At 41.4% G+C, this 144,179-nt stretch overlaps 1 protein-coding gene across 1 annotated transcript; it reads right to left on the bottom strand.

Annotated features, from left to right (window-relative positions):
* Positions 1–67,816: 67,816 nt before the first annotated feature.
* Positions 67,817–136,945, bottom strand: LOC124615697 (putative ribosome-binding factor A, mitochondrial). The gene is made up of 6 exons (XM_047143735.1): positions 136,535–136,945; positions 119,823–120,009; positions 111,165–111,333; positions 91,713–91,852; positions 70,904–71,023; positions 67,817–68,480 (listed from the first exon to the last, which is right to left on the bottom strand). The coding sequence occupies exons 1-6, from the start codon at positions 136,690–136,692 to the stop codon at positions 68,163–68,165; spliced, it is 1,092 nt and encodes a 363-aa protein (XP_046999691.1). The 5' UTR covers positions 136,693–136,945; the 3' UTR covers positions 67,817–68,162.
* Between the last annotated feature and the right edge of the window lie 7,234 nt (positions 136,946–144,179).

Genomic DNA, 144,179 nt, shown 5'->3' with positions numbered 1-144,179 from the left:
CATCTGGAAGCTTCTTGTAGAGTTCCCAGACTATTTCGGATTCCGTGCGGCGATCACCCAAATATTCCAACTTGCGGATCCAGCCCTCACAAAACTCCTTCATCGAGCCGCGCGAATTCACATCGAAAGGCCTCGATACGACAAATTCGCGCCAGACACTTTGTTGTTTTTGCTCTGACCAGTATTTAGCCAGAAACAAATTTTTAAACTCGTCAAAAGTCAGGTTCGTAATGTTGAGGTTTAAGCCCCAACGCTTGGCATCACCAGCCAACACATCAATAACCGCATTAATTTTTCTCTCATTAGTCCATGATCTGGGTAAAACTCTCACAATTTTTAATGAAATCCGTCGCGTGTATACCGCCTTTTTTCAAGGGGTCGAACCGCTCCTCTTTCGTCAACAAGTCCGAACTATGTGCACAGATTGGCACATAGCTCTGTTTTTCGTCAAGTTTCTTTTCTAATTCCGACACTCTCGTAATTACTTGGCAAGTGGTTGTCGCAAGCGTTTCTACTTCCCTTTTTTTCTCTTCGCAGGTATTAGCCTGCTTCGTCACTTTAGTATCTACTTCGGATACTAAAGCCTTGAAAGTTTCCACCTTCTGTTGATCCTCTTTATTCACTAATTGAATTTGTTCCGTCACCTTATTCTCGATGATCGGAGCAACTGCTTCTCCTATACTTTTCTCGATTCTGCTGATTTCGGAATCAAAACGAGTATTTACGCTCGCAATTTCAGCCTGAACGCCTATCATTCCCTGTTTAAAATTACCGATTTCGGTATTAATCACAGCAATATCTTCTTTGATTTTATCAACTTTTGTGTTAACAACTCCAACATTGTTCTTAACAACATTAATAGCTTTGTTCTGGTTGTCTAGCTTCCTGTCAATTTTTTCAGAGTGAGCTTTAATTTCTGCCGATTGACTCTTGATTTCATTAATCAAAACATTCAATAAATCAGTTAAATTCCCGGAAACTACCGGTTTTACTTCCGTAGCTGGTTCCTCTATATATGTTCGCCCGTATTGGTCATCAAGGGGTACAGATTTGATTTTCGCTTCCGATCCCGAAACATTTTCTAAAGTTTGGAATCCCATTTCTGTTCTTTGTTGGGTTTCGGCGGTCGCGTCTTTCACGCTAGCCGCCTGCCCCTGAACAATGGGTTCCGCGGTGCGTGTTTCCCACTGTTCGACCGATTGTTCCGTATCCAAATCTACCAAATTTTGGTAATTGTTGCCTTCACTCATTTTAATAATTTTCAGTATAAATGCCAAATGTCAAATATAATTAGGATTACTCCCACTACTTATTCTCGCTGACGTAACGGCCTGTTCGTAACCAGTACTTTGTTACGAGATTTGCACAATGCAAAATTCGTGTCCAGAACAACCTCAAATTTGAAGATTGTTCTGTCACCAGGTCGCCACGTGTAACCTCCCCCTCACTTATCGACCTTAATGACAGTGAAAAATTAAACCGCGTGTACCTAGTGGAAATTTGAGAAAAGCAATTGTTACCGAAGCTAATTTGTCGGTAAAGAGGGAGGAAAGGGTTTCATCTAAATGAAAGGAAAAATGCAAATGAAGTCGGTGGAATTTAACTTTGAGAAAAGGGTAAAATTAATAAAGAAAGTAAATGTGCAGTCGTTACGTGGGGTTAATTGGATATTTGAGATTTGGGGAAAATTACGGTCGCCAGTCCTATGTACAACTACTATAATGACTGAAAATGAAAGATTCCTTCACATATAATTAGCACGAAAAGCGTGGCAACTGAAGGTTGACACGCATTGTGTGAAAACTGAATGTTTGTCGGGAGTAATAAATTTCGCTACACTCTGACTTAATTTAGCAAAAGAATTAATAAAACCGGAAAATTGAAAGTTAATTTAGTGACTGAAATTAATAGTGAAATTTGTTTCTGAAGCTCTACGGAATTCAATAAAATAAGATTAGTCTTGGGCTACCTTAACAATCATTTAAAAAGCTACTTGAATCTACGCAATTTAGAAGTAAGAGATTTAACTTTGAACCTGAATTAAATGATTCTGAACAATTAACAATAGTAAAATTTAGTACGTACCAAGCTGACCTGCAGTCACAGGTAAGCTGTTGTTGTTGTCTTCAGTCCTGAGACTGGTTTGATGCAGCTCTCCGTGCTACTCTATCCTGTGCATGCTTCTTCATCTGCACCTACTGCAACCTACATCCTTCTGAATCTGCTTGGTGTATTCATCTCTTGGTCTCCCTCTACGATTTTTACCCTCCACGCTGCCCTCCAATACTAAACTGGTGATCCCTTGATGCCTCAGAACATGTCCTACCAACCGATCCCTTCTTCTAGTTAAGTTGTGCCACAAGCTTCTCTTCTCCCCAATCCTATTCAACACCTCCTCATTAGTTATGTGATCTACCCACCTTTTCTTCAGGATTCTTCTGTAGCACCACATTTCGAAGGCTTCTATTCTCTTCTTGTCCAAACTAGTTATCGTCCATGTTTCACTTCCATACATGGCTACACTCCATTCAAATACTTTCAGAAACGACTTCCTGACACTTCAATCTATACTCGATGTTAACAAATTTTTCTTCTTCAGAAACGCTTTCCTTGCCATTGCCAGTCTACATTTTATATCCTCTCTACTTCGACCATCATCAGTTATTTTGCTCCCCAAATAGCAAAACTCCTTTACTACTTTAAGTGTCTCATTCCCTAATCTAATACCCTCAACATCACCCGACTTTATTCGACTACATTCCATTATCCTCGTTTTGCTTTTGTTGATGTTCATCTTATATCCTCCTTTCAAGACACTATCCATTCCGTTCAACTGTTCTTCCAAGTCCTTTGCTGTTTCTGACAGAATTACAATGTCATCGGCGAACCTCAAAGATTTTATTTCTTCTCCATGGATTTTAATACCTACTCCGAATTTTTCTTTTGTTTCCTTCGCTGCTTGCTCAATATATAGATTGAATAACATCGGGGAGAGGCTACAACCCCGTCTCACTCCCTTCCCATCCACTGCTTCCCTTTCATGCCCCTCGACTCTTATAACTGCCATCTGGTTTCTATACAAATTGTAAATAGTCTTTCGCTCCCTATATTTTACCCCTGCCACCTTCAGAATTTGGAAGAGACTATTCCAGTCAACATTGTCAAAAGCTTTCTCTAAGTCTACAAATGCTAGAAACGTAGGTTTGCCTTTCCTTAATCTAGCTCCTAAGATAAGTTGTAGGGTCAGTATTGACTCACGTGTTCCAATATTTCTACGGAATCCAAACTGATCTTCCCCAAGGTCGGCTTCTACTAGTTTTTCCATTCGTCTGTAAAGAATCCGCGTTAGTATTTTGCAGCCGTGACTTATTAAACTGATAGTTTGGCTATTTTCACATCTGTCAACACCTGCTTTCTTTGGGATTGGAATTATTATATTCTTCCTGAAGTCTGAGGGTATTTCGCCTGTCTCATACGTCTTGCTCACCAGATGGTAGAGTTTTGTCAGGACTGGCTCTCCCAAGGCCGTCAGTAGTTCTATTGGAATGTTGTCTACTCCCGGGGCCTTGTTTCGACTTAGGTCTTTCAGTGCTCTGTCAAACTCTTCACGCAGTATCATATCTCCCATTTCATCTTCACCTACATCCTCTTCCATTTCCATAATATTGTCCTCAAGTACATCGCCCTTGTATAGACCCTCTATATTCTCCATCCACATTTCTGCTTTCCCTTCTTTGCTTAGAACTGGGTTTCCATCTGAGCTCTTGATATTCATACAAGTGGTTCTCTTTTCTCCAAAGGTCTCTTTAATTTTCCTGTAGGCAGTATTTATCTTACCCCTAGTGAGATAAGCCTCTACATCCTCACATTTGTCCTCTAGCCATCCCTGCTCAGCCATTTTGCACTTCCTGTTGATCTCATTTTTGAGACGTTTGTATTCCTTTTTGCCTGCTTCATTTACTGTATTTTTATATTTTCTACTTTCATCAATTAAATTCAATATTTCTTCTGTTACCCAAGGATTTCTACCAGCCCTTGTCTTTTTACCTACTTGATCCTCGGCTGCCTTCACTACTTCATCCCTCAAAGCTACCTATTCCTCTTCTACTGTATTTCTTTCCCCTATTCCTGCCATTTGTTCCCTTACGCTCTCCCTGAAACTCTCTACAATCTCTGGTTCTTTCAGTTTATACAGGTCCCATCTCCTTAAATTCCCACCTTTTTGCAGTTTCTTCAGTTTCAATCTACAGTTCATAACAAACAGATTGTGGTCAGAGTCCACATCTGCCCCTGGAAATGTCTTACAATTTAAAACCTGGTTCCTAAATCTCTGTCTTACCATTATATAATCTATCTGAAATCTTCCAGTATCTCCAGGCTTCTTACATGTATACAACCTTCTTTTATGATTCTTGAACCAAGTGTTAGCAATGATGAAGTTGTGCTTTGTGCAAAATTCTACTACGTTTCCTTCTCCCCCTTTTCCTACTACCAAATTCCAGTCACCCATGACTATTAAATTTTCGTCTCCCTTCACTATCTGAATAATTTCTTTTATTTCATCATACATTTCTTCAATTTCTTCGTCATCTGCAGAGCTAGTTGGCATATAAACTTGTACTACTGTAGTAGGCATGGGCTTCGTGTCTATCTTGGCCACATTAATGCGTTCACTATGCTGTTTGTAGTAGCTTACCCACATTCCTATTTTTTTATTCATTATTAAACCTACTCCTGCATTACCCCTATTTTACTTTGTATTTATAACCCTTTATTCGCCTGACCAAAAGTCTTGTTCCTCCTGCCACCAAACTTCACTAATTCCCACTATATCTAACTTTAACCTGTCCATTTCCCTTTTTAAGTTTCCTAACCTACCTGCCCAATTAAGGGATCTGACATTCCACGCTCCGATCCGTAGAACTCCAGTTTTCTTTCTCCTGATAACGACGTCCTCTTGAGTAGTCCCCGCCCGGAGATCCGAATGGGGGACTATTTTACCTCCAGAATATTTTACCCAAGAGGACGCCATCATGATTAACCATACAGTAAAGCTGCATGCCCTCGGGAAAAATTACAGCTGTAGTTTCCCCTTGCCTTCAACCATTCGCAGTACAAGCACAGCATGGCCATTATGGTTAGTGTTACAAGGCCAGATCGGTCAATCATCCAGACTGTTGCCCCTGCAACTACTGAAAAGGCTGCTGCTCCTCAGGAGCCATGCGTTTGTCTGGCCTCTCAACAGATACCCCTCCATTGTGGTTGCACCTACGGTACGGCTATCTGTATCACTGAGGCACGCAAGCCTCCCCACCAACGGCAAGGTCCATGGTTCATGGGGGGAGGTAAGCTAAAATATCGTAACAAAACTCACACTCTTAATTTGTGCTTGAGTAATCTAAATATTGTAGCCAGCTATGAATACTTTAACTGAACTTTGATATTAAAGCAGTGAAATGGAAAGATATTACTTTAATGCTGGTGTTTGAATTTCAACGACACTCGGGATCATTTCGGAAAAGGAAGGGACCCTGCTTGGTAATGCAATTGGGACAATGAGCAACAAAGGTTCATGATAAGTTGCTGTAATTTTGATGCAACAGTTTGAAAAGCTGAGGTCTGCCAAACAGTTCTATAACTTTGCGTGCTTTTAGTCTTCCTTGTTGGTTGAATGAAGGTTTGAAGTCGTCGATCGAGGAGGTCATTGGCGGCCGTCGCTGTTGCAGAAGCTGGATGTTGGCACGCCTTCTTCTTGATACGGTCTCCAGCCAAAACGGGCTCTTGATGTGTGCCAGCTAACGCTCCCGTCCGCGAAACCATGTTAGAAACAATCACAGCAAGTCGAGCACAATTACATGCTGCCAAACCCCGAAAGTGCGGCAACTCGCGGGAGCATCACACAACACACCTGCTCCACTGCCCTCCTCCAGCCAGACTCTGCTCTCTCCACGCGGCCGAGTTCACACTACCAAAGATCCTAAACACTTTGGTTCTCCGCATGACCTATCGATGTATTCGGTCGATAGCATAGTTTTCCCTAGGCAAGACCCAGTGTAAAAATACAAATAGTATTTACAAAACAAACCAATTATACATCGACATAAATGCATGTATATACAAATAGTAAAACAATTACAATACACAAAGACACAGAAACATCATATCTTCAGGTAACAAAATAAGGAAAAAAAATTTATAGTACAATAGATGGAAATAGAAGGATATGCATTTCCGGCATTACAAACTATCAGCAGTTCTAAAAGCAGGAAGAAAATTTTATTGAAAACTTCAAAATTAAGGCAGAATCTGATGATCCTGAATTTTTATATGACACTGATGAGACAGGCCTTCTTTGGAAGGCTTTGCATGAAACAACTTTAGCTTCTAAAAGGGAAACTAGTACTCGTGGCTGTAAGACTAGCAAAGGCTACGTTACATGTTGAATTGTGCTAACCCTTTGGGTAGCCACAAAATACCCCTTCTTTTGATAGGAAAATCGAAAAAAAAGACTTTCAGAAATGTTAAAAAAACGTCCTACGTTTTACGAGGATCAACCAAAGGCTGGGATGACTGCTACTTTGCTTTGTGAATGGTATGATTCAATTTCTGTACCTGAAGTCACAAAATACCAAAAGGCCATAGGGAAAGAAAGCAGAAAGGTGGTGTTAATTCTGGACAAAGCAACTAACCAAACCCACAGAAAGTCTTCTTGACAGAGAAGCTGGACATTTTAAAACACCCTTCCTGCGACCATGTGTACCAAGTTCACTGCAGCCAGTGGACACATCATTTATCAAAACCATAAAGTGACATTACAGAAGATAATTTGGTGAAGACAACCACATTAAAAAGAGTGTGGAATAAATTGGAAGGCATTTCAACCAAAGATCTGGTACAGGAAGATGTAGATTAAAAGAAGAATGAGAAATGGAAGAGGATGAAATATAATTGGAGAATTTAAGACAGACCCTTTTGAAAATTACGAGGTGCATTCTAGTTCTAAGGCCTCCGATTTTTTTTCTCCGGACTGGAAAGAGATAGAAACATGCGCATTATTTTAAAAAGAGGCCGCGTTCATTGTCAATACGTCCCAGAGATGGCAGCACAGTACGGCAGATGGAATTTTACCGCCAGCGGCGAGAATGAGAACTGTTTTAAATACTTAAAATGGCGACGTTTTCCTTACTTGAACAGCGTGCAATCATTCGTTTTCCGAATTTGTGTGGTGTGAAACTAATTGAAATTCATCGACAGTTGAAGGAGACATGTGGTGATGGAGTTATGGATGTGTCGAAAGTGCATTCGTGGGTGCGACAGTTTAATGAAGGCAGAACATTGTGTGACAACAAACCGAAACAACCTCGGGCTCGCACAAGCCAGTCTGACGACATGATCGAGAAAGTGGAGAGAATTGTTTTGGGGGATCGCCGAATGACTGTTGAACAGATCGCCTCCAGAGTTGGTATTTCTGTGGGTTCTGTGCACATAATCCTGCATGACGACCTGAAAATGCGAAAAGTGTCATCCAGGTGGGTGCCACGAATGCTGACGGACGACCACATGGCTGCCCGTGTGGCATGTTGCCAAGCAATGTTGACACGCAACGACAGCATGAATGGGACTTTCTTTTCGTCGGTTGTGACAATGGATGAGACATGGATGCCATTTTTCAATCCAGAAACAAAGCGCCAGTCAGCTCAATGGAAGCACACAGATTCACCGCCACCAAAAAAATTTCGGGTAACCGCCAGTGCTGAAAAAATGATGGTGTCCATGTTCTGGGACAGCGAGGGCGTAATCCTTACCCATTGCGTTCCAAAGGGCACCACGGTAACAGGTGCATCCTACAAAAATGTTTTGAAGAACAAATTCCTTCCTGCACTGCAACAAAAACGTCCGGGAAGGGCTGCGCGTGTGCTGTTTCACCAAGACAACGCACCCGCACATCAAGCTAACGTTACGCAACAGTTTCTTCGTGATAACAACTTTGAAGTGATTCCTCATGCTCCCTACTCACCTGACCTGGCTCCTAGTGACTTTTGGCTTTTTCCAACAATGAAAGACACTCTCCATGGCCACACATTCACCAGCTGTGCTGCTATTGCCTCAGCGATTTACCAGTGGTCAAAACAGACTCCTAAAGAAGCCTTCGCCGCTGCTATGGAATAATGGCGTCAGCGTTGTGAAAAATGTGTACATCTGCAGGGCGATTATGTCGAGAAGTAACGCCAGTTTCATTGATTTCGGGTGAGTAGTTAATTAGAAAAAAAATCGGAGGCCTTAGAACTTGAATGCACCTCGTATTAGATATTCTGATAGCAGTGCAGATTGGTGTTGATGATATACCACCAGTCAAGGTTGCTGGGAAACAGATACATGATGAACTGTTCCATCCCATACAAGTTATATACAAAACCGGAGGGCTCCCAACAGACTTTAAAAATGTGTACTAAAGAAAGCATCTGCAAACAGATGCGAACAATATACGGTCCTCAGTTTAGTTACACACACCTCAAAAACCTTGATCTCTATCATCATAAGCTGGACAGAAGGCAGAATAGATGTAATGATCACTGACAACCATTTTGGTTTTAGATGAGGTGTAGACACATGAGAAGCAATACTCTCCTTATGATTAATTCTTGAGAAAAGACTAAAGAAGGGTCAAGCCACATATATTGCTTTCATCAACTTAGAAAAAGTATTTGATGTGCTAGACTGGCAACAGGTTTTTTAGGATGCTGAGAGAGACTGACATAAAATATACGACAGAAGAGTAATTCAGAGACTGTATAGAGAAGAAGTGACTGTGATAAGATTTGGGAACATCAAGAAGAAGCAGGGTGTACAACAAGACTGCTCACTCTCTCCTGTCTTGTTCAGTGGGTACATTCAGAGGGCAATAGATAAAACTTGGAAGAAACTAAGAGCAATAGGAGGAATAAAAATTCATGGTAAGAAAATAGACATCACACTGTTAAGTGAAGATGCAGAACAATCCAAAGTGATGCTGGCCCAGATGGAAACCACCCTCAGCTCTTACTATAATAAGAAAATTAATAAAAGTAATACAAAAACCTTAGTGGTGGGCAGACAAAACAATATTGCCCAATGCTCACTTAACAATGGGCATCTGGAGACTGTTGAATCCTTTGCCTACGTAGGGAGTATAATTACATTAGGCAGAAGGTCAATTACATTAGTATAGATTAGATTTACTTTCATTCCAATTGATCCATAGTGAGGAGGCCCTCCAGTATGTAGAACATGTCAGAAAAACAATAATACATGACAAAGATTTACAATTAAAACAAATAAGCTAATGTACCTTCCACAGGTCCCAAGTGGAATAGTTGTCTTCTTTTTTTTTTAATGAATGCTATATGAAAGATTCATTTTACAACACTCATTTACTACCTTCACATTAATGTACTGAATTTAAAATAAATGTTTTTTATTTATAAGGTAATAAACATATAACAGAACTTCTACAATACAACTACTATAATACTTATTTACAATGAACACATTATTGCACTGAAATGGTGCAGAAGTTAGAGTGTACTTCACACACACATGCGCGCGCACACACACACACACACACACACACACACACACACACACACACACACAAATCAGTTGGTTCTACTAACAGATTCATCAATGGAGTAGGAGTTGGCCACCAATAAATCCTTTAGGCTTCGCTTAAACTGAATTTCACTGGTTTTAAGCTTTTTATGTCTGCTGGCAAGTTATTGAAAAATGTGTGTTCCTGAATAATGCACACCTTTTTGTACAAGAGTAAGTCACTTCAAAGCCTTGTAAAGATTATTCTTATTTCTAGTATTGATTCCATGAACTTAGCTGTTGACTTGAAAAAGTGATATAATTTTAATGACAAATTTCATTAAGGAATAAACTTATTGGGAAGCTGTAGCTAGTATCCCTGGTTCCCTAAATAGACCTCTGCAGGATGTTCTTGAATTCACACCACATGTAACTCTTATTGCACAGTTTTGTGCCCAGAAAACTTTAGCTTCGCTTGATGAATTACCCCAAAAAATAATCCCATATGACATTATGGAGTGAAAGTAAACATAGTATGACAGCTTTTTCATTTTTATATCCCCTATGTCTGACAGAATTTGAACTGCAAATAGAGATTTGTTTAGATGCTTCAGCAGTTCTGTGGTGTTTTCCTCCCAACTGAATTTATTATCAAGCTGCAATCCCAAGAATATAAACTGTCCACTTCTTCTATCTGCTTGTCATCATATGTTAGCCACATACTTGTGGGACACCCCTTACAAGTTCTGAACTGAATGTAGTATGTTTTTTCAAAGTTTCGTGAGAAAGAATTAGCTAGGAACCAGTGATTAATGTCCACAAATATTTTATTAGCCAATCTTTCTAAAACTATACTTGATTTGCTATTTATTGTAATGTTTGCATCATCGGCAAACAAAACAAACTTGACATCTAGTAATGTTACTGACGAAATGTCATTGATATACACAAGAAAAAGTAAGGGCCCTAAAATGGAACCTTTTGGGACCCCACATGTAATTGTTCCCAGTTGGATGATGCCTTATAGCTTAATACATGCCTCTTTCCTAATAACACCCTTTGTTTCCTGCCAGAGATATAAGATTTGAACCATTTTGCAGCATTTCTTGTTGCTCAATAATATTATAATTTCCTTAAAAGGGTATTGTGATTTACACAGTCAAATGCCTTTGACAGATCATAAGATATATTAGTTGCCTGACATTTTTTGTCTAATGAATTATGTATGTTTTTGCTGTAAGTGTAGAAAGCCTTCTCAATATCAGAACCCCCTAGAAACCTGAACTGCAACTTTGACAGTATGTTATTTGTGATATGTTGGTTATAACGCTAATTGTACATTGCCTTTTCTAAACCTTTTGAGAATGCTGGTAAAAGTGAAACTGAATGGAAATTTGACACTATTTCTTTATCTCCCTTCTTAAACAGTCGTTTAACTTCAGCATACTTCAACCATTCACGAAATATTCCACTGATAAAAGTCTGGTTATACAGATCGCTTAATACATCACTTAACTCAGAATCACATTCTTTAATTAACTTTGTTGATATTTCATCATACCCACTAGACGTTTTTGATTTTAAAGATTTTTCTATGGACATTACTTCTGCTGCGGTAGTGAGGGACAAATTCATATTATGGAAGTTACTTGAAATGTCCAGTCTGAGGCATCCCATGGGAGCATCTACAGAACCTGACAACCCTATCTTCTCAGTTACAGTTATAAAATGTTTGTTAAAAAGTTCTGCAACACTGTACACATCTGTCAGCAATGTGTCATTTTCTCTTAATGCTATTTGCCCCTCTTCATGTCTCGTTCTACCAGTCTCCTCCTTCACTATATCCCATATTGTCTTTATTTTGTTATTGATATGGCTATCTTTTCTTTGTAATATATTTGCTTTGATGTCCGTATTACGGTCTTTAATATTTTATGGTATTTCTTGTAATGTGCTATAGCATCAACATCAGAAGTGTTTTGGATTGACAGATACAGTTTTCTTTTTGTTTTACAAGACACCTCTATTACTTGAGTAATCCATGGCTTCTTTGTAGACTTTGCTCTAACCTTGGTTAGTTTTGGGGGGAAACAGTGTTCAAATAAGGTAGGCACTTTATTAGCAAAAGTGTTATACTTTTCACTCGTGCCTTGAGCACTGTAAACACCACTCCAGCAAATGTCTCTGAGGAGTGTCGTAAAATATTAATTTTCGCCTTATTGATTACCCTCTTGAGCTCAGTTTTAACAGATTTTATATCCTGTTCAGTACTAACATTTAACAGAAGAAACTGCATGTCATGGTCTGACAGGCTATTGACTATTGGTTTTGAAATATAATTTTGTTCATTGGACTTTTTTTATAAAGGTATTATCAATGGCTGTTTGTGAGCAGTTAGCTACCCTAGTTGGGAACTTTACAGTAGGAATTAAATTGAATGATAGTGTTACTAACTCAAATAAGTTCTTATTTGGAGAGTCTTTAAGGAAATCTACATTGAAGTCACCAGCAACAACTATTTCTTTGTGTTTGATTGTTCAATGGGCCAGTACCACTTCAAGGTGGTTTATGAACAGATTAAAGTTACCTGCAGGTGCTCGATATAGTTCTCGATATACACTTAATATTATGAAGGTTTTTTTATGAAATTCTACTTCTGTTGCACATGCTTCTTATGCCGTTCTAGGCAAAGTTTATGAATGTCTATGTTCTTAAATTTATGATAGTTCCTGATGAATGTGGCAACTCCTCCTTTCTCCATTTCTGCTCTACAAAAGTGAGATGCTTAGGTAAATCCTGTAACACTTAAAAGTTCTATACCATGACAAAGCAAGCTGAGATAATTTTTATTCCCCTATTGTTTTGCCATCTGCCTCCTTAAATTAGTTGTGTTACTTTTAACTATTTATGATTAACATATGTGAATATAATCTGCATTTTCATAAAAGAGAAAGGTTAGCCCTTAGTCTTAAAGACTACAACACCAGATCTAATTTTGTGCTTAGTTTTATGTATGTAAATCAATTTTCTAATTTATTTCAACTATACCTAGTTAGTATCTTTCACTATAGGGTGAAATCAGTAATTGTTTCATAACTTAAGTTCTATTGTTGACATATAAACAAATATAAATTCTGTAATAATTATAAACATTTGGAAGACGAAATACTAGTAATCTTAAAGTATCTATTTGCCTCTATTCGAAAACATGTTAGCGAAGTCCTCCCTTAATTAAATCCCAAGAACTTTTCAGTTTTGTCAAAAGTATTGTTTACGCAACTATAGTTCTTAATTTCATGATTTAAGCAAATAATTCGGCTTAACCCCTGTAGTAGAAGAAACTGTTAAAAAGAACCAATTTTTCGATGTAGTCAGTTAATGTAATGAGTTAAGTTTTAATTGTAATTTCTGTTAATTTAATTTTGAACAATGTGTAGTTTCAGGGCTTATTATTGCGATGATATATAAGGGCCCGATTTTTGGTCATGAGACAGTCAGTCCACGTCTGAGTTTCAGACGAGAAACCTGTGTTGATTAGAATTACAACAATGCTTCAACTTAACCATGGAATAAGTGTTAAACAATTAGGCCATGTGTAAAAACAATGACAGTGTCTTCTCCATACATACCTGATTATTCTTCAAGAACTGTGAACTTTGTGGTTAGGTTTTTACTGCTCATAGATGTTCAATAGTGGATTTTTGCCTGCAAATTATTAATGACGCTTATAGAAAGTTAAAACAATAGTGCACTGGCCATATAGATAACTGTGTATTATAGTGGGGTTGTGAAAGTGAAAATTGAAGTACTGTGAAACAATTGTGCATGTGTCAGCTACATCATTTACAGTAGTCAGTGTTGGAATTCACAACCCATTTTTCAGCCAGCGTAACAATGCAGTAAGTCGACACTGAGGACAACTAACGAAGAGAAGAAAGCAAAGCAGATGAACAGCTACATATGGTGCCCCAACATGAGGCATATTGTATGTGGGCACAATAAACTAGAACTCATGAACATTGACAGTGAAGTGTTAACCTGAGTAGTTTATAGTTTAAAATGGAAGAGATGCTACAGCCAATCAATGCTGGCATTTCATGGCCACAGTAAACAGCAGCCAATCAGCGTGCAGGTTCTATGGAAGCAGCCACTGAGCACAGAAGTAGCCAATCAGCACATAGGTGGACACAGCTGACCGCAGGTAAACAAGATGCCTCGCTGAAAGCCTTATAACTTGCCACAGCCATGCAGACGACGAATTGGATAACAACTGCAGCAGCAGCAGAAGAATAAGAAGAAGAGTGAATAAAAATAGGGCATTTCATAGCAAAAGCCATTTTATAATAAGTGATACATGATGAGTGAAGTTAATGAACAAGACAGTGTGACTGAGAACAAAGCTGTAGAGATTAAGTTGTTAAATGAACAGAAAGACCCAACTGGGACTGGTTTTGTAGCTGATTATAAATCAAACACAAATGTAACATTGAAGGATGGGGATGAAAGTCCTATTGCAGATGAAATGATAAAAGCATCATCCACAGTGTCTGCTATATACTTACCTGATTATTCTTCAAGAACTGTGAACTTCATGGTTAGGTTTTTACTGCTCGTAGATGTTCAGTAGTGGAGTTTTGCCTGCAAATTATTAATGACGCTTATGGAAAGTTAAAACAATAATACACTGACCACATAAATAACTGTGTATTATTGGGGGGTTGTAAAAAGTGGAAATTAAAGTACTGTAAACACAACTGTGAATCTGTCGGCTACACCATTTACAGTAGTCAGTGTCGGAATCCACAACCCATATTTCAGCCAGTGTACCAACGCGGTAAGTCAACACCAAGGACAACAGATGAAGAGAAGATAGCAGATTAATTGGACAGCTACAAGTTTCTGATCAGTGTGGGAACTCCTTTCTCCATTTCTGCTCTACAATAGAGAGATAATAACCTGAGTCTAGTAACACTTAAAAATTCAATACCAGTGGTCACACGATGTACAGAGAGGCAGATTACATCAGCTGGGTTTGAGGACTCTAGTTCATCTATGCAGATAATTGTTTCATTAATTTTATTTCTCAGTCCTTGAATATTTTGATGCAATAAAGATAGCTGATATTTCACACTGACTGAGTTAAAATTGGGTACAGTTGAAATTTCTGCTAATTTTTGAAAATTCTTAACCAACAGCTGTTTATGCTGATTTAACAAGCTAGAATCATGTCTTTTTTTTTTTTTTTTTTTTTTTTTTTTTTTTTTTTTTTTTTTCTCTCAAACTGAAGGTTTGTCTCAATCCTAACCTCTCTTAAAACTTGGTTTTTTCTGTCCTTCCTACCCTAAAAGAGGGTATTTTTGGAACTCTGTAACCACTGGTGTTTTATAAAGGATACTGCTAGCTGAATCCACCAGGCAAAAGCTGCTTTTAACCAGAAAAGAAACCTTTTTACATCCAGCAGCATAGGCAAACATCTCAGGAAACAGCTCATAAAGACATTTGTTTGGAGTGTGCTGTAGTATGGAGATGAAACATGGACACTCAGAGAAGTAGAAAAACATAAAACAACAGCCTTCAGGATGTTGTGCTACAACATAATGCTCAAGATTTCCTGGGCAGACAAGATATCAAATGAAGAGGAGCTCCACAGAGTGGAGGAAGGGAAATCTCGTCTCCTGAAGGTAATCGAATACAGAAGGAACACATGGGTCAGCCATCTGTTGAGACATGATGGTGTCATTAAAAGTATCACTGAAGGGACAGCAGAAAGGAAAACCACAATAGACACACCAAAACTAGAATACATCAGTCAGATCATAGGGAATCCATCTGCAACATCTATGTCATTCTCAAGAGGAAGGCCGAAGACAGAAATGCATGGTGAATTGCTGTTAACCAACCTGATAGTTGAAGACCTAAGAAGAAGAAGAAGAAGAAGAAGAAGAAGAAGCAGAAGAATTGAAGTGTAGAAAGAAAATCCTTCGGTAAGTTTCAGTCCTTTCTGTTCATTATTAAAGATACATTTGGTTACATTTGGTTGCAACGTACTTAGTGATTAATTTTCATATGAACTGTTAATTGTTAAATCTTTTCATTCTTCAGAAAAGTGTCAACTGTGATGAGTTTTACACTTACTTAGTTGCCACAATAAATTTTGTTTCTTTTGCCGAAACACAACAGAAACAAAAAAATTAGTGATTATAGGTATAAGTTGAAAGACAGTTGAAGCTAAATAGAGAAGTTTCAGATTCTTTTTACCACATTGTTTCTTTAAAATTGCAAGAACAAGGTTGTGCAGTAGTTCTTACTAATGTACCTATTATTTGTCAAATAATGTGATCATGTATTTCCAGCGCTGTTCTAGTGCTTCAGCTGCAACAACATTGGGTTCATGCCGATGTTTCGATAGCCATCTCTGTGTTCACAGCCTATATTGTGTTATGAAATGGCTAATACTAAAGCTTTAATGGCATGTGTTTTTGAGGAGCCAGCAACATGGGATAGGAGGGAGAGAAGTCACTTCAACAGGAACATTGTGAATAAATGGGCTGAAACCAGTAGCACTATGAAAATTGAAGATTGGCAAGAAATTCTGTTTTTAATACTGAGAACAGGCAATTCAAAATATTCTGCTGAAGTGTTACTTGATGGTCCATTGACTTCTTCACAATCAAACTTAATTGGTAGGAGTGAAATGTTTGTTACCGGGTCTCTCAACACAGCAATTTACTGAAACCTGCAGATGCACATCATGGGGGAATTTTAGATACAGTATCTTGTCGTTTTGAGTTTTTGGTGCCGATGAGGTCGACACCAGTATCAAGCTGAGCTAAACATTATCTTTGTGCAGTTCTGCCAGCCAATTCTTTGTAAGCCTTACTTGTGTAAAGAGGTGAATAAATGAACTCCTGATTATAAGGTGTTGTTTGGTGTAACTGACCCAAGCATCCACCTCACTGGTGACCCGGAGTTGTAACGTCTTCCGTTTTCGCCGTTTTACTGTGTCCGCGTCAGTTATTTTTGCGTGTTTTACATCAACACAACATTCAAACAATGGCTTTAGCCCAACGCCTAACGCCGGATTTTGTGATCAACATGCATCGTGTTGCAGGCGATGTACACCTGCCTGGACTGCAACATGATGTCTCTCACTCGACGATTATGCCGATTTTGCCGGACGTTTTCATACCTGCAACAATAAGTGAGGTTAGGAGTGTGCATGACTCCGGCTATCAGACGCCTTTGTTTCCACCACATGTGCCCTCCCTCATCGACGGTGCAGTTACCTCTCACGGATCTCCGTGCAGTGTGGGATCAATGCCGATTTCTGCAAATGCTTCCTTGGATAACCTACCACTGCCAAGTCACAGGTCAACCTCCTCAGCATCCAACCACGCCTGCGCCTGCCTCGGTTCAGCATCAGCACATGCCTTCCTGCTTCAATACCTCGGCCTGCAACAGGAACAATAGCTTGTTATCTGTGCCTGACCTCCATATCCGTCCTACTGCTACGCCTCAGTGTTTTGTGCCACAACATTCACCTTATCTGCACACTGTTTTGAGTGGAGTGACTATGAACAGTGAAGATTCACACATTCCGCCCAACATTCGACATCATTTTCCTCACTGTGCTTCTGGACAGCCCACACCTCCGCAGCCTCCCTGCAACACAGGTGGCTCCGACTGCGATTGCACGTCGAGTTTTCCACGGACTGGCATGCGTTTTCAAACTCTGAACTTTTTCTCACCTGCCGCTCCCGTACCAGCTCCAGTCGAGCTTTCGCTACTGTTCTTGGCGCATCTCGGTGCCTCATCAGCGTCGGTCTTCCGCGACACGTCAATCCGAACACACCCGCAATGTGCCGAAATTCTGCAACTGCAATCGACACATTACGGTCTCACCCACGTTGGCCTTCCGTGTCATGATGGATTGCGCTCAACCACAACGCGTCACCCTCACGCTGCCACCCGACCAGCCGTCATCGCCACATACCCTGGAGACACACTCTTCTGGAATACTGCAGCAACAGCAGCTCGTTTCAGGCAGTGCCCCGACGAATTCAACTCAACCTGTTCTTCTGAACATTCTACAACGCTTACCGACGCTGCCCCCGTTCAATCCCGATAGGGCAACGACCTGGTTCAAAATTGTGGACGCCGGCCAGAGTGGCCGAGCGGTTAAAGGCGCTACAGTCTGGAACCGCACGACCGCTACGGTCGCAGGTTCGAATCCTGCCTCGGGCATGGATGTGTGTGATGTCCTTAGGTTAGTTAGGTTTAAGTAGTTCTAAGTTCTAGGGGACTTATGACCACAGCAGTTGAGTCCCATAGTGCTCAGAGCCATTTGAACCATTTGAAAATTGTGGACGAAGTGTTCGACCATTTCAAACTCAACGAATCAACCAGATTTCTATGCCTTATCACCCACCTCCATGACCAGGAGGACTTGATTGATGACCTGGTTGATGCCCTGGACTCAGCTACCTGGTACACTCCAGCCAAAAAGACAGTTCTACGTCAGCTTGCGTGCTCAACTGAGACAGCAATACGGCAAGTGCTCCACGTCGAGCAACTAGGCAACGACAAACCTTCACAACTCTGGAGACGGCTACGGGCCCTGGTTGGCGACGATCTACTCTCTGACACAGCTCTCCTCGCCATCTGGTCAGGTAAACTATCTCCTCACATCCGCTTGCTCTGGCTCAGAGGTCTCCCTAACGTGTCGAGCAACGAATGACAATTGCTGACAAACTACATGATGCATCACTGCTCTATTTCGCCAGCCACTGCCTACCTGGCAAGTCTCAGGTTCAGACTCCTCATCCCGCGGCCAGGGCCGCACTGTACCGACTGTTCCGCTCTCTCTGGGACGCAGGAAACAAGTAGCTGGGACGTCACTGGCTCCGCCCTTGGTCACGCCCCCTCCTGCAACCGAACCGGCTGCAGCCACCGAACCTCAACCACCGCCTCTGGCAATGAACTTTCCGCAGGAAATGCAACCATACTACCTGTACTGTTACTTCCACACACGGTTTGGTGAGGTGGCACGGAACTGCAGACCACCCTGCTACTTCCCAAACGCCAATCGCAGGTAGGTTCGGGAGCCACCTCCTGCGCACAACATGATAGGCACCCCCCAGTGCTCCATTCTGTCTGGGAACGATCGGATAATTGTGGATGACTTTACATAAAAGACATTTCGTCAGGATACCTTTTCCTAGCGGACACAGGCGCCGATGTTTCACTGCTGCCCACGTCCTTAGCGTCATCGAACATCCGCCCTCATCACACTTCACTGCAAGCCGTGAATTCAACTAATGCTCAGGTTCAACCTCACACGTTGCCTCACTCTCCGCAAACTGCAAACTCGAGTGGACTTTTTTAGTGTGCGAAATTGATGAACCTATACCAGGCATTGACTTCTTGTGACACCACAAATTTTCACCGGACCTAGTGTGAAACACTGTGTTTCACTACCCGTCCAAGACTCGCTTCCCCTGTGCTCCGTCAAGCAACCCACCCAGTGACACATCAGTCCGGGCTCATCTCATCTGTACATGCTGTCTCTGTCGACGACGTTACAAGAAACCACGCATAAGTGCCTTGAGCTTGAACACGTCGCTCGCCTACACAAGGAAAACTTCGAGCTCTCCCTCTGGCTCCATGAAACACAGCTCCAGCTCTCCGATGCAGCAAAGGAATTACACACACTACAGCAAGGACAAAACAAGGTCAGTAAGTGCGCCGAATCTGCTTGCAATCCCAGCAATCGAGCTTCCGTGTGTCTACCTCCCACTACCCCTCGCAACTGTGCTATCAAGACTGCCATAACGTGCACTGACAGTTCCGCAGGGCCACACCCTCCTAACACGGCAACAGTTGACACTCGGCCGGACACAAGTGTGCATGCACGACGAGTGTCACGTGTTCGTGAACTGACAGCTCCTACCCAGCCCCTCTTGGACAGAACCTCAAACAATGCAACTTTGGCTCCTGAGCGCAGCCGTGCGACCGCCACTGACAACACAAACAGTGCACTCGCACCAAGTATTTCGCCTGCGACCGTGCTGCCACAGGCCGCACCCTCGGACAATGGACTCACTAACGCTTCACGAGCTCTATCGAGTTCATCCGACCACAGTGCCACTGCTTCGGGCCGGCGGCCATCTTGTCACGTTGACTCCTGGGACACTTCGCCGCCTCGGCTCCTGTTGGATCAGCCGAGTGGCTCAGAACACCACGACCATGCGTCACCTGCCGTGCCCGCCACACATTGTAAACAAACCGCCTCCCGTGTCGCCAGCAACATTTCCATCATCACCAACGGCATGGTTCACAAGCTTCACCTCATGCCAGGCCCCCCGATCTCCAGTAAACCACGTCGACTTTGCCCCAAGCGAATCTCTGACCATAAAAAACAGATATCTGAACTACTAAGCTCCAGCGTCATTGAACCCTCTGCCAGTAGCTGGTCTACGCCTATACACATGACACCCAAGAAAGACAGGTCATGGTGCATGTGTGGAGACTACTGTCAGTTAAACACACGAATGATTATGGATACCTACCCCATACCCAACATTGCCACTTTACCAGTTCCCTCGCAGATGCGACCAGGGTTTCTGTCATTGATTGCAAACTGTCCTACCACCAGATCCCCATGGCTCCTGAAGACACCTGAAGACATCGAGAACACAGCAATCACCACCCCAATCAGGTTATTTCAGTTTCGATTCATGCCCTTCGGCCTGAAAGACCAACCAGGACAAATTGCAGCTACATCACAACCCGCTGTCACTTTTCTTGGTTTTCAAGTCTCTGCCAATGGTATTCAGCACCCCCTGAGAAAGTACAAACAATTCTAAACCTACCCAGACCTTCGCCATTCAAAGAGCCCTGGCGCTTTCTGGGGACAGTTAATTATTATTGCCGTCATCTACCTCGGGCTGCGGAGATTCAAGCTTCACTGACAGATGCCTTGGCAGGCACCAAGACTTCTGGATCTCGGCCCGTTCCATAGGCCCCTGCTATGACTGCCTCTTTCACTGCCCTCAAAAATCTTCTTGCCGACGCCTGCACCATCGTGCATCCTCCTCCCAATGCACAGCTTTTCATCACCACAGATGCGAGTGATACTGCCATCGGCGCTGTCCTTAGCCAGACAGTCGACGGCCAAACTTCGCCTCTGCAGTTCTTCTCGCGCAAGCTCACCAATGCACAACGGAAATATTCCGTGTTTGACAGGGAGTTGCTCGCAGTCTACAAAGCGATCAAGCATTTTAAAACTGACGTTGACGGACGCCCTTTCTATGTTTTAACAGACTACAAACCCCTTCGTGGGGCCATTTCAAACCGCCAGCTGACCCGCCTCCTCGCCGCTTCAGATACATGGACTTCAAATCTCAGTTCACCACGGATGTCAGACACATAAAGGGTGCTGACAATATAGTTGCTGATTTTCTTTCATGAGTCGACGCCGTTCATTCGCTTTTGGACCTCTCTGAACTGCCTAACCTCCAACCTGCCGACAAGGACACGCAAAACCTGATTTCAGACTCTAGTTCTTCACTACACTCAGTCTGCACCACCTTCCCTGGCATTTCTGGTGAGATCTGGTGCAACGACAGTACGGGCACATTATGCCCCCTCATCCCAACCATGCTCCATTGGGCTGTCTTCAACGCACTGCATAATTTAGCCCACCCCGGTGTTCGTGTGTCCGCCCACCTCGTAGTGGAGCACTTTGTGTGGAGAAATGTTAACGAGGTCTGCCAGCAATGGGCACACCTCCTGCGTCACGTGCCAACGCTGCAAAGTACACAAGCACACTTCACCCTCCCCCCCCCCCCCCCTCTCGGCCCCTTTTCAATCCCTCCTGGGCGTTTCCAGCATATTCATATTGACATTGTCAGCCCTCTCCCCCTCTCTAACGGCTTTCGTTATGTTCTCTCGTCTATTGACCGAACAAGTCGCTGGGTCGAGGCTGTCCCCCTCCCCAATATCACGGCAGAAACTGTTGCTCGAGCTTTCGTCAAGTCATGGGTATCGCGTTTTGGATGTCCAGATATCATCACGACTGACCAGGGCAGACAGTTTGAGTCGGCCTTGCTCAACGAGATTTGTAACATTTGCGGCATCCAGCACATCCATACCACAGCATATCACCAGCAAAGTAACGGGCTAGTTGAGCACTGGCACTGCACTTTGATGGCGGCTCTACGATGCCACAGCTCTTTATGGACGGAGGCCCTTCCACTTGTGCTACACGGCATTCGTGCAATCTATAAGGCGTCAGACACCACTTTATCAACCTTCACATCCCTCCGCCCGCCAGCCATTCCTGCCCTAAGGTTCACATCCCGAAATCTTTGAACAATTGCGAGTACGTCATACTCCGAGATGACACTTTCCGTGCTCCCCTCCAACCTCCATATACCGGCCCCTACCAAGTTCTCCAGCGCTTAGCCAACACCTATGACATCTAGATAAAAGATTCATCTGTTACAGTCTCTCTCAACAGACTTAGGCCTGCTCATGTCGAGCCCACTTATACCCCCTTCAGGCCACGACCACGCCGCTCACTGTCGTGGCTCACGACGCTCCGAGCACTCCCTCCACATCGGACTTACACACTCAGTCGAGTGACTTCCAGCTCCAATCGTCGAGCTCTTCTCCGACCTCACCCGCTACTCCGGTCTCACGCACTCCGTCAAGTGATCACATGTTCCCCACGTTGAGCTTACCTACAATCACACCCTCACTGCCGGGCCCTTCTCTGGTCACTTCGACGTCTCCCCCATTGCCTGCCTCGACCTGTCGAGGTTTCTCAGGCCCCCCCATCTTGAGGTGTTTGCGCCTGTCCCCGTGGACATAATCCACAACATCTCTGTAATATTACGCAATGACACACTGTTTATGACACAACCTCCGCCATTACCTGCCACCTGGTGAAATGCGTTCCCCTCTCGCCCGACGTGGACCTGGACAAGCTTTGTGTGTTCACCATGCCCATCGAAGACATCGTCGTCGTCGCTCTGTTCCTCCTGCAAACTGCTGGCCTAACTGTCACTGCACGACCAGCATGCCCGGTACGATGCCCGGCGCGCTTCAACGACTTCTAGGTTCAGTGGCCGGACCTTCCTTCATGACATCTACCCACACAGCTCCCCGACGACGCTGTCGAGCTGACCATGGTCCGGCTCCCATGGTCCACCCCTGCCACTGCCATAGTCACTCCCCCCCCCCCCCTGGCTTCTCAAGAGTACTCTGTGCTGAGGGGGGGGGGGGGGGGGCGAGCAATGTGGCTCCAATGAGGTCGACACCAGTGTCGATCTGAGTATTGTCTTTGAACCAAGCTAAACATTATCTTTGTGCGGTTCCGCCAGCCAGTTCTTTGTAAGCCTTACTTGTGTAAAGAGGTGCATAAATGAACTCCTGATTATAAGGTGTTGTTTGGTGTAACTGACCCGAGCACCCACCTCAAGTTAATCTTTTTGCAGTTTTCGATTTTGATACTTTTAACCATGATTTTTTGTTTCTATCTCTGTATAACAGAAGGGTGTGACTATTTGAAATTTTTAGTGAGATGTTTTCCATATATGAAACAATGCCTTTTCTGCTGTTAATTTAGCTGTGGGGATTAAACCTAAAAAAATTAAGTAAATTTACTTGAGTTACTTCTACACTAAGCAGATAGTAAGAATCCCATAACAGCTAGCATTTTTTACTGTTTCTGCAGCTAATTAATTTTTGCAGTTTTCGCAACAGCATATTTTGCAACAGCACAGTCTGATTAAAATGACTTGAAAGTTCACATCTGTCACCTGCCACTACAGTGTTGCCATAACCACTGCCACCTACTGCTCAGTTACAGATGGCACACAAACACAAATGTTGTTAATGCGTAATGTGGAGCAATGTTGAAAATGGTTGCCATGAGATATGACATACAGAAATGGGAGTAGTGGAAAAGGAGAGAATAAATAGACTGGGTGTGGTGGTGGAATGACAGCTGTGTAGGGCTGGAATGGGAGCAGGGAAGGGGCTGGATTGGTGAGGATAGTGACTAATGAAAGTTGAGGCCAGGAGGATTATGAGAACGTAGGATGTATTGCAGGGAAAGTTCCCACCTGTGCAGTTCAGAAAATCTGGTGTTGATGGGAAGGATCCATATGGCACAGGCTGTGAAGCAGTCATTGAAATGAAGGATATCATGTTTGGCAGTGTGTTCAGCAACAGGGTGGTCCACTTGTTTCTTGGCCACAGTTTGCCAGTGGCCATTCATGCGGACAGACAGCTTGTAGGTTGACATGCCTACATGGAATGCTGCACAGTGGTTGTAGCTAAGTTTGTAGACACATGACTGGTTTCACAGGTAGCTGTACCTTTGATGGGATAAGTGATGTTAGTTACTGGCTGGAGTAGATGGTGGTGGGAGGATGTATGGGACAGGTCTTGCATCTAGGTCTATTACAGGGGTATGAGCCATGAGGTAAGGGATTGGGAGCAGAAGTTGTGTAAGGATGGAACAGTGTATTGTCTTGGTTCAGTGGATGGTAGAATACAACCGTGGGAGAGGTGGGAAGGATATTGGGCAGGACATTTCTCATTTCAGGGCATGATGAGAGGTAACTGAAACCCTGGCAGAAAATGTAATTCAGTTGCTCCAATCCTGGGTGGTACTGAGTCATGAGGGGAATGCTCCTCTGTGGCTGGATGGTGGGAGTTTGGAAGGTGGTGGGAGACTGGAAACATAAGGCAGGGGAGATTTGTTTTTGTACAAGGTTTGGAGGATAATTATGGTCAGTGAATGCTTCAGTGAGACTCTTGGTAAATTTCGAGACAGACGTTCGTCACTGGAGATGCGATGACCATGGGTGGCTAAGCTGTATGGAAGGGACTCTTGGTATGGAATGAGTGGCAGCTATTGAAGTGGAGGTATTGCTGGTGGTTAGTAGGTTTGATATGGAGTGATGTAGGGATGTAGCCATGGTAGGGCTGAGTTGGGAGATGGACACCAGGGAGAGATTCTGGGATGGGCCTAAGGATTTGAGTAGCGACTGGAGATCCCGCTGGATTACTGGAATGGGGTCACTGTGGGAAGGTTTGTAGGTGGAAGTATCTGACAGTTGGTGGAGTCCTTACGCCACGTAATACTTGCAGTTCAGAACAACAGTGGTGGATCCTTTGTCCACAGGTAGGATTATAAGGTTGGGATCAGTTTTTAGATGGTGGACTCCCTTTCTTTCCGCAGATGTAAGATTAGTCCGCATGTTGAGGGATTAAGGAACAAGCAATATATCTATTTCTGTATAATTATTACATTTATTTTACTTTTTCACACATAGTGGTAACACATGTACCTTTTGTAAATACAAGTAACGAAATGCAAATGTAGCATAGCTAAGAGGTTATTTGCTATAAGCCTTAAATATATCTCTTATGGTTTTGCTTTCGTTTGATGGTCATCTCACAGTTTGTCATCAACTAAGATGGGTGGCATAGATGCTGTTAGTCACACTAATGCTCATTTTATGAGCTAATGATGACCCTTAAAAAATTACATTATTCCACTGAAAAAAGTCTGTAGTTACTCTACATATCACCACATTAGAAAGTTCTGTGTGTTAACCGATGGCAAAATACTCTCCTCTATGCATGCAACAATGAACAACAGCCGCCCAATGGCAAGGTTTTGTGAATTGTGAATTGTGGTTTATTAGTCTCATAACGTACATAATCTAAACCATTTGACTCAGGTACAGGAGACGTGTCAAAATTTTGGTAAACTTTTACCATATACATACAACTCCCGATTTTAACAAATGGTACCATAACAATAATACAATATAAAAATACACATACAATAAAAAAAACTAACAATTAATTACAACAACTGATTTTAACAAATGGTATCATAAAAATAATACAATTTTGTTACACTTGCAGTAAAAGACTAACAATTAATTACCCCTTGCTCAAATTATCATGTCATCCTCTATGAATTCTTCTACTGAATAGTAGCATTTCTCCCACAGAATCTGCTGTAGCCTTATTTTTAAACTCTCTGGCTTCATATTAAATATATTTTTGTCCATTAGCTTGTTATATGTTGTCATCCCCATATACTGTGGAGTTCGTGCATATAATTTAAAATGGTGTGTGGATAACATAAAATTATTTTTATTTCTTGTGTTGTATGTGTGATTAAAATGATTTTCCTCAAATAATTTTTGTCTGCTGTGTAGAAAGATTATAATTTCATAAATGTACATGGAGGGAACTGTTAGGATTTGCAGGTTCCGAAATAATGGGCAACAAGATTCTGTTTGTTGTGCACTACACATGTATCTTATAATTTTCTTTTGCAGTTTCAGTATTCGAGATACACTACTTGAATTCCCCCAGAAAATGATACCATACCTAATGATAGATTCAAAATAACTATGATATGCTATTTTTCGTGTACTCATGTCAGTAGAGTTTGCTAGTATTTGCATTGCAAATGCAAAGCTGCTTAGTTTATTTGATAGGAACTCAATATGTGTACTCCAGTTTAAGTTGTTGTCCACATTTAGTCCTAGGAATTTGACTGTGTTAACATCTTCCATAGGATGATTGTGATGATGTATTTTAAGATACACACATTTCAAATGTTTGATTTTGAAATGTACCATATTGGTGTTTGCAATGTTCAGATTTAAGCCATTTAACTGGAACCAGTTTTCTAGAGTACCCATTGTGCTCACAATGGAGCTCTGAATTTTTTCTGCATCATCTTCAATTAAAACAAAGTGTCATCGGGAAATAGAACTGATGGGGAATTTATATTAATGAGCAAGTCATTTACATAGAATAGGAACAGGATTGGCCCCAAAATGGAGCCTTGAAGCACACCTTGTGATACTGTACTCCATTTAGAATAATAATTCACTGCATTTGATTTGACACTTACACTTTGCTTTCTGTTGTGCACATATGATGTGAGCCATTTCAGAGCTTTGTCCTTAATCCTATATTTGTTTAATTTGTAGATAAGCAAGTCATGGTTCACCAAGTCAAATGCTTTTGAAATATCGCAGAAGATACCTGCGACTTTACTCCTCTGATCCAATGATCTGCATATCTTCTCAATAAAGTTATTTACTGCATCCAGTGTGTTTTTTCCTCGTTGGAATTCAAATTGGTTACTTAGAATAATATCATTTTTTATGATAAAATTTTTGATCTGATTTGCAACTACTTTCTCTAACACTTTTGACAGGATTGGGAGAATAGAAATAGTGCGATAGTTTCCCATATCTTCCCTCAACCCTTTCTTGAACAGAGGTCTCACTTCGGCCTATTTTAGCACATCAGGAAAGCACCCCTGTTCTTTTGTTCATAAGTAAAGTCACAGATCACGTTGGGAAAGTGTTAAACAAGTATGAGATGGAAACTATTTCCAGACCCATCAGGAAAAGAAAAGAATATTTAAGATCAGGAAAAGATGCATGACATCCTTTGGTTACACTGGGGGTATATAAAATTCCTTGTAGTTGTGGACAGGTTTGTATTGGTACCACAAAGAAAAGTGCTAAAAACCGTCTTGTTGAACATAAGAGGAATTGCCACCTGGATCACACAGATAAATTGGCTGAGCAGAACATGTTTACCGGGAAGGTAATCATGAAATAAAATTCAGTGAGACAAGCATCATATCTAAAACCTTACATTGTCATACACGTATTTGTAGATAGGCTATTGAGATTGATGAACACCATAATAATTTTAACAGGAGAGAGGAAGGTGTTAAACTGGATAAAATTTGGATGTCAGCATTGCACCTGAAGTGTAACAATAAATTTCTTCCAATTGAGAATGTTGGCATTACCAGAGAGTCTCATAGCCAACGCCACATGATGAACAATGGCACCCTCTGCATTGCCTATATAATCAGCACTTCCTCAAGCTCTCTTTGGAGTTCACTGCTTTACCTCAGAAAACGTCTCCCGCAAAACATCAGGGGAAAGTGTTATACATTAACCATGGTCTATCAGTCCGGAAGTTTTAAGTGAAGTCTGTGAATTATGTTTACTAATAAACTATACACTTTGAAGAAAAGTTTCGACTTATTACTTGATATGTAGAACACAGTGCATGTAGCACAAGTGACCTCTGGAACCAATCTCCTGGAATGCTTGCATCCAGTTTTATTCATTGTTGTCATGGATGAAATCCATAATATGGATCTGTGGAGAAATTTTTGGGGCTCAGGCTTTAATTGATTTCAGACATCCACTTGTATGTAATGTCACAAGCACCCAATGGCTTGGGGGTGGAGGGGGGGGGGGGGGGGGTCAGAGCAAAAGTTACAGGAAAAATACAATGACCGACACCCCAATCCCTGCAACCTCACATCACCTGGACATCCATAAGCAGGGAGCATACAGACCAGTGATACCTAGGGCAACTATAATACCTATGAAACAAGAGAACATGCAACAAGAAATAAATATAGTGAAACAGATTGCATTTGCTATTGATAATGCTGCTTCTGTGGTTGACAAAGTATTAAACAAAATGATGAAAGACCCAAACACAAAGTCTACCACAGAAGAAAAATACACAAACAAATGTATATCTAGCATCCCATACATTGGAAACATATTGCAGAAGTTCGCAAATATTTTCAAAAATCACATAGTAAAAGCTGGGCTAATAAAACAATGAAAATAATCAATTTTTGACAATATAATGCAACTGAATAGATAAAAAAAAAATCTACTCACCAAGCAGCAAAAGGAGAAACACACACACATACATACACACACACACACACACACACACACACTCAAGCGTTAAAAGGTTTTTTGCTTTTCGTATTTAACCAAATATAACATTGATGATGATAATTTATGGCAATGTTTGCCGACAAGATAAAGAATGCAACCTTTAACACTAGATTGCGTACTCACGGCAGTTCTCCTTGGCCGTTTTTTGGTACGACTTGGAAAGAGAGAAAAATTAATGAATGATCGACGATGCCGTGGTTCTCGATTGTGTTCAGGATACGTTCAGATTGATTGCGTGAAAATAGTTTCTCAAATGACCTTTTAACCCGGATTGCTTTCACGCAGTCAGTTTCTTCAATGAAATTACCTAAGGGACCTATTTGAATAATAAAAAAAAATGCAAAACAGTGAAATTTTGTAAAAAAAGTGGCCAGATCGGAAATTGAACACATTAATGGTCTCCCAAATACAATCGAGACACCGCAATAAAGAGCGAACCTGTAACAAAGTTCATTTAAACATAAACATTATTTGTGGTTAATTTAAAGAAAAGAACAAGCATAGATTTTCTGTACAGTGAAGCATCAATATATTCTCAAAGAACAAAGGCGTTAAACTATAAACATTAACAAATTTACAATGAATACAAAACTTACACTTTTATGTTTTTCTCATACGTGGAACAGTCCAACAATCGCTGCTTTTGTATGTGTGATATTTTGTAAAAATTAAATGTCCTGTCGTGCGCGTAAGTATTTTTTATCGTCCCAAAGTTTACAAAAGCGTTTTTGATTTCTTGGTGATAACGTGGTTTTTCACACTAAATGAAATATAACTTGTAGCGGTGCTACACAACACGTCTTAACAAGTCGGCGACCAAACATCAAAGGTAATGAAGTACATGTTAACATATCGGCGACCAGAAGTACAACTAACTGTAAAGACTCTAGAATTTTCCCAACAAATGATAAATTGTTCTTCTGTTTCGCAGCTTCTTGCTATCAAGCGCTGCGGCAATGATTTTAAATATCTGCGCCCAGCGAGTCATAGTGTTTAAAAGTACCTTTCAAACGCTGGCCGCGCGTCTTGGTATAGGCGCACGTTATGAACAGATTTCGTTTCTTTACTCTCGCGTTGTCATGCTTAGTATCATTACAAACTACAGCTCGATGGCTGTCCTTTTCTCATATGCAAAATGTCTGAAATCCAATAATATCACAACACACACACACACAAAAAGGGTTCAACTTTTGCAAGCTTTTGGAGCCAGTGGCTAATTCTTCCAGCAGAAGGGATGAAGAAGAAGGAAGAGGGGTGAAGGAAAACAAAAGCTTGCATAAGTTAAACCTTGGTGTGTGTGTATTTTCCTGCCACCTCCTGGTGAGCAGATTTTTTTTATCTATCCAATTACATTATATTGTCTAAAGTAAAAGTTGGATTTTCTACATTAAACAAACTACAACAAAAACTAATACATAATATAAAGTGTAACCATGACCCATACTCAAACTCTGGAATACACAAAGTATGTAAAAATTGCATAGTACAAGGAAATACATATTTGAAAATGGGAATCATTTGCTGAAATGTGTCACGTAAAATATGAATAAAAGAAAATTGTGGCTGATAGCGAAAAAAAAAATTTATAAACAAACCCATTGTTTTCACTGTTACAGGCTTTCAAAAAACCATTTATACAGGACAAATCAGAGGGTGGTAATAAAAGAGGTTATCAATGGCCATCCCCAAGACGCTACAAGTGATCTACTGTCCTGGGGTCTTAGTAGTGAACCCTATTACATCTGCTACAGAGTACAGATATTGCTGAAGGTGGTAACGCATATGCACATGACATCATAAAAAATCCTTGATGAGACTTGAAGAGACAAATGGTGTGCTTCTTCAGATGCAGTGGAGGTGCCTTGGCAACAACTAGCTATACCTGTCCTTGAAAATCACACACATACTTCTAAAGGGAAGACTTTTCTCTTGGCAGATATTGTTCGCTTAGGCTTGATGAAATCCCTATAAAAAGCAGCACTGTCTGCAGGTAACTAGACATTTTTCTAGATGAGAAAATGACCTTTCTAGAACATGTTAAATCTGTTACTCAGAAAGCTGATAAAATTAGGCATAACATTACCCAGATTGCCTTCAACTGGAGAGATACAGAATGATACTGTGATGAATACAGTGGAGCAATGCCTGATCCTCACTAGTGCCTTTTGCACTATACCTCTCCAGGTTTTGCTGGTGATTCTCAGGATACACCAATAGATATTGTGGAACTCTACAGAGAAGAAAGGCATTGTTTGGGGCATGAACAATGTGATATAGTGTATGAGATCACAGGAGCTCATATTTATAATAACAGACACTTATGAACCTGGAAGTTACACAAACAGCAGTCTGATTGGGAACTAAAAACACTGTAAGAGACGTATACACCATATTCCCAAGCATTAGGAACAGGCTCAGTATGCACAACATGACCCCTATTTGAGGTATCATGCACCTACTAACAGGGCATGGTCCATGAGCATGATGCAGAAACACATCAATGTGACAGTACGGATAGGAAGGTTCCATTGATCATGTCGATTTCAGGTGTCCATGTTTTCAAGTTGGGGGAGAATGCAAATTATTGGACTGCAATCTGCAAAAAAATGATTGTAGATAATCAAAACGTATGTACTACAGTTAAAATGATTGTACATCGACCATCTAAAACGAAACAGGCGACTTCCAGTCCTTTAGATTAAGTGAACGCTCTGAATTTTGAGATAATGACAACAGATCAAAAGAAAAAAATAGAAGACTTACAAGAAGTGTTCTCTACATAATAGAGAAAGATAGACATGAATAAATATAATTAAGAAAAACAATAAAATAAAAAAATTAAAATAAAAAATGCAGTGGCCTCACACAAGGGTATACATAGGCTAGGATTGTTGAGGCATGCTCATACCAGTGAGGCCAATATATGATAATGTAGTAACAGTGTGTCTAGATACAATGACAATCCAAGACATTATGACCACTTCCCAATGTGATTTTGGACGCCATCTGGTGGTGTTGCAGGCATGTGGCATGGTAACAAAAGTATGAAAGCGGAGCTGGCACAGAGGGGGGGGGGGGGGGTAACCTTAACGAAAATAAAGGCAGCAAATGGGGAAATCCACTGATATAAGCAACTTTGACAAAGGGGAGATTATTATTACACAGAGCCTGTGAATGAGTATCTTGAAAATGGCAAAGCTGGTCAAATGTTCATGTGCTACTGTCAAGAGTATTTATGGAAAGAAGTAGGGCAGTGAAACTACCACTAGGCGCTAAATGCTTGGATGTCCACAACTCTTCACAGAACATGGGGTTCACAGGCCTGTCCGTTCTGTAAAGTAGAATAGGTGCTGATCTGTGGCATCTCTGCCAAAAGAGCACAATGCTGATGCATGCACAAGTGTTTCAAAGCACACGGTTCATCGTATGTTGTTGAACATGGAGCTCCACAGCAGACCACCCTACATGTTCATATGTTGTCCCAACAATGTCATCAATTGTGATTGCAATGCACATGGGACCATCAGAATTCAACTCATGATCAACAGAAATGTGTTGGCTCTTCAGTTGAATCACATTTTTCTACATTAGACTGATGGTCATCTCCACAAATGCCATCATTGAGATTAATGGTGGCTCAAAACATGCAGCATGCCATGGACGCAGGCTAGTGAGAGCAGTATTATGCTGCAGGAGACATCCTGCACTTTCACGGGATGTGTGGTAGTAATTGAAGCATGCTGACAGCTGCAAAGCACCTGTATCCCTTCATGCTTGATGTCTTCCCCAATGGAAGTGTCATATTTTAGCAGTATAACTGTCCATGTCTCAAAGTCAAAACCATGATACAGTGGTTCGAGGAGCATTATAGTGTACTTGCACTGATGTCTCAGCAGCCAAATTTTCCTGATGTAAATCCTACGAAATCCATCTGGGTCATTATCAGGCAAATTCACCACATACACAAACAGCGGCCTGTTATTTACACAAATTACATAACCTGTCCACAGAAATCTAATGACATATACCTCCAAAAACCTACCAACAAACTGTTGGAGACCTTATACACAGAATCAGTGATTTATTTCGTTCCAAAGATGGACAAACAAGCTATTAAGCAGGTGGTCATAATGTTTTGGCTCGTCAGCATATAGTGTAATGAATAGAACAACCTAACACACCAACATCAAGATGCACTGGCCAGAAACACAAAAGGAACTACTCAAGCGAATATTTTGGCTGTCCATCTCCTTTGAAGCTTGAGCTGAGGGTAGTGTCGGACTAGAGAGGACTTGCTGCCAGTCACCGTTTCTGCATGAGAAAAACAAATGGCTTCACCGGATTGGCGTCTAAAGTAGGGAAACATAACATAAGCTGATGTTGTAGAGGTGCTGTTACCCTGGAGTCTTCCCTGAAAATTAAACTTTTTGTACACACACTACAAGCTGGCATCCCTGGGCGTGTGCACAGTAATGAAAATTGAGCTTCCTGGAATTAGAAATCAAGAGATGGAGGATGACCAAGGAGAAATCTTCTGTTGGTTGGCACTAATATTTCACAAGTCAATGATAAGACATGAGATATAATTTTAGCACTCCGGCAGCAAACTAGGTGCCTAAACTCTGATTATCTCTGCTCCATGTTGGAACTCTATCCGATGATTCATTAGACAGGACTCAGTCTGCATCTGCATTTGCTGCTGATCTTATACCTTGTTAGCTTCTGTTGAAGTAAATAAATCAGAACTGTGTTTCCTCTGCTCTCCTGTGGTGGTGCTTGGTTCTGTGTTGTCAATTTCTTTACTCCTAAGAGTTTCTTTTGTTTTCATGGTTTTACTCTTTGAAGATTTTGTTGTTGCTGGGGATTGATGTTGCTTCACGTCCGTGGGTGTAAACCTGAAATCTGCCCCACATGTGACCCCTGGTTGGCGCTAAGAAGACAACATAAGTGGCAGCCAGACCATCTTTCTAGATCTCCTGGCTATTCTAGAAGTACGAGGGTAATCCCAAAAGTAAGGCCTCCTATTTTTTTTTTACAGAACTCTGTTTGTGTGGCAGTTGGTCACACTGCTATGAAAAGTGCTTCACGCACTGTGTGTAAACATGCGCACACTGTGCTGAGGCACTCAGTCTTGGCTTGGCAGCCGTTGAGAATGGAGCTACCATTGGATGTTACTGCCAAGTGCGAACTGCACCCAGTTATTCAGATTTTGAATGCAAAGGGCACTGCGCCGATTGAAATCCATTGCCAATTGATGGAAGTGTATGGTGAGTCATGCATGGATGTCAAAAACGTTCGTAAGTGGTGTAGAGAGTTTGCAGATGGTCGGACCAAAATTCACGATGAACAAAGGAGCGGGAGACCATAAATTTCTGAGGAGACAGTGTTGAAGGTTGAGCAAAGCATGCATGAAGATCGGCAGATCATCCTGGGTGATCTCTGCACGTTGGTTCCTGAGGTTTCCTGAAGCATCGCTCACAGAATTTTAATGGAAACCTTGAACTACCGGAAGGTGTGCGCAAGATGGGTGCCACGCATGCTGACTGAGGACCACATGGTTGATGCTTCCTGCGCATTCCTTCACCACCTTGCAGCCGAACAGGATAACTTTCTGGACTCAATTGCCACGGGTGATGAAACATGGGCTCACCACTATACACGTGAGACCAAGCAACAATCACGCCAGTGGCGACATCCTTCTTTGCCAAAGCCACCGAAATTCAAACAAACACAGTCTGCCAGTAGTCATGACAACTGTTTTTCGGGATCGGAAAAGGGTATTGTTGGTCGACTTTATGCCCACTGGGACCACAATTAACGCTGACAGGTACTGTGAGACTCTGAAAAAACTCAAACGGGCAATTCAGAACTGGAGAAGAGAAATGTTGAGCAAGAGCGTACACATTCTCCATGACAATGCTCACCCACATATCGCTCAGCAAACTGTTGCTCTCCTGCAACAATTTCAGTGGAACATAATCACCCACCCACCCTATAGTCCTGACTTGGCTCCCAGTGACTATCACCTGGTCCCTAAGTTAAAAGAACATTTGGCCGGAAAGCTATTCGGCTCTGACAACATGGTGAAAGAAGAGGTTCATAACTTTCTGAACAGCATGGCAGCAAGCTGGTATGACATGGGCATACAAAAACTGCCACAACGTCTATAAAAATGAATCAACAGAAATTGTGATTATGTCGAAAAATAGCTAAATGTTCAAGCTGTAAACTAATGTAAACCATTGTAGAAATAAACAGGTCTATGTACTTATAAAAAAAATAGGAGACTTTACTTTTGGGGTTACCCTCACACATAACTGAGAGGAAATGACTCATAATCACATCAAAAGCCCTTCTCAGGGCCAAGCATCTAGGAAACTTGGAACAAGTATTAAAATATGCCAATTGAACATTGAGGGCATTAGTAAAACCAAATGCCAAATTCTTCAAAAGTTATTGACTAAGCACAACATTGACGTGGTTGCCCTACAGAAAACCCACACAGATAACGAAGATCAACTACGCTCCAGAGGAAAAATACCAGGATACGATATCATTGGTGCAACATACCACCATGCCTATGGAGTAGCCACATACGTCAAAAACAAATTAGAGAATGCTCACCTGATATCCATTTCCACAAATGACAATATCCACTCTGTGATAATCAAAATAGGTGAACTGGTCATAAGTAACATCTGCAAACCACCAGGATCTGCTGGCCAGCAGATGTTCTCCAATCACACCACCATCCCGTGGTCTTTGTAGGGGACTTCAACAGCTACCACAGGCAATGGCAATACAGAACAACCAATACAAATGGTAAAGTCTTAGTAAACTGGGCAGAAGAAAACAGCATCCACCTCATTTTCAATGCTAAAGATCGCGGTTCCTTCAGATCAGCAGCTTGGAAATGAGAGTATGATGCAGACCTATGCTTTTTCACAGCTGATGAAAATCACCAGCTGGTCAACACAAGCCAAAATGTTTTGCCAGATTTCCCTCACAATCATCACTGTCCAGTCCTAGTAGAAACCGGCACAAGTATTCCATTGATAATCTCAACTCCTCGACCCAGATGGAACCTACAAAAAGCGGATTGGAAAGTTTACTCTGAAGACCTCGATAAATGCCTGGGATGGATCTGTCAATCTGCTGATAGCTATAAAAGATTTGTGGGAGCAGTCATCAGGATAGCAAAAAAGCACATACCTAGAGGATATAGCAAATAATACATTCCAGGCTGGGATGAGAAATGTGAGGAACTGTATAATGACTACCAAAGCAGTGGTGACAGCGAAATAGCAGATGAACTCATACACAGTCTTGATATTGCACAACAACAAAAGTGGATGGAAACTACTCGGGCTATGGACTTTAAAGTATCCAGCAGAAAAACATGGTCCCTGCTTTGAAAACTTGCAACAGAGGGGAGTAAGTCAAAGAAGAAAGAAAGTCATACATGTCTGTATTGCAAGAAAGCTGGACGCATTGCTGCAGAAGAAGCTGACTGTGAGCAGCACCGTGATGTAGCAGTTATGATGCTAAAGTATTGCATGGAGGGTCGTGAGTTCAAAACTCACCTGGACTGTACAGTTTTAATTTCTGTATTTGGTTCAAGTACTTTCTAGAAGTATCCACAACTGTCAAGAATCATTGTACTGGAATGTTCTGTTGCTGTATATATACTGTATGTGTTCTGGTTGGAGGCAGTTTGCTCTGGGCTCTTGTATGTGCAAGTGCTGAATAAACCTTCGTTACGAGAAGTTAATGTTTGTCATTCATGTAATTACACCTTTTTCTACGTGGCATTATTATTGCAAACTGCTGAAAGCACATGGCCGCAGAAGAAGCAAAAGTGACAGCTAACAGCAATAATAATTCGACTTCCAGTTTAAAAATGAACAACAAACCAAATACATTTCTAGACACTAGCTTGTTGTCTCATGTTAATTTCGATAGTGCAGATTCTTGGATTTCGGACTCGGGCACGACACATCATATTTCACCAAATAAACGGCATTTCGCTATATTCGAAAGGTTACCGATTTCACAATGTGTTCAGACAGGTGGCAAAGAAGTTATTTTTGCACATTGGACTGGCAGTATTCATACTGAAATATTCATAAACAAAAGGTGGACACCTGCTTTACTTGAAAATTCCTGGTTTGTACCTGATGTCAGACGCCAACTTTTGTCTGTCCGTCAAGCCGCACAACATGGATATAATGTGAATTATGATAACAAAGGTGCTATAATTTGGCAACATAGTGAAATAGTCGCAACAGGATGGCTAGTTGGTTCAGTATACATTATGAACATGTGAGTTTGTCCTCCAGATTCACAAGTAATGATTAAATTACCAATTTCAGAAGAATTGGCACGAGAGACGCGGTCGTAAGATAAATGTCATGCATGAGACGCACTCTCTTTTTCGGTATATCAGTTAAGAGACCTGCTACCACATCGTTTTGTGATGGATGTGTTCTTGGCAAATCCCACCATAAACCATTTAGCCATCGCAGAGATCATCCACAAAGTGGACCCATGTCTATTGACTTTATAAATGGTTTTCGTTACTATGTGATTTCCAAAGATGATTTGTCTTGTGGCGCCGATGAGGTCGACACCAGCATCGATCTGAGTATCGTCCTTGAACTAAGCTAAGATTATCTTTGAACAGTTCTGCTATGTCAGTTCTTTGCAAGCCTTTGATGTGTTTAGGTGAATAAACGAACTACTGCAAAATGGGAGTGTTGTTTGGTGTAACCGAACCGAACTTCCTCCTCACTGGTGACCCCGTTTTACTGTGTCCGCGACCTCCACGTCGGTTATTTTCGCGTGTATTACATCAACACAGCATTCGAACAATGACTTCGGCCCAACGTCTAACGCTGGATTTTGTGATCGACACGCATCATGCTGCGGGCGATGTACACCTGCCAGGACTGTAACACGATGCCTCTCACTCAACGATTACGCCGATTTCGCCGGACGTTTTCGAGCCTGCAACAATAGGTGAGGTTAGGAGTGTGCATGAATCGAGCTATCAAACGACTTTGTTCCCACCGCATGTGCCCTCCCTCATCGACTGTGCAGTTATCTCTTACGGATCTCCGTGCAGTGCAGGACCAATGCCGATTTCTGCAAATGCTTCGTTGAACAACCTACCACCACCAGGACAGCGATTTGCCACGCCGCAATCTGCACAGTACCGCGCAGATACCTGCCATGTGGCCGGAACTGTTTCGTTCACAGGTCAACCTACTCAGCATCCAACCATGCCCGCGCCTGCCTCAGTTCAGCATCAGCACTTGCCTGCCTACTTCGATACCTCGGCCTGCAATAGGAATAATAACTTGTTATCTGTACCTGAAATCCATCTCCGTCCCACTGCTACGCCTCAGTGTTTTGTGCCACGACATTCACCTTATCCGCACACCGTTTTGAGTGGAGTGACTATGAACAGTGAACTTTCACTGATTCTGTCCCACGTTCGACATCATTTCCCACACTGTGCTTCTGAACAGCCTGCACCTCCGCAGCCTTCCTGCAACACAGGTGGCCCCAGCTCTGATCATACGTTGAACTTTCCGTGGACTAACACGCATTCTCAAACTTTGAACTTTTTCTCACCTGTCGCCCACGCGCCGGCTCCAGTCGAGCTTCCGCTACCGTTCTCAGCACATCTCGGTGCCTCATTCGCGTCGGTCTTTCGCGACTTGTCAGTCCAAACACATCCGCAATGTGCTGAGCTTTTGCAACCGCAACCGACACATTATGGTGTCTCACCCGTGTCAGCCTTCTGCGTCGCGACGGATCGCGTCACCTTCACGCTGCCTCCCGAACAGCTGTTGATGCAACATCCCCTGGAGGCACACTCTCCTGGAATACTACAGCAACAACAGCTCGTTTCAGGCAGTGCCCCAACACAACTCAACTCAACCTGTTCTTCCGAAAATTCTACAACGCTTACCGACACTGCCACCGTTTAATCCCGACAGAGCTACAACCTGGTCCAAAATTGCAGACAAAGTGTTCGACCATTACAAACTCGACGAGTCAACCAGGTTTCTGTGCCTTATCAACCACCTCCACGACCAGGAGGACTTGATGGCTGACCTGGTCGACTCCCAGACTCATCTACTCAGTACACTCTAGCCAAATAGACAGTTCTACGTCGGCTTGCGTGCTCAACTGAGGCAGCAATACGGCAAGTGCTCCATGTCGAGAAATTAGGCAACGACAAAACTTCCTAGCTCTGGAGACGGCTACGTGCCCTGGTCAGCACCGATCTATTCTCTGACACAGCTCTCCTCGCCATTTGGTCAGATAAACTATCTCCTCACATCCGCTTTGCTCTGGCTCAAAGGCCTCCTAACCTGTCGAGCAAAGGATGACGATTGCTGACAAACTACATGATGCATCACTGCTCTATTTCGCCAGCCACTGCCTACCTGGCAAGTCTCAGGTTCAGACTCCTCATCCCGCGGCCAGGGCCGCACTGTACCGACTGTTCCGCTCTCTCTGGGACGCAGGAAACAAGTAGCTGGGACGTCACTGGCTCCGCCCTTGGTCACGCCCCCTCCTGCAACCGAACCGGCTGCAGCCACCGAACCTCAACCACCGCCACTGGCAACGAACTTTCCACAGAAAATGCAACCGTACTACCTGTACTGTTACTTCCACACACTGTTTGGTGAGGCGGCACGGAACTGCAGACCACCCTGCTACTTCCCAAACACCTATCGCAGGTAGGTTCAGGTGCCGCCTCCTGCGCACAACATGACGGCACCCTCCGCCCCCCCCCCCCCCCCCAGTGCTCCATTCTGTCAGGGAATGACTGGATAATTGTGGACAACTTTACATTAAAGACTTTTCGTTGGGATACCTTTTCCTAGTGGACACAGGCGCTGATGTTTCACTGATGCCCACGTCCTTAGCATTGTTGAACATCCGCCCTCATCATACTTCACTGCAAGCCATGAATTCAACTAAACTACAATGCTCAGGATCAACGTCACACATCGTCTCAGTCTCCACAAACTGCAAACTCGAGTGGACTTTTTTAGTGTGCGAAATTGACAAACCTATACAAGGCATTGACTTCTTGTGACACCACAAACTTTCACCAGACCTAGTGGACTTTTTTAGTGTGCAAAATTGACAAACCTATAGAAGGCATTGACTTCTTGTGACACCACAAACTTTCACCGGACCTAGTGCAAAACACTGTGTTTCACTACCCGTCCAAAACTCACTTCCCCTGTGCTTGAAACCTCCCCCTCACTTATCGACCTTAATGACAGTGAAAAATTAAACCACGTGCACCTAATGGAAATTTGGGAAAAGCAATCATCACCGAAGTTAATCTGTCGGTAAAGAGGGAGGAAAGGGTTACATCTAAATTAAAGGAAAAATGCAAATGAAATTGGTGGAAATTAATTTTGAGAAAAGGGTAAAATTAATAAAAGAAAGTAAATGTGCGGTCGTCACGTTAACAATTAATTGGTGTTAATTAGATATTTGAGATGTGGGGAAAATTACGGTCGCCAGTCCTATGGACAACTACTATAATAACTGAAAAAGAAAGGTTATTGCAAATATAATTAGCACTAAAAGCGTGGCAACTGAAAGTTTGTCAGAAGTAATAAATTTCACTACACTCTGACTTAATTTAGCAAAAGAATTAATAAAACCGGAAAATTGAAAGTTAATTTAATGACTGAAATTAATAGTGAGATTTGTTTCTGAAGCACTACGAAATTCAGTAAAATAAGGTTAGTCTTGGGCTACCTCAACAATCATTTCAAAAGCTACTTGAATCTACGCAATTTAGAAATAAGAGATCTAACTTTGAACTTGAATTAAATGATTCTGGACAATTAGCAATAGTAACATTTAGTACGTACCAAGCTGAGCTGCAGTCACAGGTAAGCTAAAATATGCTAACAAAACTCGCACTCTGAATTTCTGCTTCCGTAATCTAAATATTGTAGCCAGCTATGAATACTTTAACTGAACTTTGAAATTAAAGCAGTGAAATGGAATGATATTACTTTAATGCTGGCGTCTGAATTTCGACGACACTCGGGTTCATTTCGGAAAAGGAAGGGACCCTGCTTAGTGGTGCAATTGGGACAATGAGCAACAAAGGTTCATGCTAAGTTGCTGTAATTTTGTGATGCAACAATTTTAAAAGCTGAGGCCTGCCATACAGTTCTAAAACTTTACGTGCTTTCAGTCTTCCTTGTTGGTTGATTGAAGGTTTGAAGCCGTCGATCAAGGAGGTGGCGACAGTCACTCATTGTCGCTGCTGCACAAGCTGGATGTTGGCGTGCCTCCTTCTCGACACAGTCACCACGCAAAATGGGCTCTTGATGTGCGCCAGCTAATGCTTCCTGCCGCGACACCGTGTCAGAAACTATCATAGCAAGTCGAGCGCAATTACATGCTGCCATACACCGAAAATGCGGCAACTCGTGGGAGCGTCACACAACACACCTGCTCCACCGCCCTACTCCAGCCAGACTCTCCCTCTATTCTGCCCGCGCTCCACGCGGCAGAGTTCACACTACCAAAGATCCTAAACAATTTGGTTCTCCACACGACCTATCGATGTAATCGTTCGATACCATACTTTTTCCTAGGCCAGACTCAGCGTAAAATTACAAATAATATTTACAAACAAACCAATTATACATCGACATAAATGCATAAATATATATATACAAAAATAGCAAAACAACTACAATAGATAAAGACACAGAAACGTCATATGTTCAGGTAACAAAATAAGGAAATAATTTATAGTAAAATAGTTGGAAATAGGAGGATATGCATTTCCGGCGTTACATGCTCCGTCGAGCAACCCACCTCGTGACGCATCAGTCCAGGCTCACCTCATCCATACGTGCTTGTGTCTGTCAATGACGTTACAAGAAACCACGCACAAGTGCCTTGTCGAGCTTGAACAAGTCGCTCGCTTACGCAAGGAAAACTTCGAGCTCTCCCTCTGGCTCCACGAAACACAGCTCCAGCTCTACGATGCAGCAAAGGAATTACAGACACTACAGCAAAGAAAAAACAAGGTCAGTAAGTGCGCCGAATCTGCTTGCAATACCAGCAATAGTGCCCCGGTGTGCTTATCTCCCGCTACCCCTCGCAACTGTGCTATCAACACTGCCATAATATGTACTGACAGCTCTGCAGGGCCACACCCTCCTAAGAAGGCAGTGTTTGTCACTCGGCCGGACACAAGTGCGTATGCGCGACGAGTGTCACGTGTTCCCGAACTGACGGCCCCTACCCTGCCCCTCGCTGACAGAACCTCAAACTATGCAACTTCAGCTCCAGCGCGCCACCGTGCGACCGCCACTGTCACAAACAGTGCACTCACGCCAAACGTCTCGCCCGCAACCGCGCTGCCACAGGCCACGCCCTCGGTCAATGGACTCACTAACAGCTATCAAGCTCTACCGAGCTCACCCGACCACGGTGCCACTGCTTCGGGCCGGCAGCCGTCTTGTCACGTTGACTCCTGTGACACTTCGCTGCCTCGGCTCACGCTGGATCCGCCGAGTGGCTCGGAACAACACGACCACGACTTGCCTGTCCTGCCCGACACACATTGTAAACAAACTGCCTCTCATGCCGCTGGCAACATTTCCGTCATGACCAACGGCACGTTTCACAAGCTTCACCTCATGCCAGGTCCCCCGATCTCCAGTAAACCACGTCAACCTTGTACTGAGTGCCTCTCCGATCTTAAAAAACAGATTTCTGAACTAGTAAGCTCCGGCGTCATTGAACCCTCTGCCAGTAGCTGGTCTATGCCCATACATATGACACCCAAGACAGATGGGTCATGGCACACGTACAGAGACTACCGTCAACTAAACGCACGAACCATTATGGACACCTAACCCATACCCAACATTGCTGACTTTACCAGTTCCCTCGCAGGTGCGACCATGTTATCTGTCACTGATTGCAAACGGGCCTACCACCAGATCCCCACGGCTCCTGAAGACATCGAGAAGACAGCAATCACTACCACAATGAGGTTAATCAGTTTCGATTCATGCCCTTCGGTCTGAAAAACGCAACCCAGAACTGAAACCCTTTATCAACAAAGTGCTATTCGAACTAAAATTCTGCTTAGCGTATCTTGATGACATTCTTGTGTTCAGCTCCTCCATTGAGGACAACATTCGACATGTGCAAACTGTTATGAACACTCTCACGGCAGCAGGCATCGAGACCAACCAGCACAAATTGCAGCTACATCACAACCCGCTGTCACTTTCCTTGGTTTTCAAGTCTCTGCCAACGGCATTCACCACCCCCTGAGAAAGTACAAACAATTCTAAACCTACCCAGACCTTCGCCATTCAAAGAGCTCTGGCGCTTTCTGGGGACGGTTAATTATTATTGCCATCATCTACCTCGGGCTGCGGAGATTCAGGCTCCACTGACGGATGCCTTGGCAGGCACCAAGTCTTCTGGATCTTGGCCCGTTCCATAGGCCCCTGCTATGACTGCCTCTTTCACTGCCCTCAAAAATCTTCTTGCCGAGGCCTGCACCATCGTGCATCCTCATCCCAATGCACAGCTTTTCATCACCACAGACGCGAGCGATACTGCCATTGGCGCTGTCCTTAGCCAGACAATCGACGGCCAAACTTCGCCTCTGCAGTTCTTCTCGCGCAAGCTCACCAATGCACAATGGAAATATTCTGCGTTTGACAGGAAGTTGCTCGCGGTCTACGAAGCAATCACGCATTTTAAGACTGACGTTAAGGAACACCCTTTCTATGTTTTAATAGACCACAAACCCCTGGCTGCGGTCATTACAAACCCGCCTCCTTGCCGCTTCGGATACATGGACTTCATATCTCAGTTCACCATGGATGTCAGACACATAAAGGGTGCTGACAATATAGTTGCTGATTTCCTTTCACGAGTCGACGCCGTCCATTCACTGTCAGACCTCTCTGAACTGCCTAACCTCCAACCTGCTGACGAGTAGAGACAACCTGATTTCAGACTCTACCTCTTCACTACACTTCGTCCGCACTACCTTCCTTGGCATTTCTGGTGAGATCTGGTGCGACGACAGTACGGGCACGTTACGCCCCCTCATCCCAACCATGCTCCGTCGAGCTGTCTTCAACGCATTGCATAATTTAGCACACCACATTGTTCGTGCGTCCGCCCGCCTCATAGCAGAGCGCTTTGTGTGGAGAAATGTCAACAAGGACTGCCAGCAATGGGCACACCTCCTGCGTCACGTGCCAATGCTGCAAAGTACACAAGCACACTTCACCCCCCTCGACGCCTTTTCGATCCCTCCTGGGCGTTTCCAGCATATTCATATTGACATTGTCGGCCCTCTTCCCCCTCTAACAACTTTCGTTATGTTCTCTCGTCTATCGACCAAACAACTCGCTGGGTCGAGGCTGTCCCCCTCCCCAATATTACAGCAGAAACTGTTGCTCGAGCTTTCGTCGAGACATGGGTATCACGTTTCAGATGTCCTGCTATCATCACCACTGACCAGGCCAGACAATTTGAGTTGGCCCTGTTCAAAGAGATTTGTAACATTTGCGGCATCCGGCGCATCCATACCACAGCATATCACCCACAAAGTAACGGGCTAGTTGAGCGCTGGCACTGCACTTTCAAGGCGGCTCTTCGATGCCACGACTCTTATGTACGGAGGCTCTTCCCCTTGTGCTACTCGGCTTTCATGCGATCTATAAGGAAGACCTCAAAGGCACAATAGCTGAGTTCGTATACAGCCAGAACATTGTTCTCCCTGGCGAACTCGTGAGCCTTTCTGCTTCTCTCCCTCAGTATGACTTACCTTCCTTCGTGGACCGCGTCAGACACCACTTCATCAACTTCCACATCCCTCCGCCCGCCAGCCATTCCCACCCTAAGGTTCATGTCCTGAAATCTCTGGACAATTGCGAGTACGTCGTGCTCTAGATGACACTGTCCGTACTCCCCTCCAACCTCCATATACCGGCCCCTACCAAGTTCTCCAGCGCTTAGCCAACACCTATGATATCCAGATGAAAGTTTCAGCTGTCACAGTCTTTCTCAACAGTCTTAAGCCGGCTCATGTCGATCCTTCTTCTACCCCCCCTTCGAGCCACGACCACGTCACTCACTGTCGTGGCTCATGACACTCCGACCACTCCCTCCACGTCGGACTTACACACTCAGTCGAGTGACTTCCAGCTCCAATCGTTGAGCTCTTCTCCGACCTCACCCGCTACTCCGGTCTCACGCACTCCGTAGAGTGATCACATGCTCCCCAGGTTGAGCTTACTTGCGATCACGCCCTCGCCGCCGGGCCCTTCCCCGGTCCCTTCGACATCTCCACCGTCGTCTGCCTTGCCCTGTCGAGGTTTCTCATGCCCCCCCATCTTGAACATGCCCTCGCTCGAGGTGTTTGTGCCTGTCCCCCCGTACATGATCCACGACATCTCAATAATACTACACGATGATACACTGTTCATCGTGTGTTTCCCTTCATACAGTGCTCATGACACAACCTCCGCCATTCCCTGCCACCTGGTGAAATGTGTTCTCCTCTCACCCGACATCGACCTGGAAATACTTCGTGTGTTCGCCACCGGAGACATCGTCGTCGCTCTGTTCCACCTGCAAACCGCCAGCCTACCTGTCGCTACACGACCAGCACGCCCAGTACAATGGCCGGCTCGCTTCAACGACTTCCAGGTTCAGTGGCCGAACCTTCCTTCACAACCTCTACCTACACAGCTCCCCGCCAATGCTGTCGAGCTGACCGTGGTCTGGCTCTCGCGGACCACCCCTACCAACACCATAGTCACCCCCCCCCCTCCCAGCCTCTCAAGAGTACTCCGTAATTTGGGGGGGGGGGGGGGGGCGGCTATGTGGCGCCAATGTGGTCGACACCAGCATTGATCTGAGTATCATCTTTGAACTAAGCTAAGATTATCTTTGAACAGTTCCACCATGTCAGTTCTTCGTAAGCCTTTGATGTGTTTAGGTGAATAAACAAACTACTGCAAAATGGGAGTGTTGTTTGGTGCAACCGACCCAAACATCTCCCTCAGTCTCATTTCGTACAGATATATTTCATGCGAAATAAATCTGAAGTAGCTAATAATTTGAGAACATTTTTGAAGGAGTGTGATGCTGTTGGTCATGAGGTGAAAGTATTTCGGTATGACAGTGGAAGAGAGTTTAACTGTAACATGGTAGCTGCTGTTCTACGAGACCATGGTATTGAGTTTCGTCTTATGTGTCCAGACACTCCTGAGCAAAATGGTGTAGCTGAACAAGCAGACAGACATATAGTTGAATTAGCTTGCTCAGTGTTAACCTCTAGCAAATTACCTAAATCATTTTGGGCTGATGCATGTAACGCAGCCATTTTTCTACTCAGTCGTACTGGGAAGTCAAGTGTTGAAGGTAAAACACCTTTCGAACTGTGGATTAGCAAATTGTTTAACAGTTTTAACTATCTACGAATTTTTTGATCGAAATGCTATGTTTATTTGCCAAAGAAATTTTGTTCTAAGTTCGTTGAAAATGCTATACCTGGTCATTTCATTGGCTACGTGAATGACAAAGATAGTTACAAAGTGTGGATTCCATCAAAACATCATGTGATGAAATCACGCAATATTGATTTTCAGCCAGAAAAGCTATTTACTATTGGAAATTTGATTGAATTGGAATTTAATTCCGTGCCTGAAGAAAAAGGAGAGAAAAGTGAATCTACTGTTGATCAAATTGAAACTAGTGACCAAGAATATTTGAATGAGTTACCAAATCGATGTCCAATTCGTGAAATAAGTTCCCCAGTAAAATTTACTGACTACGAATTAGGATACCAGCCTCACCATTCTCAAGAAGCAAATGCATTAGTTTACCCGACAAAAGCAATCCATGAAGAGCTTGCACCAACAAACTTCAACGAAGCTATGGAAAGTATTAATTCCAATGAATCGTTTAATGCAATGAAAGAAGAAATGAATGCATTTGAAGAAAATGATACCTGGGACTAACGTAAGTAGAAAACGTGTTATCGATGATCGATAGGTGCTTTATACTAAATATAACCTTGATGGATCGATTGATCGATACCATGCTTGTTTGGTTGTGCGCGGTATGTTTCAATGTGCCGAGCTTCATTATGATGAAACATTTAATCCAGGTGCTCCTTATGATGCTATTCGTGCTGTAATAGCAATTGCAGCTGAAGAAAATTTGAAACTTGCTCAGTTTGAAGTTAGAACTGCATTTTTATATGGTGACTTTAATACAGAAATATACATGGCTCAACCAGAAGGTTTTGATGATGGGTCACGTCGTGTCTGTCGACTCAAGAAACCATGGTATGGACTTAAGGAATCACCTAGTTGCTGGAATAATAAGTTTCATTCATTCATGACAAAAGATGGTTTTATTAGTTCAACAGCATACCCTTGCATTTATAATCGACAAAGCAAAATAGAAAAATTGCTGATTGCTATTTATGTCGATGGTAAACTTATTGTAGGAACAACTGAAAGTGCGGTGAATTCATTTTTAGATATGTTAAAGTCTGAATTCGAAATAACAGTGGGATCCTTAGACTCATTTTTAGGTATGCAAATAGAGCAACGATAGTCTGGCTTGCTTATTTCACAGTGAGAATACACAGAAAAGATTCTACATCATTTTAACATGGCTGATTCAAAACAATTAAAAATTCCGTGTGATAATGAACAATTAGACAGTGAATATAGCAATGTACTTGACAACAACGTTCCTTATTGTTTGGCTGTGGGTCCTTATTGTTTGGCTGTCGGATCATTAATGTATCTGGCATTCTCTATTCATCCAGATCTCGCTCATGCTGTTTCAAAACTTGCTCGATCTATGGTTAAACCCACTTCTGATTGGAACGGTGTAAAACGTATTTTCAGATATCTTCGTGGTACTTCAGACTTAGGACTCTTCTATACTTTTTGCCTATGCTGATGCTGACTTTGCTGGCAACATTAAAACAAAGCCACGCAGGATCAGCCAAGTGGTCTTTATGCGCTGCAGTCTTGGACTGTGCGGCTGGTCCCGGCGGAGGTTCGAGTCCTCCCTCGGGCGTGGGTGTGTGTGTGTGTCCTTAGGATAATTTAGGTTAAGTAGTGTGTAAGCTTAGGGACTGATGACCTTAGCAGTTAAGTCCCATAAGATTTCACACACATTTGAACATTAAAACAAGACGATCAACAAACGGTTTTGTTTCAATGAGTGGTGATAACGGCTGTATTGTGGACATCTCAACTGCAGAAATCAGTTGCACTATCCACCACTGAAGCGGAGTTCATTGCTGCAAGTGAAGGAGCCAAGGAGTTAGTATGGTTCAACAGACTGCTGTTGGAGATCGTGGAAGAAGAAACGCGCCCGTATTGTTCATTGACAATGCAAGTGCCATTAAATTAGTGAAAAACGCACAGTTCCACAAACGTTCTAAGCGCATCAAAATACGGTATTATTTTGTGCGTGAACTCTGTCAAAATGGGGATATAAATGAATACGTGTGTTCTGAAAATCAACTTGGTGACATGTTTACAAAGCCTTTAAAATCAAACAACTTTAAAGCAATGTGTACCAAGATAGGACTTCGTAACTAATGTGTTTTGTCTTCATATTTTTTATCTAAAAGTTGTTCAGTGCACCACAGTTCGATTTGGGGGGGGGGGGGGGGGGGGAGGGGGGGAGTGTTAAAGTAAATAAATCTGAACTGTGTTTCCTCTCCCCTCCTACAGTGGTACTTGGTTCTGTGTTGTGAATTTCTTTGCTCCTTAGAGCTTCTTTTGTTTTCGTGTTTTTACTCTGTGAAGATTTTGTTGTTGCTAGTGGTCATCTTTGAGATATTAATGGAGGAAGATAAGTATTCCTAAAAGTGTTGTGTTCTTGCTATAAAATTATATCCTAAGTTCATCCACAACAGCTTCCACTTGCTTAATGTCACTTTAAGTTCCTTTCCAGCAGTTGCTGGATTTTAGTTACAGTCCAAAGCTCATGTCACTATAGTGCGCGTCATTTACTATGGCGGCCAAGTTTAGGTTCGTTCTGCGCATCTGACATCACAAAACAGTCAGCTAATGAACAGAAATGTTCAGTCATAAATAAAGTAATTGAACAAAAGCAATGTCTCGATAGCAAACTTTCTTTTATAGAAAGTTTGGAAAAAGCATTCTTTATACCAATTGCTTCATATTCTATTAATTAATTAAACCAAGCAAGCAATAAGCCTCCTAATTCCGGCGATAGCAAGGAAAGGTGTTTGTATCATTCTCACGAACCGCTTTTTTGCAATAAAGAACAGCAGTAATTGTTTATTTCCTATTGTACTTCGACGAAATGTGAATAATTCATAGTCATACCAACAGTGTTTGTCGGTATTTTGCGTGATGTCTTAGAGTACCCCAGGTTTTTTTTTTTTTTTTTTTAATAAGGAGCAGCGTTAGCGTAATGGTTACGGTGGTTGGATGCTAAGCGAAAGGTACAGAGTTCAAACCTTGTTCAGTGCTTAATATTTTGTTAATTTGAAAACAATATCTAAGTGTCTTACTTCATGAATTTTATTCGTTTGAAAGTAATTTTGTGAAATTTCTAGTTCTTTGTCTCTTCATTATAATCATAATAAGTTTTCGGTTTTTCTAATTTTGTCCTCCAATATTTCTTTTCACAGCAGTTAAAAACAATGAAAAGGCACGCAAACAATATTCATGTTATCTGTTTTGTTTGTATATCTTCTCTTCAGCAGTCACTGTTTTACTATTCATATTGAAATACATTCTTTGCGACAGTATTAAAAGTATTATTTAGAGCAGAATTTCGGCTTGTACGTTGCCGAGCTACTTGATTGCCGCAATTCTTTGCTTCGCTGCTTTGGCAACATCATCATATTCAATGTTTTCGTCAACTGATCTATGTTTTGGCAAGTATTTAGCTGTCCGTTGTAACACAAATTTTTTGCACCTTGCGCCTCACTGACAACATATTTTAGTTTCTATGTTTTATTACGTCCACAATTCAGTTTTGTGTACTTTGCCAATTTTGTTTTAATCAGAACATTTTAGAAAAAAGCGAAATGACTCTGGTATAAATAAAAGTTTTATTACAGTCGCGAAAGACGGAATATTTCTCAATATTACATACGACACCTATCTGGTACTTAAATTAAATGAGATATTGTTATACAGTAAATTTTATATGAAATTTACGTGTATTGTCCACATTTCATTCTCAACACTGTAGCAACTAAAATTGACCATACGGAAAGTATACGCTATGGACTTTTACCTCTGCAAACTCTTCAAAATTTCATGCAATGGTTTATTACATTTAATACTGCACAATAACTGCATTGAACATCGAAACAAAATTAATTCATTTATGGGGGGAAGGTATAGTCAAGAAGATGTGTAAAAATCAAATTTTTGGGCCAAATAGTTTTTTGTGAAATCGAATGATAAATGTGTCAAAGCAGTCGGAACACCATGTGTCAGCACAGGCGAACAGTGCAGTGATGACAGCACAGCACGGAAGGTGGGGAGCACGTCTCTGTAGCAGCGAAAGGGTTAATGCGGCCATGGTGGCTTTACTTCATCAACTGCGCGCTCCCCCTAAACGTAAGTTTGCGAACTATACTATACTATGGCGCTGCTTCTCTTGGCGCGTGCGTCGTTTGCAGCTGGCAACACAGCAATCTCCCGCGTCTGGGCGGGCATGCACGAGCCGCCAAAATAAAAGAATTCAGCCATAGTCAAATCTGTTATTCTACTCCTTTTTCTAAAGCTCGTCTTCCATTCCTCATCCGATGCTGCTTTTTTAGTATAACTCCCAATGCTGGTTTGACTTCCAACATTCTTAAGATCACTGTCATCTGGTTAACATCTGATTCTTTAAGTGCACCTGTGCACTTGACCATGCCTGTAAGCAGCGAATGGTCTAGATTTCATTATAACTTCATTCTTTGAGAGCTGCAAGATCACCAATGATATCTGTACAGATACCAGCTTCACACACACATCTTCAAAATGGTTCAAATGGCTCTGAGCACTATGGGACTTAACATCTATGGTCATCAGTCCCCTAGAACTTAGAACTACTTCAACCTAACTAACCTAAGGACATCACACAACACCCAATCATCACGAGGCAGAGAAAATCCCTGACCCCACCAGGAATCGAACCCGGGCGCGGGAAGCGAGAACGCTACCACACGACCACATCTTGGCCGAAGACTAGATCCCTCGTAATGAGCTATCTGTGTAGGATGTACAGATGACATAGTGACCAGAAGATGATGATTACCCCAGTCCTCCGAGCCTGATCAAAACAGAGGAGACCGTTCACCACTGGCTGCTGCCAGCTCTTCACTCTACACAACCCGATCTCAGAGATGAAAGTGGCAATTACCACCATAGCCCATCACCGCTGGAGGTTGATGCTTGCTAGCTGGCTATTGGGTGACGAGAGTTCAGTAGCTGGAAGTGGGCGACATTTCTATAATTATGACTGAGTATATTCTTCGAGGCTCAGTGTTTGTATTTAAAAGGTTGACAACTGATATTGTTGCTGAATACAGCACATCTGAAATTACATGCAAGAAGATGAGACTGAGTTGTAAGTGGCACAAGAAAAGGTGGTGGCCGGACCCCTTTGTCACATATTGGCTTGTTCTGGAACACTTTGTATCGACTCTATTGCTTTTCCTTTACTGTTGCAACCTAGCAGTAGTGGTGTCATAATTCTACAGTGAAGCTAAATGTTGCAAGTCGTGTTGTCAACACCAATTGTGGATTACATCAGCATTTCCTCTCCCACATTCACAATGGCCTAAAATATTCCCTTAATTACACCACCACCCATTGTGTGATCCACCTGTCTTTTGAGCAACTTATAACTTGCTCAGTCACACCAAATGTCAATAGGAAGGAAACAAGACAGAGTCAAACAAGACGTCACATTAAGAACTTAAAATCGAGATAAATGGGGGAATTTTTAACATTGATCTTAAGGGTTTTTAACAGGGGCTACAAATTTATGGTGTAGAATTGCGAAAGACGCAAAATCGGAGAATTTAAATTCGTAATTCCACTAGATTTACTAGGAAAGGCAAGGGATAACAATGACATGAACCTACTATTGAAAAATACACTGAAGCGCCAAAGAAACTAGTAAAGGCATACTTATTCAAATACAGAGATACGTAAACAGGCAGAATACAGTTCTGCAGTCGGCATCGCCTACATAAAACAACAAGTGTCTGGCGCAGTTGTTAGATCGGTTCCTGCTGCTACAGTGGCAGGTTATCAAGATTTAAGTGGGTTTCAACGTGGCGTTCTAGCCAGTGCACGAGCATTGGGACACAATACCTCCGAAGTAGCAATGAAGTGGGGACTTTCCCACACAAACATTTCACGAGTGTACTGTGAATATAAGGAATGTGGTAAAACATCAAATCTGTGACATCCGGAAAAAGATCCTGCAAGTATGGGACCAACGACGGCTGAAGATATTTGTTCAATGTGACAGAAGTGTAACTTTCCGCAAAACCACTGTGGATTTCAATGCTGGTCCATCAACAAGGCTCACTCGTGTACCCTTGATGACTGCATGACACAAAGCTTTATGCCTCACCTGGGCCCATCAATACCAACTTTGGACTGTTGATGACTGGAAACATGTTGCCTGGTTGGACGAGTCTCATTTCAAATTGTATCGAGCAGATGGATGTGTACGGGTATGGAGACAACCTCATGAATCCATGGACCCTGCATGTTAATAGGGGACTGTTGAAACTGGTGGAGGCTCTGTAATGGTGTATGGCATGTGCAGTTGGAGTGATATGGGACCCCTGATATGTCTGGATACGACTCTGAAAGATGGCACATACATGAGCATCCTATCCGACCACATGCATCAATTCATGTCCATTGTGCACTCTGACGGACTTGGGCAATTCTACCAGGACAATGTGACACCCCACACATCCAGAATTGCTACAGAGCGGCTCCAGGAACACTCTTCTGAGTTTAAACACTTACGCTGGCAACCAAACTCACCAGACATGAACATTATTGAGCATATCTGGGATGCCTTGCAATGTGCTGTTGAGAAGAGATCTCCACCCCCTCATCCTCTTATGGATTTATGGACAGTTCTTGCAGGACTCATGGTGTCAGTTCCCTCCAGCACTACTTCAAACATTAGTGGAGTCCATGCCACGTCCTGTTACAGTACTTCTGCTTGCGGAGGCCCTACACAATACTAGGCAGGTATACCAGTTTCTTTGGCTGTTCAGTGTATAAAATCAGACATTTGATCCATGTATCAGTATAAAAACACAGAAATTAGCTGAAATCCTAGGCAAGAAGTAAAGAGGATGAAACATCTATTTCATCGGGGCATACTGTTCAGTCATTCAGAGGCAGAAGTACCATACTGGTGGTATGCATACCAGAGGATTATGTGATACCTTTGATCGAGTATATCCAAAAAAGGTGCAGTCACTTTGGGCCCAAGAAGTGCCTAAATCACATTAGCAAATATGATTATTTAAAGGAAGTGGCTCAAAGGATAAGGAAAATTTTAAAATCTTGTAAAGTATGTGTAAATGTTAAATGCTTTTGAAGTATGTGTAAATGTTAAATGTAGGACTAAATATTGTCCAATAGTGCCAGCACAAATTTGGAATCTTGTGGCTAGGTCCGCTGCCAAGTGGACCTGGAGGTGTTCAGTACATATTAGTAGTTATGGATGTATAGTTTAAACTATAGAATTATAATCCATTGTCAAAGCTAAAAGCAAGATTGTGATGTGTGCTAAGGACACTGAGTATTTCAGCATTGTGGGAAAAACCAAAGAAACTTATGTCAGACAAAGGACCACAATTTACATCTCATATGCTAAAAGAATTTGTGCTGGACAAGAAGTGCAGCTAATACTAAAATTTAAATTTCACCCACAATGGAATGCAGCAGTGAAGCTAATCAAGAAACTTGATAGTGTGTCCACACAATATGTAATGAAAATCACACCCAGTGGTTATGATGGGTAAAATATGTAGAGATAATTTTTGAACCATTTACCATATTCAAGCACAGGTGACTTCAAGTGAGGCAGCAAGAGACTATTTACATTGTGAGTCTCTTTTAAAATTAATAAGTTGGACATACATAGAATGAAGAGATGGATAAATAACTGAAGCTGTAAATAGTGAGTTTCAAAGGAAAGCTAATCAATAGCAGGAGAGCTACAGCCATAGAAGCTGAGTTTCTTGTTGGACAATACATGTTTGTATGTATCAAAAATCACAAGAAAAGTAGCAAGGCTGACAAACACGTTAAAAGCTTCTCATCATCTGTACCAAGCACCTCACGAGATTCTAGAGAAAGAGCACTCAAGAGGTTTCATTTTAAAAGACCTGAAAATAGGACAGGTGTTAGGTTTGTGTAATGTGAAGAATACCATATATACTCAAAAAATCTGTGCCCTCAAATAATCCGTGCACCCTAATTTTGAGGGAGGAAAAAATATTTTTTTCCTTTAATTTGTTTTATTTACAAAAAGAAAAAAAAAATTCTAATGTAACGATGTGTTCAAAATTGCACACAATATCAATTAGTTTGAAGAGACACATAATAATCTTCACTTGCTGTTGTACAGGTTGATAAATCATTAAAACACAACCGATTGTGGCATGCAGCTGGCCGGCTGTTGTAAATTGTCCAACTTGTGTGCAGCAGGATAGTAGGTCGCTTATCGATAACATTTTCATTAATGTGTACACAGTTGTTAACGGACTATCTGATCATGACGCACAGTTAATGGAAATAACACATATAGCACCTTACAGGATTCAGGCAGATTCATACAAGGCAGGGAGGCTTATTAATGAGAACAGGATACAGAGCTGTAAGTACAGCCTAGAAGAGGTAGAATGGGATGAAGTATACACAGAAAATGATACTGATGCCAAATTCAATTTCTTCCACTGTAAACTTGTCTCAATATTTGAGAGTTGCTTTCCTGAAACGTTATCCAAAAAAGTCATTACAAAGTCAAGTAAGCCATGGATTACTAACGGAATTAAGATATCGTGTAAGAGGTAGAGGGAAATATATGGACAGGCCAGAATAAGTCAGGATCTGACGTTACTTGCTTACTACAAAAGATACTGTAATATTTTAAGGGAAGTCATTAAGAAATCGAGAAGCTTATGTGTTCTGACAGAAATTAGTAATGCGGATAATAAGATTAAAACTATATGGAATACTGTCAAACGGGAGACAGAGCAGCCTGACAGTGCACACCATACCATAGCAATAAAGCTAAATAATGATGATGATGAGAGTGATAATTCACAAGTTGCAAGTATTTTTAACAGTCACTTTCTGAATGTAGCAGCAAAAATAGGGTTGAAGGGTTAAGTTGAAGAAGCAAAAAAATATGTTAAAAATGTCATTCCCCAGGACTTTAGGCCTTCAGAAATAGCACTAGCATCCCCCACAGAAATTATGGGAATTATAAATATACCGAAAAACAAGAGCTCATGTGGTGTTGACGGAGTCTAACAGAATTTTGAAATGCTGTTCTAATTTAATAAGTATATTCCTTAGCAGTATATATAATGCTTCGCTGGCACAGGGAATTTTTCCAGACAGATTGAAATACACAATTGTCAAACATCTTCATAAGAAAGGGGACAAGAGTGACTCAAATAATTATAGACCAATCTCATTGCTGACTTCATTTTCTAAAATATTTGAAAAAGTTATGTATTCAAGAGTAGTCTCACATTTAAGTGGAAATAATTTACTCAGCATGTCACAGTTCGAATTCCAGGAGGGTTACTTGACTGAAAATGCTATCTACACATTTACCCTTCAAATAGTACACAAGCCCTAAATAACAAATTATCGCCAGTTGGTATTTTTTGTGATCTCTCCGAGGCATTTTACTGTGTGGATCATGTCACACTCTTAGAAAACTTAGGTTTTATGGAATTGAAGGCTATACACACAGCTGGTTTGAATCATGCTTAATGAACAGAAAGCAAAAAGTTGTGCTGAATAGCACAAATAATGTTGGTAGGGTGGTAAATTCTAGTGAATGGGAAGTTATCACAAAGGGAGTCTGACAGGGTTCAATTTTAGGTCCTATGCTGTTCCTTATTCATGTGAATGAGCTCTCACTTAATCTTCAGCAAGCGGAACTAGTACTTTTTGCAGATGACACGAGTGTTACAATAAATCCCATTCCAGAAAAAGCAGCTGAAGATATTGTTAAGGATGTCTTTCAAAGAATTATTAAGTGGTTCTCAGAAAATGGACTCTCCCTTAATTTTGAAAAAACTCACTATATCCAGTTCTGTACACTGAATAGAGTCATACCTACAATTGATGTAGTATATAAACAGAGCTCAGTTAACAGGATAGATTTCTCCAAATTTTTGGGTGTTCACATTGATGACAAGTTGAACTGGAAGAAGCATATTACTGAGCTTCTCAAACAACTAAGTTCAGTTTCTTTCACTCTTCGTATAATCACTAGTCTTGGTAATAAACAAATCAGCCTCCTAACATACTTTGCATATTTCCACTCAATAATGTCTTATGGAATAGTTTTCTGGGGTAGCTCACCACTTAGACATAAAGTTATGATTGCACAAAAGAAAGCAGTGAGAATAATTAGTGGTGTTCACCAAAGGTCATCATGTAGGCACCTTTTCAAGGAGTTAGGTATTTTAACTGCACTATCAGAGTACATATATTCACTAATGAAATTCTCTACAAATAATCCATCTCAATTCGAGAAGAATTGTGACGTTCATACACACAACACTAGAGGGGAAAAATGACCTTTCCTATCCGTTACTGAAGCTGTCAGTTGCTCTAAAAGGAATACATTATCCAGAAACTAAAATCTTTGATCGTTTGCCCAACAACATAAAGTGTCTGGCAGGTACCAGATCAAGTTTTAAATCTAGCTTAAAATCATTTCTTTTAGACAACTCCTTCTACTCCATGGACAAGTTTTTGTTTCAGAAATAGTGAAAGACAGAAATTGTACTTCTAAATGTAGAAAAGAAATGTGAATTACTATGTTTAAGAATTGAATGTTAATATGTGCAATAAAATATTTTAGTTAATAAATATGTTCCCTTACCTCCCTATTCATCATCATTTTCTTCGTCATCACTAGAGGGAGAGTAATTGTTGCCGTCACCATCTTCCAATGAAGTGTCATCCTCAGTTTCATCCAGTGAATTTGTGATACCATATTTTTGGTGGGTTTTTCCAGCAGTGGCTGTGCAGTCGAGTTCCATGCACTTTTCACCCACTTGTATGTCTGGAACAACTCCAGCTGTTTGATTTTTGCACTCAGTGTGAACTTGTGGTTTTCATTAGCCATCCATTGTATATATCATTGTTTAAATACAGCTTTGAACGGACGATTTATACACACATCTTGCGGTTGTAGGATGTATGTTAGGCCTCGAGGGATAATGACCAAGTCAGTTTTTCCTTTTTGTCATTTGTCTCACACTTCCTTAGTTATATGTCCACGGACGCTGTCCAGCAAAAGCATGTTACATAAATTCAGTAACGCACCAGGACGACACGTGTGTCACCCAGTCAATCACAAGGTCACTGTCCATTCACCCTTCTGGATTCGCTCTCACTGATATGCCTTTCACTGATACTTTTGGAATAGTTTTCCTTTTAAATATCACATGAGAGGAAGCCGCCTTGTAGAATTTTGCACAGAGCATAACTTAATCATAGCTAACACTTGGTTCAAGAATCATAAAAGAAGGTTGTATACCTGGAAGAATCCTGTAGGTACTAAAAGGTATCAGATAGATTTATATTGTGGTAAGACAGAGATTAAGGAACCAGGTTTTAAATTGTAAAACATTTCCAGGGGCAGATGTCGATTCTGACCACAATCTATTGGTTATGAACTGCAGATTGAAACTGAAGAAACTGCAAAAAGGTGGGAATTTAAGGAGATGGGACCTGGATAAACTGAAAGAACCAGAGGTTGTAGAGAGTTTGAGGGAGAGCATAAGGGAACAATTGACAGGAATGGGGGAAACAAATACAGTAGAAGAAGAATGGGTAGCTCTGAGGGATGAAGTAGTGAAGGCAGCAGATGATCAAGTAGGTAAAAAGACGAGAGCTAATAGAAATCCTTGGGTGACAGAAGAAATATTGAATTTAATTGATGAAAGGAGAAAATATAAAAATGCAGTAAATGAAGCAGGCAAAAAGGAATACAAACTTCTCAAAAATGAGATCGACAGGAAGCGCAAAATGGCTAATCAGGGATGGCTAGAGGACAAATGTAAGGATGTAGAGGCTTGTCTCACTAGGGGTAAGATAGATACTGCCTACAGGAAAATTAAAGAGACCTTTGGAGAGAAGAGAACCACTTGTATGAATATCAAGAGCTCACATGGCAACCCAGTTTTAAGCAAAGAAGGGAAGGCAGAAAGGTAGCAAGAGTATATAGAGGGTTTATACAAGGGCAATGTACTTGAGGACAATATTATGGAAATGGAAGAGGATGTAGATGAAGACGAAATGGGAGATAAGATACTGCATAAAGAGTTTGACAGAGACTGAAAGACCTGAGTCGAAACAAGGCCCAGGGAATAGACAACATTCCATTAGAACTACTGATGGCCTTGGGAGAGCCAGTCCTGACAAAACTGTACCATCTGGTGAGCAAGATGTATGAGACAGGCGAAATACCCTCAGACTTCAAGAAGAATATAATAATTCCAATCCCAAAGAAAGCAGGTGTTGACAGATGTGACAATTACCGAACTATCAGTTTAATAAGTCACAGCTGCAAAATACTAACGCGAATTCTTTACAGACGAATGGAAAAACTGGTAGAAGCAGACCTCGGGGAAGATCAGTTTGGATTCCGTAGAAATGTCGGAACACATGAGGCAATACTAACCTTACAACTTATCTTAGAAGAAAGATTAAGAAAAGGCAAACCTATGTTTCTAGCATTTGTAGACTTAGAGAAAGCTTTTGACAATGTTAAGTGGAATTCTCTCTTTCAAATTCTGAAGGTGGCAGGGGTAAAATACAGGGAGCGAAAGGCTATTTACAATTTGTACAGAAACCAGATGGCAGTTATAAGAGTCGAGGGGCATGAAAGGGAAGAAGTGGTTCGGAAAGGAGTGAGACAGGGTTGTAGCCTGTCCCCGATGTTATTCAATCTGTATATTGACCAAGCAGTAAAGGAAACAAAAGAAAAATTCGGAGTAGGTATTAAAATTCATGGAGAAGAAGTAAAAACTTTGAGGTTCGCCGATGACATTGTAATTCTGTCAGAGACAGCAAAGGACTTGGAAGAGCAGTTGAACAGAATGAACAGTGTCTTGAAAGGAGGATATAAGATGAACATCAACAAAAGCAAAACGAGGATAATGGAATGTAGTAAATTAAATTGGGTGATGCTGAGGGAATTAGATTAAGAAATGAGACACTTAAAGTAGTAAAGGAGTTTTGCTATTTGGGGAGTAAAATAACTGATGATGGTCGAAGTAGAGAGGATATAAAATGTAGACTGGCAATGGCAAGGAAAGCGTTTCTGAAGAAGAGAAATTTGTTAACATCAAGTACAGATTTAAGTGTCAGGAAGTCGTTTCTGAAAGTATTTGTATGGAGTGTAGCCATGTATGGAAGTGAAACATGGACGATAACTAGTTTCGACAAGAAGAGAATAGAAGCTTTCGAAATGTGGTGCTACAGAAGAATGCTGAAGATAAGGTGGGTAGATCACGTAACTAACGAGGAGGTATTGAATAGGATTGGGGAGAAGAGAAGTTTGTGGCACAACTTGACTAGAAGAAGGGATCGGTTGGTAGGACATGTTTTGAGGCATCAAGGGATCACAAATTTAGCATTGGAGGGCAGCGTGGAGGGTAAAATTCGTAGAGGGAGACCAAGAGATGAATACACTAAGCAGATTCAGAAGGATATAGGTTGCAGTAGGTACTGGGAGACGAGGAAGCTTGCACAGGATAGAGTAGCATGGAGAGCAGCATCAAACCAGTCTCAGGACTGAAGACCACAACAACAACAACAACAAGGTGGTAGCTTTCGTCCATCGTCAGTTACACACAACTTCACTGTAAACCTTTGCTTCTGATTGCTGCCAGTTCATATCATGATGCTGGATTTCTTTTCCTGTTCACGGAGTTGTTGACTGACATCTCAAAATAGACTGGCGTTTGGTCTGCATTATCAATTTGCGATAATACTGTATATAGGACTGTTCATGTCACAGATTTACCACATAACAACGAAAATGCACTATGTTTTCCTCGTAATCACCTGAAATCTATTGAGCAATGGTTTTCCTCCGGAATCCTAATCCATTTCAGTTGAAAAACTGGTGATGGCCAGTTCTTGGCTAAAGCTAATGCTTTAAATAGGCACATTTCACTCATCACTATGCATCCATATTGTAGTTTCTCATGTCCATAATCACAGAGCCTTTTTTCAATGTCCAGATGCTTTGCTTTTTGGCCATGAAATGCCTGACAATTACTGTTAGTTTCTTGAAGCTACGTTTTGTTTTTTCGCTGGTCATGAATACAGCTCTCGCTCATGTCATACTTTCTTCCCACAACAATGCAATAGTATATTGTGATCAATTGTTGAGACGGAGCAGTAAAACCTTGTTTCGAATAATTCATGCACCCTGGTTTTTTGTCTTTAAATTCGGGAAAAAACATGCATGGATTATTTGAGTATTACGGTATGTTCATATTCCCTCACAAGATGTGGTAAATAAACCATGTGCAAATGAACAGGCAGAGACTTAGAGAAGTTAAGTATAATAACCAAGAATTCGTGTCGGAGTATTCCTTAAGATACCTACTGAAAAAGGGGGTATCAGAGATGTAATTTAGGGTAAAGTAAGTTGTAGTTAATGGTTGACACTGAAAGCAACATCAGCCTCATCAGTGAATAATTTAGGACACAGGTTAAAAATAAAAGTGATTCTGTGTTTCCAGTAACAGGGACACAATTATGAGACATCATAGGATAGGAATCAACATGAACCAGAAAAAAGTATTTCTTAGAACAAGTACTGTTCATTTTACATGTTATCAGTCAATTCTTGTTTTATCATACATGTGTATGAATGGACCGGGTGATCAAAAAGTCAGTATAAATTTGAAAACTTAATAAACCACAGAATAATGTAGATAGAGAGGTAAAAATTCACTCTCATGCTTGGAATGACATGGGGGGTTTTATTAGGGAAAGAAAAAAAGAAAAAAAAGTAAGTTCACCAAATGTCCGACAGATGGCGCTGGACAGCAAAATGTCAGTGACCGTGCCTGACAATTGTGTATAAAAGGAGCTGTAATGAGAGAGAATCAGATGCGTTAGCAGTCGCAGCATGTTGATGTTACCTGAAAAGGCACTTTTAGTGAAGCTGTAATATCAGAATGGGGAAAGTGCTAGTTCAGCGTTGCGATCCTATCGCCATAGGAAGGGGATTTGAATGGGTCCGTTGACAAATGCAGCTGTGGCGAGAATGATTTCGAAGTTCGAAGCCACGGGTTGTTTAGATGATAGACCCCATAGTGACCGACCGAGCACAAGGCGTACTGCTGCTGAGACAGTTCAGGAAGAAATGGAGACTGTAGCAGGTTCGTCTATGCACGGGGAAGTCAGCGCTCGTGCAGCTGCATGTCGCACCGGCATTCCATACACTACTGTTTGGTTGGCACTTAGGCGTACCCTCCGATGCTATCCATACAAAATCCATTGGCATCATGAACTGTTACCTGGCGATTTAGTGGAGCGGAGGGCATTTGCAGTGTGGGCGTTTCAAAAGATGGTGGGAGATGACGATTGGTTGAGTAACATGTTGTAGACCAACGAAGCTCATTTCACGTCCCGAGGGTCTTTCAACGCCCACAACTGCAGAATTCGGGCTACCGAAAAACCTAGAACTGTCGTGGAAACTCCATTGCAGGATGAGGAAATCATGGTATGTGTTGGATTTACCACATCTACCATTATTGGGCCTTTTTTCTTCGAGGAAATGTGTGATTCTGGTTTCGTAACTGCTACCGTGACAGGTGAGAGTACGCCAATGTGTTACAGAATCGCATCATCCCCAGCGTGGCTGATAAACACCTGCTGGAACGTACAATGTTTATGCAGGATGGCGCTCCACCCCATATTGCCAGACGCGTGAAAGATCTCTAGCGCGCATTGTTTGGTGATGATCGTGTGCTCAGCCGCCACTTTCGTCATGCTTGGCCTCCCAGGTCCCCAGACCTCAGTCTGTGCGATTATTGGCTTTGGGGTTACCTGAAGTCGCAATTGTATCGTGATCGACCGACATCTCTAGGGATGCTGAAAGACAACATCTGAAGCCAATGCCTTACCATAACTCCAGACATGCTTTACAGTGCTGTTCACAACATTATTCCTCGACTACAACTATTGTTGAGGAATGATGCTGGACATATTGAGCATTTCCTGTAAAGAACAACTTTGCTTTGTCTTACTTTGTTATGCTAATTATTGCTATTCTGATCAGATGAAGCACCATCTGTCAGACATTTTTTGAACTTTTGTATTTTTTTGGTTCCAATAAAACCCCATGTCTTCCAAGCATGTGTGTCAATTTGTACCTCTCTATCTACATTATTCCGTGATTTATTCAGTTTTCAAATTTATACTGCCTTTTTGATCACCCGGTACTTTTGGGTACTTACTGTATTTGTACATAGTGTAACAATATAAACTTTGGATAAAAGATGGCAACATTGAAAAGTGATAACAAAGAAATGACAGTTTCATCGGAGACTTTACAAGGACTACGACAGCTAGAAAAGAAATAATAAAAAAATGTTTAATGACATATAGATGTGGACAAACAAATAGTAAACTAACATGCAGTAAAAGTGATATAACACACTGAACAATTTTTTTGGATCATGGCAATAGCATGCGTTTTTGTGGGGAGCAAGAAAGTGTGCTTCTTTAAGGGGAGCAGTTATACAGACTGACAATGACTTGTAAAATGTAATCAGTTACTGAGGTGGCCAGGTGAACAGGTATGTTCATTAGATGTATGCTGATAGATGTGAATGAATGAATGAATGTGTGTGTGGGGAGGGGATTATCTATAGTAAATTTATATAAGTAACATAGATAAGGGGGAGGTTTAAGTAAGTTGGTTAGGGGTAAATGCAATCGTTACTCTTATGGGATGCTGACCATTACAAATATGATGGAGGTTAATGAAAAAGTGTGCAGGGAGTGGGGGAGGGGTAGTATGAAAATGTGAAATATGTTTGAGTCAGTGTTGGTGAGGAGTCTTGATGAGGGTAAGAATAAATAAGTACTTAGAGCAGCGGTCTTGAAGTGGATGGTATGATACAAATTAGCAGTTCTGCTTAGAATAAGGTGATACTGGGCTACTGGAAGTTCTGATGATCTCATAACCATCTTTTTCTTCAATATTTAAAGTTCCAGCATGAAGATATTCTTTTCCCTGCAAGAATTAGCAATTCTTGTTTCTTCTTCTTCCACTTACTTGGCGATTAGCAAATTCATTCAGTATAAAACCCGCTTGCATTGTCAAAGTAAAATTCTACAATGTTATTACCTCTATTCAGCTCTCAATTAAGAGAAACAAAATGGGATTAAATCTGGGATGGTAGGGGAGCAGAAACAGTACGCTAAAATGCTTAAAACAATATCTGACAAATGTTTACATGTATGGATAAGATTAACTTATTTTCTGAGGAGACGATTTTATATATGGCCAATTTCATCTCAAATCATAGAGGACATGTCAATTCATGATGATTAATTGCTTTGGAAAAAAATATGTATTAACCTCTATATCATGCGTGTTAAGAAATAAAATATTTTCATTTTAACTTGATTTTTGTAAATGCTACAGTCCTCTGAAAAATGTATATTTTCTAACTAACTCTTAAAACAGTAAAGAACTAAAAACAATATTGTGGTGTCACCGCCAGACACCACACTTGCTAGGTGACAGCCTTTAAATCGGCTGCGGTCCGTTAGTATACGTCGGACCCGCGTGTCGCCACTATCAGTGATTGCACACCGAGCGCCACCACACGGCAGGTCTAGTCTAGAGAGACTCCCTAGCACTCGCCCCAGTTGTACAGCCGACTTTGTTAGCGATGGTTCACTGTCTACATACGCTCTCATTTGCAGAGACGACAGTTTAGCATAGCCTTCAGCTACATCATTTGCTACGACCTAGCAAGGCACCATATTCAGTTACTATAAGTACTATCTTCAAGAATGTATTCTGAACAGATAATATTGTGAATCATGTACCGTCAAGAGCGACATTCATCATTAATGGATTAAAGTTAGGTATCAAACTAATTACGTCCGCTTTCTGAATTCTCATTCCTTGTCATGTTTCAGACCTCACGTCAGTATAGTTCTTCCCTCCTCATGGCAGCCTGCGTGAGCTAAAAACGCGAGCATTTCAGCCTCCACTCATAACACGGTGTTGGCTCTTCTGCTAACACAAAATTGGTGACGAGGAGTAAAAACGGTGTTCTTAACTATACTGACATATGTCGTTGAGACTGCCCCGATTTCATTGTGTAATGGCTTTGCCACAATCTCCAGATGTACTGTCCGAATTTTATCGCTTACAGAATCAGCAGACGCAGGCATTACTGGATGCCCTTGGACAGCTCGTCCAGGGTCAACGTGCAATGCAAAACGATGCGGCAGCCGCCGCTCCACCGCTCACGCAGCCACAACATGCAGTTGCACTGACCTTCAGACCTTTTGATGCTGCACTAGAAAGCTGGATGGAGTGGTCACGCCAATTTGGATTCCATCTCGCCGCCTACAGAATTCAAGGTAACGAGCAGCAGCCTTTTCTTTTGTCATCCGTCGGTGTGTAAACTTACCGTGTGATAGTCAAATTATTTCCCCGACGCGACGTAGCAACTCTGTCCTATGAAGAAATTTTGTCTGCATTAGATGCATATTTCAAACAATCAGTCAATGTAGTTGTGAAACGGTATACCTTCTTTCGTACAAAACGTACGGCAGGTCAGACTAATCGGGAGTGGGTTGCGACCTTTCAAGGCCTTACTAGGGATTGTGCTTTTGAGTGTCAATGTGGACTCCATATTCAGATACTATGGTATGTGATGCAATTGCACAGAACGTTTCTGATGTTCGTATAAGGGAACAGATTTTGAAACTAATCAATCCCGCCCTTCAACAAGTGATGGACATATTGGATCGGCAGGACACACTTGACTTTGCTCAGGTATCATTTGAAACTTCAGCCGTGTATCAGGTTAACCGGCCCGCAGGGCGAGCTGCACGGAGCAGTAAACAGCCCTCGCACCCGGCCTCGCCGCTGCTGTCAGGCTCTCAGCCACCTGTGCCGCACCGGCAAGCAAATGCAGTGCTCAAATCACGCCCGTGCTGCGCTACTAAACGTTCGCGTGAGAATTGCCCGTCACGCCAAGCTATTTACTTTTACTGTAATAAAAAATGACATGTTCAGAGTGTTTGCTAGAAAAAGCTCAAATTGGAAGCTCAAAAACATTCCAGGCCCTTTTCTTTGCGCCGGAATCAGAATTGAACCAAGGATACTCAGGCTCGCGAAACTTCGCCCATGGAAATTCATGTCGTTCATTCCACTCCGCCCAGTGCCACTCTCTCTAACAGTGACTGTGTTCGTCCCACAAATAGTGTGCGTCGACATCGCCGGAACTCTCGTCAAGTCGCAAGTGGTTTTGTACCAGTGTCAGTTCACGTTGCACGGGACAGCTGCTCTTGTCGTCAGCAGGAAAATAAACTTTTCGTAGACTTGGACATTAACGGCCAAGTGATACCATTCCAGCTCGATACCAGAGCTGCAGTTTTACCGATCAATCAAGACACTTACAAACAGCTGGGCACACCTCCGTTGTGTGCCGCAAATGTTACATTAATTAGCTATTCAGGTCAAGAGATCCCTCTGTTAGGACAGTGCAGCCTTCTTGCAACATACAAAGGACAAACAAAACTTGTGTCATTTTATGTCCTTCGTTCTTCTTCTGCAGTGAACATGTTTGGTTTTGATTTATTTCAGTTGTTTAACTTGTCTATAGTAAATCAGGTCCTATCAGTGAACCAGACTGCGCCTTCAGACAGTGTTTCTCGTCTATGTGAAGAATTTGCAGACATTTTTGCACCGGGCCTCGGTTGCGCTAAGAACTATAAAGCACATTTGGAACTGAAAGTAAACGCGCAACCAAAATTTTTCAGCGCGTGCAATGTTCCCCACGCATTGCATGATGAGGTTGCAAAAACATTACACGATTTTGAATCACAAGGTGTAATTGAAAGTGTGCAGGCTTCTCTCTGGGCATCACCCTTAGTAATTTTGCCAAAACCTTCGGGAAAATTGAGACTTTGTGTGGACTTCAAGGCAACAGTAAATCCACAACTAGTAATTGCAACTTTTCCTTTACCCCGACCGGAAGATCTTTTTGACAACCTGTGCCCAGGCACATATTTTTCGAAGTTGGACCTAACAGATGTGTACTTGCAAATACAGGTGGACAACGAATCCCAGCACATTTTGGTGGTTAACAGGCATCTTGGTTTGTATCAATTCAAATGACTGCCATGCGAGTGAAACAGGAAAGCAAAAGACTAGTAGTGGTACAAGGTACCCTCCACCACACACCATACAGTGGCTTGCATAGTTATGTATGTAGGTGTAGTTGCAGATGTAGAGGTTTCTGATATTCACACATCATACAAGCATAAAGCATGACTAACCCATCTCTCTGTTGCTCTCATGGAAATGCATGCCTGAAGTGTGCACTGGTAGCTGGCCACCTCTACAGTCATTATGACAATCATCAGGTGTCAGGCAAATACCGCTTCCTTTGGTGAAGAGAAATTGATGCCATTAATCCACATTCCAGTCCAGGTCTTCCCTTGCCCACTTCTTCATATACCACAGTACATGCAGTACTGTTGTTCATAAGGGATGCCTAGAGGCCTAAATTGATCAAGCGGAGATGGTTGCATAGCGTCTGTGGTGACACAGTCCTTCCAACTGCCTCTGCTGAACTGCACTGAAAATGTAGGTTATGCAGGTACCTGTTCACAGTGATTTCCTAAAGTTCAAGGCATACAAAGAAAGATGTTTTCCATAAAAAACACAAATTGTCCCAGTCATGAGAGTAGTGCAAAACATTCTTGAGGCTCTTGCAGACTAATATAAATCTGCCAAGAGAATAAATGTCTGATCAAATTATCAACTCTTGGTATTACAACATAAAAAAGAAAATGAGACCTGTTGTTTTCACTATTACTGGCACTGTGTCAATACGTAAAATGGCACTCTATGTGACAACATAGACTTTCCCAATGTATTAATTCACTATATTCTTGTTGAGCCTACAAATGGATCATATAGTCGCTTCAACACAATATTACTGTGGCCCACCTTGTCACAATCTTCAGTATAAAAACGCCACAGTTCACAGCAGGAATCAGTTAATTATGTCGACACAGTATTTTAGCAGTCCATCTAGCCACCATCTTCAAGTGAGAATGCTGTTTGCTAAATCTCACCGCACTTGATTCCTGCCATTCACAGCAGGATTCAGTTCCATTAAGATTTACCAAACTGCGTTCTCACCTGGAGATCGCAACCAGATGCACTCCTCAAGTATTGTGCCAGAGTGACTGTACGAGCCTGCTGCAGACCTGACAAGAATACAATAAAATGACAATTTGTCAGTGCAATTCCTGCGGTAGTTTCATCCAGTGTCTTCTTTGGTATAACACCATTAACTGTGGAATTCCTCATGGTTGTGAAAGTAATTGTCCTGCAATTCATTCTTTTTTTTTCTTTTTTTCTTTTTCCAGCATATTCCTTGTTTAGGAAAGTAGACCATCAGTTCTGAAAGATCAAGGATTTATTTTCTACACTACTGATCTACATCTACTTGAATACTATTTTATGAAGTGAAACTAAATAAAGTAAGTGTTCCATTTATTGCAATACTATTATTTCAGATTATGGAATACCTTATTTATTTCTTTTGAGACAATGATGCACTTACTGACTGTTGTGGCCCAACGAGGACAGCTTTCTTCCGTTCCTGTTTGATGTTATGTCGGAAACCTGTATGCTCCCAATCATTGAATTCTACACTCCATTTTACTTAATCAGTAACTCCAATTTTTCTCTTCTTTACAACTGAATGATATATGATGTATTTATCAAGGAACAGTGTTAATTTCAAATAAGGACTGACGCTTCTGATACATGGATTACACTGGAAATGATTGTTTTATGCTTTCACTAAAGGCAACATCGTTACAATATTTGTTAACTATAACAGCTGTTGCTTATATACACAATTCATCAACCACATATTAAACTTTGCCAAGAACCTGCTGCCATATGCACCACTCACTAAGCTACGTCATGCCAATAACAGCTAGGTATACAACATAGACGTCAAATTAAATATAAGTACAGCATTCACTGTAAGATTGCTATTACAGCACCACACTGAAAATATCAATTTTCAACAGCCCAATAACTTTTAAGACATTAATTTTATTTGATTATTATTCCTTGTACATGGAGCAACATCTTTTGAGCACTTACAATTCAGTGTCTTCTTAAATAAGAATCATCATACTCAATAAAATCTTGTTCCTCTTTATCATCATCCAAAAACTGACTGAAGGAACTGTTGTGAGTGACGTTATCCTCATCCAACATGTCCAAATCCACATTGGACCTTGTGCGAGTCTTGTTTTTAAGATTCTTCCGTTGTGTTAGAAATTTACTTAATTCCAATCTTTGTTGCTTTGGAGTTAGATATGCAATATTTTGATCTGTATCACTTTCTGAAAGAGTGCCCAATGGCTTTTCAGGACACTCAAATCTATGAGATGCTTTTGCTTTTTTCATTGACCTCACTATCTGTAAAATGCAACAACATTCAAAAGACTGAAAATAACACAAATACTTTTAGAAGTTGTTATAACAGTATAAAAACAGTAAAAAAATCACTAATGACACTTTCTCATTTCAGATAATTAGTCTCATTTGTGCCATTCATGAATCTTAACTGATACACTCATACTAAGAGAAAGTTGTAATAAATGTTGGGTATTTTTATTACTAACTGAAATCTTTATCAGGCTGTACAGTAAATATTTCCTTAGGACAAAAGTCATATTTATAAACTGTTAAATCTCTTAAAGCAGAAATTACCTCAGAATGTTAGTGAATTCTGTATAAACACAATAGAATATTAGCTACATGTTGGAAAGTGAGAAGTTGTCTACAACAGAGCCACATGATCTTCATCCATATGACAATCAAGTCCTGAAATGCACAGTACATAAATGAAAATTTTGTGTGCTGCTTCAGTTCTTAAGATCCTCATGATTGTTTATGAGACAAACTATCTATCAGCTTCAGGCACAAAAAAAGGTATAATTCACACTGCAACACAACAAAGATATTACTCTGGATGAAGATTATGATGCTGCTGCTGATGATGATGATGAATATCAGGAGCAATTTATAGTGATAGTGGTGAGCAAATAAAGCAAACTGAGTTACTATTGAGATCATGAAACAGAGTCAACTGAAAATCTGAAAGAAACTGCTCACAAGGATAACAGAGCTAAATAAAGAATGATGACTTCAGATGGAAAACTGACACACCGCCAAAATTACTCCATACAAAAGCAGAAAAACGATTAAGTGAAGTAGAAATGGTAATATGAACAATGGAAACTCCAGATTGGAAATCCCGAATACTAGAAAAAGGATAGATTTCTAATTACTGTAAAGATAGAATGCTAATTACTGTAAAGATGATCCATTGAGTTGCAGTCTCAACAAAGCAAACCATTACACACACAAGTGGTTTCTCCCAAATCTGTGCTGATTTACTGATGGACACTTACTTTCCTCCACAAAATTTCCTACCAGTTGAACTTACTACGTGCCCTATGTCTCTGCAATGTATCAGTGATCTTGGTCTGTAATTCTGTGCACCCTATCTTTTAACCTTTTTGTAAAAAGGAATTACCTGCACTCTGTTCAGGTCACATGGGACCAGTGCTTCTTTTCTAAAAAAAAAGTTTGACGGTACTCCGACATTGGATATCATGCAGCGAAAATTACTTATAACTGAAGCATTGGATACCACCCGTCTGCTTTTAGCCATGATGTCAACAACATGCCGGACTAAAAAAAAGGAATAAAAAGAAGAAGAAGAAGAAGAAGAAGAAGAAGAAGAGAGTGAGTATCGGACTCTTCAGTTGACTCCATTTCGAAGATGCGACAACTGTTCTCGACAACTGAATTGCTGGCAGCCAGTTCGCCCGTTAATAGTGGGCGATGGTAGTGCTAAACAGATATGCGATATGATATAGGTCAAAATACGTGTTCGGTAATATTTCCTTGTATTGTTTTGTATGTCAAAGGGTTGATTGGATTGACCTGTTTCATTTGAGGCATATTATAGGTCAATTGAAGTGTACAATACCATTTTCCTTTATTGTTCAGGTGTTGATGGGAATCGCATGCTTCAGTTGAGGGGATGTAAACTGAAGTGCTCAATACCACATTCTCTTGTACGTTTGGGTGTTTCTCAGTATCGCCTACTTCATATGAGCTTCAAAATGCTTGAAACAATCAATGACATCGCTTTTCCCACCAAAAACTGCACTGGTATTGTTCGTATTGCATTTACCAACACGAAAAAACGAAATAAAAAATTTACGTCCGTGAAATAAATCTTTGGCATTCTTCCAAGTTCTCAATGTCGTAAAAAAAAAAGTTTAGTGGACTTCTTAAAAAGAAAATCAACAAATTTGTGATAGTTGCGGTTTTAGCTGTGGCTAAATACATGAAGAAATACAATAACCAGGTGCTGTCAACTGGTTGCCATATTTATTCACGGAATCAACAAATCACGCTCAACAATGGATCTGAAATAATGCCACTATAGGAATAAGAAGTTCCTCTTATGTCTGTCCTGAATCTATTTTTATATGAATCAGCATAAGAAATTTTCCTATCTTACGTTACTCAGTACATATTTTTACATCATTCTACATTCTACACTTTTCAATTACTATAATAGAGCAAGCATCAACTCAAACACTCATTATTAACCACTTTAAGTTTCTGTTTTTATCCTCAGCTGCATCTAATTTTATGGACATTAACTATAACATGTTATCTATCATGTCCATTCACCTGCAGCTTCATTTTTTATATTATTGTGCAGATTATGTAGTATGAAATGAGCTTAACAATATCATAATTTTTTGTGAAAATGAGTAACTCTTTAGAAAAAAATGACAAATTTGTTTTAAAATTACCTTTTTCATTATTGCACTATGATCAACACCCAACACATCCATTCTCATGACTGGTAAGTCCAGGTCATCATCATCATATTCCACTTCATTTAACAAATCATCTTTACAATCCTTTTTCTCCTAAAAGCAGAAAAAAATTTATAAATGCAACAACAGTAATGATGAAATCTAAGGGAAATAATCCAGTTTACTTTATCAACGTTCGTGTTATATCTTACAGTTACAAAGTAAATATATAAGAAGTAGCAATATCACTAATCTTCAACAGGATTTCTTTTCTTTTACTTTTGCAGTGGTGTTGCTGAAATGGTTTTTTGGGTGCACGACAATTATGACTTTAACTCCCATACATTACATTGTATCAGAAAGCAACTTTTAAGATAAGAAGAGTTTTTTGAGCTGTTGCTTTGAAAGTAAACTTACATATTTACTCCACAAGCCAGCTTACAGTATGTGACAGAGGGTAACTTGTGTACAACTGTCACTTTTCACTGATGACTCAATATGTTCATTTCACAGCAACGTTTCAAGTTTCTTACATGTAATTTTTTGGCAAAGTCTCCAGCTCCTGCCAAATTCCATTATTTATCCATTCCAGAATATGTCTCCCACCTCCTCGAGTTGCACTAAGCAAGTCAGTGATGAATGCTCATGTAGATGTCTGCTGTTGTGAGCACAATTTATTTGGCTTTTTACACTGATACAGTAGAAACAAACTGGAAAGACAAAAACATACAAGTCTGATGTCACACAAACAGAAGATAGCTGGGCAATATTAAACTCCATACGGAGTCCAAGATCACAGCTAAATTTGTCAACAGATAGCAGCTGGTGAAGAGAACATTCAACTGATCTGGAGCACAAGAGAATGAGAGTTCTGCGCAGCTGGTGCATGATTATAGCTGATCGGAGATCACGGGGTCCTGTCAGGTGACATGTTGTGAGCTCCGGGGGTGTGGTTTTTCTCCAGAGTACTTCTTGTGAAGACAGCTTGTAGATTGCAGCACCACTGGCAGTGAGGGCTGGAGGTAGGGATCAATCTCCAACAACTGTGACAGCTCCATGTCACTGTCAGAGTTCATTACTACAGCTTGGAAGTAAGTGTCAGAGCAGGAGGGGTAGAGGTGTTAGTGTGCCTAGCCTTGGGCAGCAATGTGTCTCATCTATTACTGTCCGAGCACTAATCAGTGAACACCAGTGTCCAATATTTATGCTACATCAACCTAAGTTCAGCTGAGATGGAAGCTGCTCTGTCTCTTCACTACGTTTTCCTGCTCTCTTATTTATATTTGTTCCTTGATTACAGAAAACTCTTAAGTCCCTGGCATGACATAACATCTTTGTGTCTTCAAAATTGAATGTGTGTCCCTCAACACAAATGTGCTCCACCAATGCTGACTTGTGTCTGCAGCTGAGGTGGAAGTTCCTGGCATGTTCTACTCACCTCTCTAACATGAGCTGTGTGTGGCCAACGTATTGGTGGTCTTAAAACATGTAATGCAAGACACACTTTGTGTTCACAGTCCTACGGGATATTTTATGGAGCCCAAGATGTCTCTAATTTTGCAGACAGGGTGAAAATCACTTTCTCTTCCTGGTTAGTACCAGTGTACATTAAAGGAATGACAGGCACTCGCTTTCATCTTTTCCTTTTTCTTCTTGTTCACGCACTCACTTTCTTGTCACCTGTACTGAGAACACATTTTATTTGTCCCTCAGAAAACACATTACAGTGCAATTCCTCCACCTGGTGATACTCCACAAGATGAAAGACGTGATCCTGAGTGGATAAATAACAGCATCTGATAAGACCCAGACACTCCATCAGAAGATGACTAGTAAGTAATAATTTTGAAAGTAAGACATTGTCAACCGACCTGAGCAAAAACCCTAAGAGATTTTGGTTGTATGTTAAATCAGTAAGTGGGTCAAAATCATCTATTCATTCTCTCAGTGACCACACTGGCACCGAAACTGAAGATAACAGAGAGAAGGCTGAAATACTGGATTCGGTTTTCCGAAGTTGTTTCACCGTGGAAGATCTTAACACTTTCCCTCCTCTCAATCATCATATGAATGTCAAAATGGTAGAGACTGAGATAACTGATCGCAGAATTGAAAAGCAGCTACAATCACTTAGTAGTGGAAAGGTGTCAGGACCAGATGAGATACCTATAACATTCTATGAAGATTATGTGAAAGAACTTGCTCCCCTTCTAGCAGCAATTTATTGTAGATTGCTTGAGCAATGAAAGATACCTAATGACTGGAAAAAAGCGCAGGTCATTCCTGTTTTTAAGAAAGGCTGTAAAGACAGATCCAGACAGTTATAGACCTATACTGTTGACATCAGTCTGTTGTAGAATTACAGAACATGTTTTACGCTCAAGAATTATGATATTTTTGGAAAATGAACATCTCTATAAAAATAAACATTGATTCCACAAACAGAGACCCTGCGAAACTCAGCTCGCTCTGTTCCTCCACGAGATCCACAGCACACTGGACAATGGCACTCAGGTTGATGTCATTTTCCTTGATTTCAGTAACGTGTTTGACACTGTCCAAAATAGCCATTTAATGAAAAAAAATTGAGCTTATGGAGTATCGAAGCAGACTTGTGACTGGATTCAAGACTTTCTTGCAGACAGAATTTAACATGTCACTCTTAACGGAACAAAATCAAGAGATGTAAAGTTAATATCCGGAGTACCACACGGAAGTGTGATAGGTCTGTTGCTGTTTGCAATATATATAAATGATCTAGCAGAAAGCATCGGATGCTCTTTAAGGCTATTTGCAGATGATGCAGTTGTCTATACCAAACTAGCAACGCCAGAAGATAGTAAGAATTTGCAGAATGACCTGCAAAGGATTGATGAATGGTGCACGCTATGACAGCTGATCCTGAAAATGTCAATAAATCTAACACATGGCGCATACACAGGAAAAGAAATCCTCTACTGTACAGATACATTATTGATTACAAACAGCTGGAGACAGCATCTGCCACAATATATCTAGGCTTAACTACCCAGAGCGACCATTAGGGGAATGACCCCATAAAACAGATGGTGGGAAACGCAGATACCAGACTCAGATTCATCAGAAGAATCTTAAGGAACTGTAACGCATCCATGAAAATAGTGGCTTATAAGGCACTTGTTCACCTGATTCTTGAATATTGGTCATTATTGTGGGATCCCTATCAGGTAGGACTGATAGAGGAGATAGAGAAGATCCAACGGAGAGTGGTACGTTTCTTCATCATGGGATCGTTTAGCTGGCAAGAGAGCATTACGGAGATGTTAAACTAACTCCACTGGCAGACGTTAGAAGAGAGTTTTTGTGCATCACCGAGAGAGTTACTATTGAAATTTCAGGACAGCTCTTTTCAGGAGTTGGACAACATATTACCTCCCACCACATACACCTCGCATATGGACCATGAGGAGAAAATTTGAGAAATTAGAACCAAGACACAGGCTTACCGACAATCATTCATCCCATGCACTATTTGCGAGTGGAACAGGGTTGGAGGGATCACACAGTGGTATCAAATGTACCCTCTGCCACACACCATTAGGTGATTGACAAAGTGTGCTGTTAGTACTGTGTTCTGGGACAATTTGTTGTTGTTTCACACACATTGTCCAATTCTGGACACATGTTTATAGGGACTTTTTTCATCCATTTCCAGTCAGGAATCCGTCCCTGCAGTTTATCAGTTTTATTAATGTTCATCCCATATAAAGAAAGGTGGTTGTTTAACGTTTTTGACAGAAAGCTCAAAAAGTTTGTGTCGAAGCAAGCTGGGATATGTTTACTTCCCCTCTTGTTTTGCCATCTGCCTCCTAAAAATTCATTTTTTTTTTTTTTTTTTCATTTTTGAATTAATTACTATTAACATACATGAATATAATCTGAATTTTCATAAAAGAGAAAGATTGGCCCTCAGTTTTAAAGATATAACACCAGATCTAATTTTGCACTTAGTTTTATGTATGTAACTGATTTTCTAATTTATTTCAACTATTACTAGTTAGTATCTTTCGTTATAGGGTGAAATCAATAATTGTTTCGTAACTTAAATTCTACTGTTGACATATAAAACAATATAAATTCTATACTAATTATAAATATTTGGGAGACAAAACAATAGCGTTCTTAAATGATTTATTCGGCTCTATTCGAAAACATGTTAGCAAAACCAGCTCTTCATTAATTCCAAAGTAATTAACAGTTTTGTCAACTATGTATGTTAATTTCATAATTTACTCAAATAATTCGGCCTAAACCTTCTAGTAGAAGAAAGTATTAAAAAGACTGAATTTTTTGATGCATTCGGTTAATTTAATGAGTTAAGTTTTAATTTTAATCTCTGTAAATTTAACTTCAAACAATGCGTGGCATCAACAGTTCGTATCGACCACAAAACTTAATATCTGTGAACTCTTAAGTGTTCTGTCGAGCCTCCATCTTAACTTCACTTTAGTCAGTTCTTTCTTATACACTACTGGCCATGAAAATTGCTACACCAAGAAGAAATGCAGATGATAAACGGGTATTCATTGGACAAATATATTATACTAGAACTGACATGTGATTACATTTTCACGCAATTTGGGTGCATAGATCCTGAGAAGTCAGTACCCAGAACAACCACCTCTGACCGTAACAACAGCTTTGATACGCCTGGGCATTGAGTCAAACAGAGCTTGGATGGCGTGTACAGGTACAGCTGCCCATGCAGCTTCAACACGATACCACAGTTCATCAAGAGTAGGGACTGGCGTATTGTGATGAGCCAGTTGCTCGGCCACCATTGACCAGACGTTTTCAATTGGTGAGAGATCTGGAGAATGTACTCGCCAGGGCAGCAGTCAAACATTGTCTGTATCCAGAAAGGCCCGTACAGGACCTGCAACATGCGGTCGTGCATTATCCTGCTGAAATGTAGGGTTTCGCAGGGATAGAATGAAGGGTAGACCCACGGGTCTTAACACATCTGAAATATAACATCCACTGTTCAAAGTGCCATCAATGCAAACAAGAGGTGACCGAGACGTGTAACCAATGGCACCCCATACCATCACGCCGGGTGATACAGCAGTATGGCAATGACAAATACACGCTTCCAATGTGTGTTCACCGGGATGTCGCCAAACATGGATGCGACCATCATGATGCTGTAAACAGAACCTGGATTTATCAAAAATAATGACGTTTTGCCATTTGTGCACCCAGGTTCGTAGTTGAGTACACCATCGCAGGAGCTCCTGTCTGTGATGCAGCGTGAAGGGTAACTGCAGCCATGGTCTCCGACTGATAGTCCATGATGCTGCAAACATCATAAAACTGTTCGTGCAGATGGTTGTTCTCTTGCAATCAACCCCATCTGTTGACTCAGGGATCGAGACGTGGCTGCACGATCCGTTACAGCCACGCGGATAAGATGCCTGTCATCTCGACTGCTAGTGATATGAGGCCATTGGGATCCAGCACGGCGTTCCGTATTATCCTCCTGAACCCACCGATTCCATATTCTGCTAACATTCATTGGATCTCGACCAACGCGAGCAGCAATGTTGCGATATGATAAACCGCAATCACTATAGGCTACAATCAAAGTCAGAAACGTGATGGTACGCATTTCTCCTCCTTACACGAGGCATCACAACATTTCACCAGGCAATGCCGATCAACTGCTATTTGTGTATGAGAAATCGGTTGGAAACTTTCCTCATATCAGCATGTTGTAGGTGTCGCCACCGGCTCCAACCTTGTGTGAATGCTCTGAAAATCTAATTATTTGCATATCACAGCATCTTCTTCCTGTCAGTTAAATTTCGCATCTGTAGCATGTCTCTTTGTGGTGTAGCAATTTTCATGGCCAGTAGTGTACTTCATTCTGTACAGATGCCGTGCCAAGTGTAAATATATACAAACTATGACATATATGGGAATTAATCTATATCCCGATTACCAATCCCATTCCCATAGTGGTGACCCCGCAGTTCGTTCATGTTTCGCGTCTTCTGCACCGGTGTGTTGTTCGAAGATGTGGAAGTACAACTCCGCTCACCAAGTTTCATCGTTTCTTTGCCACTGGCATATTCATCATTTACACACAGTGATTCACGTTCTCAACCAATGTCGTGTGCTAACCTCATTAGTTTTCTATGGTCGACAACTACGCTGTTACAGCGAACAATGGACTCAGGCTTTGCTTCACCGGCTTATACCCATCCGACAGTGAAATGTGAACTGAACAATATTTTGAATGTGTCTCTTCAAATCGAGTGTTTTAAGAACAAAGTTATCTCCATTCAAACATGTGTTTAGCTACCCACCGGCATGCAACATCATCAGTTACTGTCGTGCCGTGTGCAATGCTGCCATTACTGCCGGATCCATTCCGCGCACATGGTGTTCCAGTTGTGTCTAATTTACATGCACAAGTCAGTGTTTCATGTAACATGGACCCCTTACCTCACCTCAGTGGCCCGCCACATGCACTACAGGGATGTTACGCATCAGATACTTACCATGTGGGTGGCATTCTCAACCCCCCCCCCCCCACTTGCGGGGATCCCCGTTTCTGGTCGCTCAACCGCCTGCCACTCCCACAGCACCGCCTGTGTCTGCGCACCGGTCTCTCATCCTCTTCCGGAAACGGGTCGTCTCCATCCAGCACTCATAACTCTCAGTCCAGTTTACGGGGCCCCCTTGTGTGCCGTCCATCTGCCCGTTTCCACGGTACCGTCTGTTCCTGCTGCACCGTGTTTTCGTGCCACACCGTCAACTATGCCAGCTGCTGCTACTACGGATTCGCTCACCTGGTTTAAATCCGGGACCTACTGCGCCGGCCTCTGACTTAACCTCAGTCCAGCCGCTACCTCAGGAGACACCGAAGCTGCTGTGTCATACCCTCATGGCCGCCTGCCGAAGTCACCGCCCTTACACGAGGACAACCCGGCATCGTGGTTCCCACTTGTCAAGCATCTGTTTGAGTTACATCATGTGTCTGACGACAACTCAAAGTTTCTCTGCCTCATCACACACCTCCACGACCACTCGGATTTGATTTGTGACCTGCTCCTTTTGCCGCCACCTCCACCAAAATATGAGTTTGCAAAGAAGACTATAAAGGAACGACTTGCCTGCTTGTCACTAGAGTTAATAATCGAGATTCTCTACGAGGAGCACCTGGGGGAACGCTCCACCTCACAACTCTGGCGCCACCTTAAATTGCTCGTGACCGAACATACTATGCCTGACACCACACTAAGGGCTGTGTGTTCTGCCAAACTACCTACCGATCTACAGATTGATCTATTACCACACTCGTTCGATCCATCGGCTCCCACCTACGCATCGCTGACCAGTTGTATTCGCTGCTGCGGCAACATCAGCCGGTTCATTTCACACCGTTCGCCGGCACAGCCGCCCCTGCATATCGACCTTCAGCCTGCAGAGGCAGGCCTCACTCCGCCGTCACCTTGTCTACTTCTCCTGGCAGTGTTGGTTCACTCTCTCCGCTTTCCGAGCACTCCAGGATTGCCCACGCATCTTATGTACCAGTCTATTTACCGGAACAAATCAATGAGGATAAGCAGTCTCCACTGTCGCAGTCTCCACCTCCTCCTCACCCTTTCTGCTAGTACAACAAAGTGTTCGGCAATGACACCAAGAAATGCAGGTTGCCACACCAACACCCAAACGCCGACTGCAGGAACTAAGAGATGCTGAGTCCTGTAGGGAACCTAACAGGCGTCCTATTACATTACACTCCGTTCACTCGTCTGCCCGGCCAAGTGGTCATCTCTATGTGACTGACACTGCATCAGGTCTAGTTTTTCTGGTTGACACTGGTGCTGACGTGTCGATCATACATACTTCAATGGCTCCACCCGCTTCTTCACAGACGAAGTCACTTCTATGAGCTGTCAAAGTGTTGATGTTACCTATCTCAGGCTCAATAAAGGTTACGGTGACCCCATCTTCTTCTCTACGTTTTCCGTGGACATTCTACATTGCCGACATCGATGAACCGATCCTCGGTATGGATTTTTTGTCTCATTACAAACTATCTCTGAACATCGTACAGGGTTAAGTGCTCCACCATCCTACGAACACTCACATACCATGCACCTGCACCTATGTCCAATGCTCTGTTTCCACTGCAAAACACGATATCATGTGTGAGTGCTCCGCCCTTGCGGGCAACATTGTGACCTGCGTTACCGACCTACTGTCAGAATACGACTCGGCAACGCAACTCCGCCAGGACAACGAGAAGCTCAAACAATCGACATCTACATCCACATCTACATGGATACTCTGCAAATCAGATTCAAGTGCCTGGCAGAGGGTTCATCGAACCACCTTCACAATTCTCTATTATTCCAATCTCGTACAGAGCAAGGAAAGAATGAACACCTATATCTTTCTGTACGAGCTCTGATTTCCCTTATTTTATCGTGGTGTTTGTTCCCCCCCCTATGTAGGTCGGTGTCAACAATATATTTTCGCATTCGGAGGAGAAAGTTGGTGATTGGAATTTCGTGAGAAGATTCCGTCACAATGAAAAACGCCTTTCTTTTAATGATGTACAGTCCAAATCCTGTATCATTTCTGTGACACTCTCTCCCATCTTTTGCAATAATACAAAACATGTTGCCTTTCTTTGAACTTTTTCGATGTACTCCATCAGTCCTATCTGGTAAGGATCCCACACCGTGCAGCAGTATTCTAAAAGAGGATGGACAAGTGTAGTGTAGGCAGTCTCCTTAGTAGGTCTGTTACATTTTCTAAGTGTCCTGTCAATAAAACACAGTCTTTGGCTAGCCTTCCCCACAACATTTTCTATGTGTTTCTTCCAATTTAAGTTGTTCATAATTGTAATACCAAGGTATTTAGTTGAATTTACAGCTTTTAGATTAGACTGATTTATCGTGTAACCGAAGTTTACGAGTTCCCTTTAGCACTAATATGGATTACCTCACACTTTTCATTATTTAGGGTCAACTGCCAATTTTTGCACCATTCAGATACCTTTTCTAAATCTTTTTGCAGTTTGTTTTGATCTTCCGATGACTTTATTAGTGGATAAACGACAGCGTCATCTGCAAACAACCAAAGACAGCTACTCAGATTGTCTCCAAAATCGTTTGTATAGATTGATCTTCCGATGACTTTATTAGTGGATAAACGACAGCGTCATCTGCAAACAACCAAAGACAGCTACTCAGATTGTCTCCAAAATCGTTTGTATAGATAAGGAACAGCAAAGGGCCTATGACACTACCTTGGGGAACGCCAGAAATCACCTCTGTTTTACTCAATGACTTACCATCAATTACTACAAACTGTGACCTCTCTGACAGGAAATCACAAATCCAGTCATATAACTGAGACGATATTCCATAAGCAAGCAATTTCACTATGAGCCGCTTGTGTGTTACAGTGTCAAAAGCTTTCCAGAAATCCAGGAATACGGAATCTATCTGAAATCCCTTGTCAATAGCACTCAACACTTCATGAGAATAAAGAGCTGGTTGTGTTTCACAGGGATGATGTTTTCTAAACCCATGTTGACTGTGTGTCAATATACCGATTTCTTCAAGGTAATTCATAATGTTCTAACACAATATATGTTCTAAAATCTTGCTGCATGTTGACGTTAATGATATAGGCCGGTAATTTAGTGGATTTCTCCTACTACCTTTCTTGAATGTTGTTGTGACCTGTGCAACTTTCCAGTCTTTGGGTACTGATCTTTCGTTGAGCGAATGGTTGTATATGATTGTTAAGTATGGAGCTAATGCATCAGCATACTCCGAAAGGAACCTAATTGGTATATAGTCTGGACCAGAAGACTTGCTCTTATTAAGTGATTTAAGTTGTTTCACTACTCTGAGGATATTTACTTCTACGTTACTCATGTTGGCAGCTGTTCTCGATTCGAATTCTGGAATATTTACTTCGTCTTCCTTTGTGAAGGCATTTCAGAAGGCTGTGTTTAGTAATTCTGCTTTGGCAGCACTGTCTTCGATAGTATCTCCATTGCTATCACGCAGAGAAGGCATTGATTGTTTCTTGCCGCTAACATACTTCACATACGACCAGAATCTGTTTGGATTTTCTACCAGGTTTCGAGACAAAGTTTCATTGTGGAAACTGTTACAAGCATCACACATTGAAGTCCGCACTAAATTTCGAGTTTCTGTAAAAGATTGCCAATCTTGGGGATTTTGCATCTGTTTAAATTTGGCATGTTTGTTTCGTTGTTTCTGCAACAGTGTTCTAACCCGTTTTGTGTACCAAGGAGGATCAGCTCCATCGTTTGTTAATTTATATGGTATAAATCTCTCAACTGCTGCCGATACTATTTCTTTGAATTTAAACCACATCTGGTATATTTGCAATGAGTGGAGATTGTCTCTCAGGAAGGCATCAAGTGAATTTTTATCTGCTTTTTTGAATAGGTATATTTTTCACTTATTTTTTGAGGATTTTGGGATTACAATATTCAATCTCACTACGACAACCCTGTGTTCACTAATCCCTGAATCAGTTTTGATGCTTGTTATTAACTCAGGGTTATTTGTTGCTAAGAGGTCAAGTGTGTTTTCACAACTGTTTACTATTCATGTGGGCTCATGAACTAACTGCTCGAAATAATTTTCAGAGAACGCGTTTAGCACAATTTCGGATTATATTTTATGTGTACCTCTGGAATTAAACACAGGAATTAAACACGTATTTTTGCCAACATATCAAGGGTAAATTGAAGTCACCACCAACTATAATGGTATGAGTCGGATATGTGTTTGAAATAAAACTCAAGTTTTCTTTGAACCTTTCAGCAACAGTATCATCTGAATTGGGGGGTCAGTAAAAGGATCCAATTCCGGTTGTCAACAATGACCTCTGCCCATACTAACTCACAGGAAGTATCTACTTCAATTTCGCGACAAGTTAAACTACTTCTGACAGCAACAAACATGCCACCACCAACCATGTTTAGCCTATCCTTTCGGAACACCGTGAGGTTTTTCGCAAAAATTTCGGCTGAGCTTATATTCAGCTTTGCCAGCTTTCAGTGCCTATAATGATTTGAGCATCAGTGCTTTCTACTAGTGCTTGGAGCTCTGGTACTTTCCCAACACTGCTACGACAGTTTACAACTGTTATAACAATGGTTCCTGTATCTATGTTCTTCCTGTGTTTAGCCTGCACCCTTTGTGACTGTAGCCCTTCTTCTGTTTTCCCGAGACCCTCTGACCTAAAAAACCGCCCAGTCCATGCCACGCAGCCCCTGCTACCCGTGTAGCCGCCTCCTGCGTATAGTGGACACCTGACCTATTCAGCAAAACCCGAAACCCAACCACCCTTTGGCGCAAGTCAAGGAATCTGCAGCCTACACGGTTGCAGAACCGTCTGAGCCGCTGATTCAGGCCCTCCACTTGGCTCTGTACCAGAGGTCCGCAATTGGTCCTGTCAACTATGCTGAAAATGGTCAGCTCTTCTTTCATTCTGCAAGCAAGACTGGCAGCCTTTACCATTTCTGTTAGCCACTCAAAACCAGAGAGAATCTCTTCTGATCCAAAGTGACACACATCCTCGGTACCGACGTGATCAACCACCTGCAGTTGGCTGCACCCTGTGCTCTTCATGGCACCCGGGAGGACCCTTTCCACATCTGGAATGACTCCACCCAGCATGCACATGGAGTGCACATTGGTTTTCTTACCCTTCTTGTCAGCCAAGTCCCTAAGGGGCCCCATAACGCGCCTAACATTGGAGCTCCCAACTACCAATAATCCCACCCTCTGCAATTGCCCGGATCTTGCACACTGAATGGTTTCCTCTGAAACAAGATAGGCGACAGCATCTGGATCAACGACAGTGTCATCCACAGACAGCACCTGGGACCTGTTTGTCGGACAAACCGGGGAGGCCTTACGTGCGGCCACATGGGAAGTCTTTCGCTGCATTGCATCCATTTACAGCAAGCTTGTCACAGCTCGTACCTCGCTTCTGCAACTGCAGTCCATGACGCCACCACCTAAACAAGATTGATCAGCTGAGCCTAGCTCGAACTCTCACCAGGTTAATCCACAAACTTTACTTGCGTGTGACGTTCCAACCCCCCCGTCGCACTCGCCTCATCAAGTGCCGTGTGTTTCAAACAGTGATGCTAATGGCAGTTACGTGCGCATTGCGACCACGTCCACCTCTTGGACAGCTACCGTGCATGTTGATAAACATTCCCTCTCTGTCACATACTGGCCACATGACCCAGCGCCAATTGTGGCCCCACATGTGATGCCAGCACTGCTCTCGCCCACGCCGGTTGTCCAGTGCACGGTTAACAACGGACAGTCGCCGCCCATCCCCTTCACTGGGTGCTGTGTGCGCACCCACCCCCTCCACACAAGCGCACACAGCGCTCCCGTAAGAGACGTGACTTTTGAGTTACCCTTCCCCACTTGCACTGACGGCTACACCTCATCACGCCCTACTCATGCGAATACTCGGTGCCAGGACATAACCAATCTCATGTGCAGTTCTCAGTTTCTTCCATCACTGATGGACCGACACACAAGATAGTTACCACTGCCGGCCCTCTCATTAGGCATAAGGTCCGACGCCTCAACCCTATCAAGTTACGCACGGCCCGGCAGCAGATTAATGAACTTTTGGTGGCAGGTGTTTTGCAACCTTCAGACAGCAACTGGCCTTCACCAATCCACCTTGTCTCCAAACACAACAGATCTTTTCCAATGCGTGGCGATTACAGACGCTTAAACGCTCGTGCCGTCATGGACAATTACCCAGTGCTGAACATCAATGACTTCACACAAATGTTATCGGGCGCCACAATTTTCAGTGTTACTGACCGAAAACGCGCCTACCACCAGATTCCCGTGGTGCCGGAAGACATTCCTAAAATGGCTATTATCACGCCGCTCAGTTTACTCCAATACCACTTCATGCCATTCGCCCTAAAGAATGAGGCACAAACGTGGCAACATTTCATTGATTCTATCTTGTGACAGTTCGAGTTTTGCTTTGCTTATCTGGATGACATTCTCGTTTTTAGCAGCTCAGCAGAAGAACAAGAAAATCATATGTCTTCGATCCTCCAGACCTTGAACTCCAATGGTGTCGAGGTCAACAAAGACAAGAGGGCTACACTGTTTCCTCGGCACCACCAATTACTATCGTTGCCATCTGCCTTCCGCCACCGCTGTTCAGGCACCCCTGATGGACGCGCTATCTGGCAAACAAACTTCCACTATCAAAACCGTCTATTGGACTGCTCCGATGCTAGAGGCCTTCAAGGCTCTGAAGACTTCTTTAGTTCACAATGTGACACTCGCGCACCCTGACCCCTTGGCCGAGTTATTCATCACTACGGATGGCAGCGACATCGCGGTGGGGGCAGTGTTGCAACAACGCAAGGATGACACAGTTTCTCCCCTTCATTTATTCACCAAGAAACTATCTATGGCTCAGAGAAAATATTCTGCATTCGATAGAGAGCTCCTTGCTGTTTACAAGGCGCTCAAACATTTCCGCCCCGATGTCGAGGGATGTTGGTTTTTCATCTTCACCGATCACAAATCACTGGCAGAAGCATTCTGCAACCCACCTGAGGATCCACCCCTTCGACGTTACCGCCACTTCGACCTGGTTTCTCAATTCACAACGGACGTCTGTTACATCAAGGGTGCAGATAACGTTGCTGGGGATTTCTTCTCGTGAATCAGTGCTGTTTTCCGCATCGTTGATCTTTCCTATCTGGCCTCCCTCCAAGCTACTGACGAAGATTCTCAGGCTCTCCTACAAGCCCACAAACATCATTTGTTTTCACAAAGGCTAAATTCCCTGGCATTTCCGACGAGGTGTCGTGTGATTCTTCAACTGGTAACCTACGCCCTTCGCTCCAACCTGGCCTGCGCCAACAGGTTTTTGACGCCCCGCATAATCTAGCCCACCCAGGCATTCAAGCCACCACACATCTCGTGTCAGAACTTTTGTTTGGAAGAATATCAAACGGAACTGTCGAACCTGGGCACGCAGCTGCATCTCTTGCCAGCGCAACAAGATCAGCCGCCACACCTCACCGCCTCTGGGCAAGTTCAACATTCCTGCAGGACATTCCCGCAGGACGATTCTGCCATGTACGTATTGATCTGATAGGGCCTCTTCCTCCTTCGGAGGGCCATAGATATATCTTATCAACCATCGACCGTTTGTCTCGCTGGGTCGAGGCTGTCCCTCTCCCTAACATTACTCCTGAGATGGTAGCCAAGGCTTTCATTGGCTCGTGGATCGTTTGTTTCAGGTGCCCGACCACTATCACCACCGATCAGTGTCGACAGCTCGAATCCTCCCCTTTCACCATCGTCTGCAATATCTGCGGTATTAAAAAAATACACACTACTGCCTACCACCCACAAAGCAATGGGTTGGTGGAGAGATGGCACCACACCCTCAAGATGGCCCTTCGATGCCATGATTGTCTCTGGTCGGAACCTCTCCCATGGGTGTTACTTGGTCTACACTCGACCTATATACCTGACCTACAAGGGACTATATCCCAATTTGTTTTCGGCGAGAATCCGGTCTTACCGGGGGAACTTATTCCTCCCCAGGTTAGTGAGGATCTTCCCCCTCGCCAGATTTCATTAGCCAGATGCGCATGCATTTACTGTCAGGCCGGCCGCCGTCTTATCCGACCACGGTGGCTGGCTGACTATGAAGTGGACCTGCCTCTCGCCTGCACAACCCACCTCGTTCACGATGGAAGTACCTGCGGTGCGCCTGCCTACGCACACGATTTCCACTGACACCGACACCCTCACCCTCGGACATCTGTTGTACTCCTTACTGGAGAAAGTGGGGGGGGGGGGGGGGGCTGTGTGGCATCGACAGTTGATATCGACCATGAAACTTAATGTCTGTGAACCCTAAATGCTCTGTCGATCCTCCATTTTAACTTTACTTTGGTCAGTTCTTTGTTATACTTCATTCTGTACGGACGCAGTATCAAGTGTAAATATATACAAGCTATGACATAGGTGGCAATTAAAGATTTCTATATGCCCATTACTAATCCCTTTCTCATAAATGTGCAGTTTAAGTACGTATTATTGTGATGATATACAAGGGCCCAATTTCTGGTCCCAAGTCAGTCAGTCCACGGCTGATTTTCAGACGAGAAACCTGTGTTGGTTAGAACAACAACAATGCTTCAACTTAACTGTGGAATAAGGGTTGAGCAATTAGGTCGTGTGTAAAAACAATGACAGTGTCTGTTCCATACGTACCTTTCTATTCTTCAAGAATTGTGAATGTTGTTAGGTTTTTACTGCTCATAGATAGTAAACTACTGTAGCAGTATTTGGAGGTTCTGCACACTATTAATGAGGCTTATCAAAAGTTAAACAATAGTGCACTGGCCATATAACTGTGTATTATCCGGGGGTTGTGATCAGTGAAATTGAAGTACTGTGAAACACAATTGTGTACCTGTCACCTACATTATTTACAGTAGTCAGTGTCGGAATCCACAACCAATTTTTCAGCCAGTGTAGCATTGTAGTATGTCGACACCGAGGACAACAAACGAAGAAACAAAGTAGCTGAACCGCTACAAGTTCTTGACCAATTTACTTCAAATGTTTATATGATACTGTACTAAACTTTCAGAGGGCATGGGCTAGATATTTTTTAAATAACAAGGTAAAGGTTTTCTGTTAAAACTGGCAGCAAGAAAGGAAATGCTCTGCAGTGAAAACATCTGGTTTAGTTTTCTTTCTCACAGTCAGTTGTGACTACGATAGTGGTGCATTTAAACCATTAGACAAACTGCTTCTCTAATGTATATTCTTTCTGCTTACATAATTATAATACTTAGCACAAATTGTATATACAACAATGTGTGGTTTCATTTTCTTCCTCACAGGTGGTTTCAATAGAAACCAGAAACGTTGTGTTCACACCTCATTGGCTTGTAATAAGAATACTCCTAAGGAATCTGAATCATCTAATACTTTCTAAGGCTACCTGTCTGCAGGTTACAAGTATGTGAAACACTGTCACTGAAGCTCCTATCCTCGTATATCCAGCAGCTGGGGAGGTATCCCTCATACCCTGCATACCAGTGATCCCAACTGATTTGCCCATTTGTTTTAAGCAACTTCAATTCCCAATCATGGTTTGTTTGCAACAACAATGTACAAGGTTGAGTTCCGAGAGAAGGGGAAGGAAATGACACAGAGAGAGGGGATGAGGAGGAGGAGTATATGGACACAGAGCAGGCAGGAGAAGCTGGAGGAAGATAGAGAGATGGATGGATGGAGGGAGGGAGGGAGGGAGGGAGGGGAGAGAGAGAGAGAGAGAGAGAGAGAGAGAGAGGCCAATGCCATTACCCTGAGCTTGCGGAATAGAACTTTAAAAAATTTATGCGTACACTATAAAATTATTCTGCAACATAACAGAATAAAACAGGGTGCACAACTTAATGGAACAGGAAACTATCTACTAACTCACTCTTATAGGAACATACACTCTCATAATTTTTATAGTAAACCACACTGATGCACAAAACCTCTTGTGGCATTTAGCACTAAAGATGTATCATCATCAAAGTGACACTTTTGCACTAACTAAGCAAATAAGTCATGAAACATACTACTCCTACTTGGGTCTTCTGTATTTCCTCCATTAATCCCATATGGTGACAGTTACACACTTATGAGCAATACTGATAATACCCGTGGTCTAGGGGTAGCGTCTCTGATTCATAATCAAAACGTCTTCGGTCCCGGGTTCGATCCCCGCCACTGCCTAAATTTTGATAAATAATCAGCATTGGCGGCTGAAGACTTCCGGCATAAGAAGTCAGCCTCATTCTGCCAACGGCGTTGTCAAAGAGGGCGGAGGAGCGGATAGAGGTTCAGGGCACTCTCTTGTCCTAGGGGTGGGAAATTGCCCCTAAAGGCGGAAGAATCAGCAATGATCAACGACATGAGGATGCAGAAGGCAATGGAAACCACTGCATTAAAGACACGTAACGTGTATCCACAGAACATGTGGCCTGTAATTGAAGAAGTGTCATGATGATCTCTCCATTGGCAAAAGATTCCGGAATAGTCCCCCATTCGGATCTCCGGGAGGGGACTGCCAAGGGGGACATTACCATGAGAAAAAGATTGAATAATCAATGAAAGGATAACGTTCTACGAGTCAGGGCATGGAATGTCAGAAGCTCGAACGTGGTAGGGAAACTATAAAATCTGAAAAGGGAAATGCAAAGGCTCAATCTAGATATAGTAGGGGTCAGTGAAGTGAAGTGGAAGGAAGACAAGGATTTCTGGTCAGATGAGTATCGGGTAATATCAACAGCAGCAGAAAATGGTATAACAGGTGTAGGATTCGTTATGAATAGGAAGGTAGGGCAGAGGGTGTGTTACTGTGAACAGTTCAGTGACCGGGTTGTTCTAATCAGAATCGACAGCAGACCAACACCGACAACGATAGTTCAGGTATACATGCCGACGTCACAAGCTGAAGATGAACAGATAGAGAAAGCGTATGAGGATATTGAAAGGGTAATGCAGTATGTAAAGGGGGACGAAAATCTAATAGTCATGGGCGACTGGAATGCAGTTGTAGGGGAAGGAGTAGAAGAAGAGGTTACAGGAGAATATGGGCTTGGGACAAGGAATGAAAGAGGAGAAAGACTAATTGAGTTCTGTAACAAGTTTCAGCTAGTAATAGCGAATACCCTGTTCAAGAATCACAAGAGGAGGAGGTATACTTGGACAAGGCCGGGAGATACGGGAAGATTTCAATTAGATTACATCATGGTCAGACAGAGATTCCGAAATCAGATACTGGATTGTAAGGCGTACCCAGGAGCAGATATGGACTCAGATCACAATATAGTAGTGATGAAGAGTAGGCTGAAGTTCAAGACATTAGTCACGAAGAATCAATACACAAAGAAGTGGGATAAGGAAGTACTAAGGAATGACGAGATACGTTTGAAGTTCTCTAACGCTATAGATACAGCAATAAGGAATAGCGCAGTAGGCAGTACAGTTGAAGAGGAATGGACATCTCTAAAAAGGGCCACCACAGAAGTTGGGAAGGAAAACATAGGTACAAAGAAGGTAGCTGCGAAGAAACCATGGGTAACAGAAGAAATACTTCAGTTGATTGATGAAAGGAGGAAGTACAAATATGTTCTGGGAAAATCAGGAATACAGAAATACAAGTTGCTGAGGAATGAAATAAATAGGAAGTGCAGGGAAGCTAAGACGAAATGGCTGCAGGAAAAATGTGAAGACATCGAAAAAGATATGATTGTTGGAAGGACAGACTCAGCATACAGGAAAGTCAAAACAACCTTTGGTGACATTAAAAGCAACGGTGGTAACATTAAGAGTGCAACAGGAATTCCACTGTTAAATGCAGAGGAGAGAGCAGATAGGTGGAAAGAATACATTGAAAGCCTCTATGAGGGTGAAGATTTGTCTGATGTGATAGAAGAAGAAGCAGGAGTTGATTTAGAAGAGATAGGGGATCCAGTATTAGAATCAGAATTTAAAAGAGCTTTGGAGGACTTAAGGTCAAATAAGGCAGAAGGGATAGATAACATTCCATCAGAATTTCTAAAATCATTGGGGGAAGTGGCAACAAAACGACTATTCACGTTGGTGTGTAGAATATATGAGTCTGGCGATATACCATCTGACTTTCGGAAAAGCATCATCCACACAATTCCGAAGACAGCAAGAGCTGACAAGTGCGAGAATTATCGCACAATCAGCTTAACAGCTCATGCATCAAAGCTGCTTACAAGAATAATATACAAAAGAATGGAAAAGAAAATTGAGAATGCGCTAGGTGACGATCAGTTTGGCTTTAGGAAAAGTAAAGGGACAAGAGAGGCAATTCTGACGTTACGGCTAATAATGGAAGCAAGGCTAAAGAAAAATCAAGACACTTTCATAGGATTTGTTGACCTGGAAAAAGCATTCGACAATATAAAATGGTGCAAGCTGTTCGAGATTCTGAAAAAGGTAGGGGTAAGCTATAGGGAGAGACGGGTCATATACAATATGTACAACAACCAAGAGGGAATAATAAGAGTGGACGATCAAGAATGAAGTGCTCGTATTAAGAAGGGTGTAAGACAAGGCTGTAGCCTTTCGCCCCTACTCTTCAATCTGTACATCGAGGAAGCAATGATGGAAATAAAAGAAAGGTTCAGGAGTGGAATTAAAATACAAGGTGAAAGGATATCAAGGATACGATTCACTGATGACATTGCTATCCTCAGTGAAAGTGAAGAAGAATTAAATGATATGCTGAACGGAATGAGCAGTCTAATGAGTACACAGTATGGTTTGAGAGTAAATTGGAGAAAGATGAAGGTAATGAGAAGTAGTAGAAATGAGAACAGCGAGAAGCTTAACATCGGGATTGATGGTCACGAATTCAATGAAGTTAAGGAATTCTGCTACCTAGGCAGTAAAATAACCAATGACGGATGGAGCAAGGAGGACATCAAAAGGAGACTCGCTATGGCAAAAAAGGCATTTCTGGCCAAGAGAAGTCTATTAATATCAAATACCGGCCTTAACTTGAGGAAGAAATTTCTGAGGATGTACGTCTGGAGTACAGCATTGTATGGTAGTGAAACATGGACTGTGGGAAAACCGGAACAGAAGAGAATCGAAGCATGTGAGATGTGGTGCTATAGACGAATGTTGAAAATTAGGTGGACTGATAAGGTAAGGAATGAGGAGGTTCTACGCAGAATCGGAGAGGAAAGGAATATGTGGAAAACACTGATAAGGAGAAGGGACAGGATGATAGGACGTCTGCTAAGACATGAGGGAATGACTTCCATGGTACTAGAGGGATCTGTAGAGGGCAAAAGCTGTAGAGGAAGACAGAGATTGGAAAACGTCAAGCAAATAATTGAGGACGTAGGTTGCAAGCGCTACTCTGAGATGAAGAGGTTAGCACAGGAAAGGAATTCGTGGCAGGCCGCATCAAACCAGTCAGTAGACTGATGAAAAAAAAAAAAAAAAAAAGAGCAATACTCAAATATCGGTCAAACGAGGTTTCTGTAAGCTGGTCAAACGAGGTTTCTGTAAGCTACCAGTTTCTGCACCAAGGATCAATCTTCTATGGGCCTTCTTGAATTTTTCTAAGACTTTCTGGCCGCATGACCTATGTACATACAACAGCATCATCTGCAAACAGCATTAGGGGCCTTCTAATATTATCATAATAGTCCTGTAACACTCCCATGGGGTATGCCCAAAGCTCCTTTTCAATATGAATACTTCTTCAATTAATGACAACACACTGGTGTTCTCTCGGTTACAAAATTTTCAATTCGATCACAAAGTTGACTCAGTATTTAATGTACCCTTATGTTGGTCATTACGCAACACTACAGAATTGTAGCAAATGCCCTCTGGAAGTCAAAGAACAAGGCATCAAGCTGTTTGACGGTGTCTACAACTTTCTTGGTCCCATAGAGTGAGTCAAGTGTTTTACTATTTTGTCATTTGTGGTACCCATGTTGATTCCTACAGCGGAGATTTTGGTCTTCAAAAACATCATAACATATGAGAACAAAAATGTGTCACATGTTTCTTCAGCAATATAGCCCTATAATCGTGTGCATTAGTGTGACAACCCTTCTAGGAAGTGGGACTGAATTGCACATTTTCCAGTCACTTGCAACGCAGCTAATAATACTATTTACCTCTTTCCTTTGATTTAGTGTGTATTCTTCTGTAAATTCTGATCGGATCGAAGAACCATCGGTAGAAGGAACATAATCTTCACCAAAATCTGCAGTTTGCAACAGACGTTCAACTTCAGCTGTTTTTGAGTAATGTTTATCTGGAATAACAATAATAATATATTTTTTAAAAACATACTTTTCAAAAGTTAGAAAGAAAGATGTACAGAGAGATGTATTCAATCACAATGAACTAAAGATATTAAAAGCTTTCACCTTTGATGGACTGTTACTGACTCGTGCTACGAGGGTGCTACCCAATGCTATTTCTTTTCTCATGTCACAAGATTAATTCATAGCCATTTAACTGCCTTAGGAAGTAAATTAGACATCATTACTCCAACACTAACCATATTCATGCAACAAACCACTGCCACCAATTGTCAACCATTGACGATTGTTGTCTATTGTCTACTCATGATTGCCAGTGCTTTGCAGCTTCAGTTGGTATATATTGGCTTGTTTAGATAAAGAATCATTCATTGTGATCTCAACTTTTCAAATTTCCAAGTATCTGGCCTTGGCATCAAGAGACAGTTGTCATCTGTGTATGAGTTGCATTTGTGTGAAGGTTGTCTAATTCAGAAGGCCTTTAGCCTGAAAGCTTGCTTGTTTAGCTGTCTTTTTTTTGTGCCTGCCTGTGACTCAGCATCTCACTATATGGTGAGTAGCAACCTATCCTTTACATTATATCATTTAGTAACATATAAGGCAGTATTATTTACGTTACCCTGACAGATGACTTAGGCTACAGTTTAAATAAGGCAAATTTAAACTCAAACACATTTATTAAATAAATAAGTATTGTGGTGTACAATACCGTGATTCTGACAAATGTGTTATAACAGAAATTCAAGCAAGCTACTTGTATCTTTAATACATATTTCACTTTACTGGAGACAACATGTAGAATGTTCAATACCGCTGTGAAATTCCTTTGCAGGGACACAAAGACACTCACTGTAAAGTAAGTAGTGTTTTGTGACATATATACCAGTTTCCTTCTGTAGACCATAAATCTGTGAGAAAAAATTCTCGAATGTCCTCCTATCAACAACCATCACAACTATGAAAGTTGCAAGTTTGTCCATTTTGCTGTTTCCACTACATTTTCCCCACAGTACCAAATGAGATATATACATGGAACAAAATGTTATCTACAATTTGTGTAGAAACCAATCTGATGTTCTGTGAATTGAGAAACATGAAAGGCAGGTAGTAGCTGAGAAGAGACTGAGATACGATTGAAAGCAGCCTGCTAACAACCAAAGAGAAACTTGGGAAGGGGATTAAAGTACAGGGAGAAGAAATAAAAATTCGGAGGTTTTTCAACAACACTGTTATTCTGTCAGAATGTGTAAAGAACTTGGAAGAGCAGTGGAACAGAATGGGTAACATCTCGAACAGATGTTATATGATGAACAGCAACATGTAATGTTGTGAGTATTTAGGTGAGCAATTTGGCCGCCTAGAGTTGGCAGGGGGTACGGTGAATTTGTGTGTGCAGACCTGGGGCTTAGGGCACAACGTGGTCACTCAGTCAAATGGCTGCGAATGGTGAGCCACAGTAACTGGTACAGACCAGCCAGGTGCAGAGTTGAGCAGCATGGCCAGATGTGGGTTAAATCCCAGTACAGGGAATTTTGACGTGTCGATAGCATTAGAGGACAGACAATCCAATAATCGGTGGGGTGTCAGACAAACTGAAAGATCATTTCTTACAGCTCTTTGAGAGTCTTGGAATAGTTTGCAATCAAATATTAATGCAAATCTGAATACATCGGCAATCCCAGAAAAATGAGAGGCCACCAATATTACAACAATAATTTCAATATCTGTAAAACAACAAAAGTTAATAATTTACAATGAACCTCTGAATTAACAACTTTTAAATGCTTCAGTTGATTTCAAAGAACGATATTTCAGATAGCTATCATCCCTGAAAGTCGCTCATCTGCATCTGTTTTATTTACTGACTTATTATATCTATTTATTATGCAAATTTTGGTCAGTGTGTTGTACCCTCTACAATCAAACAGCAAATGAAAACTTACAGTAAATTAATTTAAATAATAATTACACTTGATAATACACAATCATGCTAATTTAAGAAGTGGTGAACTGTATATATTAGCTGACACCATCTTTATAGAACAGTGCCAAAAGGAGTTTCTGACAAGCATCCCTAAATAACATCTACATATACATGGTTACTCTGCAATTTACACTTAAGTACCTGGCAGAGGGTTCATCGAACCATTTTCATACTACTTCTCTACCATTCCACTCTCGAATGACGCGTGGGAAAAAGGAACACTTAAATCATTCCGTTCAAGCTCTGATTTCTCTTATATTATTATGATGATCATTTCTCCCTACGTAGGTGGGTGTCAACAAAATATTTTCGCATTCGGAAGAGAAAGTTGGTGACTGAAATTTCGTAAATAGATCTCACTGCAAAGAAAGGCTCCTTTGTTTCAGTGACTGCCACCCCCACTCACGTATCATATCAGTGACACACTCACCCCTATTGCCCAATAACATGAAACGGGCTGCTCTTTGCACTTTTTCGATGTCCTCCGTCAATCCTATCGGGTGAGGATCCCACACCGAGCAGCAATATTCCAGCAGAGGACGGACAAGCATAATGTAGGTTGTCTCTTTAGTGCGTTTGTCACATCTTCTAAGTGTTCTGCCAACAAAGCGCAGTCTTTGTTTCGCCTTCCCCACAATATTATCTATGTGGTCTTTTCAATTTAAGTTACTCGTAATTGTAATTGCTAGGTATTTAGTTGAATTGACAGCCCTTACATTTGTGCAATTTGTTGTATACCCAAAATTTGTCGGATTTCTTTTAGCACCCAAGTGGATGAGCTCACACTTTTCTTAGTTTAGTGCCAATTGCCACTTTTCGCACCATACAGAAATTCTCTCTAGATCATTTTGTAATTGGAATTGATTGTCTGATGATTTTACTAGACGGTAAATTACAGTGTCATCTGCAAACAATCTAAGGGGGCTGCTCAGATTATCACCCGGATCATTTATGTAAATCAGGAACAGCAGAGGGCCTATGACACTACCTTCCGGAATGCCAGATATCACTTCTGTTCTACTCGATGATTTACTGTTTAATGACAATCTGTAACATTTATCGTGAGTGCACTTGTGCAAGAATACTTCCTTATTTATTTATAGACAAACCTTTATTTATACTTGTTGTGAATGGTCCGAGAGGCCTAAAGCTTATAACATTTATTTAGTTGAATATTGTCATAATATATTAGTTCAGTCTGGGAAGTGGTCAAGTTGAGTCAAATTATGTCTCTAAAACAAGAATTATGTACTTTTGGTGGGGAGGGCCTTCAACCAATGGAAAAGCAGACAGTAGCGAAACATTACGGAATTAAGAGGAGACTGGGACTTTTTGAGTGAAGAGCGCAAGGGAGTGAGTCTGGGGATTTTTACATGAGTTCTGGAAGAAGTCAGACCTGCCCGTTCTAACGATTGGTATCTAATCGTGGAGGTGTTCGATTTAGGGCACTGAACAGCTGCTACCATACTTCAACTTAAGAATGGAATTTATGTTTAGAGAGGTCTGAATATATGCCAGTGTAGGATTTTTTCCGCTTGTATTACGGAAATGAGGATAGGCAGAGTATGAGTTACTGTTCTTTGTATTGCATATGTTAATTAGTGAATCGTCATGTTGAACTCAGAACTGTTTTGAGCTGTTGAATATTTCATGTGTTGTGGTTATGAAACAGACTTATTTTTCACGTATCTTTGATCACAATTTAGTCTGGGGATTTTGCTACTATTCTCGTAACACTCTCAACCTAACTTTACTGTATTTGGTAAGAGTATTTTCTTTCTGTATTTTAACTGAACATTGTAGGACCACTTCCCATTTATTTGAGATGTCCTTTCTTGAATAAACATTATTCTGTCATCTATATCAATTACAGATGTTAGAATAGAACATGGCGTATTTTCTTAACTCACAATTCTAGCCAATGCACAGACTACTTGACTGCAAAATCACCGTTGCAGATTATTATTTGGAATGAATTAGCTTCAGGACTTGAACGCAGATGTGTGCAGCTTGATCCTATGACTACATTGAGCTATTCTTTTTAATCAGAGCTGTGAACAGCCCGTTAGGAAGAGCAACTACGTTAACTGTAACCATCAGGTATGGTTGTAATTGGGGTTTTCTCGTCCGGAATATGAATCAAATCACCTTAGAATTGCAGTCGTAATTCTAACGCTCCAATCATAAGGTTTTGCAGCAGTTATGTGCATGAGAACCAGGAGCAGAAGTTAGGTGTTACGAAGTTGGAAGTTCACGAAAGAAGAAAAAAACTAGGCAGTCATGGTGAGTTCATGTCTGTAGCAGCCAATAGCAGTGGAGATTTCACAAGCAGAAATGGCTGAAGTGGCAGCTTAGGCCACCAGCAGCGACTTCGAGTTCATGAGCATTGACACTTCAGGCAGCAAAAGTAAAGCAGCAGCAGCCAGCATGACTAAGTTAAGTAATTGAACCATTAGTGTTAATATGTGTGGTTCAGACAATGTGAGAGGGCCAGTTAGTCTAATTCCCTCAGCATCACCTGATTTAATTCGACTAAATTCAATTATCCTCGTTTTGCTTCTGTTAATGTTCATCTTATATCTTCTTTTCAAGACACTGTCCATTCCATTCAACAGATCTTCTAAGTCCTTTGCTGTCAACTTTCCTTTTCATAATATTGTTTCATTCTATCCTGGATTTTCCACTGAAGAATTCATGTTAGTATTCTGCAATCGTGGCTTATTAAACTGATAGTTCGGTAATTTTCACACCTGCTTTCCTTGAACTGGTATTATTTTATTCTTCCTGAAGTCTGAGGGTATTTCATCTGTCTTACCAGATGGAAGAGTTTTGTCATGGCTGACTCTCACAAGGCTATCAGTAGTTCTAACTGAATGTTGTCTATCCCGAGGCGTTGTTTCAACTTTGGACTTTCAGTGCTCTGTCAAATTCTTTACTCAGTATCGTATCACTCACCTCATCTTCATTAATGTTCTCATCCATTTCCATAATACTTCCATCAAGTACATCGCCCTTGTATAGACCCTCTACATACTCTTCCACCTTTCTGCTTTCCATTCTTTGCTTAGAACTTGTTTTCCATCTCAGCTCTTGATATTCATACAGGTGGTTCTCTTTTCTCCAAAGGTCTCTTTAACTGTCTTGTAGGCAGCATGTATCTTACCCCAGGTGATACATGCTTCTACATCCTTACATTTGTCCTCTAGCCAATCCTTAAACCACAAATTAGTTATGATTAAATTATACTCTGCGCAAAATTCTATCAGGCGGCTTCCTCTTTCATTACTTTCCACCAGTCCGTATTCACCTATGACTTTTCCTTCTCTTCATTTTCCTACTATCAAATTCCCCATGACTATTAAATTTTCGTCTCCCTTAACTATCTGAATAGTTTCTTTTATTGCGTCACAGTTTTCTTGAATCTCTTTATCAGCTGCTGAGCTAGTTGGCATATAAACTTGTCTACTATGGTGGGTGTGGTCTTTACGTCTGTCCTGGCTACAATAATGTGTGCACTATGCTGTTCGTAGTAACTTATTCATGTTCCTATTTTTTTTATTTGTTATTAAACCTACTCCTGCACTACCCATATGGGAGTTATAATAAGAATAAAATGGGGAACAATTTTAAGCAGTCCAATCATAAAGAGGGCACAAGAAAGGTCGTAAAATATGTAGAGAAATTTGATAATGAGGATTCTTTCTCTTCTTCTGTGGCTCTACTACTCATTATGAGCTTTGGCCTCTTCAACTACCTCCTTTCATTTATCCTGGTCCCTTGCTAGCATTTTCCAATTCCTGTAGCCCATTTTCCCCGAAACATTTCTATCCTCCGTGACCTCGCGCAAATTCCTCAACTGTCCAAGTCTTTCCGTCGACTCCGCGTCTGTCACACTGTCGCGTCCAGCACTTCCCATGTTCTGTACCCTACACTCCAGAACTCCCTGTCCTCTCTCGAAATGATCCTCCTCCCCCACTTCCATACAGTCTCACCATTAATGAGCGCTGTGATTGGCTAGAGCATTCCCTACATGTCTCCAAGTCAACGTACATTCACAAACATATTTAAAATCATACGAAATACTGGAGTTACATTTAAATAACTTGAAATTAAATAAATATTCCTACAACTGGACCATAAACATGCTCTAACACACATTTTAAATACATAAACAAATTAACCCCCCCCCATGAACCATGGACCTTGCCATGAGAGGCCAGACAAACGTGTGGTTCCTGAAGAGGGGCAGCAGCCTTTTCAGTAGTTGCAAGGGCAACAGACTGGATGATTGACTGATCTAGCCTTGTAACAATAACCAAAACGGCCTTGCTGTGTTGGTACTGCGAACGGCTGAAAGCAAGGGGAAACTACAGCCTCAATTTTTCCTGAGGGCATGCAGATTTACTGTATGGTTAAATGATGATGGCGTCCTCTCATGTAAAATATTCCAGAGGTAAATTAGTCCCCCATTCGGTTCTCTGGGTGGGGACTACTCAAGAGGACGTCGTTATCAGAAGAAAGAAAACTGGCGTTCTACGGATCGGAGTGTGGAATGTCAGAGCCCTTAATCGGGCAGGTAGGTTAGAAAATTTAAAAAGGGAAATGGATAGGTTAAAGTTATAGTGGGAATTAGTGAAGTTCGGTGGCAGGAGGAACAACACTTTTGGTCAGGCGAACACAGGGTTATAAATACAAAATCAAATAGGGGTAATGCAGAAGTAGGTTTAATAATGAATAAAAATATAGGAGTGTGGGTAAGCTACTACAAACAGCATGGTGATCGCATTATTGTGGCCAAGATAGACACGAAGCCCAAGCCTACTACAGTAGTACAAGTTTATATGCCAACTAGCTCTGCAGATGACGAAGAAATTGAAGAAATGTATGATGAAATTAAAGAAATTATTCAGATAGTGAAGGGAGACGAAAATTTAATAGTCATGGGTGACTGGAATTCGGTAGTAGGAAAAGGGAGAGAAGGAAACGTAGTAGGTGAATGTGGATTGGGAGGAAGAAATGAAAGAGGAAGCCGCCTGGTAGAATTTTGCACAGGGCACAACTTAATCATAGCTAACACTTGGTTCAAGAATCATAAAAGAAGGTTGTATACATGGAAGAAGCCTGGAGATACTGACAGGTTTCAGATAGATTACATAATGGTAAGACAGAGATTTAGGAACAAGGTTTTAAATTGTAAGACATTTCCAGGGGCAGATGTGGACTCTGACCACAATCTATTGGTTATGAACTATAGTTTAAGACTAAGGATACTGCAAAAAGGTGGGAATTTAAGGAGATGGGACCTCAATAAACTGAAAGAACAAGAGGTTGTACAGAGTTACAGGGAGAGCATACGGGAACAATTGGGAAGAATCGGGGAAAGAAATACAGTAGAAAAAGAATGGGTAGCTTTGATGGATGAAGTAGTGAAGGCAGCAGAGGATCAGGTAGGCAAAAAGACGAGGGCTAGTAGAAATCCTTGGGTAACAGAAGAAATATTGAATTTAATGGATGAAAGGAGAAAATATAAAAATGCAGTAAATGAAGCAATCAAAAAGGAATACAAACAACTCAAAAATGAGATGGACAGGAAGTGCAAAATGGCTAAGCAGGGATGGCTAGAGGACAAAGGTAAGAATGTAGAGGTTTATCCCACTAGGGTAAGATAGATACTGTCTACAGCAAAATTAGAGAGACCTTTGGAGAAAAGAAAACCACTTGTATGAATATCAAGAGCTCAGATGGAAACCCAGTTCTAAGCAAAGAAGGGAAAGCAGAAAGATGGAAGGAGTATATAGTGGTTCTATACAAGGGCGATGTACTTGAGGACAATATTATGGAAGTGGAAGAGGATGTAGATGAAGAGGAAATGGGAGATAAGATACTGCGTGAAGAGTTTGACAGAGCACTGGAAGACCTGAGTCGAAACAAGGCCCCCGGAGTAGACAACATTCCATTAGAACTACTGACAGCCTTGGGAGAGCCAGTCCTGACAACTCTACCATCTGGTGAGCAAGAAGTATGAGACAGGCGAAATATCCTCAGACTTCAAGAAGAATGTAATAATTCCAATCCCAAAGAAAGCAGGTGTTGACAGATGTGAAAATTACCGAACTATAAGTTTAATAAGTCACGGCTGCAAAATACTAACATGAATTCTTTACAGATGAATGCAAAAACTAGTAGAAGCCGACCTTGGGGAAGATCAGTTTGGATTCCGTAGAAATATTGGAACACGTGAGGCAATACTGACCCTACGTCTTATTTTAGAAGCTAGATTAAGGAAAGGCAAACCTACGTTTCTAGCATTTGCAGACTTAGAGAAAGCTTTTGACAATTTTTACTGGAATTCTCTCTTTCAAATTCTGAAAGTGTCAGGGGTAAAATACAGGGAGCGAAAGGCTATTTACAATTTGTACAGAAACCAGATGGCAGTTATAAGAGTCGAGGGGCATGAAAGGGAAGCAGTGGTTGGGAAAGGAGTGAGACAGGGTTGTAGCCTATCCCCGATGTTATTCAATCTGTATATTGAGCAAGCAGTGAAGGAAACAAAAGAAAAATTCGGAGTAGGTATTAAAATCCATGGAGAAGAAATAAAAACTTTGAGGTTCACCGATGACATTGTAATTGTGTCAGAGACAGCAAAGGACTTGGAAGAACAGTTGAACGGAATGGATAGTGTCTTGAAAGGAGGATATAAGATGAACATCAACAAAAGCAAAACGAGGATAATGGAATGTAGTCGAAGTAAGTCGGGTGATGCTGAGGGAATTAGATTAGGAAATGAGACGCTTAAAGTAGTAAAGGAGTTTTGCTATTTGGGGTGCAAAATAACTGATGATGGTCGAAGTAGAGAGGATATAAAATGCAGACTGTCAATTGCAAGGAAAGCGTTTCTGAAGAAGAGAAATTTGTTAACATCGAGTATATATTCGAGTGTCAGGAAGTCGTTTCTGAAAGTATTTTTATGGAGTGTAGCCACATATGGAAGTGAAACATGTACGATAAATAGTTTAGACAAGAAGAGAATAGAAGCTTTCGAAATGTGGTGCTACAGAAGAATGCTGAAGATTACATGGGTAGATCACATAACTAATGAGGAGGTATTGAATAGGATTGGGGAGAAGAGACGTTTGTGGCACAACTTGACTGGAAGAAGGGATGGATTGGTAGGACATATTCTGAGGCATCAAGGGATCAACAATTTAGTATTGGAGTGCAGTGTGGAGGGTAAAAAATTGTAGAGGGAGACCAAGAGATGAATACACCAAGCAGATACAGAAGGATGTAGGTTGCAGTAGGTGCAGGGAGATGAAGAAGCTTGCACAGGATAGAGTAGCATGGAGAGCTACATCAAACCAGTCTCAGGACTGAAGACCACTACAACATAAAACAAATTAAATAAACACATTCAAAGGACTAGAACAAAAGATAGGCCAGTAGCCTAATGTCTCTGTGTTTTCTAAAACACAGTAAATATTTAACCAATTTCTTCATGAATAGTATATATGGGATATAAACAAAGACACAGATGAATAAATATATTTATAAGCATGCTGCTACCGTTTTTTCGTGTAACTGTGGAGTACTTACAGCCTGACGCGATCGATAGTAATTGGCCACTTTGACCTCCAATAACTCATGTACTATTCAAGTTACATGCCTGTAATTCATACCAATTTACGTTTACACTAATAGCTTTTTAAAGACACAGTGTTCGACAAAATCGGATGAAGCGTTTATATTTTGTAAATTCGTTGCTGGGTGTTACTTGTACAATTTACCATCAGATACTAAACTTTAAACTAATAAAGATATTGAAAATCTGATTACACCATCAGAATTGTTGTGCAAATAATAGTAATGTACATGTTTCTTTTTGAGGTATCATGATTCATCTGGCTACTATTAATTTCTATACGAACTGTGAAATGTCTGCCATTAAGGTTTCACAAAGTCCGCCATTTTTGGCACTCCTGGTGTGTCTCCTTCATCAACACAGCATCACCATGGAATTCCCAGCTACGTGGCTGGAATGGCCATTGTGTGGCATCACGTGGTTGCTAAGATAACGTTCAGCACCACGTGCTCGCTGCCAGGCCACGGCTTTAACAAGTGTACTGTGCGGCCGTCCCAACTCCAAACATATAATATTTCCAGGGCACCACAGCTCACCTGTTACTTCACACTGTCCACCTAGCTTTCCTTGTAAAATCTTTTTTGGTATTTCCGTATCATTCATCTGTGCCACATGTCCAGCCCACCTCAGCCTGGATGACTTCACAATTCTTCTAACAGGCTGGATTTTGTAGATAGTGTTAACCGTATGGTTGTATCTCCTCTGCCATGTTTCCCTTTTGCACAGTGGGCTGATGATTCTCTTCTCTCAAATGAATCCAGTGATTCAGTATTCTTTGCTGTCAGCACCCAGGTTTCGAGAGGCCTAAGTAAGCACTAGTCTGATCAGTGTTTTACATACGGTTAGTTTTGTGGTTATAGCCAGGAGTCTTGAAGATAGAAGCTTTGCTAAGGTGAAATAACCTTTATTGGCTGCAATTAGTCTCTGTTTTGTTTTATGAGGTACCTTTTAGACTGGTTACAATCGAACCCAGATACTTGAAATGATCGACTCTTTCAAAGGTATAACTACCCATTGTTATTTTGGCTGGTATGTTCTCCCTGTGCACTTTCCCAGCAACTATGTATTTTGTTTTCTGCTTGTTGATATTTAGTCCTATATTCCTGCTGGACTGTTCAAATGTGGTGAATATCTCTTCCATTGCCATCAGAGTCCTTGCTTCTACATCAATGTCACCCGCACAGGCCAGTATCTTCACAGATTTATGAAATATCAACAAAGTTAATTAAAGAATGTGATTCTGAGCTAAGTAACGTATTGAGCTATCTGTGTAACCACTCGTTTATCAGTGGAATATTTCCTGAATGGTTGAAATATGCTGAAGTTAAGCCACTGTTTAAGAAGGGAGATAAAGAAATAGCATCAAATTTCCATCCAATTTCACTGTTGCCAGCATTCTCAATAAATTTTAGAAAAAGTAATGTACAATCGGCTTTATAACCATCTTATCTCGAATAACATACTGTCAAAGTCACAGTTTAGATTTCTAAAGGGTTCTGATATTGAGAAGGCTATCTACACTTACAGTGAACATGTGCTGAATTCATTAGACAAAAAATTGCAGGCAACTGGTATATTTTGTGATCTGTCAAAGGCATCTGACTGTGTAAATCACAGTATACTTTTAAGTAAATTAGAATATTATAGCGTAACAGGAAATGCTGCAAAATGGTTCAAATCTTATATCTCTGGCAGGAAACAAAGGGTGTTATTAGGAAAGAGACATGTATCAAGCCATCAGGCATGACCCAACTGGGAACTAGTTACATGTGGGGTCCCACAAGGTTCCATTTTGGGGCCCTTACTTTATCTCGTGTATATCAATGACCTTTCATCAGTAACATTACCAGATGCCAAGTTTGTTTCATTTGCCGATGATACAAACATTGCAATAAATAGCAAATCAAGTGTAGTCTTAGAAAGATCAGCTAATAAAATATTTGTGGACATTAATCACTGGTTCCTAGCCAATTCTCTGTCACTAAAATTTGAAAAAACACACTACATGCAGTTCAGAACTTGTAAGGGGTGTCTCATGAGTATATGCCTAACATACGATGACAAGCAGATAGAAGAAGTGGAGAATGTTCAATTCTTGGGATTACAGCTTGATAATAAATTCAACTGGGAGGAGCACACCACAGAACTGCTGAAGCGTCTTAACAAACCTCTATCTGCAATGCAAATTCTGTCAGACATAGGGGATATAAAAATGAAAAAGCTGGCATACTATGCTTACTTTCATTCCATAATGTCATATGGGATTATTTTGTGGGGTAATTCACCAAGCCAAGTTAAAGTTTTCCAGGTACAAAAACGTACAGTAAGACTTATATGTGGTGTGAATTCAAGACCATCCTGCAAAAGCCTGTTTAGGGAACTAGGGACACTAACTACTGCTTCCCAGTATATTTATTCCTTAATGAAATTTATCATTAAAAATATATCACTTTTTCAAACCAACAGCTCCAAAAGCCTGTTTAGGGAACTAGGGATACTAACTACTGCTTCCCAGTATATTTATTCCTTAATGAAATTTATCATTAAAAATATATCACTTTTTCAAACCAACAGCTCAATTCATGGAATCAATACTAGAAATAAGAATAATCTTCACAAGGATTTAAAGTTACTTAGTCTTGCACAAAAAGGTGTGCATTATTCAGGAACACACATTTTCAATAACTTACCAGCATCCATAAAAAGCTTAACAACCAATGAAATTCAGTTTAAGAGAAGTCTAAAGGATTTATTGGCGGCCAACTCCTATGCCGCACAATTTCAGTGCTGTAATACATTCATTTTAACGTGTGTGTGTGTGTGTGTGTGTGTGTGTGTGTGTGTGTGTGTGGGTAAGTACAATGTAACTTCTGCACCATTTCAGTGCAGTAATGTGTTCATTGTAAATAAGTATTACAGTAGTTGTATTACCTTTTATTACCTTATAAATAAATAAATAAACTTTTTTATTTTAAATTCAGTGCATTAGTATTGGTAAAATGATTCATTCATATAGTGCTCATTAAAAAATGATGATCATACCACTGGGGACCTGTGGAATGGTACATTAGCTTATTTGTTTTAGTTGTAAATATTTGTCATGTATTGTTTTTCTGACATGTTCTACATCCTGGAGAACCTCCTCACTATGGATCAATTGGAATGAAAGTAAATCTAATCTAATCTAATCTAAAAAAAATTGTTCCCCTATTCAAGATATCTGCTTCTCTCATCACCCTCTAAAATGCAGCATTGAATAGGAGGCATGCCAATTCATCACCTTTCCGTACTCCATTGTTAATTTCCAAAGTATTGGACAACATTCCTCCAGTTTTTATGCTACCTTGCATTCCTCTCATTGTCATTATTATTATCCTTATTGGTGGTTCTCTCTCTCTCTCTCTCTCTCTCTCTCTCTCTCTCTCTCTCTCTCTAATACCAATCCACCTGGAGCCTGATACGGTTGCTCTCTGTCTATACTATAATACATTTCTTGACACTATGACTTCATCAAGCTATTCTTGTTCAATAGAGCCATGCCTAGCCCAAGTACCTGAAGTATGAATAACTGCAGGTAAAGATATAACTGGTTTACTTGTATGGGATAGTGTTAGGAAGAGCAACTACACCAGCATTAACTGCCAGGTAGTCACAAAAAATTAAAACAAATTATTTGGTACGAGGAGCAATCACAGTTGTGATGACGCATTTAGCCTCATGAAAACTGCAACAGCTGCATCAAACTGATTTATTACTCACAGTTAGTTTTATGACATTACAGTCATATCTTTATATAAAAACTGTTGACCTAAAAAAAAGATACAATAACTGTAATTAGAACTATCTTAAAACAAAATGCTGAACTGATAAAATTTTGACTGACATGTGAGCTATATGGACCTTTCAGTAATGTCCTTGAACCTCAATCAAGGTAGGTGATACAAATCCCCTATCTTCCAGCATGAAATTGGTGCCCCAAAGTATGGAGCCATCATGAATAAAATAACCAGAGAGAAATGCAGAAACAAGAACAGTTAAATAAGAGCCAGAATCATAACCATGGAAACAACCCCCAAATCAAAACAAGATGACTGACTTCTTAACATAATTTTACCTGCCCATTATTACCAAATCATCTAAAATGTTAAGCACATGGCCCTTAGATTCATTATGCAACATTTTTAAATTTTTGGAACCATTAGAAAGAGAATGTCTCTCACCACATAAGTGTGTACTGGGTGTTGTTTTTTAGTTCTTCCTAGCTAATTGTTCTTTTAATCTAACCTTAAAACTTCTCCCCATCTCCAAAACATTTCACTGGGCAACAGATTCAAGAAACCCAATACACACCTGTACCACTGAAGGGGTTAGAATCCAATGTCTCTTAATGTCTCATGGAGGCACCAACATTCTTGGGTATGAAAAAAATAAGACTAACCTTCTCTGCACACAATACTTTGCCAGTTCCTTCAGATGTTCTACCAAGATACAGGATACTATTGTGGTGTCATCGCCAGACACCACACTTGCTAGGTGGTGGCCTTTAAATCGGTCGCGGTCCATTAGCATACGTCGGACCCACGTGTCGCCACTATCAGTGATGGCAGACCGAGCGCCGCCACACGGCAGGTCTAGAGAGACTTCCTAGCACTCGCCCCAGTTGTACAGCCGCCTTTGCTAGCGATGGTTCACTGCCTACTTATGTTCTCATTTGCCGAGACGATAGTTTAGCATAGCCTTCAGCTACGTCATTTGCTACGACCTAGCAAGGCGCCATTATCAGTTACTATTGATATTGTGAATCATGTACCGTCAAGACCGACGTTCATCATTAATGGATTAAAGTTAAGTATTCCACCAGCTACGTCCATTTTTCTAAATTCTAATTTCCTTATCATGTTCCAGACCTCACGCCAGCCTGCGTGAGCTAAAACGTGTGCATTTCGGCCTCCTTTAGTAAAACGGTGTTGGCTCTCTTGTCAACCACAACAACTATAGTACATCCTATGTCAAGGCTCCCAGTCCAGAGTTACAGTGATAAAGTGATCAGAGCTAGCCTCAGTGGTCCCATTACACTACTTTATGCCTTGCAATACTAAAACTGAGGAATGACATAGTGAACATCATAAAGGAACAGTTTGGGAATTATTAAGACACAAGAGAAAACAAATGAATGGCTCAGGCAGAACACTTGAGTGTTGTTGTGGTCTTCAGTCCTGAGACTGGTTTGATGCAGCTCTCCATGCTACTCTATCCTGTGCAAGCTTTTTTATCTCCCAGTACCTACTACAACCTACATCCTTCTGAATCTGCTTAGTGTATTCATCTCTTGGTCTCCCTCTACGATTTTTACCCTCCACGCTGCCCTCCAATACTAAATTGGTGATCCCTTGATGCCTCAGAACATGTCCTACCAACCGATCCCTTCTTCTGGTCCAGTTGTGCCACAAACTTCTCTTCTCCCCAATCCTATTCAATACTTCCTCATTAGTTATGTGATCTATCCATCTAATCTTCAGCATTCTTCTGTAGCACCACATTTCAAAAGCTTCTATTCTCTTCTTGTCCAAACTATTTATTGTCCATGTTTCACATCCATACATGGCTACACTCCATACGAATACTTTCAGAAATGACTTCCTGACACTTAAATCAATACTGGATGTTAACAAATTTCTCTTCTTCAGAAACGCTTTCCTTGCCATTGCCAGCCTACATTTTATATCCTCTCTACTTCGAACATCATCAGTTATTTTGCTCCCCAAATAGCAAAACTCCTTTACTACTTTAAGTGTCTCATTTCCTAATCTAATTCCCTCAGCATCACCCGACTTAATTAGACTACAGTCCATTATCCTTGTTTTGCTTTTGTTGATGTTCATCTTATATCCTCCTTTCAATACACTGTCCATTCCATTCAACTGCTCTTCCAAGTCCTTTGCTGTCTCTGACAGAATTACAACGTCATCGGCGAACCTCAAAGTTTTTATTTCTTCTCCATGAATTTTAATACCTACTCCGAATTTTTCTTTTGTTTCCTTCACTGTTTGCTCAATATACAGATTGAACAACATCGGGGAGAGGCTACAGCCCTGTCTTACTCCCTTCCCAACCACTGCTTCCCTTTCATGTCCCTCGACTCTTATAACTGCCATCTGGTTTCTGTACAAATTGTAAATAGCCTTTCGCTCCCTCTATTTTACCCCTGCCACCTTTAGAATTTGAAAGAGAGTATTCCAGTCAACATTGTCAAAAGCTTTCTCTAAGTCTACAAATGCTAGAAACGTAGGTTTGCCTTTCCTTAATCTTTCTTCTAAGACAAGTCGTAAGGTCAGTATTGCCTCACGTGTTCCAGTGTTTCTACGGAATCCAAACTGATCTTCCCCGAGGTTGGCTTCTACTAGTTTTTCCATTCGTCTATAAAGAATTCCTGTTAGTATTTTGCAGCTGTGACTTATTAAACTGATAGTTCGGTAATTTTCACATCTGTCAACACCTGCTTTCTTTGGGATTGGAATTATTATATTCTTCTTGAAGTCTGAGGGTATTTCGCCTGTCTCATACATCTTGCTCACCAGATGGTACAGTTTTGTCAGGACTGGCTCTCCCATGGCCGTCAGTAGTTCCAATGGAATGTTGTCTACTCCGGGGGCCTTGTTTTGACTCAGGTCTTTCACTGCTCTGTCAAACTCTTCACGCAGTATCATATCTCCCATTTCATCTTCATCTACATCCTCTTCCATTTCCATAATATTGTCCTCAAGTACATCGCCCTTGTATAGTCCCTCTATATACTCCTTCCACCTTTCTGCTTTCCCTTCTTTGCTTAGAACTGGGTTTCCATCTGAGCTCTTGATATTCATACAAGTGGTTCTCTTATCTCCAAAGGTCTCTTTAATTTTCCTGTAGGCAGTATCTATCTTACCCCTAAAGAGATAGGCCTCTACATCCTTACATTTGTCCTCTAGCCATCCCTGCTTAGCCATTTGGCACTTCCTGTCGATCTCATTTTTGAGTTGTTTGTATTCCTTTTTGCCTGCTACATTTACTGCATTTTTATATTTTCTCCTTTCATCAATTAAATTCAATATTTCTTCTGTTACCCAAGGATTTCTACTAGCCCTCGTCTTTTTACCTACTTGATCCTCTGCTGCCTTCACTACTTCATCCCTCAAAGCTACCCATTCTTCTTCTACTGTATTTCTTTCCCCCATTCCTGTCAATTGTTCCCTTATGCTCTCCCTGAAACTCTGTACAACCTCTGGTTCTTTCAGTTTATCCAGGTCCCATCTCCTTAAATTCCCACCTTTTTGCAGTTTCTTCAGTTTTAATCTACAGGTCATAACCAATAGATTGTGGTCAGAGTCCACATCTGCCCCTGGAAATGTCTTACAATTTAAAACCTGGTTTCTAAATCTCTGTCTTACCATTATATAATATATCTGATACCTTTTAGTATCTCCAGGGTTCTTCCATGTATACAACCTTCTTTCATGATTCTTAAACCAAGTGTTAGTTATGATTATGTTGTGCTCTGTGCAAAATTCTACCTCGCGGCTTCCTCTTTCATTTCTTAGCCCCAATCCATATTCACCTACTATGTTTTCTTCTCTCCCTTTTCCTACACTAGAATTCCAGTCACCCATGACTATTAAATTTTTGTCTCCCTTCACAATCTGAATAATTTCTTTTATTTCATCATACATTTATTCAATTTCTTCGTCATCTGCAGAGCCAGTTGGCATATAAACTTGTACTACTGTAGTAGGTGTGGGCTTCGTATCTATCTTGGCCACAATAATGCGTTCACTATGCTGTTTGTAGTAGCTTACCCGCATTCCTATTTTCCTATTCATTATTAAACCTACTCCTGCATTACCCCTATTTGATTTTGTGTTTATAACCCTGTAGTCACCTGACCAGAAGTCTTGTTCCTCCTGCCACCGAACTTCACTAATTCCCACTATATCTAACTTCAACCTATCGATTTCCCTTTTTAAATTTTCTAACCTACCTGCCCGATTAAGGGATCTGACATTCCACGCTCCGATCCGTAGAACGCCAGTTTTCTTTCTCCTGATAACGACATCCTCTTGAGTAGTCCCCGCCCGGAGATCCGAATGGGGGACTATTTTACCTCCGGAATATTTTACCCAAGAGGATGCCATCATGATTTAATTATACAGTAAAGCTGCATGCCCTCGGGAAAAATTACGGCTGTAGTTTCCCCTGGCTTTCAGCCGTTCGCAGTACCAGCACAGCAAGGCCGTTTTGGTTATTGTTACAAGGCCAGATCAGTCAATCATCCAGACTGTTGCCCTTGCAACTACTGAAAAGGCTGCTGCCCCTTTTCAGGAACCACACGTTTGTCTGGCCTCTCAACAGATACCCCTCCGTTGTGGTTGCACCTACGGTACGGCTATCTGTATCGCTGAGGCACGCAAGCCTCCCCACCAACGGCAAGGTCCATGGTTCATGGGGGGGGGGGGGGGGGGAACACTTGAGTAAGAGATGTAATTATGAATGCTATGGAAGGGTGGGCAGAACATACAGTTAGGTGAATGTAAAATAGACAGACTAAGAAAGTTTTAGCTGCATTCCAAGGGATAAGACTGAGACTTCAGCATAATGGACGGTGGGTTGATGAGAGAAAACATGCAGGAGCCACCAAGATGAGTACAGCTGAAAATCGTAATGTATGCAAAAGACTGGAGGGCATCCAGCAGGGGTTGTCAAATGGTGGATGACAATGTTATGGTTTGGGGGTATGTCTGAATACAATGTTGTGACCATGGGTAATACATATTATGATAAATCACAACAGCAGCTGCCATAAGGAGAATTTTAAGACCAAGGTACTGACTTCATCAGGCAATTTCACATCACAGTTCAACAGTTCAATGACAAGTCACATGAAGCGAGTATGTATTAGCCGTCTTCAAAAAAGAATTGGTAGCCCTTCTCCCATGGCCTGCACTTTCAAAATCGATGAAGAATGCAAGCTTAGGCTTTATTGGTGTCAGTAACAAGGTGATTACAGGCAAAGCATAAGGTCAGATAGGACAAATCTAAAGAACTAAACTGATGATATTTTAATTTTTGAAAGATACCACCCCAGCATTCGCCTTCAGTAATTTAGGGAAAGCATGGAATTCCAAATCTGAACAGCCAAGCAGGGATCTGAACCATGCTCCTCCTGAAAGCTAGTCTAGCTCATGTGCATATGACAAGTTTTTCATCGAAATTGGTTTGCAACTTGTATGCTGAACCAACAACAGTTTATGCTTCATAGACTCAAATTTGAACTGTATGGTATGAAATTCTCAACAAAAACTTCCATGTGGTCTTTGATTCCATGCCAAAACATTCCGAAGTCCTCAATCGAGCAAACACAGACTTCACAGTAAAATGAATTTTGGAAATCGGCGAATGTGCACAGTTCTGTATTTATCATTTGTGTATTGTAAAGTAACTAAAAAGTGGTATAAAGATAATTAAGTTGCTTGTATTCTTCTTGGTGTTGCAATGGAGTGGAGGGCAATTGTTACTGGACCTAAAGTATCTGAAAGAGACGCCAGGAGGCTTCAAAAGGAAGTACAAAAATTTGATGGCCTACTAGAATGACAGATAACATCCACTTCACATTGGAAACACTTTTAACATAGTGTGCCTGGTATACCTTTAACAAACTGTATCCTGGGCACAACACCCATCACTCTAAGCTGAGAAAGCTCATGTCGAAGCTGTCCCGCCACTGACTGCAGTGTTTTTTCAATGTCTTCATCACATCCATCTCCCTTTGCACACCAGTATACATTTACCAGATTAAAGTCAGATGCCACTTTCACCTGCAAGCAAGTAACTGACAGTGTTCACCCAACCAAAATGTCTGGTTTACTTAACTGTAGCAGTAGGTATAATATTGTAGCTTAGATGTTACAGACATTAAACTGTGCAGAGTTATTAGTAAGTATCTCAGAGATTTCACAATAAGACAATGTGACAAATACAAGAAATACACAAATAAGAACACACAAATGTAGCACAAGTTTTAGACATACATTACAAGTGTTCAGAGTTATGCAAGGCTTTGGCCAACAACACAATCAAAATTTCAGATATAAATGACTCATCGAAATCCAGTATTATAACATATATATAGATGCTGTAACAAAAATTACGATTATTCACATGACATCATATACAGTGACTTTTGCCAACTCTCAAACTGTCACCTTTCAACCCAACCTAGACCTTGGGCCATGCTACAGATCAGTCCATTACCACAAACTACATTTCAAAAAATAATTTAAACACAAAACAAATATTATGTGTGTCCATTCTCTTTCTGTTTATGTGCCTGTGACATGACTTGCCACAACACCATTACATCATAAGTCAAAGCTAATGTCTGGTATCGAAAGGCTCAGTTGACCCCATATTTTCAGGTCTTTGTGACAGCCAACAAACAAGGCAATGCTGCAGAGGAATGAGAACACAATTTGCTGGTGGAATAACTAATTATTGATCATTTCAACAGAGGCAACGTGTTAGTTTTATAAGCTGTAAAAAATATGCCTAGATGGTATAAGCTCATGTAGACTGCAACCATTAAGTAGCTGCTACACAAATTTGTAACTCATAACTAGGATTACTTCTAAGTAAGAAAATGTGATTGCACTCACAAAATGTGAAGTTTTACAGCCACGTCTTAGTCACTGTAGAATTGATAAAATAAGCACTGTGGCCAGTTTCTTGCATTTGTCATAATTGTGATAATACGACTAACCATAAAACAATGGAAATACTGAAACTGGTCATAGGCAATTGATCACAAAATTACAATCTGATTTGTGCCTCATCAAAGTTGACACTACATCGAAAATAACTATAAAAGCATTTACATCATTCAAACCAAGAAACAACACTCTTTACAAAATGAAAGAAGACAACTGCACGACTTCTGCACTGCTGTGGCATTGTAGTTCTAGTTGAAGTTTTTAATGACATTAGCTGCATTTGTGTACTGAAATGAACCAGTGGTAACAGGTGAAAATTTATACCAGACATGGAATCAGGAACTGCAAGAAAGGGGTTTGTGGGTAAGTGAAAATACATTGGAACTGCTCAGATGGCTGAGGCAGCGAGAAATACAGGTTCGAGTTCCAGTCCAGCAAAAATTTCACCTGTTGCCATTTTAATGCCCAAATGTGGCTATGTAACCAAAACCTTTGACACTAGATTTGTAGGGCTGCTGTATCAAATAAAGATGTCCATTCTGTTGGACATGACCAAAAGAACACACGACAAGTACTTATATATAATTCTCCTCACACGAGCTGAGCTCGAAATGAGGTATAAGTCTTCATGAAATGATTATACTGAAAGGTTAGATTCCTATTCACCACACATAGGAAGTGCTAAGTGGCAAACAGGCACACTGACAAAAAAAAAAAAAAAAAAACTGCCACATATTACATAAAATAAGGGAAAGGCAACCATTCATTACAGCAGACTGATGTGTGGAGCGCAGAAACACATAAGAGAAAACAGGACCACCTTCATGGGTAAAACACACAACCACATCTGCCATTTTGGTGTTGTCCCTTAGCACTAGCGGCAGTGTGTCAGCTAATTTAAAGTTTTGTCGTAAGGCGGCCAAACTGGGGCAGCTGAGTAGGATGTGGGCCACCATCAGTGTGAGACGGATCCTCACTTCATAAGATGTGGCCATGGGTCAGCAAAATGAGGCTAAGTGTAAGCTGACACAGAATGGTGGAATCCCCATGAGAAGCATTAAGGAAGACTATCACATGGCTGTGGCCCCTTTATTGCTCATAGTTTGGAGAAACCAGGGTGCACCATCCGTGTCTCAAGCCTCCAACAAGCGATAGTGTTGAGTTGATCGAAGGTCCAGTTCCAGTAGCCCAGCTCCTAATTTAGCATCATTGTAGCCAACTTGGCCAACCAGTCAGCATCCTAATGTGACCTGGGGTCCAGCTTGATGATGGTCAAAAAGGAGATCCTGGATAGCAAAAACCAAGAGGTGTTGAGGGTAGCACTGGTCTATAGCCTGAGGACTACACAGGGAGGAACTGCTGATGAAGAACATCTCAGCAGTGCATGAACAAACATGATTGAGGGCTCGAGATATGGCCACCAATTCTGCAGTGAATACACTGCACCCACTAGGCAGAAAGCATATTTCACTGCATCTTACATACCAGTAGGCAAAACCAGTTTACTCGTTGACTGTGCAGCCATCAGGGTATACCATGTCCCGACCCAGAGATGCATAAGGGTGTCAAGGAACAGATGGTGAAAAACCATGGATCAATAGAGTCTTTCAGTAGAAAGGATAGGTCAACACAGATCCAAGGATGGGTCATGCACCATGGTGGTGTATACAACTGTTATCTGGAAAGAGGCAACAGTGGGGGAAGTTGGATTTCAAAGCAGAGACACTGTATACTAACTGTGATAATGACTCCGGACGTGGGCCACTGTTGTGCGAAGTGGATCTCCCTCCCAGGGAAAAGGACTCAGCCTACTGAATGCTCAGGGGAGCAACGAAAGTGTATCACGTAGTTGAGCAGCACTTGTTGGTCCCTGGTCTGTAGTGGAGGGACACAATCATCCATGAGTAGGCTGCTCACAGGACTAGTTCAAAATACACTTGTCACAAGTTGGACACAACAATGGCAAATAGGGTTCAGCATCTGCAATGCTGAAAGTGATACCAAGCCATATGCCAGACTCCCATAATCAAGTAGGGACAGGATCTGTGCTAAATAAAGCCACAGAAGTTTAGAGAAATCTGTGCCCCAGCTGGTGTTACTGAAGCTGCAAAGAGTATTAAGGTGTGACCAGCACATTCGTTTAAGCTGGCGACAATGGGGGAACCACGTCAACCGAGCATCGAAGACTAGTCCGAGAAAGCAATGAGACTCCACCACATTGAGCAACTGGGAATTGAGGTAGAGTTATGGGTGTGGATTGGCAGTTTGACAGCAACAGAAATCTTGGTGACTGAAAACCAGAAGCTATGATCGAGAGTCCAGGACTGCACATTTCATGTAGTGCACTGCAGTGGCTATTCAGCAACAGCCACAGTGGAGGTGCAATAGTAAACGGAAAAACCGTCAGCATATAGGAAGGGTGACACTGTACACTTCATAGCAGCAGCTAGACCACTGATGGCCACTAGAAAATGGGGCACACTCAAAATAGAGATACCTTTGAGATTTCTGTTGTGTATGGCGGGTACTATAGGAAGTACCAACCTGGAAAGTATGGTGTCACAAGAAATTCTGGACACAAATTGGTAACAGGCACTGGAGATCTCACTCATCTAGGCTAAAAAGGATGTGCTGCCATCATGTGGTGTCATAAGCCTTCTGAAAATGAGAGACCATCTGGATGGACACTCAGGCAAGTTATACTGAAGCAGGGACCAGACAATCAGAAAATGATCACTGTCACACATCATCATGGACTCTCAAATGGGTCGAGGGAACAAGACAAGGGCTGCAAATGAATGGCTGAATACAATCCACACAGCACACCGAAGTGTGTGAAAGTACCAGCATTCAAGAGACAAAGATCAAGCTCTGGAAGAAAGTTTCAAGAGGTTTATCATGGCCAATAGTCACAGTTCCAACCTACAATGGGTTATGGGTGTTAAAAAAAGTCACCCACAATGAGACATCCTCACACAAAAAGCCACTGGCTATGAAGTTGTATTGAGTGGCACATGCTCACTGTAGACAGAGTCCAGAACATATGTGCAAATTCCACCAATGCTCTGTCACAGTCAGTTCGATTTTTAGAATAACCTTGATAGCCATGGAGGGTAACGGTTTGCAATGCTGGGAACTGAGTTTCCTTGAAGGCAATGCTGAAAAGGGAAATGTGTGAGAGATGTCATAGCTCAGCTGGGTGGTAGATGAAACCACTATGGTTCCACTGGAGGATCACATTTCTGCTACCCTGTGGGTGCATGAAGGGACCAAGGAGGCAGATCATACCCCAGGGTCACTTGCTGCTACCAGTCGCAAGGATCATTTGTGTGCGGCCGGGGGGGGGGGGGGGGGGGGGGGGGGGGGGCAGTACCAGAGAGGTCAACAGGAACTCCACGTCGAGTACAGATTTGGAACATGCTGGGTCTGTCCGATGGCATGGAGACAACCGGACCGTCCTCCGCCTTGGATATCATCTTTTTGTCACTCTTCTCTTTAGATGATTTCCATGCCTATGAGGGATTGTTTTCTGCAGTTTCAAGGATAGAGGAGAAACATGAACTCTTACAGACCAGCAACCTGTGGCTCCTTCAGCCACTGGCTGGTATCCTGTTGCAGATCAGCAGAATCCTGGGATGGAAGCATCCTGAAGGATCCTTTCCTGCTGAAGAACACCTGAGAAAGATATTACTTCTCCAGCTAGGGATTGGGGATCAGTAGTCCTGGGTGGATAGGGAGTAAGCACTCCCAAAGTGGGTGTGGGTGAAACAGTTCAATGCTCCCAAAGTGTGTGTCGGGGAAACACTAGTAGGAGCACTACCAACCACCTGGGGACTAGATGGACTCAGACATCCCTGACGGCCTGGTGTAAAAGGCATGAAGAGCAAGGGTACTTCCGCTACAGAGGAGGATTTCATTGTAGCCACAGTAAATTTCATCATCATATATACAGGATGCTAACAATAATATTTCTTCTTGGCCTCCTGATACATGAGATGGTTCAAAATCTTGTATTCTTGGATTTTCTTTTTCCTTTGGAAGACAAGGTAGTCCAGTCAACAAGGGAAAATGTGCTTCCCACAGCTGACGCAGACGGGGCGAGGGCCACAAGGAGCGTTCATATGCAACTGACATCCACAAACCCTACTGACGAGGCTGGCATTCAACTTGGAAATATGTGCCAGAATTCTATGCACCTGAAGCACTGCAGGGGAAGGGGAACATACAGTTCAACATCACTTCGATACACCATTATGTGACCCTTGTCAGATAACAAGTCACCTTCAAAGACCAAGACAATCAACCCTGCTGTCCTCTAGTCCCTGCTGGACATGACAGACAAAATGCACACCCCACCACTCCAAATTAGCATGCAACTCATCATCAGTCTGTAAAAGGAGGTCATGGTGCACCATAGTAAGACTGTTAAGTAGAGGGCGGCACGGGAGGAGGGGATAAGAGTTACAGGTAAGTCACACAGCTTGTCACACAGACAACAGCACCCATGACTCAGCAGGGGATGCTGTTTTATCAGAACTGAACCATTTTTCATTTTCGAAATCACTGTCCTCAAGGTGTTCAACGAAGACTAATGGCTTTGTTGCCATAAAGAAATCATTGTTGGTCCTAGAGTAAACTAATTATTGTGGGGAGTATCTGTCCCCTTGACTCTCAGCCTTATGCTCCTCCCACAGCACAGGCAGGGAAGAAAACATTGTGGGATCATCCTTCTCCACATTTTAGCAATTTTTTTGCTTTGAAAGAGATTGCTGGGGCTACGGGGCCACCACTGGGAGAAAATTTATGCCGCTTCAGTTGCAATTCAGCCATCTTGGTGCCACCCACTCGAAATGGGGTCTCTCCCCACAGGTACCATCCAGTCACAACAACAGTAACCTGGCTGGTTAACCATTGCCCGGACTCCATGTGCCAAGACGGGCACATACTCCTTGGCATAACCAGGGACTTTCCAATGCAGGCAACAATAGTGCGATCCATGCATGGTCAGGGGGTACCATCGTGCAGATACAGGCTAACCCTCCCACAATGGGATGGTTACCATGTTAGGTTTCGGTGGTAAATCTCTAGCCAGAAGAGAATGTTGCAAAAACAGAAAAGCACAAAAGGTCGAATGTACACCATATTGGGTGATCTTCCCTGCACAGTCTACACTTCTGTAAAAATTGGATGAAGAATGGTAAGTCAAACCCAACAATAGGGACTGAGTAGTGAAAGATGAAAAGCTGTGTAAAGTGTTGGGGAGAAGGGTGGAACTCTTGTGCCCCAAATTATAAACCAAATCAAAGCATGGTCCTACAACAAGAAGGCTGTCCAATGGAAAGGCAGAGGGGAAAAACAATATTAGAAGGATGGACTTGCAGTATGGAAAGCGAAGTAACACACAACGTCCAGGGCACTGTGCTGCCCAAGCACATACTCATAAAAGAGATGTGAGCTCTCTGTGGGGGGAGTGGTGGTGGTGGTGTTGGTGTGGGAGTGGGGGAGGTGGGAGACCTTTTGCCTTTTTCTGTGGCTGCTGAGTCATCCGTCAAAAGACCTGCCATATTTTATCCCATTACCCCCTCCTTTTCTTGTGTATCCTTCCCTACCTTCTCCCCACCTTCATCATCCCAGGCAACCACCAAGCAAGAAAAACATTGGGTTACATTAGAAATTAGAATTAGTTAGCTCAATGGATTGAACTATGGCAACTATGGCTTAATGGTAAAAATGGGAGGATATAGAAATGGTTGTATTAATAAGCATTGCCTTTTAGTATTGATGATAATTGCAAGACTTAATGCAGTTTTGCAATAACATAACCCTATCACCAGCCTCCATAATTTTTCTACTATTTTGTTTGGTACATATCATCTTCGTTTCCTCATCATCCCATCCAGAAGTCTTTCCTGACTGGGATTCTGGGCAGCTTTTTCATAACTCTTCCCATTTCCCAAATGCCACCAGTCATTTTCCTTTATCCTTCTCCCTTTCCCTTCAACCCTTCAGCCAGAAGAATGAGCCACTGGCTCTGAAAGGTCATGTTTCCACATCTTTTGTGTGTCTTCACCGGCTTCTGCTTGGTGGGTAGATTTTCTATCTGCCTATATTATATTTTCAAACATAGACTATTTTTGTTGATATCTTTCTTTATTCTGATCACACTATACCACAATATATCGAACAGCCAAAAAAGTACCACATTTGGCATGTCAGAGGTCACCCATTTCTGCAACCCAAATCTGACAAGTTTTTAAGCACCACCACTTGGGAAAAAATGTAAATAAGGGCATGTATTTTCAAGTTTAATTCAGGATAAGATAACAGCCAGATTGTAATGGATATGCTCCTGCACTTAACCAACATAAATGACCTCCTCAATAACTAAAACCATATAAGCCCATGTGACTGCTGGAAAGACAAGCAGTCAACATTAAACACTGTCCAATATCAAACAAACAAAACTGACTTGCTGGCACCATAAATAAACATTAAGGGTTGCATACTCTATTACACAAAATATATATGAAATTTCTCACTGTGTTAACAAAGACCAGGGTGCTAACTTATTTTGCATACGTCCAGTTGCATCACTGTATTATCATCTGAAATTAACCAGCTAACATGAAGTGGGCATTTATCAAGTGAGGAGTAGTGATAAAGTATATAGCAGATAGCTGTACATATTACAGATGTCTCTTCAAAGTTCATTAAATTCTTACACTGTCTTCCCACTGTACTTATTTCCTAATGATATGCCAACTAGTAACTTTTGATATGTGCTTCACGAAACCGGAATACCGAATGACAAACATAGTGTTCACATGGACTGTACCTCCTTCGTGAGAGTTCAGAGTGGGGTTCTGCATTCTGGAGCAAAGACTGAAGACACTGTTACCTCCACAACACTAATGTTCATTATAAACAGACCTCTATTCTTACAGCAAGTAGATAAATGATTACCTATGATAAATATCGATGTAGTCCTCCAAATATTAGGCTAGCAATCAGAGATAAGCAGTCACTAGTTAATGCAAATGACCAATTAGAATCTTTTTTAAGTGGTAGATTTTGTGCTACAGCACGCCTACTTTTACTGTGTTGAATTCAGCTTGCAGAAGCAGAAATTGCTGGCAGCAGTTATCTATTATTTACACAATCTACGACATGCAATCGATTGGACTGGATGGATGAATGAATGGAAATTGTTATTCTATGCCAGTGATCAACTCTCCATTTAATAGAACGTTCTTATTTTCTCCTGTACAGTAATCCATCTACATCTAGTTACAGAATGTGGTACAGACATTGACTATTTTGGCAACAAACCTTACAAAAACAACAACTCTGACAAACAAACTATTTTCATATAAACTATTCCACATCTGCTAAAGGATGTTTAATTATTTTTTCTATACTACCAATTACTGTCTCTTACCATTAAAACACTAGAAATATAGCACAGCCTCCTAAAGTCTGTTAATTCCAACAGGTTAAACAGTTGGATAGCATTAATTTATCATTCATTTGATATTCACAACATTAAAATAAACCCTGAACTGACTACTAGTAAACCTGTATGTGGTACAAATATTTACCTTTGAGATTTCAATTCCTTTCCCAAGAATTTCTGCAGCTACTTCTCCTGTTGCCATCAAGCCTGTTATATTTTTCATAAATAATTTATTTAAAACAGCCACACGTTTTGCACTTTTCCCTCCAATTGCACTTGCCATCTGTGTAGCAGAAGGGACAGAGTTGTCTTCAAAGGAACTCCAGTATTTCCTGTGAAATAAATTTTTATACTGAATTAATGATATGATTATAATAGAGGGAAACATTCCACGTAGGAAAAATATTTTTATACTGAATTACAATGACATACATCAATTAAATATTTTTAAGTAATGATTCACCAGCTCCAGTTTACTGTTATGTGCATAAAGTATCTTCAGCAGCAGGGTACTGTAATTTGCTGACAAATTATAACAATGATGGTTATTAGTGCCCTGCTGTCATAACATCAATAGCATCTCTCTCCACCAGCCCAGGATTCCAACCCTCATAACAGTCAAATTTAAAATTTTATAACAGAAAAGTAATAAACATGTTCTACTAATATTAATTTATTACATAGCTCGCAACTGTTCAGGCACTGTATATAAATGGACTTGCATTTTCTGTAATGCAGTAATTGTACACTTCTGTTCAAACTAACTTTGGGCTTGCAGCCAGTCATTGTTTAATTCATCCCATGGTATTTAGACTGGGCACCTGCCAGTCAAAATATCATGGGGTGACTTAGACGATGACCGGTTGCGAGCCCAAAATTTGTTTGAACATTCAATCTGATAGGAAAATTATGAAATGTACATTTCTGTTTTGCATAACATATTTTAACCATTATGTTTTGTAGATCCCTCGAACAGAAGGGTAGCAGATGTGGTCCACAACACTACAGTCCAATATACTTGACATCCACTTTCTTGCAACAAGTTTTGGTGTCAAAAGTAATGACGTATCTTGAACAGAATGTCTGCCTACATATCAACATCCTCCTATGTACCAGCCAGTATGGATTCTGAAAACATCAATCACACGAAACTCATTATTTTCTCACATGGCATCCTAAAGCAATGAATAAAGATGGTCAGGTAGATGCAGTATCTCTTGAATTTGGTAAAACATTTGACTGAGAACCATGTCTTTGTTTATTATTAAAAGCATGATCACATGGGGTACCAAGCAAAATTTTTGACTGGACTGAGGATTTCTTGATGGGAAGGACACAGCATGTTATCTCAGATGCAAAGTAACAGTAAAGGGTGTGGGATCGCTATCTGCCTCCATCATCATTTCCGGATCTTGCCACTATTGTGCCAAAAGAATGGTATAAGATTCCCTTGAAAACTATATAGGGCCTGTATTTACCTATTCTGAGATGACTGGAAGCTGTTTTGAATGCCAACAGGTTTCCCGGGCCCTATTAGGCATGGTAATGTGTTGTGTAGGGCCTATAGAACTAACCATATGGGGACAGTACTACAATTCTAGTGACTAACTGTCAAAGCATTCACAACAAAGTGCCAGAGTTTGATTCAGTCCTCAAAGGTTGTGGAGCTCACTTTATAGTACCTACATAAAACTGGTTAAAGCCTGAAATCAATAGCAGTGAGATATTTGCGGAAAATGTAAGTACATATTGACAGGATAGGCTAATGGTAAATGGAGGTGGTGTATTTGTCATAGCTGATAAGAAACTTGGCTCCACCAGGATAGAAACTGAAACTGCATGTGAGATTGTCTGGATAAGGCTCAGTATCAAGGGTGAGCATAAATTTATAGTCAGATCCTTCTATCAGCGACCACACTCACTTCCAGATGTAACCAAAAACTTTAGAGAAAACACAGTAGGCCTATGTAAGTTGCCCAATTGTACTGTCTTTGTTGGAGGAGGCTTTAGTAATCCCACAATCAACAGAGAAAATTATAGTTTAGTAAGTGATGCACATGACAACATTACTCAATGTGTTTTCTAACGACTACCTAGAAACAGACTGTTCGGAAGCCCACCCATGATGAAAATGTGTTGCATTTAACAGAAGCAAATACACCAGACATCTTTAAGGATTCTGCAAAGAAACTTGTATCAGTGAGCAGGAGGGAGTTGAAGCAACAGTGATTGCCAAAATAGCAAGGGCAACTAAAACGTGTAGAAGGATCTATAGGTTCAGCAAAGTAGATGAAGAGGCAGCAGCGATGAGCTATCTCATTAAGGCACTCGAAACATTTTTATGCTACAGAGGACATGTAGAAGAACTATGGCTCAGGTTGAGAAGAATAGCTGATCATGCACTTTATAGGTCAGCATGTAGAAAAACAGTTCATGATGGGAGAAACCATTCTTACTATACAGTCACCATAAACAAACAATGACTATTGCATAATAGGTTTAAAACAAAGCATAGGGCTACAGACAGGGAGATGCTGAATGAAACGTATTGGGATGTAAACAGGGCAATGCAGCCTTAAAAGACTACCACAGCAGAATATTATGAAAGGATCTCTCACAAGACCCAAAGAAATTCCGTTCATATGTGCAAGCTGTTAGTGGTGCCCACGTTAGTGTCTTGACACTCATGGATGAGACAGCGAATTTAAACTGATTGTAGCAAAGCGAAATCAGAAATGCTGAAGTCCATTTTCAAATGTTCCTTTAGAAATGAGAATCAAGCAGTATTGTCCCAATTTAATTACCAGACCACTGCAAGGATGAGTGACACAAATATTAGTATCAGCAGTGTTGAGAAACAGTTGAAATAACTACAACTGAACAAAGCTCCAGGGCCTAACAGAACCTATCAGAGTCTATTCCAAATTTGAGAGTGAGCTAGCCCCTCTGTTAACCATAATCTACCATAGTCTCTTGAACAAAAACCCATCTCCAGTTGTTGGGAGAAAGCACAGATCACACCCGCCTACAAGAAGGGAAGCAGATGTGATCCACAAATATCCTTAACATCCATTTGCTGTAGAAAGCTAGAACATATTCTGAGTTCAAATGCAGTGATGTATCTCTAACAAAACGACCTCCTCCACACCAAGCAGCATGAATTCTGGAAACATCAGTCACGCGAAACACAGCTTGCACTTTTCTCACAAAATCCTGAAAGCTATGGATCATGGCATCTGAGTAGAAGCAGTATTTTTCGATTTCCAAGAGATGTAAAAGTGTGCATGTCACAAAACAACAAAAGCACTATCCCACGAATATGATATCAACAGGTCACAGTTGGAATCAGCTAACTTAAATACAAATACTAGGTTGTCGCACTTTGCAGGGATATGAAATGGAATGCTCACATAGGCTCAGTTGTAGTTAAAGCAGGTGATAGACTTTTGTTTATTGGTAAGTTACTAGGGAAACACCATCAGTACGCAAAGGAGACTGCTTACAAATCACTTGTGTGGCTCATCCTAGAATATTGTTCAAGTGCGGGGGACATATAGACCTAACAGAGGATAAATGTACAGGGCTATTACAAATGATTGAAGCGATTTCATAAATTCACTGTAGCTCCATTCATTGACATATGGTCACGACACACTACAGATACGTAGAAAAACTCATAAAGTTTTGTTCGGCTGAAGCCGCACTTCAGGTTTCTGTCACCCGAGCGCTCGAGAGCGCAGTGAGACAAAATAGCGACAGGAGCCGAGAAAGCGTATGTCGTGCTTGAAATGCACTCACATCAGTCAGACATAACAGTGCAACGACACTTCAGGACGAAGTTCAACAAAGATCCACCAACTGCTAACTCCATTCGGTGATGGTACGCGCAGTTTAAAGCTTCTGGATGCCTCTGTAAGGGGAAATCAACGGGTCGGCCTGCAGTGAGCGAAGAAACGGTTGAACGCGTGCGAGCAAGTTTCACGCGTAGCCCGCGGAAGTCGACGAATAAAGCAAGCAGGGAGCTAAACTACCACAGCCGATGGTTTGTAAAATCTTACGGAAAAGGCTAAAGCGGAAGCCTTACCGTTTACAATTGCTACAAGCCCTGACACCCGATGACAAAGTCAAACGCTTTGAATTTTCGGCGCGGTTGCAACAGCTCATGGAAGAGGATGCATTCAGTGCGAAATTGTTTTCAGTGATGAAACAACACTTTTTCTTAATGGTGAAGTGAACAGACACAATGTGCGAATCTGGGCGGTAGAGAATCCTCACGCATTCGTGCAGCAAATTCGCAATTCACCAAAAGTTAACGTGTTTTGTGCAATCTCACGGTTTAAAGTTTACGGCCCCTTTTTCTTCTGCGAAAAAAACATTACAGGACACGTGTATCTGGACATGCTGGAAAACTGGCTCATGTCACAACTGGAGACTGACAGCGCCGACTTCATCTTTCAACAGGATGCTGCTCCACCGCACTTCCATCATGATGTTCGGCATTTCTTAAACAGGAGGTTGGAAAACCGATGGATCGGTCGTGGTGGAGATCATGATCAGCAATTCATGTCATGGCCTCCACGCTCTCCCGACTTAACCCCATGCGATTTCTTTCTGTGGGGTTATGTGAAAGATTCAGTGTTTAAACCTCCTCTACCAAGAAACGTGCCAGAACTGCGAGCTCGCATCAACAATGCTTTCGAACTCATTGACGGGGACATGCTGCGCCGAGTGTGGGAGGAACTTGATTATCGGCTTGATGTCTGCCGAATCACTAAAAGGGGCACATATCGAACATTTGTGAATGCCTAAAAAAACTTTTTGAGTTTTTGTATGTGTGTGCAAAGCATTGTGAGAATATCTCAAATAATAAAGTTATTGTAGAGCTGTGAAATCGCTTCAATCATTTGTAATAACCCTGTATACAGGGGAGGTCAGGATATATGGTCAAAGATTAGTTCGACTCATGAGAGAGCAATGCTGAAGAAACTGGACTGGCAGGGACTTGCTGATAGATGTAAACTATCCAGTAAAAGCCTATTTAAAAAGTTTCGTGAACCACCCTTAAATGACAAATCTACAAATACATTACACCCCCTACATATTGTTCCCATAAGGGATTTTGAGGACAACGTTAGGTTACTTACAGTAGGCACAGAAGCATTTAAATGCTCATTCTTGCAGTGTTCCATACACAAATGGCATGGGAAAAAGCATTTATAACCGATACAATGAGAAGTACCCTCTGCCATGCACTTCACAGAAGTTTGTAAAGTATGGATACACATGAAGAATCAAAAATTACAAACACAGCCTAACCAGGGTGCTTCACAAATTCCAATCAAGGTTGTTATCTATCTCTAGTCACGAACACTTAACACTTTCTGCTTCTTATATTTCACTGTTTGAGAATTCTATTTTTATAGCTTGTGGAATAGTGTGAGAAGTATTCATTTCTTGGGTAAACGGAAGCATCAGATTCCAACTATCTACTTTGACCAGTAACATAATGATGATGTGGTGTGTGATATCATTACGGCAGTGTTTTTGAGTGGTTGTGTATTTAGATCTCTTGTTGTTGTATTTGATGATGGCCTCTGGTGTTGGATGTGAAGCATTTAACATGTGGTACTGAGATTATATGAGTTTTAGTTGACATCGTGCTAACGTGGTTTTAAGTTTAGGTAGTTTGTGTTGTAATGTGTGTGTGTGTGTGTGTGTGTGTGTGTGTGTGTGTGTGTGTGTGTGTGGAGGAGAGGGGATGGTTTGTCGGAAACGTCCAATCCCACCTGTCGGCTTTGACCTGTGATGTAAGGCTGTTGTTGTGTGTGATGTCACGATGATGCGTGTTTGTGGGTGTCGTTTTTATGTGATCAGTGGTGCTCTCTGGTGGTGTGTTTATGTGTTGTGTGTTAGGTGATGTTTTGGTTTAGTTTGTGTGTGTGGCATGTTTATAGGTGGCGTATTGTTGTGGTCGGTGGTACTCTCTGGTGGTGTGTTTATGGGTAGCGTGTTATGTGGTGTATGGGATTCAGTTGTGTGGTAGCATTGCACGTGTGTGGTATTGGTGGACTGTGCTTTCAGCGGAATATTTTTCAGTGAGTTAATGATTTTGGTTTTGTTATGTCGACGTTATTGTAGTTTTTTTCTGTTCATCTTGTGTGAATTTTGGTAAATTGCTTTGTTTACGTCTTTGGTAGTTATGGATATGACTGACATGGTCAACAGTTTTTGGTTGTTGGCGATGATGGGGGACAGTACATTGTCTCTAACAAAATTTCTTCAGCTATTTGGCCCATTGGCTTAATTCGTGAAGTGTTCAGTGTGTCGTGAAGAAATGAGGCTTACTAAAGTTCCATCGTCTCTGACCAGGGACGGCTACATGTGGAGATGTCGTAAGGATAACAGGTCAAGGGAAGTGTTCGATTACAATTTTGATTTTCTAGGTGCTTTTTTTGTAGTAGGATGAAGTGTGGTGGTGTTGGTGCAAGTTTTGAGATTTGTAGTGTGGTATTGGCAGTTGCTATTGACCTATATAGGTCACAGGAAGTGTTTGATTCCAATTTTGATTTTCTGTGTGTTTTTTTTGTGGTAGGATTAAGTGCTGTGATGGTGAAATTTTTGAGATTTATAGTGTGGTATCGGTAGTTGCTGTTGACCTATATAGGTCAAGGGAAGTGTTCGATTCCAATTTTGATTTTCTAGGTGTTTTTTTGTGGTAGGATTAATGGTGGTGGTGGTGAAATTTTTGAGATTTATAGTGTGGTATCAGTTGTTTCTGGTGACCTATACAGTTCAAGGGAAGTAACCGATTCCAGTGGATTTTGTGTTTAGTGGAATTTGGGAAGGTTGTGGGGTCTTGTTATTTTAGTGTTTTTTGCCGTTTGGTGAAGTGGCGTGTGTTTATAGTTTGTCCCCACCCAAAAACCCCCAATTTCCTACGCTTGTCCTGTTAGTTTGATTAGGTTTTTTGTGGAAGGTGTGTGTGTTGGTTTTTCGATGTATTTTCATGTTTGTTGTCATGTTTACGTAATGACGTCATAGGCGCGATATTGGAGTCATAGTGGATGGTTGTTTCCACCATATTTGTGACATCTTGGGTCAAAGCAGACGGGTGTAATCGGACACTTCCATATTTCCGTGTGTGTGTGTGTGTGTGTGTGTGTGTGTGTGTGTGTGTGTGTGTGTGTGTCATTAGTTTTATTTTATTTTTGGAGCGATACATCATTGTGTCATTTTTATTTTTGTTCACATTTGTTGGCATGTGTATTTAGTGACATCACAATAGTGTATTGTATACACTGGAACTAGCCGTATTAATGATGATGTGGGTCAAAGCAGACGTGTGGAATTGGATGCTTCTGTAATGCCCATTTCTTTGTACTGAGTCTTGCAACAATTCAACCATAATTGAATTGCTTTGAATCATCTGTTTATGTTTTTGAATGCTTCATTAGCTGTCTTTTCAGTGAGGAGGCTGGTACTATCTTATGTTCCTATACTTGTACCATTTGCAAAAAGTACAAAATTTGCTTCTACTGACACTGCATGTGGAAGATCATTTATGTATGTCTTTGTGTGTTTTTGGGTACTTGCATTGTTTAATTCATAAATTTTGGGCATATTATAGTAGTTGAGAGTTGTAGCATTGTGTTTTAGTACCTGAATAGTGTAAAATCATGTAGTCTCCTCCTGCCGCCGAGCAGTGTGTCAGCAGTGCGCACGTAGCAGCATTACTGCATTTACTAGGCAATCTTGTATTTTAATAACCATTTAAATTCTGTGTCGAATTGTTTGTGCTCTCTGTAGATTAGTTCAGACGTTCTTTGCACAACAGTATTTACCATGGATAGGGACTGTGACTGCTGTGTTTGGATGCAGGCTGAGTTGGCATCCCTTCGCTCCCAGCTTCAGGCAGTGTTGGCTTCAGTCACACAGCTTGAGGCTGTTGCCAATGGGCATCACTGTGGGGGTCCGGACGGGGGTTTGTTGGGGACGGCCAGCTCATCCTATGCATCCCCCGATCGGACTACGGCTGTGGCTGCCCAGGATACTGCCCACATTGAGGCTGACCTCTCACCCGTGGTAGAGCGGGAGGTCATCTCGAGGTGTGGCAGGGGGCGAAAGACATTCCGAAGGGCTGAACGGAAGGCCTCTCCAGTTCGTCTGATGCACCGGTTTCAGGCTCTGTCTCTGGCTGATACTGATCTTCAGCCGGATATGGCTGCTTGTCCTGTTCCAGAGGTTGCCCCTCAGTCTGCAAGATCCGGGCGGTTGCAGAGGGAGGCTTACTGGTAGTTGGGAGCTCCAATGTCAGGCGCAAATTGAGGCCCCTTAGGGATATGGCTGCAAGGCAGGGGAAGAAAACCAATGCGCACTCCGTGTGCATACCGGGGGGATTCATTCCAGTTGTGGAAAGGGTCCTTCCGAATGCCATGAAGGGTACAGGGTGCACCCATCTGCAGGCAGTCGCTCATGTCGGCACCAATGATGTGTGTTGCTATGGATCGGAGGAAATCCTCTCTGGCTTCCGGCGGCTATCTGATTTGGTGAAGACTGCCAGTCTCGCTAGCGGGATGAAAGCAGAGCTCACCATCTCCAGCATCGTCGACAGGACTGACTGCAGACCTTTGGTACAGAGCCGAGTGGAGGGTCTGAATCAGAGGCTGAGACGGTTCTGTGACCATGTGGGCTGCAGATTCCTTGATTTGCGCCATAGGGTGGTGGGGTTTCGGGTTCCGCTGGATAGGTCAGGAGTCCACTACACCCAGCAGTCGCCTACACGGGTAGCAGGGGCTGTGTGGCTTGGACTGGTTTTTTTTTTTTAGGTTAGATGGCCTCGGACAAGTACAGAAAGGGCAACAGCCTCAAAGGGTGTGAGGCAAAGTCAGGACATGTGGGGACCAAGCAGCAATCGGTATTGTAATTGTAAACTGTTGAAGCTGCGTTGGTACAGTACCGGAACTTCAAACGCTGATAGAAAGCACCGAAGCTGAAATCGTTATAGGTACGGAAAGCTGGCTGAAGCCAGAGATAAATTCTGCCAAAATTTTTACAAAGGCACAGATGGTGTTTAGAAAGAATAGATTGTATGCAACCGGTGGTGGCGTGTTTGTCGCTGTTATTAGTAGTTTATCCTGTAGTGAAGTAGAAGTGGATAGTTCCTATGAATTATTATGGGTGGAGGTTATACTCAACAACCGAGCTAGGTTAATAATTGGCTCCTTTTACCGACCTCCCAACTCAGCAGCATTAGTAGCAGAACAACTGAGAGAAAATCTGGAATACATTTCACATAAATTTCCTCGGCATGTTACAGTCTTAGGTGGAAATTTCAATTTACCAGATATAGACTGGGACACTCAAATGTTTAGGACGGGTGGTAGGGACAGAGCATCGAGTGACATTATACTGAGTGCACTATCTGACAATTACCTTGAGCAATTAAACAGAGAACCGACTCGTAGAGATAACATCTTGGACCTACTGACAACAAACAGACCCGAACTTTTCGACTCTGTATGCGCAGAACAGGCAATCAGTGATCATAAGGCCGTTGCAGCATCCCTGAATATGGAAGTAAATAGGAATATAAAAAAAGGGAGGAAGGTTTATCTGTTTAGCAAGAGTAATAGGAGGCAGATTTCAGACTACCTAACAGATCAAAACGAAAATTTCTGTTCTGACACTGACAATGTTGAGTGTTTATGGAAAAAGTTCAAGGCAATCGTAAAATGTGTTTTAGACAGGTACGTGCCGAGTAAAACTGTGAGGGACGGGAAAAACCCATCGTGGTTCAACAACAAAGTTAGGAAACTACTGTGAAAGCAAAGAGAGCTTCACTGCAAGTTTAAACGCAGCCAAAACCTCTCAGACAAACAGAAGCTAAACGATGTCAAAGTTAGCGTAAGGAGGGCTGTGCGTGAAGCGTTCAGTGAATTCGAAAGTAAAATTCTATGTACCGACTTGACAGAAAATCCTAGGAAGTTCTGGTCTTAAGTTAAATCAGTAAGTGGATCGAAACAGCATATTCAGACACTCTGTGATGATGATGGCATTGAAACAGAGGTTGACACGCGTAAAGCTGAAATACTAAACACCTTTTTCCAAAGCTGTTTCACAGAGAAAGACCACACTACAGTTCCTTCTCTAAATCCTCGCACGAATGAAAAAATGGCTGACATTGAAATAAGTGCCCAAGGAACAGAAAAGCAACTGAAACCACTCAACAGAAGAAAGTCCACTGGACCTGATTGGATACCAATTCGATTCTACACAGAGTAGGCGAAAGAACTTGCCCCCCCCCCCCCCCCCTTCTAACAACCGTGTACCACAAGTCTCGAGAGGAACGGAAGGTTCCAAATGATTGGAAAAGAGCACAGGTAGTCTCAGTTTTCAATAAGGGTCGTCGAGCAGATACGCAAAACTATAGGCCTATGTGTCTGACATTGATCTGTTGTAGAATTTTAGAACATGTTTTTTGCTCGCATATCATGTCATTTCAGGAAACTCAGAATCTACTCGATAGGAATCAACATGGATTCCAGAAACAGCGATTGTGTGAGACCCAACTCGATTTATTTGTTCATGAGACCCAGAAAATATTAGTTACAGGCTCCCAGGTAGATGCCATTTTCCTCCACTTCCACAAGGCGTTCGATACAGTTCCGCACTGTCACCTGATAAACAAAGTAAGAGCTTACGGAATATCAGACCAGCTGTGTGGCTGGATTGAAGAGTTTTTAGCTAACACAACACAGCATGTTGTTCTCAATGGAGAGACGTCTACAGATGTTGAAGTAACCTCTAGCGTACCACAGGTGAGTGATATGGGACCATTGCTTTTCACAATATATATAAATGACCTCCCTCCCCATGAACCATGGACCTTGCCATTCGTGGGGAGGCTGGTGTGCCTCAACGACACAGATAGCTGTACTGTAGGTGCAACCACAACAGAGGGGTATCTGTTGAGAGGCCAGACAAACACGTGGTTCCTGAAGAGGGGCAGCAGCCTTTTCAGTAGTTGCAGAGCCAACAGTCTGGACGATTGACCGATCTGGCCCTGTAACACTAACCAAAACGGCCTTGCTGTTGTGGTACTGACTGATGACCTCAGAAGCTAAGTCGCATAGTGCTCAGAGCCATTTGTTGTGGTACTGCGAACGGCTGAAAGCCCGAGGGCATGCAGCTTTACTGTATGATTAAATGATGATGGCGTCCTCTTGGGTAAAATATTCCGGAGGTAAAATAGTCCCCCATTCGGATCTCCAGGCGGGGACTACTCATGAGGACGTCGTTATCAGGAGAAAGAAAACTGGCGTTCTATGGATCGGAGTGTGGAATTTCAGATCCCTTAATTGGGCAGGTAGGTTAGAAAATTTAAAAAGGGAAATGGATAGGTTAAAGTTAGATATAGTGGGAATTAGTGAAGTTCGGTGGCAGGAGGAACAAGACTTTTGGTCAGGCGAATACATGGTTATAAAAACAAAATCAAATAGGGGTAATGCAGGAGTAGGTTTAATAATGAATAAAAATATAGGAGTGCGGGTAAGCTACTACAAACAGCATAGTGAATGCATTATTGTGGCCAAGATAGACACGAAGCCCACGCCTACTACAGTAATAGAAGTTTATATGCCAACTAGCTCTGCAGATGATGATGAAATGTATGATGAGATAAAAGAAATTATTCAGGTAGTGAAGGGAGATGAAAATTTAATAGTGATGGGTGACTGGAATTCGACAGTAGGAAAAGGAAGAGAAGGAAACGTAGTAGGTGAATATGGATTGGGGCTAAGAAACGAAAGAGGAAGCCGTCTGGTAAAATTTTGCACAGAGCATAACTTGATCATAGCAACCACTTGGTTCAAGAATCATGAAAGAAGGTTGTATACATGGAAGAAGCCTGGAGATACTGACAGGTTTCAGATAGATTACATAATGGTAAGACAGAGATTTGGAAACCAGGTTTTAAATTGTAAGACATTTCCAGGGGCAGATGTGGACTATGACCACAATCTATTGGTTATGAACTATAGTTTAAAACTGAGGATACTGCAAAAAGGTGGGAATTTAAGGAGATGGGACTTGGATAAACTGAAAGAACCAGAGGTTGTAGAGAGTTTCAGGGAGAGCATAAGGGAACAATTGACAGGAATGGGGCAAAGAAATACAATAGAAGAAGAATGGGTAGCTTTGAGGAATGAAATACTGAAGGCAGCAGAGGATCAAGTAGGTAAAAAGACGAGGGCTAGTAGAAATCCTTGGGTAACAGAAGAGATACTGAATTTAATTGATGAAAGGAGAAAATACAAAAATGCAGTAAGTGAAGCAGGCAAAAAGGAATACAAACGTCTCAAAAATGAGATTGACAGGAAGTGCAAAATGGCTAAGCAGGGATGTCTAGAGGACAAATGTAAGAATGTAGAAGCTTATCTCACTAGGGGTAAGATAGATACTGCCTACAGGAAAATTAAAAAGATCTTTGGAGAAAAGAGAACCACTTGAATGAATATCAAGAGCTCAGGTGGAAAACCAGTTCTAAACAAAGAAGGGAAAGCAGAAAGGTGGAAGGAGTATATAGAGGGTCTATACAGGAGCAATGTTTTTGAGGACAATATTATGGAAATGGAAGAGGATGTAGATGAAGATGAATGGGAGATATGATACTGCATGAAGAGTTTGACAGAGCACTGAAAGAACTAAGTCGAAATAAGGCCCCAAGAGTAGACAACATTCCATTAATACTACTGACAGCCTTGGGAGAGCCAGTCCTGACAAAACTCTACCACCTGCTGAGCAAGATGTAAGAGGCAGGCGAAATTCCCTCAGACTTCAAGAAGAATATAATAATTCCAATCCCAAAGGAAGCAGGTGTTGACAGATGTGAAAATTACTGAACTATCAGTTTAATAAGTCACAGCTGCAAAATACTAACACGAATTCTTTACAGACAAATGGAAAAGCTGGTAGAAGCCGACCTCGGGGAAGATCAGTTTGGATTCTGTAGAAATGTTGGAACACGTGAGACAATACTGACCCCACGACTTATCTTAGAAGAAAGATTAAGGAAAGGCAAACCTACGCTTCTAGCATTTGTAGACTTAGAGAAAGCTTTTGACAATGTTGACTGGAATGATCTGTTTCAAATTCTGAAGGTAGCAGGGGTAAAATACAGGGAGCGAAAGGCTATTTACAATTTGTACAGAAAGCAGATGACAGTTAAAAGAGTCGAGGGACATGAAAGGGAAGCAGTGGTTGGGAAGGGAGTGAGACAGGGTTGTAGCCTCTCCCCCGATGCTATTCAATCTGTATACTGAGCAAGCAGTAAAGGAAACAAAAGAAAAGTTCGGACTAGGTATTAAAATCCATGGAAAAGAAATAAAAACTTTGAGGTTCGCCGATGACATTGTAATTCTGTCAGAGACAGCAAAGGACTTGGAAGAGCAGTTGAACGGAATGGACAGTGTCTTGAAAGGTGAGTATAAGATGAACATCAACAAAAGCAAAACGAGGATGATGGAATGTAGTCAAATTAAGTCGGGGAGGAATTAGATTAGGAAATGAGACACTTAAAGTAGTAAAGGAGATTTGCTATTTGGGGAGCAAAATAACTGACGATGATCGAAATAGAGAGGATATAAAATGTAGACTGGCAATGGCAAGGAAAGCGTTTCTGAAGAAGAGAAATTTGTTAACATCGAGTATTGATTTAAGTGTCAGGATGTCGTTTCTGAAAGAATTTGTATGGAGTGTAGCCATGTATGGAAGTGAAACATGGATGATAAATAGTTTGGACAAGAGGAGAATAGAAGCATCAAGGGATCACCAATTTAGTACTGGAGGGCAGCGTGGAGGGTAAAAATCGTAGAGGGAGACCAAGAGATGAATACACTAAGCAGATTCAGAAGGATGTAGGCTGCAGTAGGTACTGGGAGATGAAGAAGCTTGCACAGGATAGAGTAGCATGGAGAGCTGCATCAAGCCAGTCTCAGGACAGAAGACCACAACAACAACATATAAATGACCTAGTAGATAGTGTCGGAAGTTCCATGCGGCTTTTCGCGGATGATGCTGTAGTATACAGAGAAGTTGCAGCATTAGAAAATTGTAGCGAAATGCAGGTAGATCTGAAGCGGATAGCCACTTGGTGCAGGAAGTGGCAACTGACCCTTAACATAGAGAAATGTAATGTATTGTGAATACATAGAAAGAAGGATCCTTTATTGTATGATTATATGATAATGGAACGAACACTGGTAGCAGTTACTTCTGTAAAATATCTGAGAGTAAGCGTACGGAACGATTGGAAGTGGAATGATCATATAAAATTAATTGTTGGTAAGGCGGGTGCCAGGTTGAGATTCTTTGGGAGAGTCCTCAGAAAATGTAGTCCATCAACAAAGGAGGTGGCTTACAAAACACTCGTTCGGCCTATACTTGAGTATTGCTCATCAGTGTGGGATCCGTACCAGATCGGGTTGACAGAGGAGATACAGAAGATCCAAAGAACAGTGACGCGTTTCGTCACAGGGTTATTTGGTAAGCGTGATAGCGTTACGGAGATGTTAAGCAAACTCAAGTGGCAGACTCTTCGAGAGAGGCGCTCTGCATCACGGTGTAGCTTTCTGTCCAAGTTTTGAGAGGGTGCGTTTCTGGATGAGGTATCGAATATATTGCTTCCTCCTACTTATACCTCCCGAGGAGATCACGAATGTAAAATTACAGAGATTTGAGTGCGCACGCAAAGTGCCCTCCGCCACACACTGTTGGGTGGCTTGCGGAGTATAAATGTAGAAACAACAGAGGACCAAAAGTTTACCTTGTGGCCCACCATGTCTCATTGCTTCTAATTCTGAGAGCTTATTGTTATGTGACACATGGAATTGTAAGACATTTGCTTTATGTTACTCACTTAAGATAAAAACCATGAAATTGTTGTGTCTGGTATCTCATAATATTTTCAGTTTTTCATTAGGATAGCATGTTTCACAGAATCAAATGCCTTCCCCAAGTCATAATATACTTCCAATGGTGGCAATTTCTGGTTTACTGATTCTAGTTTATCATCTGTCACGGTACATATTGCCTGGTCAGTTGATAGGCCTGTACTAACTATGTATAAGTTTATTGCACAGTACATTATTTTCTCAAATATTTTTCAAAATGCAGGCAGTAATTAAATTGTTCAGTAATTCTATACTAACATTTTACCTTATTTTTTGTGAACTGGTTTAAAAACAGCATGTGTAAGTCTTTCTGGGGAGGTACTGCTGTGAAAAGATTCAGCACAAATGTCAATTAATATAAGCCTATTGCTAAGTAGAGCAGAACATTTCAATTTTTTTATCACCAATTTCATCTTAGTCACTTGAACATGCATTGAAGATAATTGTTAACACTGAAACCTCAAATGTTGGTTGTAGTTGAATTTTGTGAAACTTGTTTTGGAAAGCATTTCTTAGGAACTGTGGGCTAAATTATCTGCTACTGACAGAGAAAAGTTGTTAACAGATTTTGTAATTTTTGGGGTTATCTTTGGTCAGTTCATTATCTACCTTTACAGAAACTGCTACATTTTCCTGATTTGTTTTTCTTGTCACATATCTTACTCTGTTCCAAACAGTTTTTATATTCTTGCTGAAGAAGCTTATTTATGCTTTCTTCTTGGAAGTACCTACATTTTGGTGATCTTCTGACTTTGCTTAGAATTTTGAATTACAGTTTGTAATGTAATTTAACCATGTTATAATGTGTGCCCCCTTGAAGCCAAATGGAGTCTCTTCTTAGTTTCTTGTTATGTTTTGATGCTATTTGTTATCCAGTAGTTGTGCACATTTAATCTGCTTCCCCCACTTGTTTTTTTAAGATAACTCTCTGCAAAACAGCCTATGACTATGTTACATTTTATTTTTCATTTACACCAGATGTGTTGTGCACGTGTCAGTATTTCACAAATTCTTCTTAAGTTCCTCAATTCCACTTTTAATTTATTATTCTTGTAGTTTTCCAATTATTTTAATATGAATCATGTAGGCTAATCTGATTTTAAACATTAACAGTGGTCTGCAACGCCATTAACTGCGAGTATTACATTATGACTCTAGTCTCAATGCATTTAGAAATGGGTTCTCAACAGCAGTGCTAATGGTTTCCACAGTCCTCATTACAAACTGTGTGAGGATCAGCTAAAGCTACCAAACCTGTACTTGTTTAATGTTGGGCTTCTTCATCTTTCGGAGCAGCCAAAGTACAGAATGATCCTGATATTCCGTTATTCTATAATCACATTCGAGTGTGTGGTACACATATATGACATTTAATATTTCGTCACAGGTTAACTTCTGACACTTATGTTCACATGTTACTAAAATATAAAATGTAACTACTTGGCGAGCGCCAAATACTACTCCAATATGGCTACAGAGCAATGAGATATCTGGATCATTCTGTACTTCGGTTGTTCTATTCTTAAATTTTAAGAGTATCAACCTTAAACAAAAACAGGTTCAGTGCGGTGGGTTTTGTTAACAACGCTGCACCGCGCCGAATGAACGATGACATAATCATAAACAGCGAACATCATAGGCCAATAGTGATTTTACATGCATCTGATATAAGTAACGTACCGCCTTCTGCATCACAATGCTTGGGTTGCAAAAACAAACGTAAGATCTCATATTTTCAACAGTGTGGAAACGTTTATCATACCGGTGATACATCGTGGAACACAGTTTTCAATGTTCATTTGTGTAAGCCAGTATTGACACTACAATAAATTTTACTAACGCAGTATTACCTTTTCAGTATTAATATTTATAATGAAGCAGTATACTCAGATGACAAAAGGAAACTCACTTCTTCTTAGGACCTGATTTCATGACCTTTGCCAAGAATCGTCCTTCCCGTGCCGCGTATTTGTTCATTGCCCCACAAGACACACATAGGCTCCTTGCTGTTGATTGGTAAGCAAAAGTTCTGAGTTTGTTAGAACACACTTGGCGAACCACCTGCATCTTGAAAATGCTTAGGGATGGGGGCTCTCGTCTTCGTACTAAAAGATCACGTAAAAACCGGGGTAATGCTTGCCAAAAGTTATTCTCTCATGCATCCTACATGGAGTCAAATGTGTGTAGATTATTTCCACCGATACAACACAATACTATTAACTTCAGCTAATAATGTACCACATGTTCCCAGATCCCTCACTCTACTCTCTACACGTAAAGCAGTAAATAAACAAACATGCAATTCACAACATCGAAGTTCTCAAAGAACTTCATGCTGAAGATAAAAGTAACGACAGACGAGAATGTTTTTATGTGATCAGAGGCTTTCCCGGCGTGTGTGTTGTTTGCAGGGCTCTCGTGTGCCCAGCCGGATGCGATCGTTGAACTCTTATCATATTTCGGCGAATACTCTCCAAAATATCGAGGGACTTCAACGATCGCATCCGGCTGGACACCCGAGAGCCCTGGAAACAACGAGAATGTTTTTGATGTATTTCAGCTCTCAACAAATGTGTGATCGAAAGTCTGTTGCCGATACATTGCCAGTGAGCGTCATCGATTATGGTGAGATCGCAGCCAAAACCAATCAATTTTGTGATTTAGAATTAAACAGACTAAATGTAGAAGTCTAATAAACCATTATATTCCCCCAAAGTTCAGCACATACATAAAAGATCTTATGAGAACTCAAACTTACATTCTCGCTGACAAAAAATATTGTTCAGCATTCCATAATACCAACATTAAGCAAGTGTAGGATGAACAAAGTCAACAACTGTAAATAACGAAAGTAACTATGCCGACGGCGGCAAAATGCTTTTTATAGTCCACGATAATTTCGTTCTCTTACTGCAACGAAGCGTATTGTGGTTTCGCCTAATCAGCCACCCCCTGCCCCTTGCCTAAACACAAAAATGGGTGCCTTCAGTATGTGAGGGAACTGGCACTTAATCTGCCTGGCACAGGCAAAGATTGCTCCTGGTCCGTGGTAAACCTTCAGTGTCTTCTACTGGTGCCAAAGCTCCAGCCTCTTCATTGGAGTCAGATGTTGTAGTGTGAGAAGAGGACATACACTCGTCGGTATATGCAGGCTTGAGTCGCTCTCTTCATACTGTCTCTTGTTTATAGTCTTTTTCAGTCTTGGAACTGTGGCTACAGCTTGCAATTACTCTGTATGGTCCTGAATGTGGCGAAACAAAGCATGGATGCATGACATCATACCTGAGCCACATGTGGATCAAACACCCACTGGTGTCTGACAGGAGCGGCATGTTGAATGGACTTCGTTGTGAGCCTGAGTTATTGTGCAAACTGTGTGTATAGCTCTGGTACAACATTGTGCAGATACTGACGAGATCAATTCCCCCACAACCCATAGCTGCTCACTGTCGACCAATTGTGCTGGCGAGCACTGGAGGTTCTCCTCCTACATTGCTGTTGTCAACCTGGGCAAAACTAGTGGCAATGATTCTGATCAGGATTATGAACTGCACATTAGGGCCGTTTTGAGTACATGGTGGAATCACTCTACAATACCACTGCTCACTGGATGGTAGTTTGTAGTGTGGAGATGGCTGGAGCTGCACCTAAGGAGAAATTCACTGAAAAGTTTCACACATCTGTAGTTATGTCTTACAGTATGGCAAACCTGGAAAACCAAGTGTGCAGCAAAGCTCTCAAACCAGTTCAGCGGATATATCTTGTATCGCGACGATCTCTGACCACATGGCAAAATGATCAATCATTCCTAACAAATAACAGTGTTTGGCAAAGGATGGTAGTGGTCCTAAGGCGTTCAAATATGTATACGAAAATGTGGTATATGGCACCTGGAAGTTCACAACAGGTGTGGTGAGATGCCTACCAATCTTATTACCGCAGCATGTCAGACACGTACATGGTCGTGCATGACAAATTTCCTGGCTACAAAACTTTAGGAGAGACTAACTTTGCTGTCACTCAGACTCCTAGACATGCTAATTTATGCAGTGTGTCGAAAACTCCCGGACGTATTTTCCCTGTATGTAGGGTCACAGCTCACCTCTTGCTATGTCACATGTAATACTGTCTGGCACACAAACGAGCTGCAGTGCAGTTCACTGTTCCTATATGAGACATCGCAAAAGAAGATTTTCCTGTTGTTTTAATGCTGTCTCTGCCCAACGAATAGATAAGCTGGCACATTTTCGAGACAGTCAATCTGAAACCATGTTGTTTCATCTGCTAAGTGCTGCACATTGCTTGAGAACTGTGCAGTGTACTAGACATTCCTGCAGTGAGTTGAAATCACTGTTGCACTGAAAGTTGGATGGAAAAGACGGATGGAAATGCTTAAGTGACAAACACATAGCAAACAACTCATGATCAGTTGCACTCATTTTTGCTGACACTGAGTCACGTTCTTAATTGAGTTAAATTATTCCTGGCAATGATTACCTTATTTGTATAACGCATTCTACGTATTCTTGTATAAAATATACCCACACAAAAGAGATCCTAACAGCACAAGGAAATTAATTAACTGCTTTACACAAGCAGATTGTCAAATGGCTTTTCAACTGGCGATGGCACATCATATCTATTGTCTTCAAGAATTATTGTTTCTCTTGGAAAATCATCCATCTGTACAAATAAATACCTGTATTCAAACTCCTTCTTATCATTCTGGAAAGAGACAAGAAGATTAGGTTGTTGTGCATGACCAAGCTATATAAATCAACAAAATAATCAATCCTTGAAAATATAATGTAATTGGACAGATAAAAAAATCTACTCACAAAGCTGCGGCAAAAGGAGGAGCCACTGGTTCTGAAAGCTAGCACACTGTAATACCATTTGTATGTGTGTTCTCTTACCACCATTTGGTGTGATTAGAGTTTTTACCTATCCAATTACATAAGCTATATAAATGTAATGCAAAATATGTATCACTGAAACAACAATATTGCAGGTACAAACTATATATACTATGTGTGTCTAAAAAGTAACCTGTTGCCTGTTGCCCTCGACTTTCTGTTGTGTCTGTTTGGCTCGCAACTACCACAAGTGCCATGGGGTGTTCAATCATGGGTGTCCCAGGAACATTCCCTATGCCTATGTTTCTTGAGGTCTTGTAAAGCTGCTTCAGTATCTGGAGTCGACAGTATTCTCGTTAGCGAGAAATGGTATTAGCTCCTATTGGAGGGCAGTTGATTGAGGCACGTGCCATCGACAACGGATCAGCATGTATAAGAATCTGCAAAGCCCCTTGTAAGTTGTGAGACGAAGTACAAAAAAATGGCGCTGAGCACTATTGGACTTAACTGCTGAGGTCATCAATCCCCTAGAGCTTAGAACTACTTAAACCTAACTGACCTAAGGACATCACACACACCCATGCCTGAGGCAGAATTCGTACCTGCGACCGTAGCGGTCGCGCGGTTCAAGACTGTAACGCCTAGAACCGCTAGAAGAGGTACATCATTCTGCTTCGATCTAATCTGGCAAAGGTGACCATCCCACTGGGGAGAACAAGTATCACAAGAATTTCCCCAATACACACTTTGCTATGATAATAGTTATGTCACATTCTTGTGTAAGGCATCCAGATTTTATGGACATTACATGAACTTTATCCATAACGACAGGACGATACAGTATGAGATCCTTAGAAAATAATAATTATAATATATCAACAAAAGGTAATTGCAGTTAACCTCATGTACCGAAAAATAACATAACAATATCTACCAGTATATTAACAAACAAGTTAATGTGAAATGCATTTTAGGGAAAAACCGAACAGTTGGTTAATGATATTGTAAAACTTCCACTTAGCAAGGGAACAGCGAGCTTCAGCATAGAAAGGGAAAAGGTCAGAACAATACGTTATTCCTTTTACTGTACATGAGGCCAGGACTAAGGGTAAGTGGCTGCACATCAATAACAGGGCCAGGCTACGACCCAGCAAGAAAAATTAAAATTTATTCACCCCTAGTGAGACAGAGATTGGCTGAATCCATATTTGGCGACGCAGACGCGACACACTGGGGAGATCATCATTATATAAAAGCATTTTGAGAACTAAAATTAACTCTCTCTCTCCCTCTCTCTCTCTCTCTCTCTCTCTCATCTCACGGTGGACTGCACAAGTGTGTGGAAATAAGTGATAGCATTGAGAGCTTTGCTTTCTGCAAAGTGAGGACGATAAGCTTCACGTATTGTGGCGACAGATAGCAAAGCGGTAGTTAATTATACCTGCAGGAATTTTTCAGACAAAGAAATTGTGCACATTGCTCCAACCCATAGCGAGTATGCAACAGCCATTATTTCGATTAGGGAAAGATTAATGTACTACGGAACACAGGAAAGTTGCGACTGAGTGAATTCAGTCTAGGCTAGAGTAAGGAATTAGCGTTTCAGATCCAGTACGGAGAACACCTTTGCAGATGCCGCTTGGTAAAGTACCATGTCGCATTAGGCCGCATTAAATATCGAGTATAGATTTTACTCACTCCAACTTGTGTTCGCTTTGACCACTGAATATCAAAAGCTTAGATACTAACCTACCCTCACATTGTTCACATGAGATTCTTTTTTCATTGGTTCAAAAAGTAAATTTACTCTCCATCATCTCAGTACATTGACCAGCTATGACAACATAGATTTAAATGAGTTGATGAGGATTTTTAATAATCATTCTTTCCTGTGACAAAATTTTTTTCGTGTGTAAAGTGAAAGGTGGCTACACTGAGCCACTGCGCCAGAGATTGCGCCAAAGAGTATTATTAAGCCCCCTCCACAGTGCTTGGAGAGAGCTCGTGGTAGTCAGTGCCTGTTAAGAACTCGTAGAAGTCAGTGCTTGGAGAGAGCTCGTAGTAGTCAGTGCCTGTCGAGGTCTCGTGGTAGTCTGTGCTGAGATGTTGTAGCAGAGAGTGTTTGTTGAGATGTGCTATTAGGCAGTGCTTGCTGAGATGTGATATTGGAGAGTTCTGGTTGAGATATAATGTAAGGATTAGAATGATTTTCATCAATATAAATGAGGTAACTAACTCAGTTTGTTTTTAATTTCAGTATCCTAAATAATGCGTCATTACAGGTTCAGTCAACAAAGCATCTGGCGTGTGTTCTTGTATTAGAGTGTAATTCTGCTTTCCTTACGCAATTATCGTATTTCTAATTTTCTGTTATCACGTCAGTATAATTGGTCTTTAAAAATTCTTGTCTTGTTGAAGAAGAACCGTGCCAGATGTGTACGTTGAGTCACACTCCCACACACAGAACAATTACATTTGTGCTTGGGTTTTGTAGGTTTTATAGTTGCTGGGGACTTAATTAATTTACTGTGTTTACGAAAATTTTCTTACATTGTTTGTTGTTATTCTATGCAGTCAGATTGCGTAATAATACTAGTCAGGGCCAACCGTTTACGAGACACAGCGTAATCGGACTTACAGCTACTAAAAAAAAAAAAAAAGTATTTTCAATCATATTTAATTAAGCCCCCATGCACGTGGCGACCCTGCCAGGATCGTCCCTTGGAATTCTTCTGATTGTAAAAATAGTAGACAGTAGTATTGTTGTAGTAATTGTAGTTAGTAATTGTAGTCTATTTTGCATGTGTAGATTCTTCTAATGGTATTTTCCAAAATTTAAATTTGTTGTCTTGTCTATGGGTTTGACAATTTAGTTTAATTATTTTAATTGTTTGATTAATCGTGTTTGAGTGAAACATTTCATGTAAATGGTATTGTTGGAGATAAAGAGTCATTGTGTGTAATTTTCGTTCAGTGACGAATTTTCTTATGTTTTGTAAATGATTACACGATCAATGAAAAAGGCGAAAATGATGAATAGTGAGAATGACGAAATTGTTCACATGGCGAACTCGCCAACAGAGGAGAACAGTATGATGAATAATGAAGTGGAAAACAATTTAATAAGTCGGGAAAATAGTCCGGAACCATTTCAAAATTTTTCTCAATCAGAAAATTCACAGAATACAAGATTAACGATAGAAGATTCTGAAATAGTATCGAACACAGATAGCTTTATGGCTATGCAGAAGGAAGTTAGTTTTGCGGGAAATGTTAGGGGCGAAAAGAATTTCGAACCGGCTAATATGGAGCAGTTGATGGGTGCAATATTAAATCTGGGATCACAGTTGGAATCTAAGTTTAAAACAGAGATGGGAACTTTGCGATCTGAAATTAAAACTGATATAGGAACAATTAGAACTGAGATGGGAACAATGGAAACACGGTTAGACTCACTTGGATCACAGTTAGGATCTGAATTAAAAACAGAGGTAGGAACAATTAGAACTGAGATGGTGTGGGGCGGCGGTTAAATTTGTAAAAAGTAATTTACTGTATAAATGATTGCATGTTGAATCAGTTTCTAGCTTTTAGAAATGTTGTTAATGCTGTCTTTTGCCGTTCTCAACACTGGCTCTCTATTTACTCCGTGACCCCCAGAAAGTGATTTAATAAAACTTGGAGCCAGCAAATAGATATCCTAGTGCCCACTTTACCTGAGAATGTTCTTATAGCTGCAGCTTATAGCTCTGAGGAATTAGGAGATTGTCCGGGATTTCTAATCAAAAACGGTTTTCCAAAATAGTTGAGTATATTCTGAAATTCACTGATAAACAACACAAGTATCCCTACAACCTAACTAACAGAACAATTCAGAGTCTAATGCGCTGATGCAACTATAAATGTCCGAATCAAATGTTAAAAAGAATGCTCGCCATAATTTGATGAAAATACTTCATCAAACGCCACGCTAAATATTTGGTAGAATGTCTGTCCCGCGACGGCACGTGAAAATACGACAATACGCAAACTGAAGCTAGATAATAAAAATCATTCCAGAATTAACACTTCACATGAAATGTCTTCATGGTTCCGCGTATCTCTAGTAACTTAATACGGCACCCGAGGCTGTCTGTAGCAGCTACACTGATGCGACGCGACTCCCGACACAGATGGCGTGTCATTCAGTGTCTGGAGAGAACTGGGGCCTTGCCTTCCTCGCGCAGCGTCCTTATATATAAAGCCGCGGTGCGGACGGCGAAGGGAACGCCTGATCTTTTCGGCTCTCTCGGCTAGCCGCTGGGCTAGTAACGCACCACTTCAAGTTACATAATAATTTATAGCTTCTTTTGCTGATTGCCGGAGAAGCTCTTAATTTAAACGTGCATTCAGCACGCAGGTAAGTATTGATAATAAAATTTTGACGTGGCTAAGTTAAATACTTTGAGCGAGAGAATTAATTAAATTACACTGCACGCAGCAGATGAGCTCTGAACTGTCCCTTTTGAGATCCGCTATCGCTATAATTTTATAGGTATTAAAAAGAAACTTTACACATCTTCATAATCATAGCGGACCTCCAACCTATTTAAATCTAAACATCCTAGCCTTATTTACTAGCCTACTTAATCTATCTTGCTTCCTTCAGTTTTGAGATGAAAACCACAAAATCATGAATTTCCACTAAAGTCTTAATTT

Source organism: Schistocerca americana, chromosome 5, assembly GCF_021461395.2.
Source record: "Schistocerca americana isolate TAMUIC-IGC-003095 chromosome 5, iqSchAmer2.1, whole genome shotgun sequence".
NCBI classification, from domain to species: Eukaryota; Metazoa; Arthropoda; class Insecta; order Orthoptera; family Acrididae; genus Schistocerca; species Schistocerca americana.
The sequence above is the reverse complement of the archived record's forward strand: the minus strand, read 5'-3'. Positions and strand labels throughout refer to the sequence as shown.

Coding starts and splice junctions, on each gene's coding strand:
- LOC124615697 (XM_047143735.1), bottom strand. CDS start 136,692: ATGCAGGTGGTTCGCCAAGTGTGTTCTAACAAACTCAGAACTTTTGCT. Junction 120,010..136,534: donor AAATCAGGTCCTAAGAAGAA/GTGAGTTTCCTT, acceptor TTTATTTCACAG/GAAATACTGGAGTTCCTTTG. Junction 91,853..111,164: donor CAGGATACAGTTTGTTAAAG/GTATACCAGGCA, acceptor TTGTTATTCCAG/ATAAACATTACTCAAAAACA.